This window comes from Rattus norvegicus, chromosome 12, assembly GCF_036323735.1.
Source record: "Rattus norvegicus strain BN/NHsdMcwi chromosome 12, GRCr8, whole genome shotgun sequence".
In the NCBI taxonomy this organism is placed as follows: domain Eukaryota; kingdom Metazoa; phylum Chordata; class Mammalia; order Rodentia; family Muridae; genus Rattus; species Rattus norvegicus.
This window is the reverse complement of record NC_086030.1, coordinates 43,330,333-43,444,022: the sequence shown is the minus strand read 5'-3', so window position 1 is coordinate 43,444,022 and position 113,690 is coordinate 43,330,333. Positions and strand designations below refer to the sequence as shown.

The 113,690-nt window shown below is 49.0% G+C and overlaps 3 long non-coding RNA genes across 9 annotated transcripts; 1 reads left to right on the top strand and 2 right to left on the bottom strand.

The window, feature by feature from the left end:
• The first annotated feature begins 20,361 nt into the window (after nt 1-20,361).
• LOC108352455 (uncharacterized) lies at nt 20,362-39,655 on the top strand. 3 transcript variants are annotated; one of them, XR_005492010.2, is made up of 8 exons: nt 20,365-21,456; nt 24,936-31,588; nt 33,560-33,790; nt 33,939-34,047; nt 34,159-34,922; nt 36,627-36,731; nt 36,974-37,075; nt 37,266-39,646. It is a non-coding gene; the product is annotated as an uncharacterized LOC108352455 (long non-coding RNA). The 3 variants fall into 3 exon arrangements; XR_005492005.2 differs by having other exon boundaries at nt 20,362-21,456; nt 23,140-31,588; nt 33,560-34,922; nt 37,266-39,649; XR_005492006.2 differs by lacking the exons at nt 20,365-21,456; nt 24,936-31,588 and adding an exon at nt 31,599-33,401 and having other exon boundaries at nt 33,560-34,922; nt 37,266-39,655.
• A 21,980-nt stretch (nt 39,656-61,635) lies between these two features.
• On the bottom strand, nt 61,636-68,134 carry LOC134481203 (uncharacterized). 2 transcript variants are annotated; one of them, XR_010056556.1, is made up of 2 exons: nt 67,706-68,134; nt 61,636-63,460 (listed from the first exon to the last, which is right to left on the bottom strand). It is a non-coding gene; the product is annotated as an uncharacterized LOC134481203 (long non-coding RNA). The 2 variants fall into 2 exon arrangements; XR_010056555.1 differs by lacking the exon at nt 61,636-63,460 and adding an exon at nt 65,702-66,294.
• Nucleotides 68,135-71,000: 2,866 nt separating this feature from the next.
• LOC134481202 (uncharacterized) lies at nt 71,001-88,783 on the bottom strand. Of its 4 annotated transcripts, none has more exons than XR_010056551.1 (3): nt 84,839-88,783; nt 73,362-73,444; nt 71,001-71,167 (listed from the first exon to the last, which is right to left on the bottom strand). It is a non-coding gene; the product is annotated as an uncharacterized LOC134481202 (long non-coding RNA). The 4 variants fall into 4 exon arrangements; XR_010056554.1 differs by having other exon boundaries at nt 87,726-88,783; XR_010056552.1 differs by having other exon boundaries at nt 71,001-73,444.
• Nucleotides 88,784-113,690: the final 24,907 nt, after the last annotated feature.

Genomic DNA, 113,690 nt, shown 5'->3' with positions numbered 1-113,690 from the left:
CAACAGATCAGATGTTTCTCCCTGCCATGTTCCTCTCCCCCTAACTTCACCTCTTCTTTTCATAGCTCATTGGATCCAGTCAGGGACTGGAGGTGGGGCCACTAGCAAAGGCCACCTACTAGGGGCCATTTCCCTGAAGAAAACTGACATTTTCCCTACCGCCTCCCAAGAAGCCAGAGGTCCTCCGCTAGGGGGTGGGGCTTCATGAGCTCCTCCCCTTCTGAGCCAGGACGGTCCCTGGCTTGATCTTATCCACATCTTGTGCTGACAGATGAGCTGCTGTGAGCTCACCAGTGCGATGACCACCCTGTCACATCCAGAAGATGGCATTTCCCTGCCCTGCATCCCAACCTCCGGCTCGTCACAATCCTTCTGTCCCCTCTTCCTCGGTGCTGAGCCATGCGGGGAGGGGCTGCGCAATGCAGGAGGCCTCACTGATGGCTGAGCATCCTTACCCCTTTTCAGAACTCTGACCAGTTGAGGGTCTCTACGCTGATCATGTCCTCTGCAAAAAGAAGTTTCTTTGATGAGGGCTGAATGCTGCTCTTATAAAGATCGGTGTTTAGAAGGCAGCTCCATACTGTGCCCGTTTAACAAAATGATCATCATGGGTCCCATGCTAGGACCTATGGTGTTGATTCAGATGAGATGTTCCCCACGGTCAGTCCTGGTATTTGAGTGCTCAGTTCCCAGTTGGTGGCACTGTTGGAGGCTGGGGGGCTTAGAGGGTCCTTGTGGCAGAAGGGCTTCAAGATATTCAAGATTCAACATCTTAATCCCTCTATCCCCCCTTTCCCCCACCCTCCCACTCCCCCCTCCCCACCGTGGTCTCTCTCTGCTTCATGCTCTCAGCTCTAGTGGCCACATTGACACTTCCTTGTGACGGTGATGGATGTTCATCCCCCAGGTACCGGGAGCCCAAATAAACCCTTCTGTAGTTGCCTTGGTCATGGTGTTTCATTACGGCAATAGGAAAATAACTAATACAGACGGACAATGACCCTGCTAGACATAGGTTCTTGGGCTGGGTTTACGGTACCAGACAGGAGTCTTGTCCTGTGGAGTGAGCTTAAAATCCTATCAGAAAGTGGGTAGTTACTCCCCAAACATTCTTGTCATTATTTCAGTGACCACATCTTGTAAGGACGGTCACTACTGTAGCTCACCAGGTCACAGCTAGGTATAGATGGATACTGGTATTTCTTCCCAGCAGCCTGGACAGCACCTCCCAGCACTGTGAAACTATGCAGCTTTGGGAAGAAAACTTCCAGCTCAGAATCAGCTTGATTTCTGGTGACCACAGTGGATGGCACCTTCAAGCAATGGTCTTACCTAAGTCTAGTTCTTGTGTACAACCCAGAAAAATGAGAACAACCTGTTCAAAATGCACACAGCATCCCAACAGGAAGTGGATCACACATCATCAAGTCCCCCAAAGACTTCTTCAAGAAAATAAAAAACGAGGGCCACAGATGAGAAGTGCTGTCAATGCCTGTATGCCTTGAGTTATACCCATAATATATAAAAAGCATTCGCAAGTCAATATTTTTTAAAAAAATCTCAGTGAGTCAGGCAAACATTTGAACAGACTGCTTCAGAAGAAAGGTCCGTGAATGATCCGTAGCTTTGTGGAAAGGTGCTCACCCTGGATAGACACGAGGAAATACAAATTACAGCCAGACTGAAGGTTGGAGGAGGGATCAGTGAGTAAAGGATTTGTCGTGCAGGTGTGGTAATATATGCCTGTAATCTCAATGCTGGAGATAGGGAGACCAATGAAGCCCTGGGGAATCACTAGCCGGTCAGCTTAGCTGAGTGTGTGGGCTCCAGGTTTAGTGAGAGACATTGCCTCAAAACGTAAGATGGATAGTGTTTGAGGAAGACACCTGATATGACCTATATTCTATGCATCCACCCACATACATGCACTCAACCATGCATGTGCATGCTCGAGCCCACACACACACACACACACACACACACACACACACACACACCTCGACCAACACCAAAGTTCACAGTGAGGCAGCCTTTCACAGCCACTCCAGCAGGTAAAGTGACGAATCTCACATCAAATGCTGGCTAATACAGGCAGCTAGATCTCTCCCTGAAGTAAAACAGCATGTTTGGCACTAAAAAGCACAGGAAGACCTGCACAGTAGATTACCTACCCAACAGCCCTTATTCAAAAGGGAGGACACATATCCGTGATAAAACCGCCTGCAAGGATTTTAGCCTCAGTTTTATCCATAATAAGAACTCCAAACCAGAAACAATTCAAGTTTCCAGCAACAGAAGATGAAGAGTGGCTGTGTGTGATGTCCACAACACCACTCAGCTGCAGAGAACAGGTCGCTGAGCCGTAAAACAGACAAAGACGGTGCTGGGTGAGAGGAGCTATACACAAGAGGGCCTGTACCGCACCTTCAATTATGAACAATGCTCAAAAGCAGACAGCAGTGGTCCAGAGAGAGGGTTCAGCATAGGTAACGGTACTTGTGGCCAAGACTGATAACCCCAGACCCACATGGTGGAAAGAGAGACACTTACAAGCTGTCCTTTCCCCCTCCCCTATCTGACACCACCACGACCAGTCTTGATCATCGACTTGACAGTATCTGGAATCAATTAAAAGCCCAGCCGCTGGGCGTGCCTGTGTGGGATTTTCTTGTTCAGACCACTTGAGATGCCACCTTCTGGTGGCAGCCCACATAAAAGGACTTGGAAGAGGGAGGCTTTTGCTCTCTGTCTGCTTGCCCTCACCCTTGCTGGCGAGTTGGTCCCTCTTGCTAAGGCATTCCCTCACTGATGTTAGAACCTGCTTCTTCAGGACTCCCACACAGAAGGAAGAGCAGCGGCTCTAGGAGCCTTCCCGGAATCACCAGATTGAGACTGCTGAGACATCCGGTTTCCTGAAGGGAACAGCTCCCAGACTCTTGGGTGTCCTGTTGGGAGACACGCAGCAGGAAGCACTGGAATGCCCACTGGCAGATGCTTTGTGGCTGCTTCCACCTCTCTTCCAGGTTCCCTTTCCGGTCTGAGGGTCCACCGACCGGAAGTCACATTGTTCAGTGACTGTGAACCGGCCACCGTTTTGAGTCGAGTGCTGTTGTGCCCGGCACCAGTCGTTTGGAACAGTCAGCAATTTTCCAAGCCGATGCTCCATTGCCCACCAATGGTACAGGGAAGATTTAGTCGCTCTGTGTTCTCGTCAACACTTGTTATTGTTAGATTTCTAATTTAACCCATTCTAGTGGGCGCGCATCTTTTCTCTTTCTGGGTCCTGGGACTTCCAGATACTCAGGGTAGGGAGCTGCAGGGGTTCCTGGGGGCTGGACGGAGCCACCCCCTCTCTTGAGGTCTGGGCTCAGCTTCTGTTCAGTCCCTCCTTCACCGGCTTGTTGCCACAAACAGCACCTGGCCGCACAAAACCGCAGCAAGCGCTTATGGAGATCCAGAAACTGGACAGAGGCTTCTAGGCGAGGTTGAAGAATATCAAATAATACGCTCTCAGTTTGTTTTTGTGATGACAGAGTCAGATGCATTCATCATGGGGAATTTAAAATACCAAAGAAGGGGCTGGCAAGACGGCACTGCAGGCAAAGGTGCTTGGCGCCAAGCCTGAGGACCTATGTTCATCCCTGGGACCCGCATGGTGGAAGGAGAGAACTGACTTTCACTAGGTGTTCTCGTCTACCCTCCACATTCCCCCTGCCCCACAAATAAATAAATCTAAGCATTTAAATTTTTTTAAAAGTACCAAAGAGGGAGAAGAAAACAAAACTCACCAGGAGCTAGCCTCGGTTTCCCCAAATAAGACTGTCTGCGAACATACTCTAAACAGCGGCCTCCTGGCATCCGCCTGACACGCTGTGCATACGTTTCAAAAAAGGTGCTGAGTTCTTCTGCGAATCAACAGTGATTTTTCCCAGGATCCCTTTTGGCAGCTTTATTTCAATTTTGTTTGGGGGCGGGGGGAAGGTGTACTGGAAAAGCATTCTAACAGCTCAGAAACACAAGTGTCTGGGGTAAGGTGGTCTGGTAGGGTCGGTCACCGCAGGACCACATCGCCTTTGATAACCTGAGCGGAGAAGCTGGGGTCTCCCATGGCACAAGGCAGCTGCTGGCAGGGGACTAGGTGCAGTGGACACCCTTTCTCCTAAGAGCAGCAGAGAGAACGCAGCAGACACGGGGAGCCTTTCACGGCAATGATCCAGATATTGCTGGCTGAAAGAGACCAGTGGTGGTTGAAGACAGGAAGATGAAGGAGTCCTGTCCAACCTTCTCGGATGTAAAAAGTACAGAAGGAATTAGTGTGGGAGGGGATTGATGCCAGTTTGGGCGGTCTGGAATGTGACTTGGAGGAGGAAGAGGAGGAGGAGGAGGAGGAGGAGGAGGAGGAGGAGGAGGAGGAGGAGGGAGGATGAGGAGGGAGGAGGAAGAAGAGGGAGGAGCAGGAGGAAGATGAAGAAAAATAAACTAAAGACGGACACCTTTACTGTGGGTTGGAGTCTGGAAGATTTCAGAATATGGATTTGGTGTCTTTCCTGAGGCTGCTTAGCTGTTTTGATGTTTGGAAACCAGTCAGTGTTCATCAGAACCAGCAGATGGAGCAAAACTTGCCTTGGGTGTCAGGCAATCCGTTAAAGATGTGGGATGCTCCAAGCCCTCTGGGTCTCAGGATCTGACCATGGTGCAGAGGTCACAGCCTTTTCCAGCCCCCGAGTCGGTGCTGAAAACAGAATGAAAGACCTTGGGCAAGGTGCTGAGGTGGGCTGGCCTTGTGTCTGAGCCTTTGAAAGACCTCTGGGCAGTAGTCACTGCCCTGGCTTCCTTTGGTTTGTGTGAACACCCTTGATTCTGCCTCTGCCTCTAGTTACTGGTTCCTGCTTAGCTCTGTGATAGGGGAAAACATTTGTGCTCAATTTTACCAACTAGTGAGCTGTTTGGTGTTTTCATTGTAACCATGCCAGCGGGTGTGCAGTACTGGTCTGTTCCGGTTCGGAACAACCTCTCCATAGCATGTAACAGTGAGCATGGTTTCATGCACCTATCACCCCTTTAGAGAAATTTGTGGTAGGATGCCTGTTGCTGATGTCAAATCATCCTTTGAAACTTGGAGGGAAAGCACAGCAGGATTGTGCTGTGGAATACAATACAGTGATGAAAAATGAACTTCCTACTATTACAACTTGGATAAAACCCACATGCACACAATATATACACTCTCCCCTGCCTCACCATTTATAATGCATAAGATAAAACAGATATTCTGTATCATTTAGAGAAAAAAATGTATGTAAAATCCAGAAACAGGTCAAACTTAGTTGGGTTGCAACTCTGACAAAATGCTCACTAAAGGCAATAGTATTTGGGTGGCAAGAGTTCTGGGGGGTGGTTAGGGGGTGTGCAGCTTGCCCTGGTGACTTGTCTGTGTCCTTTCTTGTCCTGGGAATTTGCCATGTCATAGTTTAGTGCCCGGACATGGTGATTCATTCATTTTTTTTCTTACATTATATCTCACAATCGACAAGGAGTTGAGGTCGAAGGCACTTTCAGATGCAAAGCAGCCAACTCAGAACCCTTACTATAAACCCCTCAGCCACTGTCCTCACCCTCGTACAATACATTGGGACAGGGTGACAACCCATGCTTCTGCGACAGCTGTTCAAAATAGACAGCCTCTACCTGGCAAGGTGGCCCAGGTCTGTCATCCCGGCTCCTAGAGAGGCTGAGGAAGGAGGACCGCAAGTTCAAGGCCTGGCTGGGCAACTTAATGCGGCCCTGTCTTAAAACAAACGGCTAAAGGATATCCGAGGACAGGGTCCACTCACTGAGAGAATGTTTCTGTGGTGTGTCTGAAACCCGAAGCACAATTGCCCCAGGCCTGCAAAGCGAACGAACAAGCCCCAGCCTTGCTCACGTTGCTGGGCATTTGGGTATGACTTCCTCCGCCCCTCCTGGTCCTCGCTCAAATATCATTGGTCTCCTCGTATAACACGCCCCTTGCCACGCCCACCCCGCCCCATACCTAATCCTTCTAATTCTCCTCCTTGCTTTATCTTGTCCATATAATACACCATCTCATTTAAAGTCTGTTCTCCCTTACCTAGACACAAAAAGCTACAGGATCTGGGCAATGACTTGGTTGCCTGCTGGCTGTTCACGGCCCATTGAAGGTCAGGCCACTAGGGCCAAAACACCCAGTAAGGCAGACCTTTACCTCACCACCCTCACGGCAAGCACAATTACAGATGCATCTTAATTTTACTGTCCCTCTCTCATCTTCTTTCATGTTCCCCCCCAACACACGCCCCCTCTCCCCCCTCATATCCATTTTCCCTCTCCCGTCCCTTCCCGCTTTTTGGTACTTGACGGGATCACATTAAGCTAATAACTCTTTCATTACTCGATTGCGGCTGTAATCCCACGCGCTGAGAGCTTGTTTTGATTTCCCGTGGACTTGGGCCTCTGTGCTTCTGAACGTTTGCTTTCATTTCCTCGGTTGCCACTTGACCCCCCTCCCCTGCCTTGTTTGAAAAAGGGATGAAAAGCTTAGAAAAACATCAGACGGACGCTTTTATTATGATTTTCCTTTTTGTCCCCTCGCAATTGACTTGGATGGTTTTGTTTTGATTTTTTTCCCCCTTGCGAACTATGGGTGTTAACAAAGGATCGAGATAGCGCGTTTTCAAACCTGAATGGGGTTAGTGGACTCTGAAGATTCTACAGTTTGGGGGAACATCCGGGCCCCGGATGAGGCTGGAGGAGTCTGGGTTAGCGTGGAGGTTGGCTGCAGAATCCCCGTGGACACAGTGCTGTGTGCTTTAGACATTAGCAAGCCATATTTCTGGTCTCTGTTAGATCCTAACATCATCTCCCTTGATGATGATGATGATGATGATGATGATGATGATGATGATGATGATGATGATGATATGTCTCTAGTGAGTTTCCCTCATTTATGATTTTACACACACACACACACACACACACACACACACACACACACACACACACACACTGGGTAAGGGAGAGCATTCAGTTGGCAAACTCTTGTCTAGCAAGCACGAAGCCTTCCACCTTGTTGGAAACCAGGTCTCTTATTGGCTGTTGGCCTGGGAGCTTTGGAAGACTATTGGGCTTCTCTTTCCATCTGACCACAGGAGCACTGGGGTTACAGAGGAGCAACCCAATCTGGTTTACGTAGGCCCTGGGGATCAGAACTCAGCCCTCATGCTCCCCTGACAAACTCCATCGACTGACCCATCTTCCGAGCACCAAGTGGTCCATTTCAGTTTCTCTTTTAACAAGATAGTGGCTTAAACGACACCGGCCACATTTACCTACGGGCCTGATTTGTAGGGGACCGCAAGGACGCTGTTGTCCTTGAAGGGTCTCAGTAACAGAATCCCTCCTTTCATCAGACCTGCTCTCTTCCTTCTACTTTTAATCCCCCCTCCATTTCCCTCCTCCCTCTTTGCCCCTCTCAATGCAGATCTCACATAGCCCAGGCTAGCCCTGAGCTCACCGTGTAGCTGAGGATGGCCTTCAGCTTCCATTTCCTCTACCTCAACCTATCCCATGCTGGGAGGGTGGGCCTGTGCACCACACCAGTCTATGGGATCCTGGGTGCTGGATAGTTTTATGTCAACTTGACACAAGCTGAAATCATCAGAGAGGGGGGAACTTTAATTGAGGAAAAACGCCTCTATAAGATCAAGCTGTAGGCAAGCCTGTAGGACATTTCCTCAGTGGGTGATTGATGGGGAGGGTCCAGCCCCAGCCCACTGTGGGTGGGGCCAGTCTGTTGTGGGTGGAGCCATCCCATTGTGGGTGGAGCCAATCCTGGGCTGGTGGTCCTGGGTTCTATAAGAAAGCAGGCTGAGCAAGCCAGGGGAAGCAAGTCAGTAAGTGACATCCCTCCATGGCCTCTGCATCAGCTCCTGCCTCCAGGTTCCTGCCCTGCTTGAGTTCCTGTCCTGACTTCCTTTGATGATGAACAGGGATATGGAAGTGTGAGTGAAATAAACCCTTTCCTCCCCAAGTTGCTTTGGCCATAGTGTCTCATCACAGCCACAGTGACCCTAAGACACTGGGGTTGAGAACACAGTCCACAGGCTTCGTGCACCCCCAGTAGAACGTCCCAGTAACTGAGTTCTCTCCCTGCCTCTCTCCACATCTTTACAAACATTACATGCAGGAAGAAAAGAAGACGTGGGCAGGTGAAGAGCCTGAGGTCTCTGGAGGTCACTGCTGCCCTCCAAAGAACAAATTTCCTGAACAAACCCAGATCCTGAAGGTGCTCAGTGGCATATTCTGTCACAAAAGTGCAGGCCTTTGGAATGCTGGCCTTCTGAGGAGCTCTGGGTTGAGTTGATCAGGGGAGGATGCATGTGAACGGCATGGCGGGCAGGCAGTCAGAGGTACCGGGGAGCAGGTTCTTGGGCTCTCCCGTCCTTTCATGACATCTGCCCTAGGCCTGCGCCTGCCAGTACCTGCAATCAGGTGTCGAGTTAGCAAGCCCTCCATCAGATATTGAAACAAGCAGCCTATGGAGCAGGGCAGAAGAAACACGGGAGAGGCCCCAAGCCCTCCTGGTTTATTTATTTACCTTGTTCTGTTGACAGTGTCCTACTCGTAGCCAATGTCCCCCGCTAGTTTATAGGCTAACCGGTCGATGTGTGTTTGTGTGCACACGTGTGGTGTTCCCTAAGAATTCTCCCTCCTCAGAGGTATTATAGGGGTGCACTGTGCTTCTTTGTGTGTGTGTGTTGTGTGTGTGTGTGTGTGTGTGTGTGTGTGTGTGTGTGTGTAAATGAGAGTGTGTTCAAGACAGGCTTTCTCTGTGTAATAGCCCTGGCTGTTCTATAACTCACTCTGTAGGTCTTTAACCCAAAGAGATCCACCTGCTCCTGCCTCCAGAGTGCTAGGACCTAGGCATACACCACCATGTCCAGCACCTTTTTTTGGGGGGCTTGTTTGTTTTGGCTTGCTTGCTTTTTGCTAGTTCGTGGGCAGAACTCGGGCCCTCAGGTTAGTGGGGCGAGCCATCTGCTGATCAAGCCGTCTCCCTCCCAGCCCGCATCTTCTCTACGTCTTCTTCATTGAAGAGTCAGGTTTAAGACAAGTTGCTGGGGTTGGGAATTTAGCTCAGCCGTAGAGCACTTGCCTAGCAAGCGCAAGGCCCTGGGTTCGGTCCCCAGCTCCGGAAAAAAGAAAAAAAAAGAAAAAAAAAAAAGACAAGTTGCTGGTCACAAGGAATCTTGGTGTTATTCCTAGCTGCTTTGGTCCAGACCAGGAGGCTGAAGAGCTAGCGGGTTCTGGCTCTGCTTTCCTGGGAGGTAGAAGGCGGTTCTATGGTGCCTTAAGGCTGACAGGGTTAGGTCTGAGTGAGTGATTCCAGACAACACAGTTGTCCCACGTCTGAGTGCCCTCCAGCTAATGATGGCCCCAGTGAGGTTCTTGGACTGATGGCCCAAGAATCAGTGCAGAAACTCCCTGCCTCCTTCCCACGCTCTGAAATGCCTAACCAGATCCTGGGTCATAGGTCACATTTGACAAGCACAGCTGTTGTCAGGCCTCTCATCCTAGCCTGTCCCCTCAAGTATGGTCACGGGGAGCCTCGGACCTCAGCACAGAAATGATTTTGGTGCCCGGCTGACATAGACATTTGTGTCGTCACTTTTCAGGACTGGGACAAAATCCCCGAGGCAGACAATTTTAGAGAAGATAGAGGGGGAGGAGGGAGGACAAATGGACCTGGAGTGGGAGGAGGGGGTGAAGGGGCTGCTCACTTCACACAGCCAAGAAGGAGGGGGAGAGGGAGAAAGGAAGAGGACAGGAGAGAAAAGAAAGTATGGAGAGAGAGGAAGAAGATGAGGGAGAAGAAGAGGGGAAAAGGAGGAGGGGGAAGAGGAGGGGAAGATGGGGAGGGGCTGTGCTCAGGACAAAACTATCCTCAGGCTCTTTAACAGGTTCCACCACCTCATCCCACCAACAGACCAATTCTGGGTCCATGGATGGGGTGCACCGTTTGGGAGGGCAGAGCTCTGCCGACTCAGTCAGTTCCCAAAACCCTGTCATTCACCAGGATTCAGCACCTGAATCTTTGGGACCATTCAGAGCTTGATGGAAACAACGTTCAAGCCTCCCAGTACTGCTCACTGAGGATAACCTTGCTTGGCTTTTCCGCTCTGAGGACTCAGCGAGGTCTGTGTCCGTGAAATGATACAGCGGTGGATACTTTGTATCTGTTCTCCTCCCTCCCTGCCCTCCCTGCTCTGGGCCTAGCAGGTAGCACTTGCTCAGTAGCCTCGGTGGCCACTGCTGCCCCTTTTGTCATTTATGTCTCTATATAATTCAGATCTTAAGCTTTTCTGTACAAGAGACCCAGGGAAAGAGGCGGTGCCCTTGAACTTCTAATCCTCCAGGATGCCGGGATCTCAGGTATGGGTTGCCATCCTGGGTTTACGAGGTGCTGGGGACCGAACTCAGGGCTTTGTGTGTGCGAGGTGAGCACTCTGAGCCACAGGCCCAGACTGACGTGCCTGTTGTGTATACTGTGACAAGAATGTTGCCTGCTCTGTTTATTGAATCCGCCGGAGTTGTAGACCCAGGGCTTTGCTGATGGAGGTCGAAGGTTGCCATGGTGTGGGGCTCAGCTCCTGAGAGTGGATGGCAGCCTCCATGAACTCTAGCAATGTTGAGCAGCCCAGAGGGAAGAAGCTGGACCCCATCCAACAGCCAGATCCCTGAGGGCCCAGGACGGCAAAGCATCGGGAATTTGGGGGGAACTCCCAATGATTCTTTCACTCTAGCATCCCCTCAATTCCCAACTCAGATTCATAGGGCATGTCTTACTCAGGGCTTCTGTTGCTGAGATGAAACGCCATGACCTAAAGCAAGTGTGGGAGGAAAGAGTTTATTTGCCTTACACTTCCATATCGCTGTTCATCATCAAAGGAAGTCAGGACAGGAACTCAAGCAGGGCAGGAACCTGGAGGCAGGAGCTGATGCAGAGGCCATGGAGGGGTGCTGCTTACTGGCTTGCTCCCCATGGCTTGCTCAGCCTGCTTGCTTATAGAACCCAGGAGCACCAGCCCAGGGCTGGGTCCTCCCCCATCAATCACTAGTTAAAAGTTATCTATGGCAGTGTTTCTCAACCTATGGGTTGTGACCCCTTTGCACACGCACACACAGGTGGGGAGCAACGGTCCTTTCTCACAGGGGTTGCATATCAGATATCCCGCACATCAGATTCATAACAGCGAAATGACATGTTATGGAGTAGCAATAGTTCTGTGACTGGGGGGGTCACCACAGCACGAACTGTATTAGAGGGCTTCAGCGTTAGGAAGGTTGGGAACTACTGGTCTACAATCTTGCCTGCAGCTGGATTTTAAGGAGGCATTTTTCTCAACTGAGGCTCCCTCCTTATCCATCATTCTAGCTTATGTCAAGTTGACAAAAAACCAGCCAGCACAGGGGTCTCCGGTGAGCCAAATGTCTTCGGTAACAAAACTAGTAAGCAGGACCAGCCATTTGAGGAAGGGTGCTCACTCCTTAAGGAAGGTTTTGCTGTAATTAGCCAGAGACCGGGGTATGGAAGAGCTGTCCTGTAGGACTCTGACTCTTACAGAGACCCATCCTGCAGATGTGGGCTCGAAAGGCAACAGAAATCAGCAGCACTGGAGAACAACGCCTGCTGAGCTGCCCCTGTGTGGCCCCAGGTGCAAGGGGCCGGCACATCCTCTTACCTCTGGGCGGCAATCAATGCCACGGGCAGGAAATGAGAGGAAATTATTTTTTCCCTCCTCTTCTCCAACCCTCCCCTGCCATCCTCCTGTTTTTACACAAGAGCCTTTTAAAATGTTGGTGACTCTGATTACTGTGCAATACGGGCTCACAACAGCCTCTTTTTGACTAAACTCCTTCTGTTCTTAACCAGAAGGATGGGCTGGTTGCCTTGGTAATGGCACCCATTCTCCTCGCAGAAGCCACAATTACGAAGGGTTTCTGGGCACTGATCCTCTTAGAGCCCCTTTTCTTAGAAGTTCATGACAAGACAGGACAAAGGGAATCTAATAGATTTTATTGCCTCAACTCTTTATAATACCCAGAAGCCCATGTTGCAGAGACAGGAGCCCTAAGTGCCATTTAAATTGGTTGGTTCTGCCTGGAGAGAGCTTTTTTTTTTTTTCCTATTAGCTGGAAGGCCAGGGCCAGAGAGCGCACCCACAGGCCCAGTTCCTGCCTCCTTCATAATGGAAGGAGGGCTGGGCTGGGTGGCATCTGGGACTGAGGGCCAAGGTACTTAACCTTTTGCAGATAACCGAAGGAAATGGACCCATAACTGCTCTCTTGAAACTCAGGCTTGATTCAAGTTCAGGGGAGGCAAGGTCTGTGGGCTGCTGAGCTCCCGGGCCGGGGATGTTTGGGGGCAGAGGCAGCTCTCTACTCTCTGAAGAGAAACAGGGCTCCATTAGCAGGAGTAATTGCATAGAAGGGCAAAGATGTGGTGACGTTGATAACCCTGGCCACAATAATCATATAATTTGTCTGTAGAGGGTACAAGATGATCCCAGTTCTTTCCTCCCGGCCTGGCTTCACAATAGCCCCACGGGTTGACAGTTCTTTTTACTTGGGGAAACTGAGGCACGAGAAGGTAGAGGGACTTTTTCCAGGGAGAAAGGTGGCAGGGCTGGTATTTTGACTCCTAGAATGTTCCTAGCATCGAACTAAGGTCTGACCTGAGCTATGACCAGAGGGGGCTCCCAACTGTAACATAGATGAAGCTGTCGATTTATGTCATGGGAGCCTAAGAACCTGCCTTACTTGGGACAGAAATCTTCAGAGTCACGGCTCTTCAGCCCATCCTGGCTGTGTGATTTGAGAAGCCTGTGTGTGGGAAGGGTTCTGAGGTTGAGTCTGGGGGTTAGTGAGGAAGGCCGCCATCTTGGTTATGGGGGAGGTGAGGAATTCCTTTGTCTCTTATATGTTACAATCATGTGAAGACCCTCAATATGGCAGATCCTGGGAGGGAAAACCCTCAACCAGATCTCTAGCTCCATGAGGGATCCGGCTAGAAGGAGCCACCAGGGACGGGACGTGATTTAAAAACAAACAACAACAACAACAAAAAAAAAAAAAACAAACAAAGCCCATAAAACCTTTTTATTTGGATGCTATTCAAGTAGCACACAGAAGGCCTGGAGAGGTAGTCAGGAGGTAAAGCACCTGGACCCGTGTTCAGATCCCTAGGACCCACAAAAAAGTCAATCAAAATGGGGTGTGCCTGACATCCCTGCACCAGAGAGGCAGAGACAGGAAGAGCTCTGAAACGGAGAGGTCAGATGGCCAAATCCATGAGCTTTGGGCTCAGTGAGAAACCTGTCTCTGAAAAATGCTATGGAGAGCCACCTAGAAGGACACCGGATATTAACCCCTGGTTCTCTCCCCCTCCTCTTTCCTCCCTCACCCCCTCTCCCATTTCTCCCCCTCCCGCCCCCCACCCCCATGGGCGCCCGTGCGCGCACGAACATACACACACTCTCTCACACACAAATAAACAAGAAAGGATCACAAAGTGAATGTGTGCCTTCACCAGCTACCCCGGCCGTTAGAATGCATACTCTATGAGCCGTATCTATCGTGGCCTTTTACCTTCACGTGTATGTCCCCAAAGAACAGGAGAGCATGGGTACCATGGGCCTGGGTGACAGAGTTCTAGGCTCTCCTTGGCTCAGCTTCCACCAGCCCAGCCTTGTCAAGGAGCCCGAGGACATCCCTCTGAACTTCTGTCCGGTCCCAAGCCGTTCTCTGGAGCGTTTCCTGTAATGTTACATTCGAAATGCCTGGCGGAGAGATCCACCGCTATCTTCACCCATATACCTATCTGTCCTGGCTGGTTTGGTGTGTCAACGTGACACAAGTTGGAGCCATCAGAGAGAAGGAGCCAAAGTTGAGGAAATGCCTCCATCAGATCCAGCTGAAAGGCATTAGTGATTGATGGGGAGGGTCCAGCCCCAGCCCACTGTGGGTGGGGCCAGTCTGTTGTGGGTGGAGCCATCCCATTGTGGGTGGAGCCAATCCTGGACTGGTGATCCTGGATCTTTAAGAAAGCAGGCTGAGCAAGCCACGGGGAGCAAGCCAGTAAGCAGCGCCCCTCCATGGCCTCTGCACTTGCTTGAGTTCCTGTCCTGACTTCCTTTGGTGATGAATAAGGATGTGGAAGTGTGAGCTGAGTAAACCCTTGCCTCCCATGCTTGATTTTCCGTCATAGAGTTGTGTAGCAATCATAGAAATCCCAACGAAGACACCGTCCTTTTTCCCTGCCTCCTCAACACTCTGTGCTGGCTTCTGGGCATGCGGATGAAGTCTCTGTCCCCACGAAGCACGCGTCTGAACATAAATACAGTAAAGTCAGTTCCCAGAGACTAGGGGAGAGCTACCCTGTCAGGCTAACATTCAAGCCACGCCCCCAAGGCTGAGTGGCAGAGATGGGCAGGATGTTTCTTGGAGGAGAAAGCAAGGCACCTGCCTGGAGGAGGTGCACACAGCTGGTGGTCAAGCATGGGAGGGAAAATTGAGAGGGATGGAGGAGTCTCAGTTGAGAACAGCAGCCTAAAAATGGCACAAGAAAAGGCAGGGCATTATGGGAACACACTGAAGGGACAATCAATGTCCAGTCATCTGTCCTAGCTGCCCTGGCCGTCCGTGTCACTGGAAATGATGCTTCAAACCAAAAGGAGAAAATTTGAGTCCTCAGAGTGTATTATGTTAATTTAACTTATAACTTGCTTTTCTGTGCACATGCATGTATGACACATGTACACATTTGTGCACATGCACACACAGACACACACACATACACACACGTGCGCACGAGTGAAGGCATGCACCTATGTGTGCAGCTGCCTGTGGAGGCCTCAAGGTGATGTTGGTGGTGCCTCCTTCAGTTGCCCATGCTGCCCTTAAACTTCCATTCCTCCTCTCTCAGCCTCCCAAGTGGTGGGATTCTCCGCATGTACCCACCCTGGATTTTTGAGACAAACTGATTCAGTTAGAAGGAATGGCTAGCCAACCCCAGGATCCTTGTAACCGCGTCTCCTAGTGCAGCATCACAGGTTCAAGCTACTGTGCCTGGATTTAAAAGGTAAAAAAAGAAGTTTAAAAACTATGTGTATGGGGTTGGGGATTTAGCTCAGTGATAGAGCGCTTGCCTAGCAAGCGCAAGGCCCTGGGTTCAGTCCCCAGCTCTGAAAAAAAGAAAAAGGAAAAAAAAAAAAAAAAACTATGTGTATGCAGCCAGAATACAGCAAATACATAGGCGAATGCCAGCAACAAACCACTGAACTGAGAATGGGACCCCTGTTGAAGGAATCAGAGAAAGGGCTGGAAGAGCTTGAAGGGGCTCGAGACCCCATATGTACAACAATGCCAACCAACCAGAGCTTCCAGGGACTAAGCCACTACCCAAAGACTATACATGGCCTGACCCTGGGCTCCAACCTCATAGGTAGCAATGAATAGCCTAGTAAGAGCACCAGTGGAAGGGGAAGCCCTTGGTCCTGCCGACTGAACCCCCAGTGAACGTGATTGTGGGGGGGAGGGGAACACCCAGAAAGAAGGGGAGGGGGAGGGGGAAACCGGGAAAGGGAATAACATTCAAAATGTAAATAAGAAATACTCAAGTTAATAATAATAACAACAACAACAACAACAACAACAATAATAATAATAATAATAATAATAAAAGATTGATTGCTCTAAGGTTAAAAAAAAAACCAAAAAACTATGTGTATGGGTGCACGTGCCTGCGTGTACGTGGACGGGTGCACACCGCAGAAGCCAGAAGGCAACAGAAGTCTCACCGACCTGGAGCTCACTGACTCGGGCAGGCTGTCAGGCCAGCAAGCCCCAGGGATCTGCCTGTCTCTGACTCCTCAGTGCTGAGCTTGCAGGCTCACAGCAGGCTGGGTTTTTTCCCCACTGGGTACTGGGGTAAGTCAAACGTAGGTGCTCGTGATGCACAGTCAATACTCTACTGACTGAGCCATCCCCTCATCCCTGAGATATTCATAGTGTAAAACAAATTAATTTCAATCTGGACATGGCGAGCTCCGCTGGGACCACCGTTCCTGGAACTGTCGATAGACGTTTAAAATATAATTCTATTTGGGAATAAACCGTGGAATTTGAACTCGGTTTTTAAACATATGGTGGAGCCACCTGAGCCGCACTGTTCATATTGCAGAAAATGTCACCTACTTGTTTCCCCGAATGTCCCTCAGTGACTCAAGCCTTGCATTAAGTAGATTTTTAGTCGGGAGCTGGGCTAAGTGAGGGGGGACTCCCTTGGGCTAAGGGGTGTTCTGAGTTCTAGCTGCATGCCTTTGTTTACTGATTTAAACACTAGAATACAGGTCTGGGATTCAAACCCCGGACTTTGTGACTGTTGGATGAGCGGTCACTACTGCCCTGCACTCTAGCCTGACACGCACACCCTTGTGAGTAGCTGTTGTGCAGGACTGTTCTCAGAACCAAACTGCCACCGTCTTCAGTCCACCGGTGCCTGCTTACAAAAGGGCCCAACAGCTGGACTGGTTGACATTCCCAGATAGAAAGAGTGTGGGAAGGGTCATAGGACCCTCACTGCAGTAACCAGCCATTCATGTCAATGATGGTGTCTAATTCTGCCCTAACTTCATATGGCCTTAGGGTCCAGCATTTGGCTAGAGCCTATCGGCTGTGGAGAACGGAAGAAAGTACGATTCATCTACACAACCAGGGGCAAATCAGCCATGCTGGGTGAATGCCTCCCTCTGGTTCCCTGGAGTGAACCTTGGTCTGTCACTGGGACCTTACAATGGGAGGAGGGACAGTCGCTGGTGCTTTCCAGTGGGTGGCCCATCATCTACCAAGGTGGAGGAGGGAAAGGCCAGTGGTAAAAGGAAAGACAAGGCCTCTGGGGATCTCAGCACGCAGGGCTGTACGACAGTTTCATCAGGAGACTGTCACCCGTGCTGCCTGTTGTGAAGCCCTTGTCATGCTGGAGATTGGGGGAAGGGGTGGGCTGTGACGAGCCACTGAAGGTGACTTCTGGTCACTGGCTAGTCAAGAACTAAGGCTTTCAGCCTTGTCACTCAAAGGACCAGAACCCCAGAGAAGACGAATCACACCTTTTCCTGCTCAGTCCCCAGGGGAGACCCCCCAACCATGACAACACTTAGCTGCCTGAGCTCTCCACCCGCAGGGAAGACTGCCACCCACGGTCAGCCTCCAACTTCATGCGTCTCCAAGAGAGACCCCGCCAACCATACTCAACCCCCAACTGCATGAGCTCCTATGGAAGATACCCCCAACCATGGCCAACTCCAACTCCACGAGCTCCCTGGGGATTAGCACCTCTTCCCACACCCCAACGCAGCCAACCCCAACTGCATGAGCTCCTAGGGGAGATTCTCCCAAACCATGGCCAACTCCAACCGCATGAGCACCCAAGGGAGACCATCCCCTCCCCCCCACTGAACTGCCATGAGCCCTCAGAGAAGACCACTGTCCCTGTAGGTTATAGGATACCATCAAAGAAGGAACAGGGGTAAATATCACCCCGACCCCTTTGCTCGTGAGACTCTAATGAAGGCTACGTTAAGGCAGGAAGACTGCTTGCTCCTCCTCAGGAATAAAGCAGACTGTAGATGGGTCAGCGCCATCCACATTCTTTTGCATCTGGCTTCTTTCACTCAGCAGTGTTGCACTGCGCCAATGGAGCCTCATGCACTGGCTGTTTCTTTTTCTTGCCAAATACCGTTTCCATGATAGGGTGGCACCATGAGTTCAGAATCCATCACCCGCCCACAGGCATTTCGGTGTATCCTCATTCTCTCCTGCCTGCTTCCTGCTTCCTGCTTCCGCTCCAGCATGTAGCACTTCCCTTTCCTGTACTGCAGTCTTTCTCTTCCGCATTTGTTTCCCCTCACACCGGATTCTGGAACTTTCCTCCACGCCTTTCTGCAACTGTGGGCTTCCTTTCCCACCAATGCTCTTCTACACTGCATCAAATCACCTCCGAAGACTTTTGTCCTTTTTCCCTATGTTTTGCGCGCCGAGGTGGGCAGGCCTTAGGGAGTCACAGCCTTTGGATTAAGCCAAGTTTGCTGGCTGAATTCAGCCCTGTGGAGGAATCGCAGACAACCCGCTGTGGGTTAGAATACCGGGGGGACGAGGCTAATCTTTAAATTCTTAGGTAGAATACTGGAGCATGGCTAATCTTTAAATTCGTATCGCCCCTATTTCCTAGCTGTGTGATTTGGGCAGCTGCTTGAACCTCTCTGAGCCCCAGAACGTGAAGGTCTTGCGCCGCGTAAACAGGCCGATACTCGCACAATACCTAACGTAGAGTGCGTGCAGTGCATAGCAGCTGCTCATTAAATGTGGGCCGTTGCTTTTGTTGTTGTTGCTTAGCAACCGGGAAACCTCGGAAATCCTAACCATGCACAGCAGGGACATGTCCCACCTGTGTGTGTTTTCCACCTTCAAAAAACAGGGATGGGTTTCTCTACGGAAATGGCCAACCATTTTCTCCCTTTCATTCCACATCAGCTATAAAATCCGATGACTCACATTCACCGAAATACCAGTTTAGCCTGTCTGGGCAGCTGGAAAACAAACGCTATTCACCGGTGTCTTTACCCTCCGACTCAGGGCTTCATGTAGCGCCTTGTTAGACGAACATCTCCCAGCACAGAGCCCGTGTTAAGTAAGCCAGGTTCAGATCGCAGCCCTACTGCTCAGCTGGGCCACTGAGTGAGTGTCCTTACCTCTCTGAGCCTCATATGGGGCTGGAAGGGATCCCTCTGAGACAAGCCAGATACCCAGGATGTTTGAAGTCTTATTTGGGAGAAAGGGAATTTAACAGTCTCACCAGGCTTGGGGTGATGTATCTTTCATGCCTTTAAGCCCAACCCTTGGGAGGCTGAGGCAAGTGGATCTCTATGAGTTTGAGGCCAGCTATGTTGAAAGACTACATCTCAACAACAACAACAATGACAACACAAAAACAAAGTGAAACCAACCAAACAAAAAACAAACTACTCTCTCAAAAGCCCCCAAACAAAGCAAACACTGTCAACAAAAACTAACCAGAGCAGAAACCAGTCTCTTCCGGTTATATGCAGGTCATGATGTTTATGCTGGTTGGAGTAAGAATTGCCCCTTCAGTGCTTGGTGGGTTCTAGGACTATGGGAAAAAAAAAAACTGTTATGTTTCTGTTGCCTCAGTTTCTGCACCACCCGCCCTCCATGGTCTCAATTTCTGCAAGCTCAGAGTATATTCAGAAAATGTCTGGTTGAGGACAAAGACCTCTGGGCCTTTGACCATGGAGGGCCAGAGAGAAAGTGTTTCCTATGGAGGCTGGCCTGACCCCATTGGGTCACCACTCCTGCTCTGATGAAGCACAGTGGCAGCTGATAGGCCTTCCTGGTTCCTTTGTTCTTGATCTCTCTCTCTCTCTCTCTCTCTCTCTCTCTCTCTCTCTCTCTCTCCTGTGTGTGTGTGTGTGTGTGTGTGTGTACACTGGAGTGTTGAGTTTGTGTGTGTATTTGGCTGTGTTAGCCCATGTGTGCAAGGCAGGAGTTAATACCAAGCATCTCCCTCCACATTCTCCACATTCTCTGCTTTATATAATTCTGAGATAGTTTCTCCTCTCTCTCTCTCTCTCTCTCTCTCTCTCTCTCTCTCTCTCTCTCTCTTTCTCTCTCGTGTGTGTGTGTGTGTGATGTGTTTGTATCATGTATATCTGTGTGTATGTGTCTTTATGTGTGTCTGTACGTATGTACGTGTGTTTGTGTGTGTGTGTGTGTGTGGTGTGTCTACATGGTATATCTGTGTGTATGTGTATTTGTGTGTGTGTGTGTGTGGTGTCTGTGTGTATGTTATGTGGTGTGTCTACATGATGTATATCTGTGTGTATGTGTGCTTTTATGTCTCTGTGTGTATGTGTGTTTGTGTATGTTTCCCTGTATGTATGTGTGTGTATCTTCTGTGTGATGTGTATCTGTGTGTACAGGTGTCTATATATCTCTATGTGTGTATGTGTCTATGTCTCTGTGTGTGTGTGTGTGTGTGTGTGTGTGTGTCTGTATTAATGCCAGTGTCATATTTTGCTTTCAACCTTATTTATTTGAGACAGAGTCTCTCACCAAGCCTGAAGGTCAGCCTTAGGCTGGCATCCAGTGAGCTCTGGATGTCCATCTGTCTGTTTACCTCAGTGCTGGGGTTATAGGTGCACACAGACATGGGTCGGGGGTTCCAAACTCAAATCTTTAAGTTGGTGTGGGCTTTACACATCTCCCAGCCCTGGCCCTTGATTCTCTAGTACCCTGGAGCCAATGTTCCTACTCCACTCAGATCAAATAAAGCTCCCTGGAGTAAGAGCAACAGGGCTGATTTTTCCCCCCGAAGAGACCTCCTCCTGTGAGCAGACCTGTGCCCCAAGGATAGCAGTAGTTGCAGTGGAATTGGATAGTGAGCTTCAATTTGGGGCTGGATGGAGTTAGGAAAGGATCTAGGGAGTCTCCTGTAGGTTGTGGGCACATGATGTCATGGGTTCTCCGTGATGAGAGCCGAATCACCTGCTTTGCCCAAACACTCACTACTAGTCTCTATCTGAACTTCCTATGATGGTAACCTGTTGTCCTGTGTCCAGCAGGTGGCTCTATGGTTCCCATCATGAATGCAAGAATGACGTCACACATGTAGATAAAGTTCTGGGATTGTGGGTCAGAATCTGGGCACCTGGAATGGCTGTGTCTGTGGGGAGGGCAGATCTGTAGCACGCAGCACCAAAGGGTCTCTCTCCTCTCGGGTCATGGAATGGAAGTTTTGTTTCCACCTTTGTCCCCAGCGGGATCTGGAAAATGAAAGGCTATGCCGCCATGCCCCTGGGGGTATAAAGCAGGTGATGTGTGTTGCTGTATAGCATACGGAGAAGCGGTTTGTTGCAAAGTGTGCCCCCAGGAGGTTAAAATTGTAACACAGTTGCTCCTGTCCTTGTCTGGAACAATAATGCCGGCTTTAAGGATGTTCCTAACACAGTACTGGCTTTGTGCTTGTTTGGGTTTCCAGAGGCAATGCCAGTGGCCATATGTGGATGGAACTGCAGGCTCCTTTTCTCAGAGGCTCTTCCAGGTCAGTAGCTGGAGGAACCATGTTGCCTAGGCACTAAGGCCAGATGCCCAGAGAAGGTGCTGACATGAATGAGGCAGAGAGCCTGTTGCTGGGGCTTAGGCTAATTGTACCTGGCAGCTCGTCGGTCCCGCCTTCGGTTCTGCTGGCCCTAGGAAGGCCGATCACGTTTCTGTCCTCTGACTAAGCTGCAATGTGTCTTCTTTGGAGGCCTGACGTGTTTTGCTCCCATGGAATCCCAGTGGCTTACGTTTTTGGCAGCTGGGGTGAGCTCTTAGTGGGGCAAGGGGCGGTAAGATGGGGGTGGTGAGGGGGTGATGGTGGGGTGGGGGGGATGATAGTGGGGTTGTGGGTGGGGGGAGTGTGGAGCTCTAGAGGGAGGAAACTTTCCGAAGCCTGGAAACCATCTCTGAGTTGGAAACAGAGCGAACAAGAATGTTCAGCTGTTCATGGGTCATTCTGACCTCCCCCCCCACCCCCTCAGGCCAGGGCACACATGTGCTTCTGGAGAGACTCATGCCAGCAGGAGTCAGATAGCAAAGTTCTCCGCCTCTCCTCCCCAGCTCCAAACCAAGCTAGGTTCCTCCCCAGCCAACCCACTGGGCCCTCTCTCATGCTATCCCGGCCTTCTCCCCAACACGCAGTCCTAACCGGGCTCTCCAGACACTCGTCCCTGGGAGAACATGCCACTCACCTGCCTAAACACTTCCTCAGTTTACTCTGGCTCTTGGGCTCTTGTCCAAGTTTGTGTCTCTATGGTCAAGGAGGCCCTGTGTGACCTGACCTAGCTCCTCTCTTCCCAGCAACATCACCTCACACTTGAGCATTCCTTTCAGAGAGAGGAGGGTGTGCCTGTGCCTGCGTTAGTGTGTGTGTGTGCGCGTGTGTGTGTGTGTGTGTGTGTTCGCCTGTGTGTGCACATGTGTGAGCACGCACCTGCGTGTATGAGTACTCGTGGATTTCTGCATGGGGAGCTCAGAGGACAACTTGAACTTCCAGTGTCACTTCTCTGGTACCTGCTGGCCTTTCATTTGGAATAGGGTCTCTCACTGGCCAAGAACATCCCTACATTTCCCAGACCAGCTCTGCCTCCCCATCTCCCCGTCAATGGGATAACAAGCGTATGTGGTTCCGCCAAACCCAGATTTTTATGTGAGCTCCGAGACTCTGAACTCAGGCTCTCATGCTTGCAAGGCAAGAGTGCTTCACTGACTAAGACATCACCCTCCCACCCCTGGCTACTCCCCCGCACCTCCTTCAGTCTTCCCTGCCCCTGGATCTCTAAATGTCTCTTGCCTCTCTTCCTGTATCAGGTGGCAGCCCTTTCTCCTCACCCCAAATCATCGCCCTTGTCAGTCTTTGTTGTGAGGACCTGGGCATTGCTTCTGTCTGTGTTCTCTTTGCTTTCAGTGACCTGGGTAGGTGGGACCCATGTTCCTGCTCAGAATCTGGGAGGCCATAGGTATACAGCAGGGGCTACTCATGTTTCTGTACACAGCTCTTCACCCTGTCACTAGTGACCATGCTCTTGGGGTCAGATAGAAGCCAGCAGCTGACACCATCCATCTGGTCTAAGTAACAAGGCAGTGTCTTCCATGTGTCCCTGTGAATCCACTACATATGTTTGTCCATACTGCCCCTGCCCCGGGATGTGATCCGTCACTGTGTGGGCAAACCCTGCCCCCTGCTGGTTTCTTGGTGTTATCAGCCACCAGAGCATGAATGGTGAAGGGGAGGGAGGAGCCTGTAGGGGGTGGGGGGAGGGGTGCGTGCAGTCCTCAGCTGAAGATCAGAGCCCTGACAGGCAGCCCTTAGAGATTGCACCTTCTCCAAGCCCCCCATTACCCACCCGGGATGGGCTCTGTCATGGGTCCTTCAGGTCCCAGAGTGGGAGGAGCCCAGGCGGTACCGGCTTCATGGACCGTTCCATCCCTGCCTCTCCCCCACAGGTACACCTGATCTGGTTTGAGATTGTCTCCTGCTAGCTAAGACACTGACCCATAAAATATAATAAATCTGACCTGCTGACACACAGAGACAGCCTCATGAGTCACTTCACACGTGACTGTGTCAAAAACACCAGAGAGAATTAGTCTAATAGAAGAAATCCTTCTGAGGGTTGAGCCTGTGGTCTCTGGGACACCCACCTGTGGGCAGAGCGTCATGGTGAAGGGAAGACCAGAAGAGAAGAGAGCTGTTTACTTCATGGCATATGGGAGCAGAGAAAGCAGGGCACTCCCAGTCACCCCAGCCCCCATCGCCTGCCAATTTCATCACTAATTGCCTGATAGGCATTGAGGCTCATGTTTGATACGCATTGTCACCCTGTCCTCCATCGGCAGCTCTGGGAGATGGCACTGTCCCCGCCTCCTTAATATAAGCACTGGGCTAAGCACCCGCTGAATATCGCTTCTTTTAGTTTTTGAGGGAGGACCCCCTCTTGAACCCATTTTACAGGCAAGTGAACTGAGGTTCAGCCAGGTTTCCAAGACCTTCCAGGAGTCAGAATTCTGAGCTAGAGCCGAGCCTTTGACTGCTCTGACCTCGCTTATGGGACCTTTGAGGGCACAGGCTAGCCTCGTGATACATCCCAGGCCTGCTCAGCCCACAAGGAGCCTTCTGATCTACTTCCAGGACCTTTCAGACCATAGAAAGGCAGACTAAACATCTCCCAGTGCCCTTGAAAGCAACAGCGTCAATAAATCCATGCACCAGGGATGGAGATCTGTAGTCACTGGATGCTTGGTGGCCTCACGATGCCAAGTCAGAAGCTGAGTTCTTCAGGCAGAGGCACGAGTACCATTCATTATTTAGCACACCAGGTTTGTCATTGGTTGGCTTATTCTCCAGTCCCACCTGCTCTGGCATCATCATGTCTCTGACTGTTTTTTCTAAAGAACCAAGACAGACAGGCTACCTCAGGGGCTTGGGATGAAGGAGAATACCCATTTTGGAGGTAGAAAGGGTGAGGTCAGGAGAAATGCCTTGGAGAGGGGGGCTGAAGTGTGGTTTCTACCTGACTTGAAGCTCAGACTGGAGATCCAGTGTGGATAGACAGCCCCAGACTGGCTAAGATTCTCCTGGGACCTCTTCTGCCACTGGTGACCTCATCTGGGCAGTGGAACTGTGCGCACCTGTAGTTAAGTGTCCTACCTGTAGTGGTAGGTGCCCGCTTGGACCCACTGGTCCTTCCTAACAAACAAGCAGGATTTGTGTTTTGTGCCCAGCCTCTGCAGACCTAGGCTACGGGGTCCTAGCTATTCTGAGTCCTGTCCCCAGTTTCCTAGCTTTGTAGCATACCCCATCCCCATCTTTAGAGCATTCATTACAGGAGATTCGGAGGAACTGTATTCTCGTTACAAAGGAGGCATCTATGGCTGGAGCTGCGGCAGAAGCCTTGTCAAAATGTTGATCAAGAACGCCGGAGCAAGCTGCCAAGCTTCCTTGGTCAAAATTCCCTCTTTGAAAGACAAAGAAAGGGAAGCTAGTAAGACAGAGGTCTGGAAGCCGAGGACGTTAACAGATAAAAGCATGTTCCTGAGCCTTTCCTTCAGAGGCCAACGGTCCTGATAGTTCTGGGTGTTTTCCAGAGCCAGACTCCATTCTTTCCATCTTGTTCTCTCTTCCTGTGTCAAAAGAAAGCGCTGCACCCATTTAAAAGGTTACAAGGCAGAAGCGAGAAAGCCCTGCTCAGTCTCTCATAGTTCACCCTCCTCTCTAAGTGTTCAACATTGTTTCCTTTCAGAAATGGCCGGCCGCCCTGCCCCCATCAGCACTGGGCACTGTTCATGCTCCCTCAGTAGAATGGCAGGACTGTCATGGATCCTGCCTGAACTCCAGGGGATGGGGTAAACCAGGGGTATCCGGGCTGAAATTCTGCACTGGGGACTTGTGGCCTGTTCTTCTTCTGACCCAGAGACGCCTGCTGCAGTGTTGAAATCCCGGACCATGTTGAAGGGTGATTTGTGATTATGGGTGAGGGCTATGAATGGCCAGCACCCTGGGACCTGTGGAGGCGGTGGTCAGAGCTCCAAGCCTCTCTCACATCCACATCCTATGTGTATGGCCTCAGAGCTCCTCAGGAACCAGGACGTCGGGCCCAACAGAATGATGAGCAGGGACAGAAAGACTTACGAAGAAGTGCTCCAATCTTCCCTCCCTGACAAGTCACAGGTTCCCAGTGGTGAACACGGCCGTGCTTTTCCCAACGAAGGTGATTTTCATATAACTTCTTTCTGCTTCCTTAATGTGTTTGTTTGGTTTTCCCCACTGAGCCAAACCATTTTAACTCAAATCTTTTAAAGAATTATTTATTTATTTTATGCGTGTGAGCACACTGTTGCTGTCCTCAGACACGCCAGAGGAGGGCACCGGATCCCATCACAGATGGTTGCGAGCCACCCTGTGGTTGCTGGGAATTGAACTCAGGACCTCTGGAAGAGCAGACAGTGTTCTTAGCCACTGAGCCATCTCTCCAGCCCTTAACTCAATTTTGTTGTCTAAAAGTCTCTCCATGGAAACTGGCTGCGTCCTTCCAGTCCTTGCTTTCTTCTTATCTTCTTCCATGTTCATCAAATCAAATCTCCCTCTTCCTTCTCCGTGATGATGCTCTACTGGATACAGGATCAATGGTCCAGTATGTACTGGTCTTGTACAGACAAATCTACTGGCTATGACTCCAATCCTTGATGCTTTCAACTGGACCCTGTATTTCAATACATCCTCAAAGGGCCCCAAACAAAATCGTGTCCTCAGATGCTTAGAAGCGAGGACCTGAGTTCGATTCCTGGCACCTATCTAAAAAAAAAAGTTGACTGTATTGGGATGTGCCTGCCGTCCTGGGGGAGGAGGCAGAGCTAGGAGGATCCCTAGAGCTCACTGGCTAGCTGGCCCAGCTGTGTCAGTGAACCCCAGGTCTTAGTAAGAGACTGTCTCAAAACAAAGGCAGGCAGGAGTTGGGGAAGGCACCTGATATCAACCTCTAGCCTTTACACATGCATACCCCTGCACAAGTACCCACACACACGTATACACATAAATGCACACACTCGAGAAGCTATAAGACAAGCTACAAAATGGTCTCAATAGGTCCCTCCTGTACTTAGGGATTGACACCCACCTTATCAGATCAAAGTGTCTACCAGCATCCAAGATGAGTGGATAGCTTTGGTATGAGTTTCGTGAAGGGTGTCATGGTTACCTTTGGGTCACTGTGACCTATATTCCTGACAGGGACAAGAAAGGGAGGGGAGGTGTATTTTGGCTCACAGTCTCAGGGGGATTTCCATCCCACACAGTGGCAAAGACAGAGGCTATTTGTGTCATTATGGGACAGAGAGCATAGTGAGCTGGGAACTGAGGACCAGGCTAACATTTAGGCCCCACTTCCCAAAGCTTCCACGGGGTTCCCAGAATGGTGCCACCAGCTGGGGACATGGGGACAACATGTTCAGACATCCGAGGTTGTAGGTCACAGTTCTCACCAGACAGCAAAGTGCCGACACCCATTGTGCTTGAGTTGAACGCTGAGGACCCAGCCTCATGTCTCTCATGCAGGAGATGCCTGGTAAATGTTTCTTTTACTAGGGCTGGTTCTCTGGGAGCCATGAGGATGCCCCAGCAGGCTGGGTCTCTATCCGTCTCTAACACCATTTCAGTCTTTGAGCCCCACATCTTCAGGACAAGTCTCTCTCCCGCCTTCTCTGAAAATCTGCAACAGCCGTACAGGCAGCAGCCTGGAGGGTCCAAGATGTGCCCCCCTCCCAATACCCCTTCTTTTGGCACTCTCTCCAGACAGGTTTTCATTTCAGGGAGGGCTGAGCCTGCTCTCTCCAGGTTTTACAAGCTGATAGAACAGAACTGTCAAATGCTCTTTATGGGAGAAGAAACAGGAAGATGGCTTGTTTTGCAGACAGCGGGTTACTGGGTAATTACATTTTTATAGAGCTGTTGCAGGACGAATCGCGGGACTGCTGTCTCCTTTGATGCTAAAAGATGCCGGCCCATAAAGATCAGAACCGGGGAAGGTGACGGGTCAGGGACACAGCTGCCCTTTAGGGGTCAGCTTCTGCCTGGAACAGCCTCTCCAGGTGCCCCTTTCAAGAAATGCCCTCCTTTCCCTGTGCCTGCGGTTAGAGTCCTGCTCACACCCAGCGCTCTACCCTTCTCCCACTGCAGATGAAATGGGAGACAGGAGGAGGAGTAACAGCAGACCCATGCTCTAGAGAGCATCAGTGAAGTAACACTCATTCAGTGCCCTGTCTCTGCTCAGCCGGCCATTTACTCATTCATTCACACACGCATCTGCTCACCCAGCCATGTGTCCATACACACACACACACATCTGCCCATGCGCTCCTCCATGCACAATCCACTCATGTGTCCATCCACGCACACATCTGCCCAGGCACTCCTCCACCCAGCTATCTGTACATCCGTTCACGCATACATGAGCTCCTCCATGTCCGAGTCTGCCCGAGTTCCTCCACCCACGCATCCACTCCTGCGTTCCTCCACGCAGGCATCTGCCCACGCTGTCCTCCATGCAGGCATCCCCCCATGTGTCCATCCATGCACACATCAGTCCATGCGGTCTTTCACGCACACTTCCGCTCATGAGCTACTCCACGCATGCGTCTGCCCGAGTTCTTCCACCCACACATCCGCCCATGCTGTCTTCCAGGCACACTTCCGCTCATGCGCTCTTCTATGCACATCCGTTCCTGCGTTCTTCCACCCCGCCCCTGCGTTCCTTCACCCCGCCCCTGTATCCTTGCATCCACGCTGTCATTCACGCATTTGCTAATCTTTTCATTTGCTTACCCACGTACTCATTTATTCTTTCAAGCGGTGATTCATTCATTCACCCACTCCTTTGTGATATATTTAAGTTCTCAGTGAGGAGTGAAGACTGGGCGTATTTACCTTCGAGGTCGTTCAGCACATCTGAGGTCAAGACTCTGCCCTGTTTCACCCAACGCAACAATGTTGGACACAACAGAAGCAACTGGAAGCTGAACCGCCCTGGTTGACCTGGGGAACTGAATGTAGCCAGGACCAGCAGAGGAGGGCATGGTGGGAGGTATGTGTGTGGTGAGGGTGTTAGAGAGCTCTGAATGAGCCACGTTATGTAGGCCAAGGGTCGTGGTGATGGAGAGGTATCTGGGGAGAGGACATTCCAGAATTAAGGGAAGGTGCCCCTGCACAGGCCCCATGGAAGAAAGGACCCGAAGCTCTTGGCAGTTTGTGGCTCTGCGCTGGGCCGTCACCAGGCAACCTCTGCCCAACCTCCTCCAGCTTTGCTTCAGGGACCTTCTCTGCAGAGACAAGGCCTCAGGGCATCTCCCCACCTCAGCCAAACTGAGAGCACTGACCTGGAGGTCCAGGTCTTGGGAATCCAGGGCTCATGACTTTCTGTGAGACACAGAGTTTACAACCAGTTTTCCCTGTCGTTACCTGTAGGAGTGGGTCCCACACATGAGGCAGGGACCCACAAGGCAGGCGATGGGTTCGGTCACAGCTTTCCCCATCGTGGCTTCTAAGGAACTGGTGCTCTGAGGTGTCTTGATGGCTGGCAGCAGCCATGACCCCTAGCTCAGGGGGTGATACAGGTTCCTGGAAACAGGTCCAGAATATCTCTGCTTGCGCTCTGTCCCTGACTACCAAGCTTTTCTTAGGCCGTGCCCAGTGTCCGACACGCATTCCCCCAGCCTTCTGAGGGAGCAGATCGTTGCAGTTCTTTGAAGACATACAGATATGTCCTGGGAGGTGGTCACTGGTGCAGGGGTGAAGAGACAATAGGTCAGACCCTCTGCCCTGTGGATGCAAGGGCTGTAGGATCCAGGATTTGCTGCAGCTGAGATGAGGAGTGGATGGGGAGGTGTGGGCTGAAGACTGGCCAGGGCTGGTCCATGCTCTGAAAGGGTTGACAGTTACAGAAGTCCACACGCAGCTGTTGGTCTCATCTCCACGAGAAGCCACTTGCATCTGATTGCATTTCCTGGACACCGAGATAGAGGCGCTAGGAGCTAGAGTGGATTGTTTGAAGTCACACAGTGAGTGTGGCACTGAACCAGGAGGATTCCGTTACCAGCCAGTGGTTGAATGGCACCAACCTTGAGGAGGACCCTTGCATTCCAGAGCTGGGCAGAGAGACCTGTTGAGTTTCCTCAGATCTGTCAGGAAAACACCAGGTTCGCTTGCTGCCCCCGGTGAGAGAAGTCGCCAGCAAGCCGTACTGTGAGTACATGGGCTGTAAACCTGGCTTCTGCCTTCTGTCAGATCCACGGAGGGCAAACGAACGCCTACTCACTCAGTTTCACCAAATGGCTGAGGCTCAGGAGAACTGTCGCAGCGTACAGCCCTGGGATCAGGGGGTTCAGAAATTAGGGGTGAATTCATACCAGTGATCTGAAAAACAACCCTCAGGTTTCTCGTCTCTAATGGACAGAAAAATCAACTGCTAAGAGACTGTGAGGTAGCTCTGCAAGCCTTCCCCTCCCCCCACCCATTGACAAAGAGACCTGTTTCCCTTCCTCCTTCCTTCCCTCCCTTTCCATCCCTCCCTCTTTCTTACTCTCCTCTCTCTTTCTCCATCTCTCTTTCTTCCTTCCTTTCATCCATTCCTGTCTTCTTTATGCTCAGTCTCATGTAGCTCAGGCTAGCCTTGAACTCACTATGTAGTAGAGGATAGCCCTCAACTTCCGATCCTCTTGTCTCTACTTCCCTAGTGCATGGACCCCCACTCCTATTCCCTAGTGCTAGGGCCAGAGACCCACACTCCCATGCCCAGTTTCTGAGGTGCTGGGCATGCAGGTGAACATTTGTAGCCATTGAGCCTTGGCCTCAGTCTGTTTCCTGCTCCTTGACAGTTTTTCCAGTTATTTTACACAAATTCAGCAGTCAGTAACTGAAGGAGGATAAGGACAACACAGTGGCCTTCATGTTGCTGGCGTGTGGCACCGTGCTGACCGTCCTCTGGTTACGCCTCAGTAGTCACACTGCCTCTTCCACTGAAGGTTTGAAACACTCAAGACTTCACCCCCTGCAGAATGGGTCTCAACCTTCAAATTGCAGGGGCATAGAGGTCTCTCCCTGCCAGGGAGACAGCTCAGAACTATGTAGGCAGCATGGCTGCCTTGCCCTAAATACATGACACTCTGACTTTCCGTGGTGGCTCGTGGTTGGAAAACGTTCCATTAAAACATTAGTAAAGTTCACTGTACCACAAATCAGCTCTCCAAAATGAACAATTCATTGGCGTTTGGTAGTTTTGCAATGCCAGGCAAGCGCTCACTGTTGTCTTTATGGTTCTGGAAGATTCCATTCTTCCAGTAAGAAGCTGGCACCCTGAGGTTGCTGCATCCCACATATAATGAATGCAGTAGTGACTTACCTCATCTCTGTGACAAAACAGCTGAGAAAAGCAGCTTAAGGGGGGGAAGGGCTTATTCTGGCTTACAGTCTGAGGGGACACAGTCCATTGTGGGGGAGGGGCTTAGTCTGGCTCACAGTCTGAGGGGATACATTCCATCATGGGAAAGGGCTTATCCTAACTCACAGTCTGATGGGGATACAGCCCATCATGTGGGGGAGGGGCTTATTCTGACTCACAGTCTAAGGGGATACAGTCCACCATGGGGAAAATGGTTTATTCTGGCTCACAGTCTGAGGGGATACAGTCCATCATGTGGGGGAGGGGCTTATTCTGGCTCACAGTCTAAGGGGATATAGTCCATCATGGTGGGGAAGGCAAGGCAGCAGGAGCGTGGGGCGGCTGTTCACATGACACCCACAGTCAGGAAGCAGTGAGAGATGGACGCTGGTGCTCAGCTCACGTTCTCCTTGTTATTTAGTTCAGGATCCCAGCTTGGTGACACTCACAGTGAAGATGAATCTTCTCACCTCAGTTAATTTAGGCGATCCCTCACAGGCATGCCCTGTCTCCTAGGCAATCTTAGATCCTGTCAAGTTGACAGTCCACATTAACCTTCCCACCATGTAATGTGCCTTTTATCTGCCATTTCTTTCTTCTTGTTTACTGTACCTACCACCTCTGGAAAACTCTTGACACAGAGCTCTTATGTCATCAGCTGGAGCAATCCCAACTAACCCCTGATGTCATAATAGATTTTAAAAAAAAACCCAGGACATAGAATGTGGTGACACAGATCTGCAATGCCAGCCCTTGGGAGGCTGAGTCAGAAGGGTTGTGAGCTCAGAGCTCGCCTGCTCTACACAGCAAGACTTTATCTTAGAAAAAACAAAACCCTTCAAAGCTGGACAACACAGACTGGTCCCTTTGTAACCCAAGGAACCAGATTTTAACACAAAGAGACTATGGTGTGTCGGGGGGAACACAAGCAGAGTTGACAGACTTGAGATCCGGGTGGTGGTGAGGTGAGGGGAGTGGGGATGGAGAGACGGGATGCAGGTTGGGACTGGGGTGCTGTAGGTTTCCGAGTGAACGTTCTTGTTTCATTCCCGCTGCTGTGATGAAAATCCTACCCAAAAGCAACTTGGGGAGTCAGGTTTATCAGGTTTACAGTTCCGGGTAGACTCCAGTATTTTGGGGGAGTCAAGGTAGGAACTTAAGGGAGCCATATCCAGAAATAAGAGCAGGGTGAGAACGTCCCCACTTGAGTGTCTGTACTCACTCTAAGCTAACTTTCTTCACTCTTATTCCCCCACCAACGATCTGCCACAGGGGGCTGGGTCTTCCTATGCCAATTAACAGTTAAAACAACCCTGTGGGTCTGCGTTCCACCAGCTGCTGGGGTGCTGGGAGCCGTCATTGGAGAAGCAAACTGAACCATGGGGAGTGCTTGACTTCGTCTCCCCGTACCACCATCACTGTCAGGATGGGAAGACACAGTCTTAAGATGTGGGAGGCCGAAGTTGGGGTTCCCTGACTCTCAGGCAACCCTTGCAACACTGGGTGTCACACAGACTACTTGGGGATGAAGGATCAGGGGTCCATGGGCCCGAGACAAGGCCGGGATCGTTGGAGGCTGTGGACAATGACAAACCCAGGGCCTGGGAAATGGGGAACTCCAGCTTAGTTCATCAACAAAGGTAGTGCAGTTGTCTGGAAGGGTAGAGGGGCCTTCTACGGGAGACTTAGGCTGCAGCTCTGTAGGCAAAGGCCTTCTCCATGTTCACCACAGTGGTTTTGATGGGAGAGACAGTCCATGTTTATCCATACCGTTTATTAACTGTTCATTGTGGAAAATGGATGTGTACCAACTCCTCAGGGTGGACCAGAGATTAAATAGCTTTTGCAGGGAGGACTGTCTGGGAAGGGGAGCTTATTGGCTAAGCCCTCAGGGCCTTTAGAGACCTCATTAGCATGGAGAACATTGTTTGGCACTGTGTGACCAACGTGGGGAGTTCGATCACGTGTTCCAGGCCAGGAATCTGGCAGGGAGCAGGGGCTGCCTACCATCTCAGGTGGATACCCGGCTGCAGGGGAATCAGACCCTCTCTACCTTACTAAGTTTCCCGGCAAGGTCCACTGTCCCACACAACCCCTCTTTAGACGTGCCCACAGGCCAAGCTGACCTAGACAGATTCTCACTTAGATTTCTCCCAAGTGATTGTATGTTGTGTCCAGTAGACATTAGTGAACGCTAGCCAGAACACTGCATTTCGTCGAGTTGGGAGAGCTCATAGGCTGCGTATATCGTTAAATCATTAAAGGACTAGATGGGGAATAATGTGTGTCATGTCAAGGGCGGCAGTGAGCCTTTTCCTGTACAACCTAGCAGCACACACTGGACAGTAAAGGAATCTGAGCTAAGAGAGTATTGTACACTCTTTGAGTTTCCTGAGGCAGCCAAAGGGAAGGGGCTTTGCAAGGTGCCTTTGAAGCGATGTAGCACTCTGTTCCCTATCGTTAGCCACTCGGGCCAAATACTCTTAGTTAGGAAAACAACTCAAATGAAGCAGGAGACACGACATATGAGCTCTTATTTAATTTACCCTGTTGATTTTGGGACTGAGTCTCCCTCTAAGCTCAGGGTGCCTAGAACTGTGTAGACCAGGCCGTCCTCAAACTTACAATCCTCCTGCCTCTGCCCGAGAGGGCGGGGATTGCAGATGTAAGCCAGCACAGCCGTAGGTGACTTCAGCCTGCACAAGGATGGCATTGGTTCTTCCGCATGCGTCACCACACTCACGGACGACTTCCTGTGTTGCACGTGTGACCCACTCAGTGCGTGACATCCTCAACGCCCCGTTAGCTGGCCAGCTGCTTCCACTGCATAGTCTGGTTTACCCTCCCCATCTGAAAAGCCCTTTGAGAGCCATCTTTTCTCCTTCCTGCCACTCACTTGGCCAAGCTGGTGCTCACTGACCGCCCTTGTGTTTTAGCTTTGAAGACCCATTACCGTGAAGTAGGATGTTCTCCGTGACACAGATGGATGTGAGCACCGTGCCGGCCAGCCCGAAGGATGGAGGTTGTGGATAATGCCAAAACTTCTGCTTCGGACACTGGAAAAATCGGAGATGCGGCAGCGTGGGGAAATTGAAAGCAGGGGGTGATGGGAGCCTGAAAGTGGATCCCAGCCTTGGCATGGAGTTTCCTCTCCTGTCTTGGCTGAGGTGACTTCTCCCAGTGTCCCTTGGCAAACAGTGCCCTCTGACTTCATCCGTGGACCGGAGCCTCTCCAGTGACCAAAAAAGGGGAGGGGATTAGGTGTAAATGCATTCTCTTTGCTTTGGGCTGAGCACCTTCCGGGGCCTTTCTTAGGTTGGAGCACAGTTCTGAACATCTTGTCGAAAGCCCGGGAACCCTGGAAGCAGGGAGGAACTAAGTTAAGATGCAGTATACTTGAGGACCTCTGATTAGAGCACACCAGGTACTCAAATCTCCCAATGTCTTCTACTGAAAATCACACACACGCACCAACATTAATCTACACAGATGTGTCTAGGAAAGGTTTATTTTTATTTATTTATTTACTTTTCAGAAAAGCTGAGCCCAAAAGGACCCTTTAACTCTTGCATGAAAGAGAAAGAAAGATTTTTTTTCCCCCTAACGTATTTCTTTGAAAAATACTATTTAGTTCAATTCTTGGCATCTGGTGAATTACAATGCTGCTGGTTAAAACCAGGACCTATACAGTTGAAATACATGCCTCCCAGTGAGACGAACTAGCTTTCTGCTGCTTGGAGACTTACCATGACATCTTGACCAAGTCTTGCTGATAATAAACTGAGCCTGAATCAGTGACGTCTCTCCATTCAATACCAGCTTGCCCTGCAGGCAGAGGACAGAGGAGCTCTCGGAGACTGAGGTAGCAGCTGCAGATTCTACACTGTGGATGGATAGACTGAGAGAAACAGCCATCATCCTTCAAGATGGGGCTCCAAGTAAGAAAGGCACTAAGCTCGAAGCAAAGACAAACACACTTACAGCTAATCCCCTTCCTCTTCTGGCCACTGGAAAGGCCCTGGTCCATGGATGAAGTCAGAAGAACTTGGTTGCCAAGAAATACTTGGGGAAGTCACCTCTGCCAAGACAGGAGGGGAAACTCTCCTCCAAGAAACTACTTTTTGCTTTTGAGTCAGGGTCTTACAAGGTAGCCCAGGCTGTTCTCAACCTCACCATCCTGTGGCTTCAACTCTCGAGTGCTGGGATTATGGCTAAGAACCACCATGTCTGGCTGAGGCTGATATTTACTGCAAGCTGAAGCGGAGGGTTGATCATAGGGATAGAGAAGAGCACAGAGGGGTGAGCATGAGGGAGGGAGAAGAGGGGGGAGGGAGAAGGAGAAGAGGGGGAGGGAGGAGGGAGAGAGAGGGGGAGGGAGAAGAGGGGGAGGGAGGAGGGAGGGGAGGGAGAAGAGGGGGAGTGAGAGGGAGAAGAGGGGGGAGGGAGAAGAGGGGAAGGGAGGGGGAGGGAGGAGAGGGGGGAAGGAGAAGAGGGGAAGGGAGAGGGAGGGGGAAAGGGGGAGGGAAAAGGGGAGGGAGGAGGGAGTGGAGGGGAAGGGAGGGAAAGAGGAGGGAGGAAGAAAAGGGGGGTTGCTGTTGGGTTCAGGGGCAGGATGGGAGGAAGGACTCCTGTTAACAGTGGTGAGAACAGCTGCTCTCAGCCTGTGTGTCATGACCCCTTTGGGGCTCAAATGCCCCTATCAAGGGGTGGCACATCAGCTATCCTGCATATCCGGTGTTTACATTACATTACAGTAGCAAGATTAGTTATGAAGTAGGAATGGAGTAATTATATGGTTGGGGGTCACCACAGCGTGAACTGTATGAAAGGGCTGCAGCATTGGGAAGGTTAGAACCGCTGAATTAGGTGGGTACAGTGCGATTTGAATGTGTCCAATACAAATTAATGCCCCAAATGAGGCCCTACCTATTTTGGGAATGCAGCAATCGTGTGTTTTTAGACACACACATTAGAATGTCACATGGACCCCAGACATATGTAGAATGGCTGTGTTTATTAGTTTTTTTTTTTAACTTTAGTTTTGTTTTATGTGTATGGGTGTCTCGTCTGCACATACTTTTGCACACCACATGTACCTCTGTTGTACACAGAAACCAGAAGAACATGTCAGAACCCCTGGAACTGGAGTTACAGACAATTGTGAGCTACCCTGTGGGTGCTGGGAATTGAACTTGGGTCCTCTGGAAGAGCAGCCAGTGCCACCTCTCCAGGTCCTAAGAAACTTTGCATTAAATATGGCAAAGGCCCCTGAGTTTTATCACACAGGGTTGCTCATGGGTCAACATTTCTCACTTGTCCTTAGCCAGAAGGACAAGAAGCGACGGAGAAATAATTCCCTCTTGGGCCAAAGCTTTAGAGACTTGCAAGATGCTCATCTGAGGTCAGGCTGGGGGCCCAGGCCACAGTGGCTATTGCAGTGGAAGCCCAGAGGCCACTTGGAGGCAGTTCCTCTTCCTTGGGAACCTTGACTCTTGAATCTTTCATCTGGGTCAAGTCTATTGGTGACATGCGATGAGAGCCTCAGCTAAGAAAACCCTTTCACAGGGCCATCTTAGCGTCTGACCAGGCATCTGGCTCCTACAGCAAAGTCAGGCTGACCCAGGCAACTTACTACCCACAGGGTCACTGTGGGACTTGGAGGAAAAGCAGTGGGGGTTTAAATCAGGACACCAGCTGCTGGGGCAGGAGAAACTGCTCAGCCGTTAAGAGGACCTCCAGAGGACCACAGTTGGGTTCCCACCACCCATATGGTACTCACATCCCCTGGTCACTCAGGGTATCCAGCACCTGGCTTCCGTAACACCTGCTGTCATGGCCACACGTGCAAGCATGCATGTACACAAACGTGCGCGTGCGCGCGCGCACAAACACACACACACACACACACAGCACTACTGTGCTGTTGCAGAGGTGGGAAGAGACATGAGCAAGTGGAGGGAGGCGAAGGGAGGCTAAGTGAGATCTCACGATTGTATGCATTAGGCTCTCTGTGTCTGTCACGTGTCAATGTGGATTCTTCTGCCAGCCGGGGTTTTGCAGTGGACAAGAGAGACAACACCCTTTTGTCAAGGGACTCCTGGGCCAGAGGTAAGGTGAACAGGTGGTGTCGGAGTGCTTCTGTGTGTGTGTGTGTGTGTGTGTGTGTGTGTGTGTGTGTGTGTGTGAAAATGGCTCCCACAGGCTCATATATCTGAATGCTAGTCATTAAGAATGGCACTGTTTGAGAGGGGTTGGGGGTGTGGCCTGACTGGAGGAAGTGTGTCACTGGGGGGTGGGCCTTGAGGTTTCAAAAGCCCAAGCTGAGCCCAGTGTCTCTTTCTTCCCGGTAGCTGCGGATCTGGATGAGGAACTCTCCGCTCCTTCTCCAGTACCGTGTCTGCTCGCATGCTGCCCTGCTCCCTGCCATGATAACTCACTAAACCTCTGAAACTGTAAGCCCCAGTCGGATGCTTTTATTTTAAGAGTTGAAAACAAATCTCCTTTTATAAGAATTACCTTGGTCATGGTGTCTCCTCACAGCAATAGAGCACTGACTAAGTCTCTGCCTCTTTTTGTCTCCCTCCCTCCCTTCCTCCCTCTCCGCCTGCCTCCTGCTCTCTCTGTTGTGTGTGGTGGATGAAGAGCCAACACAAGGAAAAGACACAGAGCTGAGACCTAATGACCCAGCTGTGCAAAGCATGGAAGCATTGACTTACTCGAGGGCAGAGATGAGTCCCAAACGGACAGAGACAAGAGACAAACGGATGAGGTGTAGGTGGCTGGAGGGGAAGATGGAGGAGTGGGCATGGCCTTGGTGCTTTTCTGTCTGGAGACCCCCAAGGCCTTCCTTGCTTCTCTCCACTGCCTAAGTGGTGGGTGAGCCCCTGGTCCTACTGAGAGAGCCCTTCTCAAAAGACCTGGAACTTTCCACTCAACCCACTTTTAGGAAAGAAAATGGGACAGTTGTAGTCCATTCCACTGGTTGAATGCCCAAGTCAAGTAAGTAACTAGAAGCATTATTTAAGCAAATAAACAACAATATTTGTATTCAGCTATCACCCCTTCAGTCTCTCATGAGAGGAAGCACCCAAGGGACTGCTCTGGACAGTGAGTTTACCAGTCAGCATGGTCACAGGGCAGGGCTTGGGACATCTGCATGGGAACAAAGCCTTTACCTATTGATTGATTGATTGATTGATATATATAGATTGATTGATTGATATAGAATCTCACTATGTAGCCCTGACTAACCTAGAACCCACCATGGAGACCAGGCTGGTCTTGAACTCTCAGAGATCTGCCTACCTCCCAAGTTCTGGGATTAATATGTGATATGTACACCACCAAGCCCAATTACATTTTTTTAAATAGAAAACATTTCTATGCTTGTTTGTCTTTTTAAAAATGAAAACAAAAGATGGTGGGCTGCTCCTGAGGGGAGATACCTGAGACTGTTGTCTGGCCTCGGCACAAATTTATGCACACACATGTGCATGCAAAAGGTGTACCTCAGCACACACACACACATGCACACACACACACATACACACACATACACACATACACACACATACACATACACACATACATACACACATACACACATACATACACACACATACACACATACACACACATACACATACACACATACATACACACATACACACATACATACACACACATACACACATACACACACATACACATACACACATACACATACATACACACACATACACACAATCATACACACACATGCATACACATACACACATACACACATATACACACATATACACACATACACATACACATACATACACACATACACACACACAACAACAGAAATACAAGCAACCAGAAGACTCTTCTTGTCTCATAGTGGAGGCAGTCAGAAGCCCCTTATGCAGAAGCCTCAACGTGTTTGTTTTTTGCACAGACCTACACACAGAAGGGGATAGATTGGGCGTGTTCTTCCATGTTCTTTCTCTAACAGGAGAGCCACCCTTTGCCTCTCCAGGAGTGGCCTGTGGTGCCCAGCATGGCGGGGCAGACCTTTGGCTTGTGTTCATGTCTCTCTAGTCAACGTCTGGGGTCACAGGAAGATGTAAGTCACTGGACTTAGGGCACACCCTAAACCCAGCGACATGCCCTAGAGTCTTCGTGACCATTTTAATGACCTTATCTTCAAATAAGATGACGTCTCCAGGTACCAGGCCTGGAATTCAAACCTCTGGGGAGGCACATGTCAACGCTCAGCTGTGCCTGATGTGGGGATTGGTGTGGCTATTTGATAGACTCTGGAAAGGCTGCGGAAACAGAGTAAACAGCCAGCCAGCCTGGGAGCCTGGTGTAAGCAGGGAAGAGACACTGACATTGCTGAGATTCAAGTTCCCAACTCCCTGTGCGGGTTGCACACGCTCACGCTCATGCTTGTCCGCCATGCCTACCTCGGCTCTGGAGTGACGCAGGGCGGGTGCCACGGATTGGACCCTGGGACCCATCCTCGCTCCCCCTCCGCCCTTTCCTGGTCCCCCTAGGCCATGCTGCGGTGAGGTCCAGGCCTCCATTTATGAGTTGTGACCGCTGTGGTTAATTCTCTTAATCTAGACTTGCTTGTCCATAAAACACAGGCCTTGGGTATTGGGTTTCCGTGATCAAAGGGCTGCGTGTGGGGGCGCTGCCCAGGAGGGCTTGACCAGGCTCATAAACACAGTGCGGGACACACACACACACACACACACACACACACACACACACACACACACACAACGGCCCCAGTATGGGGGTCATGGGTGGCCGGGTGATTCCGTGTGAATATCACTGAGGCTTCCATGTTGCCCGGGGGATTTACGGCCTGGTATTGCTCTGCCCTGCTTAATGTGTTGACCTTTGCACCCCGGTAATTCGGGGGACGGAGCCAGTGGGGCCGGAAGCTAATTCCAGGGATTAATGCAGAAGGCACCTCAGCATTGGTAAGTGTCAGGGGCCTTTAAGCTCTGGCCAGATGGCCTGGGCTGTCCCCTTTAAGGGGGCTGAGGGTGGGTGGGTCTTTCCAGCAGGGTGTGTGTGTGTGTGTGTGTGTGTGTGTGTGTATCTAAAATACGCGTGGCTAACGGTTTCCCATCTGATTCAGGCCCCCGTGTGCCTAATTACAGCTGTCCCTCTGTAGCCACAGAACCTCATGGAAATCCATGGGCTCTCAAATCTGCTGTAGAAAACAGCAGGGTGTTGTACAGAACCTGTACACGTATTCCACTGAATAATCTCCAGGCGGCTTTTATCCATGCACCACTACCGCCACTGCCGCCACCACCACCACCACCACCACCACCACCACCACCACCACCACCACCACCACCACCATTCAGTGCTCTGAGACCTATCTGGCAAAACCAATTTAATCACATTTATTTGCTTACTTACAAATTTATTCTCTCCCCTTTTCCCTCTCCCTGTGAGTGGGGGTGTCGAGGTGTGGGGGTGTGGAGAGGGAGAGTGCAATGGGCTGTGAGTGGAGGTCAGAGGACAATGTACAGGAATCCACTTTCTCCCTGGACTTTGCAGGTTATGGGGATCGAACTCAGAGCGCCAGCCTTGGCAGCAAAGCACCGACTAAGCCATGTTGCCAGCCCTAGTAACAGTTGAAAAGGAGGAAGGAATTGTGTTGACTTTTGATCATGGAAGCTTTGTTTCGTTGTTCCTGAGTGGTTCCCTGTGTGGTGGCCAGTGAGCTGAGTATGAAGGGCCAGGGCAGGAGGGTGGGGCGAGGGGGAGGACGGGGGTGGGGGCGGGGGCGAAGGCAAGGGGGGTGAGAGGGCAGGGGAGACGGGGGGGGGGCGAGGGGCAGGATGCATCTTTGTAGGCCACATCTCTCCCAACCATGCTCTCTAACTCCGCACCATATCCTGGGTTTTTACCGGAGGTGATGCCATGAGCTTACAACTCCCTCAGAGATTCATTGGTGATGTCAAAGGCCTCAGGATCCAATCCCTGAGAAGCCCACCCCAATATGGGCGGGGACTCACGGAAGCCAAGGTCCATTGAGCTCCGTGCACAAGGTGCAGACCTGTCCGTGAGGACAGCCTCCTCTCCACAACATTAAACAAACAGCAAAACCCCAAAACTGTTTCAAGTAACTTGAAGAGAGAGGCCTTGTGAATTGGGGAACCTTTGTGTGTCTTGTAAAACTCCCCAGTCCCAAGTTCCCCAGTCCCAAGTCTTATTGACCCACAACGGCTCTCAACCTGTGCCTTGTGACCCTCTTGAGGGTCGCATGTCAAATATCCTGCATATCACATGTTTACAAGTCATAGCATAACAAAATTACAGTTACGAAGGAGAAAAAAAATTTTATGGTTGGGGGGAGTCACCATGACATGAACTGTATTAAAGGGTCACAGTGTTAGGAAGGTTGAGGGCCACCGTTCTAGAAGAATAGGGTTTTCTTGTTGTTTATTTTGTTTTTCCAATTTGGAGAAAATAGCTATACATCATTTAAGTCCTAACTCCAGTTTGTCTGTCTGAGCCAGTACCGGGAGCCTCTGGAAATGATGACCAGACACTGGTGTTTTGAGGGTACTGCCACCACCTGTACACCTGAGCAAGGGTCCCTTAAAGACAGTTCACCGGGGATCCCCTCACCTCAGTATGAATCCATCCATACCAGAAGTTTGTTCTCTCTCTCACACCCCTCTCTCTGGAATCGTGGATTGTGGTGCCCTTCTGTCAGGAAGATAAAAGCCCCTGGGAAGCTGGCACTGGTGCAGGGATGTGAGATGGGGACCTGTCCATGGGAAAGGCCACTTGGTATGGAGCCCGAGGTCCAAAAGGCCAAGGGCTGATGCACTCGGCTTTGAAACCGGAGCTTTGAGATCACACGCTCACATCTGAAACAAATCAGAGGGAGATGAACAGCTAAAGGGCAATCGTCAGGAGGGGACCTGGTAAGGGTGGATTATGCTGGGGACAGATGATTGAGGACCTATCTATGGTGACACTCCTAGGTCCTGTCTCTAGGTCAGGCTGTTCTGCAGAGTATGGATGGATGGGTGGGCTGTTGGTATTGCCCGGTGAGGATGTCAGGAAGGTAACTTTAGCCGCCCCAGGAGCCTGCCATCCTCCCGTCTGATCCTGGATTGTGTTTTTCAAAGACAAACTGCGACAGGGCATGTTGGTGTCACAGGATTCATGGCTGTGAAACCTGTTGTCCTTGGCCCAACTGTGCCTTGCCTGTCACCAGGGGTCTGTGCTCTGGGCTGCCAACACTGAACCCTGGGAGACTTCATGGATGCAGGGCAAACGGTGAGGTTAAGGCTGGGACAGCATAGGCAGGCCTGAGAGCTGGCAAGGATTTTAACACTCAACAGGGCCACTGAGCAAAGTGGTCCGAGGGTGTGAGGTCTTACAGGCCTGACTCGACAGTCTGGGAAATGGCTCAGGAAACCCCATTGTTCTCTGTAAAACGTGGGTACTGGGAGGTGACATTAGAGTTTGCCCCCGTGCTGTTTAACTGGCACCACGTCCACATATGGACGGACGCAGACATGAGGGTGTATCTGGTACAGATGTGTGATCAAGGAAACGTAACCATGGACTTGACCTTTCACAGTGTGGGAGCCTAAGTGGCCCCCATGCCATAAGATTGAGGGACACACAGACTACCTCAGGGGAGACCTGGTTGTCTGCTGCCTCACAACCTGAATTCACTTCTCGTCTCCACACTGGCCACTCCAACTCCAACTGGAACAGTTAATTTATTTGTTGTTGTTCCGAAGCATGTGTGTGAGAGGACTTTCCAACATGGCTCAATGCCTTGTCTTGTGACCTCCTTTGGCTCTTGTTTTTGTGGGGGAAGATGCTGCAGACAGCCCATTTATCATCTGGAAGGACAGGGTCACTGCCCAGCCAGGTCTGAAGCGTCCCTGCTAATAATAGGATGAGCTGCAGCTTGTGCTGACGGTAGGAACACCGCCTGTGCCCTGACGGTGTGCCAGGAACTGCACCTGAATCTTTGTGCGACTTGCATTAGGAACCCAGAGCAGACGCTCTATTGTCCCTCTCAGTGGCACAAGGACATCGGGCTCAAGAAGTACAGATAATATCGACTAAGGGGCTAGGGAGGTGAAAGTGCTTGCTTCATTAGCATGGAGACATAAGTTCAGTTCCCCAGCACCCACATAACAGCTAGGCGTGTGCCTTTAATGCCAGTACTGGGGACAAGACAAGAGGGTTCCTGGGGGGGTTGGGGATTTAGCTCAGCGGTAGAGCGCTTGCCTATCGAGCGCAAAGCCCTGGGTTCGATCCCCAGCTCTGAAAAAAAAGAAAAGAGAGAGAGAGAAAAAAAAAAGAGGGTTCCTGGGGTCTATGGCTATGTGTCAGTTTAGCTGAACTGGTGAGTTCCAGGTTCAATGACAGAGACTGCCTTGAAAAAATAAGGCCAAGAAGTGAGTGAGGAAACACACACACACACACACACACACACACACACACACACGCACGCACGCACGCACACGCACACACAAGACTGGAAAATGGAGATGCACACACATATACTTCAATGACAGAGATTGTCTTAAAAAATAAGGCTAAGAAGTGAGTGAGGAAGTGCGTGCACATGCGCGCGCGCACACACACACACACACACACACACACATACACACACACACAAAGGGAAGGCTGGAAAATGGAGACACCTACACATGAGGAGAGGCTGGAAAATGGAAGCCCTACAAACACACACACTACACACTGCACACTGCACACCCCTGACTGAGGCAGACACACACACACACACACACACACACACACACACACACAGGCACAAATGTGAGAATAACCAACAGGTCAGAAATTACCTTAAAAAAGTGAACTGTGACCAGAAATATGGTATAGAGGGTAGAGGTGCTTGCAGTCACACGTGATGACCTATCTGAATTTGATCCCTAGGAATCAAGGGGCAGAGTGAGAAAATTGGCTCCCACGGCTGTGGTCCGACTTCTGCATGCACACCCCGCCCCAGAAAAACAGCAAATGCAATACAAAATCAATAAATAAATGAATGAATGAATAAATATGTGCGCCGGCCATGCGTGCTTTTTAGTCTTTGGCACTTGAAAATACAGAAGCAACTCTTTTAAAGACCCCTCCTGCGACTTGGACTTCTGAGTTTGTGCGGGACAGTCTTCATGTACTATCCTGCCTGGGAGGAACCAGCTTGGTGAGCAAGGGATGGTAATGGAAGGGGCAGAAAGGGATGCTTATATCCTGGCTTGGGACTTTAGAACTTAGGGGCTCTGTGCTTCAGAGCTCAGTCATTCATCTTCTTATTGCCTCAGATTCTCCTCTAAGACAACCGAGGTGGGGATGAGGTAGTAATCGCCCTGTAGATTGAAGGGAGAGCCACACATGGAAGAGGACTGTGTGCTGTTCATATGTAACACAATAGTGTGTGTTCTGCGTCATGCAGGTGAACTCCCCCTGCCTCTTGTTCTGACCCTCTTCCTTCAAACTCCGTCTAACTCCCCCCTTTTCATACAGAGACAATGCAGGACTGGTTTGAATGGGAACTGTCCCCCATAGGCTCATGTGTTTAGACACCTGATCTGCAGCAGGTGGCGCTGTTGGGGAAGTCTGTAGATTCTTCAGGAAGTAGAGCCTGTGTGGAGGAAGTGAGTCATGGTGGGCGGGACTTGCAGTCCCCTAGTTCCCTAGCCTGGTTCTGTTTCCTGTTGACTGTTTTTGGACTATAGATGAACAGTGAGCAGCGGTCAGCTCCCACTGATGCCAACCATCCTCGCCAGGATAGACCAGATCTCTTAAATTGCCGTCAGAGCGAACCCTCCCTTAAGATGATGCTGGTTGGATGTTTTTGTCACAGGGATGAGGAAAGTATCAAGACTGGAGTCCAAGTTAAGCTACGGCTGCAGAGAACACTCTTGCTTTCTGAGACTTTGCCTGAACAGTCTCTCCCACCTTGTAAACAGATGCTACCACGAGCCCCTCCCACCTTATAAACAGATGCAACCTCGAGAGTCAGCCTCAGCCCCATGTCCCATGCTTGCCGGATTCCGTTAGGAACAGTTTGCCTTTCCCCGTGGCATAGAAGATGCTTCGAAGTCCCTTTGTCTTATCTCATTCCTTGCTGACCAGAAGCTCTCCACCCCCACCCCGGTCACAGTCACAGGGTCTTTCCACAGGCTGTTCCCACTGCTTGGCACCTTTCCTCGCTCCTCTTGGGGTTTGCTCAATGCCTACCCATGTTCTTCAGCTATAACCCAAAATGGTCTTTCTGGTTGTTTTCCCTAAATCCCATTCTAAAAACCTCTCTAAAGCCATTGTCTCAGTAAACTTCCCCTCCAAGTACTTGTTTATGGTTTGAGAGGATGCATTTTTCTGTACAGTAAATTAGCTAATAAGACATCGCGGGAGGGACCCTATCTGTTTCCCCCTTTGTCTCTTCAGAGTCGAGAACAACGTGACATTTGAAAGAGATGCTCAGGAAATACTTTTGGGGAGGGAGGGTGGACCGAACGGACCCATGAGAGGGACCTGGCTTTTCCTTCTTGGAAATCCAAGGAGCAAGGGCTTGGGAGGGCCCTGTGCTCCAGCAGAAGTGTGAGGTCACTTGGGAGGTGCATGCCGTCCCATGGCTCCTGATGTCTTTTGTGTCCCCAGGGTGCTGGGGTGGGAAAATTGCCACGCTATCCCCCATTCCTTATAGTTAGAAATACGGATGCTGCTGGAGGATCCTGAGGAGAGCCTCTCAAGGTTCCTCAAGGGAGAGGAGAAAGCAGGGGGTTTTCTACACCATGAGTCTGAAATCTGTAGGGATGTCCCCAGCTCGCTTGAAAATAGTTACAAAAATCAAAAACTTTGGAGACCATCGCTGAATGCTTCTCACATGCCAGGCACGCAAAAGGAATCAACAATTAAGGACAGGAAGGAAAACTACCAAATGGGACACACGTGTTTTTTCCCCCATCTATAATTTTCTTTTATACTCATGACCAACTTGCAAGGGAGGTCCTCTTGCAGCAAATTAAAGAGGAGGCTAGGGGAGAGGCACAGCTGACTCCCAGCCCTGTTAGAAGGGCTGAAGGGTACTCGCCTTCCCTCTCTTTGCCTCCTCTGTGTCTCTGGGTTTCTGAAATCAGGTGTTCTGGTTTACTCTGCTCTCCCAAGCATCTACCTTCGAAGGCCTGGATGGGAGCCTGAGAGATCAACCCTGCTTTTTCCTTGCCTAGACCTTTGTCACAAGGCATGGAGTATTTCAGCCATGAGCCTTCTAGGGGATGGGCCTCTAAGGATCAGATCACTAACAGCAGCAGCTGCCCCAGGCATGAGCTCTTCCTAGTTCTTCACAGCACCTTATGGGGGAGACACTATTAGTATGCCATCTTAGAATTACTTTACTCCAGCTATGATGAGGCACCATGACCAAAAGAAACCTGAGAAGAAAGGGTTTATTTCGCTCACATTTCTATTTAACGGTTCACCATCAAAAGCAGTGAGGGTAGGAACTGAAGCAGGGCAGGAACCTGGAGGGAGGAGCTGATGCAGAGGCCATGGAGGAGTGCTGCTTACTGGTTTGCTCCCCATAGCTTGCTCAGCCTGCTTTCTTATAGAATCGAGGACCACCAGTCCAGAGATGGCCCCACCCACAATGGGCTGGACCCTCCTCCATCAATCACTAAGAAAATGTGCTATAGTTGGATCTTATGGAGGCGTTTTCTCAACTGAGGATCCCTCCTCTTAGATGGCTTTAGCCCGTATTGAGTTAATATAAAATGGTCAGCATGTACAGCCATTTAAAAATGAACAAACAGAGGCAGAGGGAAGTAAAGGGAAGTGGTTTGCCTGTGTCAAGTCTGTGTCGATTTCCAGGGCCACAAAACTTGCCTCAAAACAGTGGAGGTGCTGCAGGCACAGGTTCCAGGAGGGACCCTTCATGGTTCTGCCAGCCTCTGTTAGCTTCCGGCACTCCTTGGCATGGTGTTAATCACTCTTGACAAAACACCCGGTAAAAGCCACTCACTGGAGGTTACGATTGAGTTTTGGCTCCTGGCTGTAGAGGACTCCAATCTATCACAGTGGAGAAGGCATGGCGGCTAAAAGGAGTATATGGCATAGTCTTCTCACACCTGAGTGAACCAGGAAACACTGTGGCCGGAGCATAAGCTGGGAGGGCCGTAGCCCTCAACATCCTCTCCCCACAAGGCAACTCGTGTCCTCCTGCAAGGTTCCATCTCTTGGAGGTTCTCCCGAAACAGCGCCACCAGCTGGAGATAAAGCGTTCAAACGGCTGAGCCTACAGTGGGACACTTCACACACACAGGTAGCATGTCCTAGTCTCTGCTTCCGTTGTCTCTCCCGAATCTCGCTGTGTCTTCTCTTTGTATCCCTTAGAACAATGGACATCGTTTCTTCCCTTGTGGAGCATGGATTGGCCTCAGACTTGCTGAACCTGATCTTGAACCCTTGACCCCCCTGTCTCTGCCTCCTGGGTGCTGAGTTTGCAGGTGCATAACTACCACACCTGGTTTATGTGGCTCTGGAGACCAAGTCCCATGGTTTGTCTGTGCCGGTCAAGCACTCTGCTGGCCAGTTCCCTCCCAGCCTCAAAGACAGCCATCCTTGGATGCAAACCCTGTCCTAACCTAGGACCCTGGCGAAGACCCTCATCTTGTTCCAAGGTCCCAGGTCAGCAACTGGGTGGGATACATCACTCAACTCTGTTTAACTCTGCTTAGCCACAGACAAACCCCAGAGCAGAGACCTGACTCTCAACGGCACCGAGGCCAACTCCCACACAGTTAACTGATGTGGAAATCAGCACATTGTGTCATGGCGTCTCTGAGGACCCCCAGTTTTCTTTAAATCAGTAGAAATCTGGTCTCCCCCCGCTCCCTGTGGCTGTTTTATCTTCTCTTGGAATTGACTTTTTTTTTCTTTTTTTCTTTTTTTTTCTTTTTTTCTTTTCTTTTTTTTTTTTTGAGCTGGGGACTGAACCCAGGGCCTTGCGCTTGCTAGGCAAGCGCTCTACCACTGAGCTAAATCCACAACCCTTGGAATTGACTTTACATCAAGCACAGTTTTATAAATTCCAAAGAGAAGAGGTGACATTCAGACTCATGCTATATGGTCTTATCACCAGACAGCCCGGCACAGTCATCTGTGCCGCACACCCGGGATACACTGCCTCCTCCTGAAGCCTCCCCAGGTCTACCCCCTGTTTAATAATGAAGCCATTATAGTGACCTTTGGGGCTTCGGGGGCGGGCTTAAGATGATGTAATGCTTCAGGGAGGCCATGCATAAGATGCATGGAGACCAGAGTTAAGACAGGGAAGAGGGTTTGAGCCTACAGGCTAGCTTTGTCAGCCAGAGAGAAACTGATTATGGAAGAGGGTTATGGGGTGGTTCTGTGAGCCTACAAACTCACATGAGCTTCCCCCCATCCCCCACAAATAGCTTTGCCTGACTTTTCTGGCTTCTCTGAGGTCTCCCGAGGCTTCTGTTAAAATCGGCGACATCTGAGTCGGAAGCTCAAGGCTCTTTTGTTAGTGGCTGTGCACAAGTTAATGAAAACTACTTCTGGGCCTTTGTTTCTTTTCTGAGAGAGGATCTCCTGTAGCCCAGGGTGGCTTCATACTCTCTACATAGCCAAGGATGACCTTGAACATCTGGTCCTCCTGCCTCAACCACAAAAGTGCTGGGGTTATAGGTGTGCACTCCTATGTCTTGTTTGCTGGGGATGGGACCCGGTATGAACGGTTAGCCCTCTGCTGACTGAGTTATGGCCCCAACCCCTGAGCCTTGTTTCCTTAAACCTGTATTATATGAGTGCTGTGCCTGCTGCAGCAACATCACTCAAAGTCACAACAACAGAAGCCACGATCGTCCTCTCTTCCATTAGAGCTTTCTCAGCAGGTCACCATTTTGTTTCCTGGTGGCATGGGTGAGCCTATGACTCATGCTCATTCTCCCATTCACAGCAGGACCGACTGCTGGGTACTCAGTGTCCCTGTGATTTGATCCTGTCCCGTCCTCGCTGCCCCCTGGAGCAGCACGAAGCCCTTTTCTCTGTCCCTTCCTGTTTCCTGAGAGCTGACGTCATTAGTTGATGAGGGCACAGGCTCCGTGTCTCTGCCATGTCTCTGTGCTCATGCTACGTGGATGCTGAATGGCGTTTGGCAATGAAGCCGGCACGCGGCCAGAGCTGGATATGACAGAAGTGATGACCAGGGTGGGTGGGACGCAGCACTGAGGGTGTGATTTTTTTCATTGTTAACAAAATATGATTTCTACTTAGGTGGAGATGAGGCACTATGGGAACATGGCAGTGGGGCAAGGTTAGAAAAGTTGTAGCTGAGTCTACAGGGGTGGGTCAGGGAGATGGCTCAGCTAGGATAGACAGTTCCTGTTGCACAAGCATGAGGAGCAGAGTTTGGATCCCCGGCATCCGTGTAAAATAGCTGGATACAGCATGGGAGCACATCTGTAATCCCAGGGCTGGGAGAGGTAGAGGCAGGAGGATCCCTGGGGCTCATTGGCTGGACAACCTTAGAAAGTGAGCTCAAGGTTTAGTGTGAGACCCTGTTTAAAATGAGATGGAGGAGTGACAGAGGCAAAGGCTGATGCCTACCTCTGGCCTTGATATACGTACGCACTCCTACACACAGGCCCACGTGCGTGCATGCACATACATACCCATGCATGCATGCACACACATGCATGCACGCATATGCACACTCATGCACACTCATGCACAAAAGCATATACACACATGAATGCACACACATAACACCCATGCATGCACAGATGCAAACACACAGGCACACACACACATACACGCACATACACACACAATACAACACATCCACGCATGCACAATGCACACACTCTCACAATGCATGCACACACAAACAGATGCACTCATGCACAAATGCATACACACATGAATGCACACACATAACACCCATGCATGCACAATGCACACACACATACACACATACACGCACATACACCAACACCCATGCATGCACAATGCACACACTCTCACAATACATGCATGCATACACAGACACACTCATGCACAAATGCATACACACATAACACCTATGCATGCACAAATGCAAACACAGAGGCACACACACACACCCATGCATGTATAAATGCAAACACACGCATAAGTACACACATACATACATACATACCCTTGCTTACACACACATACACACATATACTCGTGCATGTGCAAATGCATACACACATGCATGCAAACACACACGCACAATACACCCATGCATACACACAGGCGCGCGCACACACCTGGGCATTTAGAGAGAGGAATAACTGGCATCCATCGGAACTCGAAGGCTGTATCAGGGGATGACCCTGGGAAGACAACTCAAAGATAACATGCAACCAAGCATGTCAGCAGCTTGCCTCATCTCTGCAACGATGCCTGACAGAGGACACTCACAGGAGGAAGGCTTTACTTTGGCTCATAATTTCAGGAGCTTTCAGTGCATGGTGGCCAGAATTCATGGCTCTGGGAGGGATCTAGACTCTGCAGCAGAAGCTTGAGGTGGGTATCACAACTCAGCAGGGAAGAAGCAGAGACTGGCGTACAGAAAACATGCTCTGACTCTCAAAGGTCCATCCCCAATGACCCAGCCCCAGCACACAAGCCTTACATCTCAAAGGTTCCACAACCAAACAGTGCCATCCTCTGGGCACCTAGAGATCAAACAAATGAGCTCGTGGGGGAACATTTCACCTGGGAGTCACAGTATGGAAGGCTTCGGTGTGTTTTCTCCCCCAACCCTGCGCCCATGTGTGCATGTGTGCCCTTGCACACAGTGTTCAGGGAGGTCAAAAGGGGCTGCTGGATACCCTCAAACTGGGGTTCCAAACTCAGGACCTCTGGAAGAGCAGCAAGCAGCACTCCTGACCACCAATTCATTCCTTCAGGTCTGCATTTCAGTTCATAAGCCATGACTCTATGAGAACAAAAGCTGTATGGTCAGCAGGAGTTTCCCATCCAGGGAAGGGTCACACATCCAGGAGACAGAGAAAAGCACAAAATAGATCTGGACCTGGGGAACAGGGTGAGAAGCTGGAGTCTGAAGTCTACCTGACCTCAGCTAGCTCAGTCCGCTCGCAAGCCTGTGAGTATGAGTGTATTTTTTTGTTACACAGTGTTACTGCAACCTAGCTGACTAGTAGGGATGGCGTGTATTGCTTGCACCATAGTTCTTATACACACACTGCTGATGAACTAGTTCCTTTGTGTTTGCCGAGACAGTGGACTGTCCCGTTTGAACTTGCCAGATGTGTCTACCCACAAACCTCTTCCTGTCTGTCTTTCCCAGGCAACTCCCGTAGCCTGTGTGGACAGGGCTTGGATAAGAGTCCTGTGGAGGTTTAAGAGGCAAGGCCTTTCTCTATGCTACGTCTCGCCCCACCCTTTCTGCTGCCTGCTAGACGAGATGATTAAGGGGACCTCTGAGCTTTGACAGACTCCACATTCATTCGAGGGAGAGACCAAGGGATGGTGACATGTGGGCAAAGTAACTTATCCTAACCAGACATCCAACACTGATGTCGTCATCTAAGTGGAGGAAGACAGAAGCCCGCCAAAGCGGTGTGGGACATTTCCTCTAGGAAACGGCCTGCCTTGATGTATGGAGTGTTTGACTGCATTAGGCACGAACACAACTTCGCTTTTCTTTTTATGAAAGTAATAAGCATTTATAAAATTCCACCCTTCTCCTAACTTATGAGCCCTTTAGCTGTAACCTCCACATGACCTGTAGCTTATGTGGACCCAAGTCATTTAAAACTCCATCCAAAGTGAAACACGTTCCAGCCATGGGGAAATTAATTCCCTCGCTCTGCACTGGTCTGGGACCTTGTCGGGGGGAATCTGTGGCTTAAGGGGGGCTGGGGAAAGAGAAGAAGGGGAAGTTTGTGAATAGAAAAGAGGCTTCTAACAGGAGGGATATTTATATGGCTGTGTTGGGGTTGCTGCACAGTTCGGAAGGAGCTTGTTATAATGGCTGATATATAAATCTTTGAATGGCCTCGTAAATCAGGGCATCTCGTGCAGCCAATCAGAAGCCACAAAACCCTGGCTCTTTAGAGCAGCCCTGTCGTTACTAGAAAGATCCGTGTGGCTCCTTGGAAGTGGGATCGGAAAAATCTGGCCGGGTTTGAGGGTGTGTGGAATGTCTTGGATTACTCCTCAAACATTTTAGATTTGATAAAACCCAAGACACGGCTTTCCCAGCCCCATTTCCCTTCTCCTCTGCCCGCAGTAATTATTAAACCCATGTGCACATCAAGAGGGGCTTAATCCATGTGTTTCTGATTCATTTACACTCAACTCATCAAAATATTGTTCTTAAAGGGCCGTTTGTTGTCCAAAAGGGCCCTTTTCCCTCAGATTGAAAGCTTAGTGTTGCAGAAGCAGGAAGCTGCCCTCTGCCAAGAGTAGATGGGTGAGCCGGCCAAGTGCCTGGGGTTTTGAAGTGTGCGCAAAGCAAATGTTCAAACAGGTTCCAGGCGGAGCCAAACTGCGGTTTTCTATCACCAAGAAATCTCCAGAGAGCCGCAGGGTGGAAGTCTCTGGAATGGTATCTCTTCCCAAACCGCGTGAAATTGCAGCTTGGTGGAAAACGTGACCAAACCAGCTAGATAACACAAAGGGATGAGAGGGGAGAGTGCAAAGGGTGACCTCAGGGACAAGGGACAAGGGACGAAGGATGAGGAACAAGAGACAGTTGCTTTGAAGGTCAGAAAAATCCATGTGGTTGTGGAAGAACCAGTGCCTGGGGACATTTGTCTTCGGGATTTGCTGTGTATAGTACCTTGTCAGGTGTGCTAGAAGTGGGGGAACCCCAGCTGTCCCTATTTTATGGAGGAAACTGAGGCATGGTGAGAGAAGGATGGAAGAAGAGAGGGACAGACAGACAGAGAGACAGAGATAGACAGAGAGACACACACAGAGAGAGAGACAGGGATAGAGACAGAGATAGGGAGGGGACAGAAAGGACAGAGACAGAGAGACAGAATGTGTGCCCATATACAACTTTCTAGGTCATAGGTTCATGACTGGTGTATTTCTCAATTGCTCTCCACTATTTTTTTGGGGTGTGTGTGTGTGCATGGTCTCTCAAGGAGCTCACCCATGCTGCGAGGTAATGTCAAGTCTCTTGAGCCATGGGACAAGCCCAGGACCCTGTCCGAGTAGCTCATTTGCACTCGCAGTACTTTGTTAAGGGAGCTCTATCCACTCTGTGCAGGTAGAGAGATGTTGGCCAGATGGAGGGACAGGTGAGGCAGACTAACACAGGGAGGGGAGGAGGGTGGTGGCAGGTTCTAATGATCACTTGCCAGGGTCGGCAATCACGAGAACAGAGCTCCGGTGGGCCGCGTAGATCGCATTGACCAGTGAGCATGCACATGGCCATTAATAAGTGAGAAATGACTCTGCACCGGTCAGGAATCACAGAGGTGCCCCTGAAAGCCGCCATAGCTTCCACCTGTCACCAAGACCTGTAGGGTAAGGGCTCAGCTCTCTCTCTTGGGGTTCAAAGCTCTCTAGAATCTGACTTGACTTCTCTGCCGTGTCGTCTCTCTTGGCTACTTGACTCGAACACCTTTCTTCTGTCCCACATTATAACCTCTAACCATTTCATTGGCTAGGTCGAGACACCCACATCTCATTTTCTATCCCATAATTCCTGGACTGCCACATCTTTTCTGCACCTTCCTGGGTTTCCCAGCTCCTCTCTTTGGATTTCCACAGTACTGGGCACTGTGTATACCCTGGTGCTATTTAGAGCTAGGTGGGGCATTATAGAAAGCCCTATAGTCTTGCTTATGTAAACAAACTAGTTATTTAGTTTGTTCTCAAAAGTCTAGAAATGAACACTCAAGATTAAGATTGCTACCATTCATTGCCTCTACTTTCAAAAGGGAGGTCCTGGTACCCTCATCCATCTACCCATCCATCCATCTATCCGTCCATCCATCCATCTATCCATCTATCCATCTGTCTATCCATCCATCCACCCACAATCCTGTCTGTCCACCCATCTGCCTGTCTGCCCATTCATCCATTCACCTACCCAGTCACCACCCATCCATCCATACATCTGTTCGTCTGTCTGTCCACCCATCTACCCTCCCACCTGTTCACCCATCCACTTGTCTACCTGTCCATCCACTCATTCACCCCACACTCCATCCATCCACCCATCTATCTACTCATCCATCTATCCTTCCACCCATCCATCTACCTGTCCATCCACCCATCCACCTGTCCATCCACCACCTTCATGTCCCAGAATAGCAGCTTCAGGTCAGAAAACCAGTGTTACTTCAGCCTACAAACCAGACAAGTGAACAAACAAAACAGCCACATTTTTGTTTGCTTACATTTCTTTGAGTGGAATTCAGAACTTAATTGTGCTAATGACACCCAGCTCTAGAGGAGGCAGAGAGTTGTGACCTCTCTCCATCACCAGCCCCCTTAGCGACCTACTGCATGTCTGATTCTGAGTGCCAGTAGTCAATGGATATACCCACTTCAGCTTCAAGCCTCATCACAATGCCTGTGGTGAACAGATGTGAATTTCATCGTTTTCTTGTATTTCCTGTAACATTGCAACAGTGCTTAAGAGAGGGGTTGTCCCTAGCCAGTGGTGGAGATCAGGAAGTTAGAATATCAACTGCACTTCTGAGACTTGAAGGCTTGAGTGGAGTGAAAAAGAGAGACCAGAGGAGACCAGACTAAGTTGGTCCTAATACATCCCAGAAACCATATCTTGAAGGATATCTCCATTTGTCCCTAATCCCCGGCCAGAGCACTCCACTTCCTGTCTTCTCTGAGCACATCCTTTGGAGTTTGTAGGATACATAGCATCTTCTAAGAAGGTCCTGGTTTGGTTAGGAGATGCAGAGGTGGTACCTGGTGTTCATGACTGGGAAGCTCCTCATGGAATGCTTGTGCACTGTCAGAGTTCATGAAAGATACAGACAGATGGATGAGTGCATGGACATCTGGATGGATGGATGGATGAGTAGAAGGATGGATGGATGGATGGGTGGATGGATGAGTAGAAGGATGGATGGATGGATGGATGGGTGGGTGGGTGGGTGGATGGGCGGGTAGATGGGTGGGTGGATGGGTGGGTGGATGGGCGGGTGGATGGGCGGGTAGATGGGCGGGTGGATGGGTGGGTGGATGGGCGGGTGGATGGGTGGGTGGATGGGTGGGTGGATGGGTGGGTGGATGGATGGATGAGTAGAAGGATGGATGGATGGATGGATGGATGGATGGATGGATGGATGAGTAGAAGGATGGATGGATGGATGGATGGGTGGGTGGGTGGGTGGATGGATGGATAAATGAATGGGAAGATGGATAAGTGGATGGGTGGGTGGATAGGTGGGTAGATGGGTGGGTGGATGGGTAGGTGGATGGGTGGGCGGTGGGTGATGGATGGATGTATGGGTGGATGGGTGAGTAGAAGGATGGATGGATGGGTGGGTGGATGGATAGATGAATGGGAAGATGGATAAGTGGATGGGTGGGTGGATGGGCGGGTGGATGGGTGGGTAGATGGGCGGGTGGATGGGTGGGTGGATGGGTGGGTGGATGGATGGGTGAGTAGAAGGATGGATGGATGGGTGGGTGGATGGATAGATGAATGGGAAGATGGATAAGTGGATGGGTGGGTGGATGGGCGGGTGGATGGGTGGGTAGATGGGCGGGTGGATGGGTGGGTGGATAGGTGGGTGGATGGGTGGGTAGATGGGTGGGTGGATGGGTGGGTGGATGGGTGGGTGGTGGGTGGGTGGTGGGTGGATGGATGGATTTTATACAGAGCATCAAGGCCTCCCTTTGATGTTGTCAGCAAGTGGTACTGTCTGAGCTGGGTTGGGTGTGGGTGATCTATGGTGATCTTTAGGACACCAGGCACCTCCAAGGAAGTCATGAGGTCCCATTTATTTTATTTGTGTATATGTATGTGTGTGTGTGTGTGTGTGTGTATGTTCATGTGGTTACATGTATACATGTGTGCACATGCCTGTAGATGCCAGAGGTTAGCCCGGTGTCTTTCCCAATCACTCTCTACCTTATTTTTTGAGGCAGGGTCTCTCATTGTACCAGGAACTCTCTGATTTGGCTGGTCCGCCTGACTGTCTTAGTTAGGATTCCCACTGTTGTGAACAGACATGACCAAGGCAAGTCTTATAAAGGCTAACATTTAATTGGGGCTGGCTTACAGGTTCAGAGGCTCAGTCCATTATCATCAAGGTGGGAACATGGTGGCTTCCAGGCAGACATGGCTCTGGAGGAACTGAGACTTCTACAACTTCATCCAAAGGCAAACAGAAGACTGTCCCCAGGCAGCTAGAAAGAGGGGTCTCAAAGCCCATCCCCAAAGGGACACATGTCCTCCAAAATGGCTACACCTATTCCAACAAGGCCATGCCTCCTAATAGTGCTATTCCCTGGGCCAAGCATATTCAAACCACTACCCTGACCAATGATCCTTTGGGATGTCTCTGCCTCCTCTTCACTAGAACCAGGAGCACACACTGTCACAGGTGGTTTAAATGCTCTCAGAGATCAAACTCAGGCTCTCATATGGCAAACACTGTACTGACTAAGCCATTTGCACCAGCAGCCAGGGGTCTTTAGCTATTACAACCCCAAGTGACCCAGCCCAAGAAGGTCTTATGTTTGCCCTGCTTCTCAGATTCACAGACCAGAGTCAGAGAAGGTAAAAGACATGGTTGACTGCCCGGGCACTCATGCCAACTCTTTGTTTGCTTGCGGTGGTGGTCTGTCTGCCTTTGGAAGCTCCTGGGTTTGAAATACCTTTGGGGCTAATGGGGGCACACTTATTTCTGGATCATCAAAGTCATCTTAAAGAGGAAGAGCATTAAGCAAATCCTGCGGCAGAATTAAACACAGGGGAAGATTAAATATCACCTTCCTCGGGAGGGACGACATCAAAAATACTCTGAAGTTGTTTTTCCTTCATCCTAGCCACCAAGCTCACCGTCCTGCCACCTTCCTCCCCATGGGTTCCTGAGAAATGCAGGCACAGGTCACCTTTTGAAAAGACTTGGTCCCAAGGTGTATTATGAGTTGACTGATGGGGAGGAACGCATACTTTGCTATAGAAGCAACCTTAGTTTTGCGCCAAGGGACTTGGTTCACATTTCTGTTTTGCCTTCTCAAAATGTAGACCATACCCATAGGCACATCGCCCCATATATATGTTTCTATGCCTAAGTAAAGGTAGATGGGTAATTAAAAGAAAGCCGGGTGTATTTTTGCATATCTGTGATCTCAGTACTCAGTAGGCTGACACAGAGGGAATGTGAGTTTAAAGCCAGCCTGGGCTACACCGTGAGACCCTGTCTCATTCCCCACTCCTATTAAAAACAAACAAACAAAAATACGAAGCTGGAGAGATATCCCAGTGGCTAACATCATGTAACCCTCCCTCTTGCAGAAGACTAGAGTTCAGTTCTCAGCATCCATGTAGGGCGGCTTACAACCTCCAGTAACTACAGCTCCAGGGGTTTCTGATGCCCTCTCTCAATGGGCACCATCACTCATGTGTATACCCAACCCCATACACACACATACACATACACACAATTTAAAAATTAAATACGTATTTTTAAAAAAAAATTAAGAGGAAAAAATGTACCCAGTTGTTGATGTGGGTAGCTTTAAATAACGAACTAATAGGTTTTTAGGTTTTACAGTGTATTTAATTGTAGTCCCTTTGATGAGCTTGATTCATTGTATCCACAGTGGCTCTTTGTGTAAACTCACTTGAAACATGGTTTCTTTCACCAGACTGAAAGCTTGATAGACACTGGGACTGTGAGTGTTTGTGTATCATATCCCTGGTGTAAACCAGATGGAGGGGAAGGAAGGCAAGAAGGACAGGACAGGGTGGCCCTGTGATGTGGTACCTTAGGCAGCATGAGAAGACAGGCGACATCCTTTGCTTTCAGCTGGGGTCTTTGTCCAAGGTAGATGACACTGGACGAATTATTTCCCATTTGAGCTTTTGTTTTTGCCATCTGTGAGATGAAGAAACAGGACGTAATTGTTCTCAACCAGAAGTTTATAGACTTGCTGATGGGCCAAAATGTGGCCCACTGTTTGCTTTTGTCGATAAAGTTTTATTTGGACCACCCCTGATAATTTGAATGCATATTGTCTGTGGTTGTTTTTAGGCTATAAGCTAGACCTGAGCGGTTGCAACAGAGACTGGCATTTGTTGACATCTGAAATATTTACCATCTGGCTCTTAATGGAAAATGTTTGCTGACTCCTGAGCTTGAGCCTCTCAGTTGAGCCGGTGTGTATACATGGGACTCAGTTCCCCTCTCCTGAGACAGTGTCAGCCCAACACAACATGAAGAGGAATGAGGCAATAGAACAGATTCTGAACTTCTGAGAGCCCCTCCCTCCCAGTGTGCCACAGGAGGGTCAGAATGTGCCTATCTCAGTTTGAGGAGGCTAGGATGCTGCTGTTAGCATATTACCTGAGCCATCGATTACGCCGTCAGCACACCGGTGAGCTGTCTGCAGAGTAGACACTTGGCCTCTTCCTGGACCATCCTCGAGCCGGCTCTGGACCTCTCTGGACACTGTCCTTCATTGATTCTTGGAAGCATTTTTCCTACTCGTGCAAATTGCTTCACCGTCATTTTCCAGAAAGTGGCGGGCGACTGAACCCATCTCGCATGTGTGCGTTTTTGCTCCGATGCACTTCTACTCTGTTTGGGCTCCTGAATTATACATTACGCCCTTGTCAGTGCAGTTTAACTTGACCCTGGGATGCCACAGCCATTTCAATAGGCCGTGTGCCTTTCTCAGTTAGGCGGCCCTGATTCCCTTGCATAAATGACCTACTGTGGCCAGCCAATGTCCCAGGGGCTCCTTCCCATCAAAGGGAACATTGATCAGAGGGGGCTATGATCCATATCCTCAGGGAAAAGCAGACCTACGACCAGAACATCTAGAGACCCTGAACAGTGAGTGATCAGTGCTGGTAATTGCTCCTTGTTCTGGAACATTCCAAGAGCTTAATACAGAACGCTCTCTTCTGCTCCCCATTAAAGCACACAGATATGAGTCAGTACCGGCTAGTTGGCCGTGGTTTTCCTTGGGGGGACTCTGACCTCATTTGACTCTGTTTCTTGGGACAAGCTCAACACACAGCACCAGCAGACATTTCCACATCCACTCTCTCACGAGGCTTCCTGACCCGCCAGCTCTTTCAAGATCTAAATCTATGCTCTCTGTACCTTGCCCTTGGCGTGGGCGTGAATGGCCATTGCATGTCTTCAAGGTTGCTGGCAAAGCCAGGTGGGATCAAAGATGGAGGGTAGAGGAGGAGGAAGCATTCCTAGTTGGCATTTGGGGTCCGTATATATTTATTTTTAACATTGAATCTACTATCTATTCCAGAAGGTGTAAGGCGTTTTCTATAGCCACACACTGTGTGGCACACTGTATCTGCAAGGCAGGGCTGGGGTACTAAGTTCTCCGGGGATGCAGCTGCTGATCCTAGCGACATAAGCCGAAGGAAGACACACGCATACCGAGTGTGTACTCTGCCCTCTGAAGCTGGTGACAGCTCCAGGCCGAGGCTGAGTATTCGTTGGGATCTTGCTTTAGCCACTGCTGAAGCCAGTGCTGGCCACTGTAACTACTTTGTGACCTGCTCTGTCTCGGAAGGAACCTGGTCTCCCTCTTGGTGGGAAGAGAGACTGACAGCAGGGCTTGGTATGCAAATATATGCAAATGAAATCTGTATGCAAATTAAAGGTACTCAGGTAACATGTACAAATAGAAGCATATGGTATGCAAATATATGCAAATGAGAGGTACTCAGGTAATTTGTACAAATAACAGCAGATACTATTTTCTGGGTGCACAGTTGATGTTCCATTAATGTTAATTGGGACGAATCACCTAGAAGGGTTATGGGCAACTTCACGTGGGGGATGGTGTCCAATAATGCTTTTGGATCTGTTTGTTTTTAAATTTTGTCTTTATTTATAAGTGTGTGTGTGTGTGTGTGTGTGTGTGTGTGTGTGTGTGTGTGTCTATCTATAACTAATGGGGCCAGAAGAGAGTCTGGAATCCTGTGGAGTTAGGATTGAGGGTGACTGGGAGCCTCCATGTGGATGCTGGGAACTGAATTCAGGTCCCCCGAAAGCGCAGGAGATATTCTTACTTGCCAAGCCGTCTCTCTGACCCCTGCTTTTACTCTCTTAGATCCAGCAGGATCTAGGGGTGCCTGCTACCTCACTGGTAGCGTTCCTACTTGGTACAAGGAGTTCCCATGGAGATCTTTGTGGCCCAACGGGGTCAGCAGAATCTCTGCTAAGAGATGTAACTGGAAGCCACGGGATGAGTTTGTGTGAGATGCTATAAAAAAATAACCCTGACTGGGTGGCTGGAGCAACAGCGTTCCCGTACAGCGTTAGAGGCCAGGCATTTGGGATCAAGACACCAACAGGGTTGTCTTACAGCAAAGCCCTCGCCTCTTTCTGTACCTTCAAGTCGGTTTTCTCCTAGTGCATGTGGGTGAATGAGTATCACCTGTTCTATGGGATCACGGAGGTCCCCACTTAACCATAACTACATTTGGATAGGCTCTTGGTCCAAGCGTACTTATCCTGGCTGGAGGCCTTTGGTATGTGAACTGAGGCAACGTGGTTCAGTCTATGCCCTTGGATTTAAGAGACTCGGGCTTCGTAGGGAGAGATAATGGAGTCCTGATAGGAACACAAGGAGAAAGGCAGGAGGGCTTCCTGGTCGAAGGGGCTTTAGCCCTTTGAGGCTAGCTGTCACATCCAGGTAACCCCTCTGTGCTCACGAACTTCTGGATGTCAGCCTCCCCTGCTCTCTCTTCTCACTGTACTCTTCTTGCTCTGCAAACCAACATAATATCCCTCTCGGGAGACTTTTTACCTCTTACCTTAGTTGGTTTTTGTTTCTTTTCTATTTTTCGGAGCTGTGGACCGAACCCAGGGCCTTGCGCTTGCTAGGCAAGCGCTCTACCACTGAGCTAAATTCCCAACCCCCTTAGTTGGTTTTTAAAAGAACCTTAAGGTCGGGCCGGGGAGACGGCTCAGTGGTTAAGAGCACTAGTTGCTCTTCCAGAGGATCCGGGTTCAATTCCCAGGACCCACATTGAATGTCTCTCAACTGTGCCTTTAACTCCAGCTGCAGAAGATCTGACTCCCCCTTCTGGGCTCCCAGGGGAATGCACTCACACGCGCCCCTTTTGTATGTGTGCATTACTAAAAAAAAAGTGCAAAACAAATCAGACAGACAGACAGACAGACAGACAGACACACACACACACACACACACACACACACACACACACACACACGAGTCAGAGCACAGTTGAATGCCTGGGAATGCAACCTGAGGTACTGTCTGGCACCCTGTCCATACGTGGCAGAGTCAGTAGGCGCTTCCAGAAACCCTGTATCAAGACTGTGCTACTTTTTTCCCCCTAACAACAAAGTGAAAACCTTAGCTACAGAGCTTGGTGAAATCTCCCAGATAGAATCTGTCTGTATGAAAGACAAGTCTCCCGTGTGCCCTTCCCACCAGGGTTAACGCCATCATATCAGTTCGATACTAGAAGGGATGCTGACACATGAGGACCCCTTATTCGAAGGGCTGTCTTTGTAAATGCCGGACACAGTGTGCAGGGCGGTTCTGTGGGGAGCAGGCTGGAGGACTGTGTCTGGCCCTCTCCTAGCACCTGCCTTGTAGCTCTCTCTGGTTCTGGCTCCTTCACAGACGGTCACCATCGGCAGATGAACACCAAAGATACTTCTAGGAGCCTGACACCCTTTTTCCTTGTGCAGGGTGTATATCAGAGGTAACAGGGCTGGTATACTTAGCTGATTCCATTAAACACCCCCACTTCTCTTACTGGTCTGGTTTTTATTTTGAAATCTGAGAGAGGGAGGGAGGCGGAGAGAGAGGGAGAGGGAGAGGGAGAGGGAGAGGGAGAGGGAGAGGGAGAGGGAGAGGGAGAGGGAGAGGGAGAGGGAGAGGGAGAGGGAGAGAGAGAGAGAGAGAGAGAGAGAGAGAGCACAAATACACACCTTATTCCCTTGAGATAAGGTCTCTTTCTGAACCTGGAGCTAGGGTGGTGGTCAGTAAGTCCCAGCCATTCCCCTGCCTCCATTCTCACTCAGGAGGCCTGGGGTTAAAGGCACGTGAGTCCGTACCTGACTTTTGCATGGGTGCTGGGGATTTGAACTCTGGTCCTCATGCTAGTTCTGCAAGCATTCTTTTTTTTTTTTTTTTTTTTTTTTTTGGTTCTTTTTTTCGGAGCTGGGGACCGAACCCAGGGCCTTGCGCTTCCTAGGCAAGCGCTCTACCACTGAGCTAAATCCCCAACCCTCTGCAAGCATTCTTAAGCTGCTAAGTGATCTTCCCAGCACCATACTGTATCATCTCAATCTACCTTTACCTTCGCTCTGCTTTCGTACGGGACCAATGAGAGACTTTCAAATTAAAATCTCCTTCTGCCCAGACTGTGGGAAAAAGAAAGTCTACAAATGCTACCGACTGATTCCAGCCCTGCTAAAGGATACCCAGAAAAGTATATGTCCCAGAATATACTCCTGAAGCAGCGGCAGGAGCAGTCCTTCTAAATGATGGCTGGCAGGTGGGACATCTTGGAATCCCTGTGGCCGGCCCTCTGGGTCTATAAATCTCCAACAGACCCTGAGTTCTGCATTCTTAATCAAGCCTGTTTCCCTTATTAATCTCCAGGAGAGGCAGAGATTTATAAGCAGCCTTGGAAGATGAAATTCATTTCAAAAACCCATAAATGAAATCCAAATCAATTGGCCACGTTACTTCCCTTGCTCATGTCCCGTGTCATGCTGATCTTTTAACTTGATTGTTCTATTACCAAATATTCACTTAAAAGCCTCGGCTGGATCCTGGGCATTGCTGGAGCAATGTCAGCCCGTGAACACCGGTCATCCTTGTGCCTGAGGCCGAGCGAGATTTTACATGGTTGCCATTGGAAAAGGGGAGCCATGAAAGTGGGGGGAACAAGGTGTGGGGGCACCCGGTGTCGGGGTTTACTGTGCACAGGGGACCCAGGGCTCATGGGGGCTGATGGAAATGCAGTTTTCTGGGTCCCACTCACACCTTGTCTGGTCAGTTTCTCTGGGAACCAAGGGGCTGAAGCAGAAGGTTATGGGGTGCAGTGAACTTTGCTTACAGCCCAGCAGGACCAAGCCTGTAGGTTGATCCTCAATAAGTGTTCACAGCACCAATAGGCAGGAATCCCTAGTTGTGTAGGTGGGTGAGCATGTGTGTATACTGATGGCTATTTATCAACGTTCCGTGGACACACCCTGGAATGACTTATTAAATCTTCCCTGAGGATGCAGCATCTGGTGTCTGGGAAAATCCCGCCGAGAAGGCTGATACTCCAGGGCATGGCCGGTAAAAGGTGGAGTGAGGGATCTGAACTGAGATTTGAGGAACCAGCCTGGTGTGAGCTGCTTTCGTTTTAAGGGTCAGATGACACGAAGGTGTCCCCCAGATGTAGAATGGAGACAGGTTTCTATATGGGGTGGGGTTAAGAGGCAGGGCTGTGAATGAATTCAATCCACGGAGGATCCATGGGTTCGTGGGTCACTGTAGGGCTGGCTTCATTGGCAGAGCGTCTCTCTCTAGCACGGCGCTGTCTCCACAAAGGTGCAGATGCCAACCTTTAGATAGACCTGTGAACCGAAGAATTCTTTTATAAATTCCCCAGCCTCAGGCATCTTGAGACAGTAACAGCAGGAGGACTAAGACAGCAGAGGATCCACTGTTGAACTGCTGTGTCTGGGGGATGGAGAGACCGCTCAGTGGTTAAGAGCACCGACTGCTCTTCTAGAGATCCTGAGTTCAAATCCCAGCAACCACGTGGTGGCTCACAACCATCTGTGATGGGATCTGGCGCCCTCTTCTGGTGCGTCTGAAGGCAGTTAGGATGTGCTCAAATACAAAGCAAAAACTCAGAACAAACAAAACAACACCCAAAAAACTCCCAAACAACAACAACAATAACAACAATGAACCCCACCAACACCCCTCCCCTCCAAAAATAAAACCCTGCTATGTCTGGTCAAGGGACAGATAACCAGGAAGCTATGAATGGACCTCTTCCCTTGGGAACTTGGGACTTGAGGGAGATCAAGAGACCACATCCAGCAAGTGAGACAGATATATGGAGACACAATGCAGTGGGCATGGTGAGTGGACAGTGGGTTTATAAACAGGAGGCCAAGGGTCACTGTCTTAGCGTTGCTATTGCTGTGATGAAAAACCATGACCAAAAGCAACTTGGGGGGGGGGGCTGGGGATTTAGCTCAGTGGTAGAGAGCTTGCCTAGCAAGCACAAGGCCCTGGGTTCGGTCCCCAGCTCCGAAAAAAAGAACCAAAAAAAAAAAAAAAAGCAACTTGGGGAGGAAAGGGTTCATTTGGCTTATATTTCTACATCACTGTTCATCACTGAGGGAAGTCAGGGCAGGAACTCAAGCAGGGCAGGAACCTGGAGGCAGGAGCTGATGCAGAGGCCATGGAGGGATGCTGCTTGCTGATTTTGCTCTTCATGGCTTGCTCAGCCTGCTTTCTGATAGAACCCAGGACGACCAGCCCAGGGATGACCCCACCCACCTTGGGCTGGAAACCCCCCCCCCCCACCCATCAATCACTAGTTAAGAAAATGCCCTACAGACTTGCCATCAGCCTGATCTTGTGGAGACATTTTTTTCAGTTAGGCTTCCCTTTCCTCAGATGGCTTTAGCCTGTGTCAAGTGACATAAAATTAGCCAACACGGTGATGTGCTGGGGGCCTATCATGTACCTTGTTCTCAGCCTGGCTGGAGGCAGAGGGGGTTGGCAGGAGCCAAGCCATACGGAATTTAAAAACATGACATCCTTAGAGAATTGTTGAAGAGTCTGACAGTCACAGAGAGCCTTTCCTGTTCCCTACACCCTACAGTGGCTTCAGAACCCAGAGCATGAAAAGCCCATTCAAAGTGAGTTCAAAGGTGAAGGGAGATTATCTCCAAACTTCTTCACCCCTGGCCACACATGAGGAGATCCTCTCTGGAGACACAGCTCCAAGTGAGGGCCAGGGCCATCCAGCAGCTGACAGGAGGGAAGAAACAGGTGGCCACTTTGCGGATGCCCAAAGCGATAACCCAGAAGCTTGGCAGTTGGTGTTAACGCTATCCAGAAGCCGGGGACCCACATGCCTGTCTCTTACCCAAGCCTTCGTCCTATGAGTGCAGCCACAGCCTGGGGCAGATGGAGGGCATTCTCTCAGGAGGAAGCTAAGAGCAGGACACGGGGGGGGGGGGAGGACAAGTGTCAGGCCCTGCTAATGGGTGCCACCTGGTGACCCCTTGGTGACGATGGTGGCATAAGCCTGATAAAGTCTTGAGAAGGCTGGGAGCACCCTGTGTGTTCAGGGCCATTTTGCCAGCATGGGTTCAAAGTGCAGCTTATGCGTGACAGTGTGGAGGTGTGGGCGTCTGTGGGAGGGGATGGGAGGGGAGGTCTGGCCTGGCCGGATGCTGCCTCTGTTGGAATGCTGGCTGGCACATTTCCAGCAGGAGGGTCTTCACCATTTCAATGTCACAAGGCTCTGGATTAAGCCTTGTGTGAGCCAGGCCTTGTGTGAGCCAGGTTTTCTGTGACTACACAGGGGGATGGGACTCTCACGTCTCTCCAGCTGTGGTGGCTTTCTTGTAGGGCCCGACTGCACTAGCCACATTCCTGCCTCAGGACCTTTGCACTGGCTGTACACGGAGACACACTTCCCTACACCCACCCACCTCCATGGGAGTCGCTCTGACCATCCTGTTTAATCTTGAAGCCACCCTCTTTGTATCGCTCCTCCATGATTTCTCCTACTGTGCTCTATACACACCCACGTGCCTAGTTCTGAACTCTCAAAGATATTTTCCCCCTTAATTTCTGTGGTCCTTTATTTCACTAGACTATACATTCCTCATCAAGAGATTCATTTTTCCCCCCTTGTGTATTCCCCAGTGACTGACCCTGGAAGAGAGTAGACACTCAATTAGTGTTAAGTGTCTGAGTTACCCAACCCTATTTTATGAATGAGAAAACAGGCTCAGAGAGGATAGGTCACTAGCCCCAGGTCACACAGGGCTGCCTAGGTGAACATCCACTCACTTCTCTGGGTTGTTCTGTAAATGCAAGTGAATAAGGGGTCAGGGGTTTTGTCTAGCTTCTTCAGGATTGCTTTTTGAGAAGCAAAGGGAAGTCACCTCCCCCAGTTCTGGGGCCACACACAGTTTCCACGAGGCTCAAGTGGTTGATGTCCTTTAACCTAGTGAAGGAGGGACAGGAGTGTGGACAGCAGGGAGGGGTAAGACTCCACAGGAGGCACCGTGCTGACTGAAGGTGCATGTGAAGCATGGATAGTCCACTGAGAATCACCTTCATGGCTAAGAGGCTTGTCCTCGCTCTATTGCGCTTCCAAGCTAGCAGAATGGAGTTTGTAGCTCCTGGTAGCTGTTGGGGCAAGTACGGGTGTCTGGGGAAGAAGAGACAGATAGACAGATGGTAGGAAACATTCCTGGAGCTCCTGGATCCAGCCATGCCTGAAACCCAACACTTCCCTCATTTTGCCCAGGTCACATTTGACTGTTTTCGATCTTCAGTCCGAATAGGCTTGGGATTGAAGTTAGGGAGACAAACAAACAAGTCCAAGGGGTAAATGTCACCAGCAGGGGCCACTCAACAGACATGAGCCACACCCAAACACCTTATAGCGGTTTACACGAGTTCCCTGGCATCCCTTTAAAGGGTGGTGAGGCAGGAAGTCCCATGATTCTCTGCAGCAGCTGATGTTGACCACCCCCACCCCCACCCCCACCCCCGCCCCAGAGGCCCATCTGCTAAAGACTTCCAGACCAATGTGTGGCTCCATTGTGGTGATGTAGGATCCCGAGGGTGGAGGTTATATCACTGGGGATGTGTCCTCAAAGAGGCTTAACCTCTCCTTTCCCTCCAAGCATGGAGTTTGCACTGACCTCCCCCACCCCAACATGTGCTCATCTGTTCCCTCTGTCACCACGATACACCCCACCACTGGCCTGAAGCAAGGCGAACGGTCTCTGGAATTGGGCACAAAACCAAACCTTTTTTTTTTTTTTTTTTTTGGTTCTTTTTTTTCGGAGCTGGGGACCGAACCCAGGGCCTTGCGCTTCCTAGGCAAGCGCTCTACCACTGAGCTAAATCCCCAACCCCAAAACCAAACCTTTTTTGCTTGTATCAGGACAATGGTCTCCAGCATTTTGTCACAAGTCGTGGAAACTGACTAGCACTAGGCGAATGCAACACACCTCGTTACACCTTCCACAAAAAAAGCAAAAACAACCCCCAAAAAACAAACAAACAAAAAACACCCCTCCTGTGTCCGCTGATGCTCTCTCTCCAAAGCCACAGCGTTCAGCCCCTTCTCCTCCGGCTAGACGTCTGCTGCCTTTCCTGACTGTTAGAGAGAGTAGACAGACTAATTCACACTAAAGGGTGATTGGCTAACTAGTTGCACGTGGTGTGAGCCAGGCACATTTAGTTGAACAAACAAACAAACAAACAAACAAACAAACAAACAAACAAACACCCCAGTGCCAAGATGGAAAGAGTTGAAACTGTTCAGGGCGGTGGAAAGTTTTGAAGCCATTCTCTCTGCGGGGGAGAAGAAAGCTCACCAGCGAGGCTGATCACTTATCCTCTGGCACTGTCTTTAGCCCCATTCTTTGGAGGGGGTTCTCAGAGGAGAATAAAAGGGCAACGGTGCTCCACAACGGGACTTTTCCTGGGCACCGGGAGCCCAGAATAGCCTGGCGCTGGACCTCAGGTTCTCCTCTCTCAGCAAGGACACCGAGGACGGACGGATGGACGGAGCCTGGCCTGTGGCGGGAGATTTTTCCACCTCTCACCTGATAAGCTGGTCTGCTGGACCTGTTTTCAGGAATCAGATGGTCCTATCGGCCTAGGCGGAGGGCGATGGAGACACCCAGAGTTAATGCATTGCTGGCGGGGACCCACGCTCTGGCGGCCCATTCCTCTTGGATTCCTCTGTAATCAGCTAAATTAGCCCATTGGCAGAACCGCTCATCAGGGGGGCGGCTGGAGCGGGATTGATGGGCGGTCACCTTTTCAAACAGCTAGCGACTGGGGGATAAATGGCCCATTTACTCATGAGGCTGCAATCGAGTGTTTTCCTGGAGTCGATAATTCTCCTTTCTTGCCTTCTCCTTTCCCCGCCGGCCCTGTGTGGACAGAGGCCCAAACTATGGGGCCGTGATTCTGTCCTGAGATTCAGGGCAAACCTGCACCATATTGTCTGGGCAGCCAGGGGCCTCTGGGTAGCGGAAGTGGCTCCCAACTGGAGGATCTGGCCGGAAATGAGGAGTTGTTCCTACTCTCTCGCTGGTTAACAACGTGGTCCATGGTTCTCGCATTTAGATCCCTAAAGGCTAAACTTGGGAATGGTGTCACTAAGAAAGCGATTGTTCTGGAAGTTTCAAGCATACGCTTGATAAAGTCCAAGAGATTCACGCCAGGGGATGGAGCCGAGAAGCCATGACTGATGCCAAGACTCTCAGTGCTCACACCTGGGAAACTCTGGAAGCTGGTTAGAGAAATCACAAATAGAGGCCGGTCCCTGATATACCCACATTCTGATGACTGTCACCAAGGCAGGGTTAAAAATGGCTGAAATACGGCGCCATGAAAGATGGGATTGGAAGTGGCTTTCTGAACGCAAAGTAGTCACCCTCCAAGAATGTGACTCAAATTGCTTCATATTGCTATGGAAGAAGGTAGATTTTCCCCCCAACAGCATATTCTTTTATACTACAATGATCATGAGACAGTTACACCTAGAGGTAAACGCTATGGGTCTGGTGGGTCCCATGTTCCTCTTGGATCTTTCCATTGAGGGAAATGGGTTCATGTCATAGGCTAGACCATCTCTTTTTCTAACTTTTATTTTATTTACTCTGTGTGTGTGGTGTGTGTGTCTGTGTCGTGTGTGTGTGTGTGTGTGTGGTGGATATGGTCTGTGTGTGGTCTGTGTGTGGTGTGTTTGTGTGTGTGTCCCCAACATAGGTTCCCCTATGGGTCTTAGAATCTAACTCAGGTTGCCAGGCTCACGTGACAGACACTTGTACCCTCTGGGGCATCCTGCTCTCCCTCAGGGTCTTAGGTTATGGTGGATGCCCTCTTGTCTGTAAGTCTATGTGGTCTCTCGGGTTTTTCTGAAGATAAAAGATGATTTGGGGGGATATATGGAGAGTCTTTCTTTAGCCTTAGTTTTAAATAGATTTAAGTTTTTACACTTACAAAGCAATTTGAGACAGGAGCAAACGGGAAAGGCTGTTTGTTCGGGGGTGAGCATTTACCAAGGAGAATTTGGTGCTAGGATGAGCTTCCTTAGAAAAGGGTCTCACAGTCGAATGTGCAGGGCCAAAGTCCTTTGAAAGGATTCCAAGGCTCCAAGAAAACGGGTTTTACACCGTCGAAAGCATTTTATTACAAAATCCTTAGCAAACACCACACAAAGTCTAAACAAGCAGTGTTCCAGAAGATGCCAAGGGAGGGGGTTCCCAAACATGAAAGTGTACAGACCAGTCTCTGGTGTTCAGGCAGCAGGAGCTGCCTGTGTGTTTTGCCCTCCTGTGGGAGAATCCACCTGCTTCTCCTACGGCTGCTGTTCACCCACAGAAGAGAGGATTGCACAGAGAGACACACTGGGGTTGAATTCTGGCTTTGCCGGGAGCTGGGAGCAGTCGAGGAAATACCTTAAAGTCTCGGAGCCCTGACTACAGGCTGCCCTGAAGGGGACTGATCTCTACTCATGGTAAGGATTCCCGAGAGAGACAGGATGAGATTCAGAGTCTTACACACGTGTGGGACTCTTGCAGCTGCCTCTTGCGTTGCCTGTCCTAGTGCCTGAGAGACACAGCTTCACCTGCTTATCATTTCAGTTGAGTAGGATTCAGGGGATGCAGGACTGGATTCTGGGGGGGGGGTCCTTGGTGCCCAACCCCTGTGTGATGGCTGTATTGGCAGTGGCCATGCTGGGACCCACTTACAAGACTCAGGGATACTCACTCTCCCTGGAGAATGATGACCTTGGGGTGTGTGTGTGTGTGTGTGTGTGTGTGTGTGTGTGTGTGTTTGTGCGTTCATGCGTACCTGCCTGCCTGCCTGCCTGCCTGCTGTATCTCACTAATTCTCAGGGCCCTTGGCTGTTAGAAATCTCAGCATCCAGTGTTTCCTTTAGGAAGCCCTTCCCTTACAGCGTTATTAGAGAGTCAGGAAAGGGAATGTGGCTAGCTGCTGTGCTCGAGTGCTTGCCTAGCATGTAGGAAGCCCTAGGTTCAGTCCTCAGTATCATATAGCCCAGAAGTGGTGATGCACACTTGTGGTGCCAGCTTGGGGAGGCAGAGACGGGAGGGTCAGAAGTTCAAGGCCACCCTCAGGTACGTAGGGATGTGACTCATGAAGGTCTCTCCTTCGTGGTTATTCTCCAGGAGTACCTGGGTGGAGAGATGGCCACATGTCCTCGAGGACCTTTTCTGAACACCAAGATGCTGGGGATAGATCCCAGGGCATGTGACACAGGCGCTCTCTCAGTGGTGTACATCCCTACCCACACACATTTAAAAAAGATTTATTTTAAAGTATGTGTATGCATTGATGTGTGTGCATGCGTGTGTATGTGTGTGCATGTGCGCGTGTGCAGGTGCAGGACAGAAGAGGCTCTCAGGCCCTCTGGAGCTGGAGTTAGAGGTGGTTGTGAGCTGCCTGAAAGAACTGCCAGGAACCAAACTTGAGTCCTTTACAATCCCTTACCCACCAGGCCGTCTCCCCAGCCACAGACACACCTTTTAAGTGTTTAATCTTTCCCGTGTCATCTGTCACACATGGAGGGAACATGTGCCTAGCTTGATCCTTTTCCCCATACAGTACAGATAAGGCAGCCAAGGCTCGGAGGGGTCAAGAAAACCCAAGGTCCCTCCTTGGTCCTTTATGAAGACCTGAATTCTAGTTTCTCCAGTATGAAATCCTTAGTTATCGATGCCCACAAGCACACATGCACTCCTGTTCCCACAGGGCTCACTCGGTCAGAGCCTCTTTCTCTAAGGGTACACACATCATGAATCCCCTTCCCTGGTCAGAGCTGCCGCTGTATCTCATGTCTTCAATGGCGGAGTCAGTCCATTATAGGGGAAGACATAATTTATTGTACCAGTTCCACTCTGCAGGCATTGAGGTAGCTCCGTCCATCCGTGTCTCCTTCCCATTGTCCCTCTTGACCCCAGAAGGGCTGGGCTGCCTCCAGCTCCCTGGTTTGTCAGAAGTAGCAGCTCCATCAATCTAAGCCGTGTGGTCTTTAAAAATACATAACCCAAAAAAATCAGGCTCCATTAAACAAACTTATAAAATATGAATGGGACGCTTACCCTGCCCTCATCCAACGGCGTAGGGGTCAGCTCCCGGGGCATAGGGGAGTGGAGAAATTGAGATTTGTCTCCGTGTATTTAATATGGTAGGGGTCACCCTGCTAGGGATGGCGTCTTTAGTTCAATTAAATCGTACATCCTAGGCGGGAAAGACAACAGTACTTAGCTCACCATGAAGAACCATCAATGTGTGATCCAGTGTGGTGTCTGTCTGTCTGTGTACATCTGTACTCAGGCGTGCCCGTAAAAACCTCACACTAAATCAAAAGGATTTAGCAGGCATCTGCGCAGGGCTAGGAGTTCAAGGTCAGGGCCAGAAAAGCCCATCACTTGCTCTAAACACCTGGTTGGGCCACTGTTTGCTTGGTGACCCTTGGACGTATTGCTTAACCTCCCCCACTCCCCTCCGTACCTCCATTTCTTCTTCTGGAAAACAGAGGGGATGGTTCCTATATGCTGGGTGGTTGTGGAGACCGAGTACGTCTTACAGATAAGGCACGAGGCCCCCAGCACAGGGGCGGACGCCATTGTGGATGAGTAGGCAGTGCCTGCTGTTAGTCTCTCAGAGTTATAGCCTCTAGAAATGCTGTACCAGACGGAAGAAACGAGCAGCAAGGCACAGCCATCTCCTTCTGACACCCTCCACCCCCACTGATGGGAGTACTTGGGTCTAGAACATTCCGCTTATCTTTCTCCATGGACGCGCGTGTCCTCCGGCACACGCCCTGCACTCTTTTGCACTGGAAGTGATTCTGTGGCACGGCTCTCCCGTTTTACAGCTTGATTTTATTTTTATTGAACACACCCTCTCTGGCTTAGTCTGCTAGGTCCGTCGCAGTGAAGAACGAGGGCCGGGTAGTTTCAACAGCAGGCTTTGGGTAGACATGATTCCCTGAGTTAGTAAGAGGACCAACCCATCTTGCAGAAGACCCTGCTTGGTTTCCAGCACCCACAGGGTGGCTCACAGCCATCCCTAACTTCAGTTCCAGGGGAATGAGTACCGGGCACACATGATGCACAGACACAAATGCAGACAAAGCACCCATGCGCACAAAAGAAAAGTGTAGGTTGATGTCTATATGCAGGTGAGGGCTGGCACAAGTTAGGTCAAGGCCAATGAATGGACAGTAAAAAGTAAGGTGGGGACAACGTTTTTGTATGGGAGAGAAGGGGAAGGTCAACCCAGATCTGGTGGTCTTGAATGGCCCTAGGTGGTTATGAATATTCCTTAAGGGATGGATTTCTATAGGTCAATTTATCTTACCTAGGAGGGCGGTTTATATCTTTATCAATTGGTTGTGAGTTTATGGTGTGGATGTATTGTGGATTGAAAATTTAACACATAACTCTGATTGCTAAATTACAGTTTATTGAGTCCTGATTTCACCGGGTAGTTGGGAGTTTATACCTTAACTACCAGAGGGTGGTTGCTGGGAGTGTGGGCAGAATCCGGGGCAGGGAGCCGCCATAGGCCAGCCTCTGCTGGACTCCTAGAGCCCTGATTTTAGGTTAGTTCAATATGGCCCTCCCGTGCCAAAGCTAACTCTAGAGAGCAGCATGGCAAGGTGCCATGCTGGAACCGTGGACCGCCTGGGTCAGAAAGTACTTGGGATCAGTGTGTAGCCACGAGATAAAGATACCCTGCAGTGCCATGTGGCCCTAGGATAAAAGGTTCCGCCTTTTTAAAATATTCACCACAGCAAAAAGCAAGTAATCTTAAGAACAAAACTTAAAAAGAAAAATACAGCCCGGGTTCATGGTCATAAAGTGTTCACTGGGCCGGACTTCTGGAGACAGGGCAGTCCCTGTGAAGGAGATGGCAGGGCTAGTTCCTGTGTTTTCAGGCTCAATCCTCCCAGCCAGTCTGTCCTCTTCCCTCCCCTCCCCTTCTAGGGATATCTCGGGGCTCCATTCCCCAGCCTCTGTCTTACCTTTTTGTCTGCCTCTGAGTGGACTCCTTGTGTGATGGAGTCTTCCACAGAAAGTCGGGTCCTACCTCTTATGTGCTTACAAAGCAGGGCCACCCCAGGGATCCCGTCACCGAAGGCAATCTGTTACACGGTCACCTAAGGTATTTCCAAAGGGATTTCCAAAAAAGGGATAAATCGACTTAGAAACTGACCTGGCTCTCATCTCTTTAGGTTTCTCATTTTCTCGTTGGATGTAGCTACTCGCAGCACAAGAAGCTCTTGAGTGTCACAGGGACTGAAACGAAGCAGCCAACAGTCATTTTTAGCAAAAGCGCCCTGACTTTGGTTTGATTGCTTTGCTTTCATTCTAGGGCATCAACGTGTTGTTTTCTGTGAGCTTGCCTCCACCCCCTCCCCTCGGTCCTGACTCCTGCGCATGCCCTCTGCTCATCTTTCTGCCACGGGTTCCTGCTTCCTCTTCCGGTTTCCTACCCATCATGCTTCACAAGGAACCAGCGAGGACTGTCTTAGTTCTTCTGGATCCAGCACGTATCTTACCCTACGGTTTGGACCCATTGAATTTTCCCCATCTTAGTGGCAACTCTGCTCACTCACCTTCCCCTGAATTATGAGTGCCACGCTCCTTTTCCCCCCTGGAGCTCCCTCTGTCTCCTCTGGATGTTAAAAATTTAAATCCATGGTCCCTTCTCTTGCATTTTGTTGCCTTTTTCCTCAATGGCTCCCTGGCCTTTTATTCCTCTCTTTACCAGGAAGTACTAGGACTCTGCTTCTGATTACAGCCTTGGCTGCTTCCGTTTTGACTTCTCTCACCCATGGCCTTCCCGTTATTGCTGTCTTGCTGGTGGCCACCCGTTCTCAGGATTTCCCCTAGGCCTTGAGTTAGGCCTGAGAATTCCATTTCTCAGCAACTGTTCACTGTTTGATACCTTGAGTCCCGAAGCTCCCGTTTCTCAGACTAGCTTGAGATGCTGGGAAACTTACCATCCTAAGGGCCTTGTTGACCTTCGACTCTGAAATGTTCCCCAGAGGCTCCTGTTTTCAGGGTTTGGTCCCTAGCTGGCAGTGCTAATTTGAAGGCATCAGGAGGAGCCTTTAAAAGGCCAGGGTGGAAGAAGTAGGCCTCTAGGAGCAGGCTCTGAGCATTGTACCACCCTCCCCTGCTTTCTTGTCTGTGGTGATGGAGAAATCACAGCTACCCACTTCTGTGAACATTTCCATGTCCCACTATTCTGAACCCCTGACAATCCCAAGTCAAATTCGTCCTTTTAAAGTTGTATGGTCAGGGTGCTGCTGTAAGTGTGGGTGAGAGTCTGGGAGACACCTGTTGATGTTGTCAGGTTCTTGTGGCCCTGGCACGAGACTGGACAATAGAAACAGGCAGTCTATTGAGAGAAGTGCAGTCCTGAAAGCCAATATGGGCTTCTGAGCTGGGGAAGGTGGTACAGACCCTCAGGCACAGGGCCTTTTATAACTCACATACACAGCATGTGCCTTCTGCCCCTGTGTCTCTTGACTCGTGGAAGGCTCCCTGTTTCTCAAATTTAGCCCAGGTGGGGAAGGGTTTCCGGGGATTTCCATCAGCTGGCTTCGTTCACGGCTTAATCTTGATGTCCTCTCCTCATTCCTTTCCCTCTCCTCTTGCCACAGAGGCACAAAAGCGGCCCTAACAGTCCCCTAACCTGGGATGGAGATGAGGTGGTGATAAAAACTTCTGCTGGCAGCCCTGATGGAGACTAGAATGGGTGTGTGGAGGGGTCATGGATTAGAGAACTTCAGAATCTGCTCCCACCCCTCCAAACCTTGAACTGGTGTTATCAAGAGAGTAAAATTTTCTCTCTAGAGTCCAGTGTCCCAGGAATGCAGTGGATGAAGCTCTCTCTCCCTAGGGTCTATATATGTTCATGTTAATTCATCTACAGGGAAGTCTGAGATGCACTGGGAATTCTGGGAACCCTTTGGCTTACGAGGGGCTCCCATAGTGCCTGGGACTGTTGGTGCCCTTCTAGCATGTTCTATGAGGAAGCCTGGCTTGTTCTCTGAATCCGCTTTCTGGGCTTACTGGAAACGCATGTCGGCGAACCGAGGGTTTAAATTCGAAGGGGGAAAAGTCGTTCCCATTGTAAGGGCTGCTTGAAGACTAGAGTGGAGCAGGTATGTATTTCCATATGGGCTTCATTAGGGAGTGTATGCACGCACGTGTGAGCACGCACACACACAAGAAAGAGAAACAGCTACAGTACAGGAAGGCTCATTAAAAGCCTGGGAAAGGTTAGCCCATTTGCAGGCTGTACATCTTAATCTCCCCACATGGCACGCGAACCTGGAAAGAGAATCAATGACCAGAGAGACCCTGGCTTCCTTCCAAGACCCAGATCAAGTAGACCTTACCTTTCCCACCGGCTACCCCTCATTAGCTCGAGATATTAACCCAGGGAACCTCCTCTCCCAGGGGGCTCCGGGACATGCGGGAGGGGACTAGCAACCAAGTAGGGATTCAAGGCTCCATTGGCCAACAGGTGTTCCTGCGGCTGGGCCCCTGGCAATGAGGGTGTAGAAGCTCAGAGCTGGTTCCTGCTTCCAGAGGTGCTGATGGGTGAGGTAGCTGCTCACCTGCTGCCAGCTGGCTTCCATTGGGCTGAGAGCTTCCTGTGGCCTCATCAATCCCAGGAGTTGGAGGCCTTTGGGTCCCTTATTCTTCCTGCACACATTGCTAGATCTTTGGCTCTCTGAAGCAACACAAAGATGTGGACAAGGCTGGACTCTGCCAGCCCCTGCTATTCTGGGCTAGATCCTGTACCAAAGCACTTAAAGATGGGACTCAGGCTGGAAATGTGGCTCAGCTCAGTTAAGGGCACCCCAACTTTAGTGCCCAGATCACAGCCACCTGTAACTCCAGCTCCACAGAATCTAATGCCATCTTGTGGCCTCTCTGGGCACTGCACTGACATGCACGCACCCCTATATAGACACACGGTAAAAAATTAAAAATACAAAAAGGTTTTAAAAAGACATTAATCTGCTCATCCTTCAGTGCCCCAGTTTCTCCATGTGAAGGGGCATTGTTCCTGTGTGTGTGTAATTCTATGAGTTTCTTAGCACTGACAGGATTAAGGGGAGAGGAAAGATGTCCTGGCTAGTTTTATGCCACAAGTTAAAGTCACCGGGGAGGAGGGACCCTCAATTGAGAAAATGTCTCCATAAAAGGCAAGCCTGTAGGTCATTTTCTTAATTAGTGAGCCTGAGAAAGTAGGCAGGAGTTTGTGGGAATGTTCTGGGTGGAGAATACTATCTTCAGATGCCTTCCAAAGTGTGGGCCTCCAGCAAAACCCAAACTTCCGCAAAACAAAACAAAACAACCCAAAGCACACACTTTATTTCATTCCACACATCCCTCAGATCTACCTCAGAGAGATTCATCGTGAATTTTAGTGGGGAAGGTATCACAGAGTTAGCCTCTGGCAGTATGTACTCTACCCTCCTTGCCAGTACCTATGGCAGACATCAACAATCAATTGCTGCACTTGTCTACACAGAGCTCAGATGTGCAGCCTCATAGGCAGGCACTGAGTGGCCAGAATGATTGTCGTGCTTGGCCACAGCTTGGGTGCCAAGGTTGCTCCAGGCAGTTCTGTTCTGAACAAGTAGGCTCATCAGCGATGATGATGGCCATGAAGACAGCTATATCTGCTTTGTCCTTTTCTGAGAGCAGACACTAATATTAACTCTGACAGGTTCAGAAAAAGGCCTAGGCCTGGTTGCTTCAAAGGTAGAATGGAGGAAGCCTCCTGGATGTGACTGCTTTGACAAACCAGACCAAACCAGACCAGACCAGACCAAACCAAACTAAACCAGATCAGACTAGACCAGACCAGACCAGACCAAACCAGATCAGACTAGACCAAACCAGACCAGACCAAACTAAAATCAAAACATTGAAAACATCTAATAAGAAAGGAAAGAGAGGTGGAACAGACACACCTGCCCTCACCCAGCTTCTCACCTGTGACCTCAGAAGAGAGAGGCCAGTGGACACTCACTATCTCACCCAAGCCAGTGCACACAGAACTAACTGACCTGGAAGCACACAGCCAAGGTCGGAGGCCGCAGTGACCTCCACCAGAGGTAGCATCCTCCTGCCTGCACCTTTGCTGGAAGCTCTAGGAGATTCCCACAGGGCTTGCAGCAGGTGGGGCTGCAGATGGCTCATCACCCCTGGGTGTGGAGATTCCACCTGAGGGTTTCCTGGGCTGGAAACTGTGAATCGATCTCTCAGTATGGGTGCAGTTGAGAGGAGGGGGATTCTGGAGCCAGAGACAATAAAGCTGAACTTCCCTTCTGAACCTCAAAGACTGGCAGTTCTCCTCAGGTCCAGTTTTTGGTCTCACCCAAGGTCTACCTAGAAGAGGGACACTTAACGAATGGTTAATGGGACTCTTGGACTAAATCACTGTGGCCTCCCTTCTGCAGGGCCAGAGTCCTGAGGTCTCCACTGTATGCTCTCGGGAGATTTCACAAAAACCACGATCCTGTGACCTCAGTCACTCCCTTGAGAGAATGGCCTTTCTGTATTCTCGCTGCCTTATGCTTCCTTCTTGGGATCTCTTTCCAAGTCAGTTATCTATGAGTTCCTGATGAAGGCTTTGCTTCCGGGACACCAACTATGGAAATCAGGCCACCCATGAAAGGCAGCCCTGGGCTCTGCTTTACCTGTTATAAAACTAACCATAGGAGAGGTGGGGTGATGGCTCAGTACGTGGGGTGCTTGCCATGCAAGCAGGAAGGGCTGAGTTTGACCTGGAGAACCCACGTTATAAAGAGGGGAGGGGCTGGAGTGACGGCCCCACAGTTATGAGCACTGGGTGCCCTTCAGAGGACCCAGTTTTATTCCCAGCACACATGGCAGCTCCCGTCCTTCTGTAACACCAGGTACAGGAATACAGTGCCCTCTGATGGCCTCCACGGGTACTGAAGACAGAGATGCACATATAACTGAGAAACCTGCGCGTGTGTGTGCGCATGCGCACACTCAGGTACACGCAGGCTTCTCTAGAGCAGCGGTTCTCAGCCTTCCTAACGCTGTGACCTTTAACACAGTTCCTCGTGCTGTGGTGACCCCCAACCATAAAATTATCTTTTCTGCTACGTCATGACTGAAATTTGAAACAGAATAGAATTATACTTATTACTTATATATTTTACATATTTATGTATTATAAATCACTTATGTACTTATATATTACTTATTAATATGTTTATTATAGATATACATATATAATTTATTATATACATAATAAATATAATTTATTAGAATGCCTTATGGGCTGAAGTTGTGGTCCAGCTAGTCCCGAACATGGCTAACAAAATCTAGAATGGGGTAGTGTTCAGTCCGTGAGGCTGGATGTCTCAGTTGGTCGTCACTGTGCACTGGGATCTGGAAGAAGCAGGCTCTAATGCCAGCGGAGGAGTGGACTTGCCAGTGAGAGCGAGGGCAAGCAGTCAAGGAAAGCAAGTGTCCCTCTCTTCCATGTCCTTTATAGAGGCACCAGTAGAAGGCTTGGCCCAGATTTGAGGTGGGTTTTTCTACCTGAAAAGATCCTGATGGAGTGTAGGTCTTCCCACTTTGAATAATTCAATTAAGAAAAATCCCACACCGGTGTATCCCGCCGCCTGGGTGGTAATTAATTCAAGATGTAGTCAAGTTGACGGGCGGCGAAGAATAGTCCTCATGTATATACAAACAGACAGACAGACAGACAGACAGACAGACAGACAGAGGTCTTTAAATAAATCCTGGTGTGGCAGATAGGGGAGAAGAGAGAGTTCTGGGGCAGTTACTTCATGGATTGAAAGGAACCGGGATCGGGAGAAAGTCAAGGAGATGAGTTGAAGACGGGTGTGCAGGAAGAGGCCTTGTGTGCTGTGCGGAGTCCTTTGGATTGGAGCCTACGAGCAAAGCATCACGTGACCAGAAAGACCGGCCCGGGGAAGCCTGTCTTACAGCCATGCCTCCAGCAGTGTGTGTGCTGATAAAGGCCCCCAAGGAGGGGACTTCAGCAAGACGCGGGGGGTTAGGGTGAGATTAGAGTTGATTTAGCTCCACCGCTTACTTTACAGATGGGGGAGCTGAGGCCTAGGCGTTTGCTTGGCCCGTGTTCCTCCCATGAGGCCGTGCTGAGAAGTTGCTGTCAGTCTGTGCAGGAGCTCCAGCCTGCTGCCAATTGGCCTTGCCAAGACTGTTCAGGATTTAGTAGGCTGTGAGAATGCTTTCCGGCTGGGAGCATCCAATGGGGGCCCCCACCCAGGCTGCACAGTCCGGCTTCTCCATGCTGGGCTCTCGTACAGCCCGGCTGGAGTCGGATGTATGCTTCCCAAAATGCTTTAATTCTGGAAATAATTAGTATGGCTGGGTGTTTTCCTATTGGATTTGGAAAACTAGAAACCTTGGTTTATGATGTAGCCTCTCCTATACTCACATAGGGTCCCTTCCTTCCTCCCTTCCTTCCTTCCTTCCTTCCTTCCTTCCTTCCTTCCTCCCTCCCTCCCTCCCTCCCTTCCTTCCTTCCTTCCTTCCTTCTCCCCTCTCTCCCTCCCTCCTCCCTCCCTTTCTCCCCTCTTTCCCTCCCCTCTCTCCCCTACACTCCACCCCCACTCTCTCTAAACTCTTTTCCTCTCTTTCCTTGCATCCTCTCCTTTTCTTTTCCAGGTCCTCTTCCAGCATCCAAGGCTACAGTACCACAAGCTGGGTTCAAGAGTATAGTCCTCTGAACATCTACTACTTCTCAGATCATCTTCTCTGCCTGACATTGTGCCAGGCACTGGCCCTGGGCACTAGAGTGTCAGAGGAGACGTAAAAGACTGAGTTTCTTATCTCCTGCTTAAGGTTCCCGTTCAGGGGCGGGGCTTGGAGTTCTCTCTGTCTCTCTCTGTCTGTCTCTCTGTTTCCATCTCTCTGTCTCTTTCTGTGTCTCTCTGTCTCTCTGTCTCTGTCTCTCTCTTTGTCTCTGTCTGTCTCTCCATCTCTGTCTGTCTGTCTCTATCTCTGTCTCTCTCTCTGTGTGTGTCTCTGTCTCTCTCTGTCTCTCTGTCTCTCTGTCTCTCTGTTTCTCTGTCTCTCTGTCTCTCTGTCTCTCTGTCTCTCTCTCTCTCTCTCTTTCTCTCTCTCTCTATACAAAGCCACTGGAGAGCTTTTAGAAGGTGAGGGGTACACCTATCTCATCTCAGTAGCACCAACTGGGGCATTTTCCCAGGTCCCCTGGACTCCCCTCTGACCTCTAGTTCTCACAGCACCTTGTGCTTCTGCCCCCAGCAGGCATTTGCAGAGTGTGTCTTGGATCCGGAAACTCTGTCCCTTTGTCCAGTCCTCTCTTTGTCCTTCTGTGCTCAGCTCAAAGATTGTCCCCACTTGGGAGACTATTCCTGATTCCCACCTATATTTCTCTGGTGCCTGGGTCCCCAGGTGTTCTGTGAGAGCCCCTGACACTTCCCCTTCGATGAAGGGATCACAATAGGAAGAAGGGCATTAAACTTGGGATTTGCCCCCTGTATTCCCCATCCCATGTCACTATAAACTCCTTCTACATGGGAGCTGAGACTATCTGGTTCACTTTTCAACATCCACATTTCTTCAGCATCCAGAAAGGTCTATACTGAGTGGATGAAGGACTGAGGTGTAGTGAGCCAGGAATGGATGGATAGATGACAGATGACTAGAGACGGATAAGTAAATCTGTGAGCCAGTTATTACCGGAAAAATTGGAAACGTGACCTAACTGGGGACTCTAAACTCCTGCTGCTGCCTGGACCCTACATGGATCCGAAACTCACCCAATCTTCCTTTCAATGCTTGGTCCATCAGGCACAAGCTGTCGTGAGTCTTGCCTAGTGGGAAGTGATTTTCATCCCTGAAATAGATTGCTCATGCCTTCTGGGAACTTTATGACAGGTAGGTACTGGCTTGGTAAAGAGTGCCGTTATCAATTAGTAATGTCTGCTTCAGGGGACATGGTGTAACCATTCTCTAGATGTTAGCCATGTATTCTGGGTGCAACTTCTGTCTAGTGTGGTTCCTTAGGACCCTAAGGTTAATTTCTCTCATAACTTGAAAACCCCCGAGCTGATCTATAATGTCATTTTGGGGGGCTACAACTTGGCATTTAGCCCATGTATCTCCCCGTCTCAGTCCCCTTTCTTTCTCTATCACAGCTCTGGTTTCTCCCAGACTTGGCCACAAGCCTTAGTCCCACGTGGAAAGTGAAATAGTAAATTTTACTTGATTATTTTGCCTCCTGAATCCAACCAGTAAAAGTAAATATCTCCCCCAGAGAGAAGCAAATGGGACTTGCTGTCATGCAGTTCTGGTCTGGGAACTACTTCACGGTTGCACAGGAGCCTGCTACAGCCTCCTCTCCCTCCCCATCTCAGCTGGGCACAGGAAGGTGGCTTCATCCCTAAAAGGTAGTGCCCGAGGTCTGATGAGGACAGAGTGAGCTGTTTGGCCATGTGAAGTGAGCTGGAGTGGGAGAAGGTTGAGGTCGCTGGTCCTTACTCTGACCTGCTGTTCCCAGTTTCCTTCAGCCAGTTCTCCCTTCGATTATTTTTAGCATGGAGTGGTGGACAAAGGCAGTGGGCCAGCGGGGGAAGATAGATTTCTATCTCAACCAGGCCTCTTACATGGGACCTCTGTATTTTAGTCTGTAGAGTACAGCAGATAGCCCCAGCGCTTTACCCTGTCACTGTTAAAAACACTATGCCCTGCACACCACTACCACCACCACCATCCCCCCCACCCCCCCTCCATCTCCATCTCTACCACCACCGCCATCACAACTACCAAACCCTATGGCCCCCATCATCGCCCTCTTCCCCACCAACATCATCACCATCCCCAACCCACATCCTCAGCGGTATATTTTACCACCACCATCACCGTCACGGCCACCCCTGTCATCAGCACCAGCACGGCCATCACCATCAGCGCCACCGTGTTCATCCTCCTCACTGTCATGGTCACCGTCCTCACAGTCATTCTATGGACCTCACACCGGCCCTGTTATTGTTATCCTGACTCCAAGTCCACTACTCGATCGATCACCTGCTCACCACTGCTCACAGAGGGAACGCTTTCCCCTTTGTTGTTCACAGGAGTCTGTGAGGACTCAGACTCTGCATTTTGAATGTCATTATTTCACTTTGAGGCTCAGGCAAGGCAAGCCCCGTGCCACATCAAGGTTGGTTTATTCTTTTTTTTTTTTTTTTTTGGTTCTTTTTTTTTGGAGCTGGGGACCGAACCCAGGGTCTTGCGCTTCCTAGGCAAGCGCTCTACTACTGAGCTAAATCCCCAACCCCAGGTTGGTTTATTCTTAACAAAAGTCAGGAACCCTTTCCAGATGTGTTAAGGTGCAGACCGGAAGAGTCTGGCGGGATTTTTTAGTGTCTTCAAATCTGGTGTTTGAGCATCCCCAGACTGGTGCTTGCTAATTATTTTCCTCTGTATAAAGCTGGGTGTTCAGCGATGCTTTCAAAGGGTCTTCTTGGGTCTCTTTGCGTAGGGGAAACTGAGGCTCAGAGAGACATGCCTCTCACATGGCCACAGAGAAGACAGAATCAGTCTGGTGTGACTGTTTTCTCAAGGGACCAAGAACATTCCCAAGGCGTCCCTTGGTTCGGTCGCACGCTTAGAGAGGAAACGAATTAGAGGGCAGCAGGGTCTGGAGTCACCGCCCTGGGTCGAAGTCCTCAATATTGTCTTTAGTGTTTTGTTATCCTATTTGTCAGGTGGTTTGAACTTTCTGGGCCTCAGTTTCCCTACTTTAAGAAAGGGGGTGGTGTGTGTCATAGTCCTTGCCACACGTCGGACAGTGGGATCAACTAAGTCAGTGTTCAAATCGCCTTCTCACCAGGGCTCTCAGTGTGCTTCACAGACTTGCTAATCACAGTTCTGGTAACGACATGCTATTACTACAGAATGTAGGTCACAGAGATGACATATAGAATTATCATATGGAGTGTGTTGCCTTTGATGCTAACAGCTTCTTACTCGCTATGCATCCTGTCCCATCCCTACATGGTACTTCCACACCCCTCCCAAGGCCTCTAGTAAAGTGAGTCCCGGCCCCCTTCCTCCCTCAGCTGGTAGGTTTTCAGTATGGTGAGCTACGGTGGGATGATGGAGCTTGGCACCTTCAGAAGACTGGGGCCTTGTGTCATGTGTAACTGAGAAACTAACCCCCCCCCAAGTCAAATTATTAATTAGTTGCCTTATTGACTAATTCCTGAGCACTCAGTCAGATTGAGAAAGCAATCTAATTTGGAAGGGAGATCAGCGAAAAGCCTTAGCTCATCCATTTTTCAATTGGGCTTCATTTCATTGTCTGGAAATAAAGAAACTGGAAGTGAAGCCTCTCAGCCCAACGGAGCCTGCAATGTCTGGGGCAGAGTGGATCGGTTAAACAGCCGAGGTTATGTGTGTACACATAGGTATTCAGGCACGCACAGACTTACTGACACACAGGTATACAGATACACACACCACATATACACATAGGCATACCGACACAGACACATCAGACACAGACAAACATAGACATACAAACACACACAGAGAGACATTCAGAGACACACACATAGACATACAAACACACAAAGATTTACAGGTACAGACATGCATGTACATATATAATACATACATACAGAGAGAGACATTTACACACACTCAGAGACATATGAACACACAGAGACATACAGATACAGACTTGCATACACATACATACATACATACACAGACATTCAGATGCACACAGAGACATCAGACACAGACACATATAGAAACATACAGACATACACAGACATATGGACACAAGAAACATAGACACACACACACATACAGACATACCCAGAGACATCAGACACAGACACCCATAGACATACAGACACAAGAGAGACATACAGATACACACACACATAGACAAACATACAAATACATACACATAGATATAGACATGCATACACATACATACATGCATGCATACATACACACACAGAGGCATTCGGACACACATAGATGTATAAACACACAGAGACAATACAGATACAGACATACACATAAATACATACGCACACACACAGAAACACAAAAACACACATAGAAATACACACAGGGATATATACAGACTCAGAGGCATACCCAGAATGAGAGACATACAGACATACACTTATAGACGTACACACATAGACAGACACATAGACATACAAAGACAAAGACATGAACACACAGAGAGACATACAGACACATACATACAGAGGTGCAGACATGACGCACACTCAAACATATAAGCGTGCACACACAGAAACACACAGGCCCATACATGGACGCACCTTCCCAGTTTAAGGACGTAAAAAAAGCATCTCAATGCTGACTGCCCTTGCTACGACCCAACGCTCCACCTCAGACACCTGCCATTTAGGAGAGTTGGAAGTGGAATGGGGCCTACTGTGGTTAGCTAATGTCCATCTAGGAGTAACATCTCTTACAAACACTTCCCTACTGTCCCCAAGGAGGCAAGGACTGTTTTCCGGGTATGCGGGAGGAATTCTACCTCAAGTCCCAGGAGTGACTCCCAGTCTTCACTAGCTGGAGTCTTAAACCACGCTCTGTGAGAGAAACAAATACCTTCGTTGACGGTCACTTTCTCTTTCACTTTGCACAAAGACTGAAGGGACAGTTTTTCTCATGGGTGAGAACAGAGTCCTCTGCGGCCTCTACAGGAACGGCCATACCCAGAAAGGCTGTGGAATCCAGATCCCCTCTCTGGAAACCCTCCTGCAGAGAAACCAAAGCAAACATCGTGGAAATCTGGCTTTTCATTTTGGGGGGACGTTTTCTGGCACCCCAATCCCAAACATGCTTTTGATTTGGTTTTATTTGGCAGTAGACGGAACCGTTTACTGGCTGAGGGCCACGGGGTGACAGAGCGATTCAGGTAAATGAGTTTCTGCCGTGCCTAAAATGGCCTTCAGCTTCCGCAGCTGAGCTTCTGAGAAAGAAAGCCTCTCTCTCGCTTTCCCCTAAGCCTTTTAAAAAGGATTTTTCCTCTTCCCCCTTTTTAAATCTCTTCAAGAAAGAGTTTTTTTTTTTTTCATACAGAGGGGGTCAGGGAATTAAAATCGCCAAAATATCTTAACATCAGGGTAAAAAGCATTCAATGGAATCCAAATTAGATACATTAAAGAATCTTTTTTAAAACTCTCTCTCTCTCTTCCTTCCTTCCTTTCTTTTTTCTTTCTTTCTTTCCTTCCTTCCTTCCTTCCTTCTCTTTCCTTCTTTTTTTTTCTTCCTTTTTTTCCTTTTGGCCAGGACCCTAAAAGGATCCAGAGTATGTGAAGAGAAATCTTCAGGGTTCATTTCAAATTACTAACTGTTGTAACCTGTGGAAAGCATTTACCCGCAGAGACTGCCCGCTTCTTCCCACATCCCAAATTCTTAAAATCTTTGGATGCGGTAAAACTGAAAGCCGTTAGTCCCCCAAGCTCCCAACAATCAGCCGCACAGAAACCTCATCCGCAAAACCCGTAAGTTCAGTTTTCTACCACTCCGTGGTAATTAACAACACCGTAGTAAATTAATGATCTGGAATCCATAAATGGCTCAGAACTGGAACCTTCTGGAAGGGGCTCCTGGTGGTGCCCTGGGTCCTTAACACTTTGATATTTGGGACAGAAACATTTTAGGAGGGTGTGACTTCATGACAGTCCACAGACACCTGAGCACAGCCGGGGTTACTCCACCAGCGCGTCTGTTTACCCCCGTGAGCCACAGCTCCCCAACTCTGTATTCTCTCTGATTCTCTCCTGGGCTTTTCCTCAAAGAAAACCAAACCAAAGCCTGCACGATTCTATTATATAGCTTTCTCCTTCAAAATCCTTCTTATTATAAAATAGGTGGGGATTGTCTCCAGGGTCCACGGGTCCTTGGGGTTAAGTGTACGTTTCAGGTGGGGAAGGGCATAGAGTGGAGACAGCCAGGGCCCGGCCTGTGGGATAAGGCTGATGTTGAAATAACACTTTTCTGTTTAGACAGAGAGCCAGGAAGCCTGAGTTTCACCCGGGCACTCCATACCCCTAAATCTGTTGTCGGCAGGGACAGTGGTACGGCAGCCCTTGCCTGGCATCAGCCTGGTTTTGAATTTCCTGGGTTTTTGTTGGATCATATCACCCTGACATAGTATATGTTTTTTCCCCCCTAAAACATATATCTAATTTCCTTTACCCAGAGGAAAATTAATACTTTTCCCACCAAGTTTTGAGAAAGTACGTGTTATCTTTCTCAACAGAGTATCTTCTGTTATTACTATTTTTTTTTTTTGCGAGCTAAAAAAAGAAGGTTGTCTGGGGGGGGGACATAAAACAATGTCTTACACCCACTTTATTGTTTTTTCTTTTTTTGGTCAGATGGGGGAAAAAAACCCGATCTTGATTTATTATTTCATGTAGATAAAATGTAGATATTCGAGTTTGACATTTCCCTGAGAAGTATTTCCGTCTCTGAGGTCTTAAAAAAAAATGCATTAAGAAAAAATACTTTTTCCTCTCTGTGTGTTGTGCTTGGTGGCAAACAAGAGGAGGTGCCTTTAATGCTTTTTTTTTTTTTTTTTTTTTTTACGTTTAAGATGTTATTAACTTAAAAGAATTGACTGGGAAATTATGAACTTTATAAAAGACAGACATGGCTTGCAAGTCAATTACGTTCAGCACTGTTTCTTTAAAAGCCATTCTGCCCCCCCCAAACACACACTATTTCTTTCTTCCTATAATTACAGAATGCTTTAAATGCAGGCAGTTATGTCTGACGTACCTTGTGATTTAAAGTGGGACGTTCTCAACGTCAGAGAAATGATTTCTGCATTTCGTAGCTCAGTAAAATCAAAAGCGGTTGAGAGAGAGAGAGAGAGAGAGAGAGAGAGAGAGAGAGAGAGAGAGACAACCGGATTTGTTATTTTTCTCAAATCAGCCTTGAATGTACTCCTTCTTGGGGGGTACTGGGGGTGGGGGGGACCATACACAGGGTGGATGGAATTTCAGATCAGAACAAAGTTCGAAACACATAACAGGAAAACCGGCCCTTTAATGAGAGAAATGGATAAAAAGGAAGAAAGAAAAGGCCTAATCACCAGGACCCTCCAAGATGACATTTCAGATCACATCAGAGCTACACAGCCGTGGACTGATTCATCAGAAAAAAATAAATACTTAATGGCTTCAACGAGCCCTAACTCTGAGACCCTGCTCAACACACTCTGTCCTCAAGTAGCTTTTTTATAATCTTGAAAATATTTATGGAAACGGTTCTTCCTCTGGTTTACACTGTTCACACCCTCCCCTAACCCCTTTCCTTCGTCGCCAACTGTAATTTGCTTTATTAAGAACTTTGGGGAATTGATACAGCTGACCTAAGCTATCTATCCACAGTCACTGTGGGGCGGCCAGATCTGCCTGCGAATTTAATGTTTTTTTCTCCCCCTATGAGTTTTAATGATTGAGTACATTTTTTTCCCCTTTACCTGGGAGATCAAACAATTGAAGAAAAATGTCAAAGGTTTCAATTCATGGACAGCGCTTAATGAACCCGTCAGGGTTCTCGCCGGTGGAAGCAGAGTGGGAAGCTTCGTAAATAAGCAACGCCCACACACCTTCTCCCACTCGCACAGCACACGCTCATTCGATCACCCTCTGTTAGCAATCTGGAGGACAGGAGATTAAAGTCTTTTTAGAAATTTCCAAGTCAGATCTCAACTAAAATAGGATTAAAGGGATGGGGGGGGGGAGAAAATTGCTTGTCCCCTCCTTTCCCGTTCTCCCAAAGGAGCTGAAAGAAATCGGAAGTTACTTCTCAAAGCTGTCCCCGTCTGTCTGTCCCCCGGCCTGGCCAGTGGGAGACCCTCTAAAGCCTCCTCCTTCCACAGTAAGAAGCACAAAGACGATGGGAAGGAGCCGCAGGGTGGCCCTTGGGGTCCCTTCCAGGTGCTACTCCAGGGGGCACTGTGACATCAAGAACTTTCCCAGCCGCTGCAGCTGGGCCGATCGGTCAGAGAGAACAAATCTCCAGGGCTGCAACCATTTTCTCCTCGGATGTCCCTAGCTTGTATTCTTACAAAGAAGCGGAGACCAGAACCTGCCACCCCCGACCCCCAACCTTCCGTATCGTATCTGCAGTGTTTAGTTTCTGCGCCAGTCTTTGTAAATAGTACCAGCACCTTCCCCTCCCCCAGTAAGTGTTTTCCTTTTCTCTGGATCTCTTTCCCCTCTCCAGTTTCTTCTCCTTGCTCTTCTTCCTCTTACTGCCTCCTGCAGACACACAGGGGTGGAAACACACACCTCCCATCTACCTTGGCTGCATTTTTCTGGAAGTAGCGCCGCTCTGAGAGTCTTCCTGGACTGCGCACGGCCTTTGCATCTCCAGATTTGAGCAAAGCGCTGGCTCCTGGCTCTGTATTTTCACAGATCTTTACAGTAATTATGTGGGAACTTCAAAGCAGGGCTATTTCTCTCTCTCTCTCTCTCTCTCTCTCTCTCTCTCTCTCTCTCTCTCTCTCTCTCTCTCTCTCTCTCTCCCCCCCCCCCCCCCAGTCCCACTGAAAGTCCAAACAAAAACCCGTCCGCAGACAGCGCAGAGAGCTGTGTTGAACTCAGCAGCGGGGATTTTGAACATACAATGATTAAAACGACCTCCTCAAACTTCTTAGTCGGGGGAGACTCGGTGAAGAACCAGTTTCCACTTGAAATGTTCGGATTCTGCCTCAACTTCTTACACCTCAGGGACTAGAGACCAGGAGTGGCCTTGGAGGGGGAGGCCAAGGGGAGATTTCATTAAGGTTTTCGGTAGCTGAATCTGTGGCAGACACAACCTCGCTCCTAATCAGAAGGGGTTAAGTTCCAGAAAAATCTGTGTTAGGCTATTTTTGGCGTTTTTTTGAAGTGAGAATTTTACATACTAAATGTTGAAATAAAATTACTTCTACATCTGTGTTTTGTATTTGCCTCCACTCGGGGGGGGGGACACCCAGCTTCCAGGGAAAAATAAATTACCCATTCAATAAAATGGACAGACAAGCTGGATGCTTCATTGACGAGATTTTTCCCAGGCTTCCCGACTTTTCTTATAAATGAGGTTGTAGCCCGGGAACTAAAAATACTAGAAAGGAAGGAATCTGGCGAAGGGACCGGGAACAGCGAGGATTGTTCTCCAAATCCTCCATGGTGGGTCAAGGAGAGCTCAGAGTGCTGGGTGGGCCCTAGCAAGGCCCACGGAAAGGGGCTTCTAGAATCCCACAGGGCTTGTGTGACTCGGCCAGCCTTCCTCACGGTGAGCTGTGCTGTAGCAGCTATGGGCACTCAGGCCGTGGATGCCGCATGCTTCCCGTGACTACCCAAACCCGCACTTGGTGGGCACCTTTGCTGAGGGAATATTCCAAATCAGACAGGCATATGCGTTCATTCAAGGGAGAAGAACCCCTTTTCTCCTCCACCCACTCGACTGCCTAAGTGATTTGGCCAAAGTGAATTCGAAAGAAGGCACAGAGAGAGGTGATCTTCTGTTTTCTCTCCTCAGAGGACAGGCTAAATATTTACAGAGAAAAAATCCTGTGCTTTTCCTCTGATTTTTAATGAGATAAAAAACATAATATCCCAGATAAAAAGACTTTGAGCAGATATGAGAGACATTTATTAACTCAATCCCAACTCTGCCTCCCCAAGCTGAGAGTCTCTTTTAGAAAAAGCTTCCTCCTTTTTCTAAAAGAACTCCTTCCTGTTTGATTGATTGTTTGTTTGTTTGTTTGTTTGTTTTGGTCTTTGTTGCGTTATGGTCTCCTTCTCACTCCCACCAAGAATCATAAATTCTCCTGCAAACTGGGGCCTACAGACCTGAGTGTGTGTGTGTGTGTGTGTGTGTGTGTGTGTGTGTGTGTGTGTTAAGAGTGTGTAAAAACCGAGTTCGTTATGATTTATTGATTAATACAATGCCACAGTCATTATCACGATAGTAGGAACAAGTGTGGCAGTAATAAAAGCAGTTGTAAGCTGAGATCATCCCTCCCAGATGTCTGATCGGGCCTTTAAATAGCTTTAAAAGAAAAAGAATAAAAGATTTTTTAAAAAGAGCCTTTATTCCTAAATGCGTATTCCCATAATAGAATAATGGGATATTAACGTACTTAAAAGCACAAGTTCCCACGCCTGAAGCTATACTCTCTCGGAGTCAAACTCCGAAAAGACTTTGAAATAAGCGAACTTGGAGCCATAAGGGCTAGTGAGGGAGGCGCTGCCCATAACATGGCCAGCAGATGGCGCTCCAACCACTGGTTAGACCACAGATTTTATTTTTCTATTTTTTTTAAAAATTCTGTTCTTGGTCTTTCAGACTAGGGTGTGGACAGGCACTTTGGGTCTGATTTTGAATATCGAACAATGCCATCAAAAGGCACGGAGGAGGAAGGCAGGAGTCAGGTCAAGGGGCTGTTCTGGGTGGGTGTTAGGCTGGCCAGATTTTGAGAACTTCGCTAGGACAAGAAAGGATGCTTTGTTTAGTTGTGGGTGGATTCTGGCCAGACTCCATTGAGCAGAAAACAAGGGTACGGTGCCCTCGGGTTTTCCAACTCCTTTTAGGCATTCAGGAAAGGGGAAAAAAATTAGATCTTTGGTTGGTGTTGTAAGGACAACACTGTCACTAGTCTGTGGTTGGAAGACATTTGGCTTTCTTCTCACCCCACCCCCAGATCTGGCTCCGTGGAAAAGGCGTGGGTGGAGGGAGAGAAGGGAGAGAAGGCTGTGTCTGTCCGTGAGTCTGCGTGTCTGTGGGTCAGGTGGGGAGGGCACTTGGCGGATGAATGAGATGGTCTTGTGGTCTGAGTCAAAATCTGGGGTGCAGGCCCCAGGACATCTCAGTGTGAGAGGCCGCGCTCTGGATGCCGAGGTGCTGCACTCTGGGGACAAAGGATGGTTCTAGAATGGATATGTCAGCATCCGAGGTTGGAACAGTCTGCATCTTGGAGGGTAGGGGTGGGTTTGGCTGCAGAGCTCAGGGAAAAAGAAGGAGAGAAGAGGGAAGTTTTCCTTTTCCTGGAGGAGGCTTCAAGGTCTTCATAACATAGCTCCCAAGTAAACTGGAATCTGGCCAATCAGGGTGGAGGAAACAGACAACCAGGAAGTGAATGGCTATCGGGAACATTAGCAGAAATCAGGAGAGCTTAGGGCTCATCCCGAAGTCCATCTGAACAAGAGCTGAGGGTGTGTGTGTGTGTGTGTGTGTGTGTGTGTGTGTGGATGCGCGCGTGCGCGCACATGTTTAAACGTGACAAAACTCTGTTTTACCTTTTCCACCATTTAGGACGATACAATCTCATCTAGTCTAATCCAAGATTTCATTCACAAAATGAATCTCTGTCCATCCAGAGCCATCGTTAGCAGGCCTGTTAGGATTCTGCCTCTAGACAAGGATACCAGGCATCAGGGTGGCCAGGTTGTTGCCCACCCCAGACAAATAGCTTTAAACAAAGCTAACGCCATAACACTGAGAAGAGAGGGTTCAGGTCAGGGTTCTTTTGTTGGTGTGTTCATTGCAGTTTCATTTTTCCATGGTGTGCGCCCGTGCGTGTGGAGATTGGAGGACAGCCTGGAGGAGCCAGTTCTCTCCTTCCTTCACGAGGGTTCCAGGGTTGAGCTCAAGTCCTCGGGTACCCACCGAGCCATCTGGTCAGCCTTGTTTATGAGCTTCACATCACACACCCCTGCACACCCCGAGAGAGCGGAGGTGAGCCGCCAAGAGGCTGAGCCTGCCAAGCCAACACAGAGTTTGAGGGGAAGAATGCTGTCCAGCCACACTACTTTGAAAGATCTCTCTGCTGCTCCCCTCCTCCCCCCTACACACCGCCTCTAAGTCCTCAGTTCCAGGTCTTTGGCAATCAAGGCAAGCAGAGAGGAAAAGCCAAGTCGGAGCATCTGTCTTTCTCTCCTTGCTTGCAGTCTTCTCTGTGGGGCTGCATTCCAAGCAGCCTGTCCTGGAAGTCAGCTAAGCTGGTTTGGGCTCAGGACGGAGCGGACCTGCTGCCTGGAACTGTACTCAGGCCTGTTTGCGCTGCAGTTGCCTTGTAGGTACAAGGCGCTCTCTTTGTTGGGACAACAGTCAGGGGGTTCAGACTTTTTCCACATCCTGGGCTGACAGCGAGGATTGCCTGTTACTGGTATCCACCGCCAGTCAACCATCTTACTCTGCAAAGTCCAACTTCCTCCCTGAGGTTCTCTGTTCTTCTAGCCTGCTTGTCTGAACACACGTGTCCTATTACCAGCCCGCTGTGTGCCTACTGGACAACGAAGATGTTATTGCAAAGGTGTCTGTCCCTTCACAGGTGGTTATGGGGAGCCTCTGAGGATTGCAGGGTGAGAGGCAGGCCCATCCAGCCAACCACAGCTGTGGCTCTGTAGATGTCGAGTCTCGGCGTGCATGACGTGGTGCTGAGGAGCGCATTCCCGTGTAGGAGTCTGCATGTGTGCGCACATGCGTGAGCGCACAACGGGTTGCGTGTGGTGACTGGCGAACAGCCTCAGAAGTCACGCCTCAGGCCCTCAGCCGTTGCACACACTCTCGTTTGAAACAGGTCTCTCACTAGCCTGGAGGTAATTGATTCTCATCAATAGTTTTAATATCACTTTCTTTTTTTCGGAGCTGGGGACCGAACCCAGGGCCTTGCGCTTGCTAGGCAAGCGCTCTACCACTGAGCCAAATCCCCAACCCCTGGCGTGATATTTTTGTGGCTATGATATTATATGGAACATCCCAGGTAAAATAAAATATTTCAACATTAGTGCCACCTGGCTCGGAGTGATGACAACACGCGCTTAATCCCAGCGCTTAATAGTGGGTGCTTCTCTGGGAGTTCAAGGCCAGCCTGGTCTATGTAGTGAGTTCCAGGACAGCCCGGGTTACACAGTGAGATACTGCTTCAAAACAGCTTAATGCCAGCTGCTTTCTAGACCATGAATAAATAAAAATAAATAAATAAATACATGAATCTCAGATCAGTTTTAAAAGACAAGTTAAATTTGCCAGAACGAATAATTTTTTATTTGCCAGCCCTTCATTAACCAGATGGCAAGTTCCATCTCTGAGCTGGACCGTGGGAAGGAAAAACAGACAGCAAACAAACCCAGATCGCTCCAAACTTGAAAACTCCCACTCTCCTTTCCCAGTCCCTAGTCCCTTCCCAGCAAAACACCTGCCTCGGCCTCCACCTCTGGCTCTGCCTGCTGTGGGCGCCTTGGTGTGCCCAGGTTTGTTTTTCACGCCCGTCTTGTCTGTTTGGTTTTTGTTGTCCTGTTTCCCATCAGACGATTTACTTATGTAGCAATAATAATTGATAACAATACTCTGCAGGGTCAGGAGATGGCTCAGTTGGTCGAATGCCTTATCGCATAGGAAGCCCTGGGCTGAGCCCCAGCGTGGTATGAACCAGATGTTGTGAAGAAGTATTGGCCTCCCAGCGTGCGGGAAGCAGAGGCGGGAGGATCTGAGATCTAAGGTCATCCTAGGCTATTTAGAAAGTTCAGAGACAGCCTGGGCTACATGAGACCCAGTCTCAGAGAGGAAAGGACGGTCCTCTAATATTTTCATGGAATCTAGACCACTTGTCACGGAGAGGGTTGGAGCAGAGACTTGAGACATACACCTGGCGAGCCCTGGGTGAGTGGGTCCAGGCTTCTGAATGCCATGGGGAGATAATTCAGTCGGAATCTTGCTTTTCTGTTGCTGTGACAAAATACATGAACGGAGAAGCAGCATGGGGAGGAAGGGTTGTTTGGGTTCACAGCTCTCGTTATAGCCTTCTACTTAGTGCAAGGTGTCACAGCTGCCAGAGTCTGGATCCTTTCCACAGTATCCTCAGGTAGAATCAGCCTATCTGACAGCTGAGACTCGGGATACAAAACAGATGCGGGCTCAGGCGTTCCCAGTCTTCACTGTCCTCCATAAACAGACTAAAAATTGTCTTTGAAGACCCCACGGACGCCTCAGTTGGCAGACTTTCTCATATCATGTCTGGCTCAGCACATGAACTTCCCACACCAAAGATTCACTTTGCAGAGCTGTCCTGGGCTGTGGAAGATGGGGGGAGGTGCCTGCAAGCCTGCACACAGTGGGTGCCTGCACACAGTGGGGCCTGCACACAGTGGGTGCCTGCACACAGTGGGTGCCTGCACACAGTGGATGCATAGCCTGCCTGGAGAGCACAACCCCCTTCTGATTGTGATCTTATAAATTTCCACGCATCTGCGCATCCTTTCTACACGTCTGGCTGTTACAGTATTTTTATTTTCAACCACCACTCCAGTATGTTAAGCCCTTGGTGTCCTGTGTACACAAGAGCGCTTGTGCACAAAGATCCGTGAGCACACAAATGTACACACTCACATCCAGGTCCACCCTCACCTTCATTCCTAGCTCCTTGCTTATTTGAACACATACACTCACTCACATTCCCTTATACACACCGAACTCATACTCCACTCAAATATCCATCCGCCCACCCATACATCCCTCCATGTATTCTTTTACCTCTTCACTTATTCATCTCTCCCTCTATACACTCATCCCCATCCATCCATCCATCCATCCACCCAACCACCCATCCACCCATCCACCCATCCATCCATCCATCCATCTATCCACCCATCCACCCAACCACCCATCCATCCATCATCCATCCACCCAACATCCATCCATCCATCCACCCAACATCCATCCATTCAGTCATCCATCCATCCACCCATCCACCCATGCACTCATTCATTTATCCATTCATCCATCATCCATGCATCCCTCTGTCTACCATCCATCTATGTATCACCCCATCCATTCCCCTACCCACCTGTGCATTCTTTTATTTATCCATTCATTCATCTATCTACCACCATCCACTTATCTCTCCTTTGTTCCAGCCATTCTGGAAGACATGCTTATTTACACACACACACACACACACACAGAAGGAGACATGTACACACATTACACACATGCATGTGTGCTTGAGTTTTCTATCACAGACACACATCAGGGTCTGGTTGGATGCCGGTTACCACAGAACTTTGTATGATGTCAGAGGGGAGGAGGAGAACTAATGAAAATCAGATCTGGCATTTATAGACCTTTCTACATGCACAACCCCTACATCCCACCCCACCCCTGCCCCTCATCCCCCACCCCCAGCTGGACTTCAAAATAAAAGATGGTTGGGAGAGGAGAATCTTTCTATGGTTTGGGGAGTAAGCAAAACCACATTTGACAGAGTGATAGAAACTCTTCATGCTGCCCCCTCAAATGTACTTGCTGTCGGCAAAAGGGGACGCTGTTGCCAGCTCTCTGCCCTGATTTCACTTTTTGTGGCATTTTTAGGGACATGGATGAAGCCTACTACTTTACAGCCTGGTTTCTGTGTGAAATGGGGCTCTTGAATTCCCTCGGGTGGCCCAGGAAGCTTGTTTCTCTCGTATAGTCAAAGAAGACACCATCTAAATCCAACCTGTGGGGGTTCTGCCAATAAGGCATCCTAAGAGAGAACACCAGGTGGGGTTTCACGGTTCCCTGGCCAGGGCTCGGGAAAGTATCACTTTTGTAGCTTTAGGGACTCACAGTGGGTTTCACTGTTGCCTGTTGACACCCTCTGGGGCCAGTTGGTGCCACCCTCAGATATAGCCATTAACTTCCTTGAACTGGAAACTCCTTGTGTTTTAGATACTGAATCTCACCTGTCATCTGGTGTATTAGGCGTGCGCACGCGCGAACACACACACACACACACACACACACACACACACACACACACACACACTCCTCAGGATCTGGGTCTGTAGATCCAGCACGATGCTTGGGACCAAGAAGAAGGAGTATTTAATAGCTGATGAATGGAGGTCAACAGGAGTGAACATCTCTGCCTGGAGAAACTTGGGGTTCCCTCTGGGAAGGGAAGCAGCCCACAGAGGATAAGCCCTTGCCAGGCAGAGACTAAGAACATCTTTACTCATTCTTGGATTTTTTTTTTCAATCTCATGCTTGCAAGGCGATGGGCCACGCCCCCAGCCTAAGGGTCGTCTCTTACATTGATTGACTCCTCCGTGGCACTGAGGATGGAACCTTGTCCCCGGCATGCTCTAAATGTTGCAATTGTTCTCCATGGTCAACAATCACCGTGGAAACACATCTCTGGGTATGTAAATGAAGGGAGGACCCGCCCTCGTCACGGATGGCGCCGTCGCACAGGCTGAGGTCGTTAAATAAGAAAAGAGCGAACCACCAGCATTCGTCTCTCCCTGCTCCCGGACTGAAGACAAGCTATGACGTCCCAGGCTCTAGCTGCCACAGCCTCCTCACGGTGATGGACTGAACCCAGGAACCGTGAGTCAAGATAAGCCTCCTTCCTGAAGACAGAAACAAAACCAACCCTTCTTTTGGCCAGGTATTTTGTGGCAGCGACGCATCACGTGACCATGTATGCACTCTAGCCCTGAGCTACTGTGAGGAAGCATCACAAGGTTCATAAACACACAATAGAAACAGGGTACAAAGCAGAACCATTTTGGTTCGAACTTAGCCTTCAGTGGCTGAGCCGTCCCTCTGCAGGAGGATCTCCAGAGTTTGAAGGCAGCCTGTTCTACAAAGCAAGTTCCAGGACAACCAGGGCAACTAGAAAAACCAAGTCTTGAAGAACCCAAACCAAACAAGCAAACAATATCAACCATGGACCCTTCATTTCAATGATGTATGTTTGTTGTCGTTGGGTATTTGTTTGTTTGTTTTTGAGACAGGATTCGTCTGTATTGCCCTGAATTGTGCAGGCACTATGCAGACAGGCCGGACCAGTTGAGTCTGGTTTTGACCTCACAGAGTTCCACCTGCCTTTGACTCCCACGGGCTGAGATTAAAGGTATGCACCTCTTTGCCTGGCTCATGCTGGCAGTATTTTTAAAAGTCCACCTCTGTGAGCTCCAGAAACATTTCCTTTTCATGAATTCATCGGACAATTAGGTGGATCATCAAATGATTGCCATGACCTTGAACTAGCAGCTAAACATGAGCACTGTTTTGACACTTCTCGTGGGTAACATGCTCCTGTAATTCTAGTGCGTGGGAGGCTGAGGCAGGAGGATCACGGATTTGAGGCCAGCCTGGCATTCATAGTGGGATCCAACCTCAAAAGGGCCAAGGGGAAGAGGCAGTCATTTCTCAGTTACCCCGGCCACATTTCCAGGCTGAGATCTTATGATGTGGGTGGCTGCCATGTTGGAGAATGCCCCCAAACTTCCATAAGGGAGATCCTGCAACTTGGCTTCTATTTCTAGGAAGCCATTATTAATGGCGTGAACTTCATTTTACTTTTCATGACAGAGGGAGTTGGAAGATTTAGAACTATCATGGTTCATCACAAGCCTGTGGGGGATGGGCTGGCTCTCCCACTGGGCGGGGTTCAGCGAAAACAATTGAAGAATAGTTTAAAGTAGCCACAGGGTCTCTCACTTGCTTTCCATAGGTGGCGGCCTCTGTCTGGTAGGTTTTGAGTAGTTTGACCAATAGAATATTAGGGGATCTGGTGCTAGGTTTTGGACCTAAAGCCTGGACGATCAGGGTTCTGGCTTAGCTTTGAAGGCTAATAATATGGATCAATTTCATCTTCTTTTTGTTCCGGAAAGTGCACATGAAGAGAGGCTAAGAGTGAGGTGGCAGGGGAAGTGGGCCTAACCGAGTCTATTCTTCCAGGTGTCCCCACAAGGTCTTCCAGCGCACCACTGAAGCCACTTTGGAACTTTCTGGTCATTGGCTTTAGGTATAATTGAACCATCACCTAACAAGGATTATTCAGATGGACCACGTCCTAGCTCACTGTGGATAAGAGCAGTAAATAAATATTTCTAGGTGCCGAGCTTTGGGGTGATGTAAAGATAATTAGAATAGATGGTGTGGCATCCTAACGGCCTGTTAAAATCTCAAGCATAACTGAATTTGGTGGCCACCTGGGTTCAAGTGTTAAGGAAGATTTGGGAGCTGCCTTTGCTCTTAGTAGGAAACTGTGGCAGCCTCGATCAGTAATGTCTGCCTGGTATATAGTTAGACAACCTACTTTATTTCTTTGCATGCAAACACCGGAGTGCACATATTCGGGGGTATGTGCACACATGGACCCTACAAACAGATGTGTGATGCACAGAATAAATTGCTAGCATTTACTGGCTCAATCAAGAACAAGGGGTGGATCCCACAATTCCAAAGCCTCGCCCATCAGCTTATCTGTGGCTTTGTATACTTGACATGATAGAGTGGGACTACTTGGAGCCCCTGTGTGCAGCACTGTGGCCTAAGTGACCACAATACTTAAGACTTTGACAACGGGCAAATTTCAATCTGTAACCTCTGTCCCTCGTCTTCATCTGTGAAAGAAATTCCAAATACTTTACCACAACATATAACTCTGTTCTATCTTATCTTGAGACAGATAATCAGCCCTTTTGACCACTCATCTTAAATTAAAACACCCTAGTTTTATGATGTAGATACATGCACACCATCTGTACTACCAGGTTCCTATCTTATGCCCGTGGCAGACATCAATAAATGATCTCAGAACTTTTTTCTCTGATGACAGTGTCAGCCTTGCTTCTAATACGTTCAACCAGTGAGGCCCGGTGTACAAACCATCTCGATCTGGGCAGGCTGGATTCTGGAAGAATTTTGTATGGTCACTTTTACAGCTCTGTGTGAGCACTTTCGCCCAAGGACCAGGATCAGTTCATATTTCTTTGTTCTGATCTCATGCAGCAAGAACATGCCAGCTAACTATAATTACAGCAGTCTAGTTGTTTAGCCTATGGTAATTCAAAGTTCACATAGCTTCATGAACAGAAGGTTGTGTGCGTGTGCATGTGTGTGTATATGTGTCTATGGATATGTGCATGTGTGTGTATGTATGTGCATATGCATGGGTGTATGTATGTGTGCATGTATGTATATGTGCATGTATGTGTGTGAGTATATGTGTATGCATGTGTGTGCATGTGTATATGTGTGCACACGTGTATGTGTTCATGTGCATGTGTGTTTGTGTGTGTGTGCACATGCTCTTCCAAGTGGGCATGTGTGTATATGTGTGTATGTATGTGTGCATGTGTATATATGTGCATGTGTGCACATGTGCATGTGTGTGTGTGTATATGTATGTGTATGTGCACATGCTCTCCCAAGTGGGTATGTGTGGAGACCAGGTTAATATCAAGATGGCTTCCCTCATCATATCACCTTGTGTTTTTGAGACAGGATCATTCACTGAACTTGGAGCCCACCAGTTCAGCTAGCCTAGCTGGCTATTTGGATCAGACGTGTTGGCCAGTGAGCCGGTGAGATAGATTTGCCCATCTTCCACTGGATTCTAGCATTATGGGCATATGATGACACACTCAGCTTTTACAGAGTCTGGGCATCTGGACGTAGGTCCTCATGAACATAAAAGCAAACACTGCCCACTGAGCCATCTCCCCAGACCCTGGTCACCCTTTCATCTTCTTTCGGTTGGGCTCCATTATCAGATGGGTCGGTCCCCTTTGTGATAGCTTTCAGTATTCCAACAAAAGAAGTCCATTGAAGTGAGGCACTTCTGGCCAGCAGAGGCAGGGCTCAGTTGGTAGAGTGCATGTTTTGTATGCATAAGGCCCTGGGTTTGATCCCCAGAGACTGACACACAGAGACAGACAGACAGACAGACAGACAGACAGACAGACAGACAGACAGACGGATGGATACATACACACACACACCCCTTTGATTGGCTGCCAGTTGCCATGTTTCCATCCCTGAACCAATCTCTAACAGGATGGTTTGATTGTTTTCCCCACGTGTATTGCGGAGACCAAGGGTTTCAACCACATGGGCTGTGGGCAAGGCACACATCCCACTGAAGGGGTGGATGGAACCTTGCCAGGCTCCAAACACAGCTTTCTAACGACTGTGGCTGAATACCAGTGCAGCAGGGAAGTACAAGATGGTACTGTCTTTATCCAGGCGTGGTTTGTCATGAGTGCATGCCTCTCAGATTAGAACAAAGGCTGTTGTGTCCGATGCCCCGGCTTGAAGAAGCCAGCCAGTCTGTGAGGCTCTGCTTCCACTCATTAACACATGAGAACACTGATCTGTTGACCCACTTCCTTCTTGCCTGCAGAGTGGGGAAGAGGCTTCAGGGTAGGGCGTTGGTGGGATGTGGGGGCTGATGTCACAGGGGTTTGGCAGGCACTCTCTGAGTGCATTTGCAGTTTTTAGAATCAGGAGGGGAAGGAGAAACCACAGCGTGACCATCTAGGCATTTCTTTTTTTCCTCTTACTTTCCCTCAAAGCTTTGATGCTTTGAGAGAAACTTTATCCTTCTGTTTCTGTTTAATTTGCAAACTACTTAGGTCATCAGCATGAGCCCATAAAGAGCCATCTGATGTCCAGGGAGAATTATGGGCTTGAACATAAGCCTCTTAAAGTGTGTGTGTGTGTGTGTGTGTGTGTGTGTGTGTGTGTGTGTGAGAGAGAGAGAGAGAGAGAGAGAGAGAGAGTTGGGGAGGGAGAAAGAGAGGGAGAAAGGGAGAGTTAGTTATGTTATGTGTGCATGTGTATATGTGTGTATATGTATCTTTGAGTGATTTGTGTGTATATGTACATGTGTTTATATGTATGTATATATGTACATATGTATTCCTGTGTGTATGCATGCATGTGGTGTATGTATGTATCTTTCAGTGATTTGTGTGTATATATACATGTGTTTATATGTATGTATGCATATGTGTATATGTGTGTATAAATGTATGTGGTGTGTATATATGTGTGTATGTGTGTGTGTATGTATGAGTGACATGTGTATGTGAGAGAGAAAGGGAGAGTGAAAGAGAGTGTTATGCATGTGTGTGTGTGATGGTTTGCATATACTTGGCCCAGGGAGTGGCAGTATTAGAAGGTGTGGCCTTGTTGGAGGAAGTGTGTCACTGTGGGGGTGGACTTGGAGACCCTCCTCCTAGCTGCCTGAGGGTGCTCAATCTGTTCTTGGCTTCCTTCAGGTGAAGATGTACAATTCTCAGCTCCTCCTGCACCATGCCTGCCTGGATGCTGCCATGTTCCCACCTTGATGATAATGGACTGAACCTCTGAACCTGTAAGCCAGCCCCAATTAAATGTTGTCCTTTATAAAACTTACATTGGTCATGGTATCTGTTCACAGCAATAAGACCCTAACTAAGACAGTTTGCATATGTATGTATCTTTGAGTGATGTATGTATATGTACATGTGTTTATATCTAATGTATGTATGTACATGTGTATATGTGTGTGTATGCATGTGGTGTATGTGTGTATGAGTGATGTGTGTGTGAGAGAGAGAGAGAGAGAGAGAGAGAGGGGGGGGGGAGTGAAAGAGTGTAATATGTGCATGTGTGTACATGTGTGTATATCTTTGAATGGTATGTATATATATACATATGTGTGTATATGGGTATATGTATGTGTGTGGTGTGTGTGTATGTGTGTGAGTGATGTGTGTGTATGTGTGTGTGTGCTTGAGATTTATTTCATCAACTCTCTGCATTTCACTGGGTTTGAACTCATGGGAAAGCGAAGCCCAAGTCTTTTTTTTTTTTTTTTTTTTTTTTGGTTCTTTTTTCCGGAGCTGGGGACCGAACCCAGGGCCCTGCGCTTCCTAGGCAAGCGCTCTACCACTGAGCTAAATCCCCAGCCCCGAAGCCCAAGTCTTGATGTAACAGAAAAATCTGTGGCAATGACTTTCTTTCATCGGAACCACACAGGGAATGGCAGAAACAAAATGCATGTCTTAGTTTTGTTTCCTGGTGCCGTAATAAAATACTCTGACCAAAGCAGGTTGTTTTAGGGAGAAAGGTTTGACCTCTAATTCCAGATTCCAGTCCGTCATAATGGAAGTTCAGAAAGCAGGAGCTTGGTGCGATTGGTCACTCGTCCCACTCCAGGAACTCCTGCATAGGGAATGGTGCCTTCCACAGTGGCTTCCTACCCCAGGGAATAAATCGAGATAGCCCCTCATAGGCACGACCAGAGGCCTGTTTCCCAGAGGACTCTAACTTCTGTCAGGTTGTCAGTCACATTCGTCAAAGGCTGCTGGGGTTGCTCCGTGTTGGAGTGTTCAAGATTCACCATCTCTATTTCTTACCTCCCACTCAAATCTGTCCCCTGATAGCCCTTGAGGACTTTCGGCAAGTCTGTGTACCAGACACTGAAGCCTACCATGGAACAGATGCTCCTACTGCTTGTATGTTGCCATCCCGTGACTGTAGTTATCACCGTCACCCAGCTCCTCTCTGACAGGCTCTCCTTACCTGCCTTGGATAACCTCAACATCTCCCACTGATCCTCCATGATGCCTCACCTCCTTGGTACTGCTTCCCCACCCTAACCCCAGCCCTGTCCCTCTCTTCCAAGCTATTAAATATTAGGGAACCTCTAGTTTACCTAGGGACTGGTGGTAAGTTTTGAATGTTAACTTGCTAAGAGAGGCCTAGTTGAGGAATTATCTAGGCCTGACTGGCCCGCATGCATGTCTGTGGTGGATTATCTTGGGTCTTCGTTGAGGTAGAAAGACTTACCCTGAATGTGAGGGTCAGCATTGTATGACTTGGGCCCTGAGATGGATAGGAGTAGAAAGGGCTAGCCCAGCGCTAGAGCAAGCAGGCAGGCAGCATAGACACATACATTTCTTCCCCCCCACCAACTATCAATATTATGTGAGTAGTGGCCTGAGCTTTTGCCTTGACTTCCCTGAAGTGATACCATGGAAATATAAGTCAAATAAACTGTTCCTTCTCCATTCTGCTTTTGCTGGGGCATTTTGTCCCATTGACAGAAGAAACGAAACAGGGACAGACGTCCTCTCTTCGAACCCTATGACTTCTCCCTGGGTGACCATCCTTTTGGGTCCACTGGCATTGTCAGACACCCATGAAAACAACCTGTGTAGAGGGACATCCTTGAGAGCCCAATGATTCAGATGCTTGAAGACTCACTCTCATGCCCTTTCCGTGGACACCTAAACAGACACTCTCTTCTGATTCTCTAGACCAAGGGTAGCCAACTTTTTGACATTGAGACATGGCTCTGTAATTCATGGATGTACTAGGCTATGTTCATACCCATCCTGAGATCAATCCATGTAGCCTTGGGGCTGCAAGTTGGCTATGGCTCTTCGAGCCCCTAGCGCTTGAGGAGTCAGACTACTCATTCCCACGCTTGCCCAGAAACCTCCGGAAGTCCTATGACTTTTTCCACATAGGAGTGAAACTAGGAGTCGGGGGGACAGAAAGATTCATTGTGTCATCTTCTTGGCCACCAGCAGTGGGACATGCTGCTCAGACACTCTTGCTAAAGTGTGTGGGCGTGGAGAGACTCCTTGGATGCCAACGATGTACTCTTGATAGGCATCAGGTAACCCTCCCATGAGTTTTACTTGCCTCCTCCTGGACACAAGGCCAAGGACTATGGTGGAAAACCCAGAAGAATCTGGCTGCAAACATCATCAGCCCCGTAAAGGAGGTAGCCCTCAGCCCGTTGTGGGTGAGCCAGCTTAGTGTGGGAGTGTGAGCTGAAGTTGGATGGTGCACACGTTATAGCCACACTCACTGCTTGAGTGGTGGCGTTGAAAGGCAGAGAGGGGAATCCGTTCTGGCTGGGAGGAAGGGAGATCTGAAACAAGAAGGGAGGAAGGCAACTAGCTGAGTGGATCTCTACATAGATAGATAGATGACAGATTTAATAAGCCATGCGCGTAGATTGGGCAAATCTAGAGCTATACTAACTCATTCCCCAGCTATGAAGTCCCTTGTTACTTGCTGTTTCTCCTGGTCACACAGTCCTGGTCCATTGCAGCTTCCTCCACCTCTATCTTCCTCTCCTCTCTCTACCTGCAAGCCCCTCACTCGAACCTTCAGTCCAATCTTTCTCCCTCCACTGCTCAATCAAACTGGGGAGGTTTACGTGGCGCCAATTTGAGTATGTGAGGATCTGCTCATCAGGGACAACCAGATCTCCAGAAGCCAGTATTTTTTTTTTTTATATACATACTCAAGTCATATGTATTTGCAATTATTTTTGTGAACCTTATTTAAATACTTAGCTTTTTACTTCTAAACTTTGCAAGCAAATTTCTATTGCAGATTATTGAGTTTTTTTTTTTTATTAACTTGAGTATTTCTTATATACATTTCGAGTGTTATTCCCTTTCCCGGTTTCCGGGCAAACATCCCCCTCCCCGCTCCCCTTCCTTATGGGTGTTCCCCTCCCAACCCTCCCCCCATTGCCGCCCTCCCCCAACAGTCTAGTTCACTGGGGGTTCAGTCTTAGCAGGACCCAGGGCTTCCCCTTCCACTGGTGCTCTTACTAGGATATTCATTGCTAGCTATGAGGTCAGAGTCCAGGGTCAGTCCATGTATAGTCTTTAGGTAGTGGCTTAGTCCCTGGAAGCTCTGGTTGCTTGGCATTGTTGTACATATGGGGTCTCGAGCCCCTTCAAGCTCTTCCAGTTCTTTCTCTGGTTCCTTCAACAGGGGTCCTATTCTCAGTTCAGTGGTTTGCTGCTGGCATTCGCCTCTGTATTTGCTGTATTCTGGCTGTGTCTCTCAGGAGCGATCTACATCCGGCTCCTGTCGGTCTGCACTTCTTTGCTTCATCCATCTTGTCTAATTGGGTGGCTGTATATGTATGGGCCACATGTGGGGCAGGCTCTGAATGGGTGTTCCTTCAGTCTCTGTTTTAATCTTTGCCTCTCTCTTCCCTGCCAAGGGTATTCTTGTTCCCCTTTTAAAGACGGAGTGAAGCATTCACATTTTGATCATCCGTCTTGAGTTTCATTTGTTCTAGGCATCTAGGGTAATTCAAGCATTTGGGCTAATAGCCACTTATCAATGAGTGCATACCATGTATGTCTTTCTGTGATTGGGTTAGCTCACTCAGGATGATATTTTCCAGTTCCAACCATTTGCCCACGAATTTCATAAAGTCGTTGTTTTTGATAGCTGAGTAATATTCCATTGTGTAGATGTACCACATTTTCTGTATCCATTCCTCTGTTGAAGGGCATCTGGGTTCTTTCCAGCTTCTGGCTATTATAAATAAGGCTGCGATGAACATAGTGGAGCACGTGTCTTTTTTATATGTTGGGACATCTTTTGGGTATATGCCCAAGAGAGGTATAGCTGGATCCTCAGGCAGTTCAATGTCCAATTTTCTGAGGAACCTCCAGATTGATTTCCAGAATGGTTGTACCAGTCTGCAACCCCACCAACAATGGAGGAGTGTTCCTCTTTCTCCGCATCCTTGCCAGCATTTGCTGTCACCTGAGTTTTTGATCTTAGCCATTCTCACTGGTGTGAGGTGAAATCTCAGGGTTGTTTTGATTTGCATTTCCCTTATGACTAAAGATGTTGAACATTTCTTTAGGTGTTTCTCAGCCATTCGGCATTCCTCAGCTGTGAATTCTTTGTTTAGCTCTGAACCCCATTTTTTAATAGGGTTATTTGTTTCCCTGCGGTCTAACTTCTTGAGTTCTTTGTATATTTTGGATATAAGGCCTCTATCTGTTGTAGGATTGGTAAAGATCTTTTCCCAATCTGTTGGTTGCCGTTTTGTCCTAACCACAGTGTCCTTTGCCTTGCAGAAGCTTTACAGTTTTATGAGATCCCATTTGTCGATTCTTGATCTTAGAGCATAAGCCATTGGTGTTTTGTTCAGGAAATTTTTTCCAGTGCCCATGTGTTCCAGATGCTTCCCTAGTTTTTCTTCTATTAGTTTGAGTGTGTCTGGTTTGATGTGGAGGTCCTTGATCCACTTGGACTTAAGCTTTGTACAGGGTGATAAGCATGGATCGATCTGCATTCTTCTACATGTTGACCTCCAGTTGAACCAGCACCATTTGCTGAAAATGCTATCTTTTTTCCATTGGATGGTTTTGGCTCCTTTGTCAAAAATCAAGTGCCCATAGGTGTGTGGGTTCATTTCTGGGTCTTCAATTCTATTCCATTGGTCTATCTGTCTGTCTCTGTACCAATACCATGCAGTTTTTATCACTATTGCTCTGTAATACTGCTTGAATTCAGGGATAGTGATTCCCCCTGAAGTCCTTTTATTGTTGAGGATAGTTTTAGCTATCCTGGGTTTTTTGTTATTCCAGATGAATTTGCAAATTGTTCTGTCTAACTCTTTGAAGAATTGGATTGGTATTTTGATGGGGATTGCATTGAATCTATAGATCGCTTTTGGTAAAATGGCCATTTTTACTATATTAATCCTGCCAATCCATGAGCATGGGAGATCTTTCCATCTTCTGAGGTCTTCTTCAATTTCTTTCCAGAAGCCAGTATTTAGCATCAGAATACAAGCAGCATCAGACCAATCCTACTACATTTTCTCTCTTTTTATTTTTGGCCAAATAAAAAGGCTCTTTCTCTTGTAGTAATAAACCACTTACAGTAGGAACAATTATAAGACAATTATGGAAACTGTTAGGTAAGAGTCACATTCATGATGTTTTTGTGTAAAGACAAAAAATGAAGACAGATAGATGGTAGATGGAAGATGGATAGATAAAGAATACATGATAGAGGATGCACGTGATAAAGGATAAGAGATAAGTGACAAGATAGATAAATAGATGATAGACAGACAGATGACAGATGGATTGATACACGAGAGACAGATGATAGGTAGAAGACTGATTGATATATGGTAGACGGACAGACAGACAGACAGACTGATACTAGGTAAATACTTGGTGATGGATAATGACCTGATCATGAACTTAGAAAGTAAATGGCTGGAGTATCAAAGCAAGGCATGCTTGAATGCAGGCATGTGAGCAGAGCTCATGAGGTAGATGAAGGATATGAGGGTTTTAGTGGAAACACACATGCAAATGCACACAAACACAATGCACACACATACATACATGTGCACACATGCGCTCATGCATGCATGTACACACATACACACACATATATGCACATACTTGGATGCAGATGCACACAAATACATATGCACATACATACACACATAGGTACATGCACACACATGTATGCATGTGTGCACATGTACTAATGCATGCATATACACACAGATACGTATGTGCATTTACATAGATGCCCATACACACAGACATACACGAACACACACATACACCCATGCATGCAAAATACATACATACATCCACATACATGCTTCCCCCCGTACATGCACACCAGAGATAGCATGAAGAAGTGCTGAAAAGGCAAGTAGACAAGGTATCTTGAGTAGGTGATTGATTGTCTTAATTTTAGCTTCAGTGAAACACCATGACCAAAAATCAAGTTAGTGAGGATAGGGTTCATTTGGCTCACACTTCCATATCACTGTTCATCACTGAAGGAAGTCAGAACAGTAACTCTCTCAGGGCAGGAACCTGGAGGCAGGAGCTGATGCAGAGGCCATGGAGGGGCTGCTTACTGGCTTGCTCCTCATAGCTTGCTCAGCCTGCTTTTTTATAGAACCCAGGACCACCAGCCCATGAATGGTGCCATCCACAATGGTCTGGACCCTCCTCCATTAATCAGTAATTGAGAAAATGCCTTACGACTGGATCTTATAGAGGCATTTCTTCAACTGAGGCCCCTTCCTCTATGATGACTCTAGCCTGCATCAACTTGACACACAAAACCAGCCAGTTCAGTGATCTTCACAGAAACCCAACAGGAATGACTTAGCCTCAGGTCTACCAACCACTGCAAAGCACCAGCCCTATTTCTAAATACTATAACTACCTCTGAAGGTGTTGTGGGCGAACCTCAGAGACTGATGCTAATGAGCCCTTCTGGGCTGTGTGTAGACACCAGCCAGCAGGCTGGTGGACAGTTGCTTACATGGGATATCCTTTTCCTTCTCTAATCCAAGGAAGATAATCATTGATCACAACAGACACTGATTCCTGCTAAGGACTCTCTTTCCCTTTCTGTTGTATGCCCGAAGGACACCTCCATTAGGCACAGGACATGCAGCTAAGAGACTCACTCTAGGGACATGCCTTCCAATTATTTATAAATTGCAACATGAGTCAGCAAGCCTCATAGAGAGTTCTGGAACAGTCTCCTGAAGTTGCTGTCAGAACGCAGCCTGAGGGCAATATGCTAACAAACATGCCCACTTGGGGGGATTTATGGTATGTATGCATTGGACTCCTGCACTGTCTGACACTGTGTCCTCAATGAGAAAAGTGCATATCCATGACCAATGGAGAGAAGGAGGAGAGGCCTCAATCACTGTAATTCCTGATGCTTCTGGAAGAATTCCTAGGTCCTTTCCCCTCCACTCCAGAAGGAATGCAAACCCAATCGGGGCAATGTAGGGCCACGACAAGTGTCCCATTGAACCCCAAGTCCTACTGTGGCTATTGTACTCTGGATTCTCTGGAGGTTAGAAGCAACCAAGGAGTCATTACAATGAGTTGTTGAGCTGCACGTGTCAGGAAGCAAGGCTCTGTTTGTACTGTGGAGGAGACCCCACGAGTGTGCAGAATGCCGGTGACACCCTCCCCACACACACACCAGGGTCCTCTGGTACTCCCTGCCCGAGGAGAACCAGTGTGGCTGGAGAAGGAACCTAAGAACTTATGCAATGAATGGATGGGTGAGGATTGATATTTGAGGTCACACCGTCTACCTGGCTCGGCACCAAAAGGATTATGGGTAGACCTTCAATGAACCCTTCCCCCCGAGCCTCAGGGTTTCACCTTTTACACCCCTCTGAACCCGCATAATTGTCACAGAAATGACATCAGAACAGGTCTGTCGTTCTGTGACTCCAAGCAATGGTAGGTGTCGCTTGCTCGTGGATGCTCTCAACCACAGTCTTTAAAGCTACCAGAGTCTTATAGACCATCTGTACTGCTAGTCAGGAGAGTGAAGAATTACATAGATTCAGTGATTTGTCAAAAGGCACTATAAGGACATTTTACTTAAATATGCAAATCCAAAAAGATAGTCTTTCTTTTATCTGGTTGGTTGGTGCTAAACAAAGGCTTCAGGGTAAGAAGCATAGCTCCCAACAGCTCACATGCAGAGGGCATTGACCCTTATGCCCAGTTCATAATGAGGCTCCCTGGGAGAAGGGAATGGTTCATGAGGAGGCTGATCTAACCAGTGGATTAACCAGGTCATTTTATCTTTTAAATTCCGTGTGCTCTGTGTGTGTGTGTGTGCGCGCGTGTATGTGTGTGTATAGTGTATGTGTGTGCATAGTATGTGTATAGTGTGTGTATAGTATGTGTATAGTGTGTGTGTGCATAGTATGTGTACAGTGTGTAGTATATGTGTGTATAGTATGTGTATAGTGTGTGTGTATAGTGTATGTGTGTGCATAATATGTGTATAGTGTGTGTATAGTGTATGTGTGTGCATAATATGTGTATAGTGTGTGTATAGTGTATGTGTGTGCATAGTATGTGTATAGTGTGTGTGTATATAGTGTATGTGTGTATAGTGTATGTGTGTATATAGTATGTATATAGTGTGTTTGTGTATAGTGTATACTGTGTGTATAGTGGATGTGTGTATAGTATGTGTATAGTGTGTGTGTAGTATATGTGTGTGTATAGTATGTGTTTAGTGTGTGTGTGTAGTGTGTAGTATGTGTGTAGTGTAAGTGTGTATGGTGTGTGTGTAGTATATGTGTGGACAGTATGGGTAGTGTATGTGTGTGTGTGCATAGTGTGTGTTTGCACAGTGTGTGTACAGGGCCTAAATGCAATCAGAAACTGGTTACTCTATTGGCTTTCCTGCCGCTATAGCGGCAGTGGGAACACCTTGTCAGGCATGTCATTATGGTAGCTCACAGGGTTTTCACAGCTGGGGAACATGGATGGTGACTCCTCTTTCCTCTGATAGTGTGCCTTCTAACATACAGGGGCTATGACACTGTATACAGGACCTGTACAAAATCAAGCCACACAAAATAGCAGCTTGGAGAAGATATCAAATTCCACTCCTAGCTGAGGAGCGATTGGCAACTAATGACCACTGGGAGGGGGAGAGTCATCTTACTTTAAGGGTGTGGCTTCTAGTGGGTTGACTATGATTACACACCCAAGAGTGTTATATATGGTTAGCTTGTACTGAACTTGATGGACAGGAATAATTGCTTGTGAAAGGCCAGTGGGTGGAGAGGGGAGGTGGCTGGTCTGGGAGAAGTTGAAGGAAGGGCTGTGAATATGATCAAGATGCTTTGTATGACCATCCCAAAGAACGAATAAAAAAATATTTAAGGAAAATGAATCACCAGGGCCAGGATTCCTAATTTCCATACTGCTTAAAAAAGCCCCTAACATGTTTGATACTCTGTCTTAAAAACTAAACTTAGGGGGCTGGGGATTTAGCTCAGTGGTAGAGCGCTTACCTAGGAAGCGCAAGGCCCTGGGTTCGGTCCCCAGCTCCGGAAAAAAAGAACCAAAAAAAAAAAAAAAAAACAACAACAACAAAAAAAAAAACTAAACTTAGAAGGAAAAACAGTTGCCCATTGTACCCATTGCTACACAATTACAAAAATGTCAAGTATGTAGCCATTATGATCCAAGGAGCCCCTCAAGCCAGTGAGGTTTGGCTGGTGAGCCTTTTGACTTGCTGAAATTATTTTCAGTTGGAGAAACTGAGTCTCATCCTCCACAAGGAGCCCTTGGGTGTAGCTGGGACCATCACTCAGGCTTGAGACAGAGTTTTATTGAGCAGAGCTGCCTGCCGCCATATGCATTTAAATAATGAGGAAGGATCAATACCTGCCTCTGTCCACAGTCCCTCGATGATGGCCTGAGAAGGCGAGGCCAGCTCCACCGCTGAGCTGCAGCTTGCAGCCGGAGCACATTACGGCCTCGCCGAAGCTAAATTTTGCCCATCAGGAACCACGAGCGATGTTGAGAAGGGTGGCAGGAGGTCGCAGAGGATTCAGAGGGATCTAAATCTTGAGCACTGGTGAGATAATGCGGCCATGTTTCCTTAAACAGACATCCATCCATCACCGGATGTTGGCTTAGTCCTGGGCAGTAGCCCATGTCGGCATGGTGGTTCTCAGAAGCCTGGCAGCTCAGCTTTTATTTCTGCTTCTTCCTAGTTATGAGACTCTACAAAAGTCCCTTTCTTCTTCTTCTTCCTCTTCTTCTTCCTCTTCTTCTTCCTCTTCTTCTTCTTCCTCTTCTTCTTCTTCCTTCTCCTCCTCCTCCTCCTCCTCCTCCTCCTCCTCCTCCTCCTCCTCCTCTTCTTCTTCTTCTTCTTCTTCTTCTTCTTCTTCTTCTTCTTCTTCTTCTTCTTCTTCTTCTTCTCTTTCTCTCAGTCTTTCTGTCTCTGTCTTTCTCTGTCTCCTGTCTCTCCCTGTCTTTGTCTCTCTCTCTCTCTCTCTCTCTCTCTGTTTCTCTCTATCCCTTCTCTCTTTCAAGTCCCTTCCTCCATCTTCCCCCCTTTCTTCTGGTTTCCTCCCTCTCTCCTTAGTTTCATCTCTATATCCACAATGCATGCACGCACGCACGCACACACACACACACCCACACACACAAACACACACTAAATTTCACAACACGTGCTAATGTGTGTGTATGCATACCCCATCATACAATCAAGGTATAGCTCCTCACACTGTCCCCTTGTTTCACTTCTCTGATTCCACTTCCACAAAGACCTCATCCTCTCTGCCTTGCCATCTATCTTCTATCGATTAGTTTGCCTGCTCTTGAAATTCTCAAAAATAGATTCAGTTGGTGTATCTGCTTTTATGCCTGGCTTCTTTAATTAAACAATTAACATAACAGACATAAACCCACCAGAACCTGTTAACCCATCCTGTCTTCACACATGTGTGCACCATGCAGCACGCTCTTTGTAACACATGTGCTGTGAACTTTGTATGCTGACCTCTGTCGTATACATTGTATGTAGAACCTGGAGTAGAGTTGATGGAGAGTTTTGCTTCTCTCCTTAGAGCCTCAGCTTCCTCATTGAGAGACAGGGAGCATCGTGATATTTTTCTTTTAGGGTTTCTTGGCTCAATGGGCAGACGCTCTAACATATAACAACTTTGAACCTGAAGAATGTTGTTTGACATTGAACGTCCACATCGAAGCCCATGCTGATTCTGTTTCCCTGCACAGTGCAGCTGGGTGGGGCAGATAGGGTGTGGTTCATTGCTGTGACAAAAAGCCAGACAAAAGGATGGTGAAAAACAGAGGACTTATTTGGCTGACAGTTCGAATCAATCACAGTGAGGAAGTCATGGCAGGAGTGTGAGACATGACAACCACAGAGGGATGGAGGCCTCTGGTTAGCGCTCTCTCTCTCTCTCTCTCTCTCTCTCTCTCTCTCTCTCTCTCCCTCTCTCTCCCTCTCTCTCTCTGTTTCTTCCTTTCTTCCTTCTTTCCTTCCATATTTTTTTTCATTTTAGAGATTTTCTTATTTTTGTCAGTTGGAATGATTCTGAATCCTAAGGACAAAATCCCTGACTCAGCCTGAATGTGCATTGTCTGGTATGACATAAAGTCATGATGGACATCTAGGTAGCTGAATTATTATTATAACAATGTTCTCAACATTGCCTGGTCTTTAAAAAAATATTTATTTGCTTCATATCCTGACCCCAGCTTCCTCTCCTTCCTTCTCCGCACAGTTCCTCCCTTTTACCTCCCCACCCTATCCCCCCTTCTTCCCCTTCTCAAGAAAGGACAGGCCTCTATTGGACATCAACCCACCTCGGCATATCAGGTGGCAGTAAGACTAGGTGCAACGTCTCCTAATGAGGCTAGAAGAGGCAGCCCAGTTAGGGGAAAGGGATCCAAAGGCAGGCAATGTAGTCAGAGACAGCCCCTGCTCCTGCCTTAGGAGTCCCACATGATGATCCAGCTGCACAACTGTTACATGCGTGTAGAGGGTTTAGGTCCATCCTATGCTCTCTAACTTGCAGTTCATTCCTTATGAGCCCTCGTGAACACAGCTTAGTTGGTCCGGTAGGTTTTCTTGTGGTCTCCTTGACAATCTGGCTGCTTCAATCCTTCCTTCTTTGCTTCCACAGGATTCCTCACCTAATGTCTGGCTGTAGGGTCTCTGCGTTTGTTCCCATCAGTGGCTGGCTGAAGCCTCTCTGAGTGCAGTTACGCTGGGCTCCTGTCTGCAAGAATAGCAGAGTATCATGACCAGTGTCAGGGGTGGGTTTCCTCTCATGCCATGGGTCTCCAGTGAGGCCAGTGGTCGGTTGGCCATTCTCTCAAATTCTGCTCCATCTCTACCCGTGTACATTTCGGAGGTGAATTGTGGGTCTAAGGTTTGTATCTGGGTTGCTGTCCCAGTTCCTCCATCGAAAGTCTTGCCTAGTTACAGGAGGTGGCCAGTTCAGGCTCTGTATCCCTCTACTCCCCACTGCTAGGAGCCTTAGCTAGGGACT